This window comes from Mus musculus, chromosome 5 (genome assembly GCF_000001635.26).
Source record: "Mus musculus strain C57BL/6J chromosome 5, GRCm38.p6 C57BL/6J".
Lineage (NCBI taxonomy): Eukaryota > Metazoa > Chordata > Mammalia > Rodentia > Muridae > Mus > Mus musculus.
The window spans coordinates 121074132-121215881 of record NC_000071.6 but is presented as its reverse complement, the minus strand read 5'-3'; the positions used below and the strand labels follow the sequence as shown (position 1 = coordinate 121215881).

At 47.8% G+C, this 141750-nt stretch overlaps 2 protein-coding genes and 1 non-coding gene across 5 annotated transcripts; 1 reads left to right on the top strand and 2 right to left on the bottom strand.

Annotated features, from left to right (window-relative positions):
• Window positions 1-6640: 6640 nt before the first annotated feature.
• On the bottom strand, window positions 6641-11381 carry Rpl6 (ribosomal protein L6). 2 transcript variants are annotated; one of them, NM_011290.5, is made up of 7 exons: window positions 11330-11381; window positions 10219-10476; window positions 10027-10128; window positions 9072-9215; window positions 8687-8735; window positions 7307-7491; window positions 6641-7100 (listed from the first exon to the last, which is right to left on the bottom strand). In NM_011290.5, exons 2-7 carry the CDS (start codon window positions 10474-10476, stop codon window positions 6948-6950), a joined length of 891 nt encoding a protein of 296 aa, NP_035420.2. In that variant the 5' UTR covers window positions 11330-11381; the 3' UTR covers window positions 6641-6947. The 2 variants fall into 2 exon arrangements, with proteins under 2 accessions (NP_035420.2, XP_006530290.1); XM_006530227.2 differs by having other exon boundaries at window positions 6915-7100; window positions 11005-11337.
• Window positions 10739-10872, bottom strand: LOC115490270. The gene has a single exon (XR_003956073.1). It is a non-coding gene; the product is annotated as a small nucleolar RNA SNORA42/SNORA80 family (small nucleolar RNA).
• A 13103-nt stretch (window positions 11382-24484) lies between the features above and the next one.
• Ptpn11 (protein tyrosine phosphatase, non-receptor type 11) lies at window positions 24485-85349 on the top strand. Of its 2 annotated transcripts, none has more exons than NM_001109992.1 (16): window positions 24485-24680; window positions 43779-43901; window positions 47839-48033; window positions 51195-51387; window positions 52628-52744; window positions 53060-53173; window positions 61356-61452; window positions 63328-63407; window positions 63512-63670; window positions 66648-66779; window positions 71198-71352; window positions 72253-72320; window positions 72728-72879; window positions 78353-78465; window positions 81056-81146; window positions 81736-85349. In NM_001109992.1, exons 1-15 carry the CDS (start codon window positions 24667-24669, stop codon window positions 81123-81125), a joined length of 1782 nt encoding a protein of 593 aa, NP_001103462.1. In that variant the 5' UTR covers window positions 24485-24666; the 3' UTR covers window positions 81126-81146; window positions 81736-85349. The 2 variants fall into 2 exon arrangements, with proteins under 2 accessions (NP_001103462.1, NP_035332.1); NM_011202.3 differs by having other exon boundaries at window positions 71186-71352.
• The last annotated feature ends 56401 nt before the right edge of the window (window positions 85350-141750 follow it).

The window sequence follows — 141750 nt, the reverse complement described above, 5'->3', positions numbered from 1 at the left end:
CCTCTTCTGGAGTGTCTGAAGACAGCTACAGTGTACTTACATATAATAAATAAATAAATCTTAAAAAAAAAAAAAATAAGGGATCCAGTAGGCCAGGTTCATTTTTGGGTCTCCTTATTTTTCTGCTCTTGGGTGGGTGTGCGAACAGAAAAGCAAAGAAATCCGATGAAAGGGATTCTAGAAAATCTTCTTAGAGCCCCACTGGATTAGCAGAACTAAGGGACAGCCTTGGCTTTGACAAAAAACCCCCAAGATGAAGCGACTTTGAATACTAAGATCTCCAAGATGCCATTCCCTTGGACAGCTGAAGGATGCTGTATGCCCTCAGCGCCCCCTCGTGGGCTGCCGAGGCATTGTTGCCTTAAATTACATATTCCAGGTTGGAAATCTGTAGAAATCCTCATTCATTCCTGCTACAAAAACAATCCCAGTGGTGGGTGGCCCACATTTTTGGAAACTGGATCTCTTGAAACTCAGATTATCCTTAAACTCATTACACAGACAAAGGCTGGCCTTGAACTTCTTCTTGCCTCAACCCTCTCTCAGTGACATGTACAGCATACTTGGTTGTTTTTGTTTTTGTTTTTGTTTTTTTATTATTTTTTTAAGCCGGGCGTGGCGCACAGCTGTTTTTGATCCCAGTTGTTAACATTGAATTTTACCCCAGCTGGTTCCTGCCAGTTCTTCTGTGTTTACATTCCTGTTTTGTGTAAGAATCCAGTAACCTCTTTGTACCTTGCCGGTGTGTCACCCAACTTCCCTATTTCTTCTGTATGAAAAGTTTGATGCTCGATTTGACAAATTACATTCAGATCCACACTTCCTTGTGTCGAGTTTGTCTGTCAATTCCCACCAACTCCTTGCCCACCTGCACTACAGACCCGTTCCACACAGACAAGGGACCAAAAGGGTCTGCGGCAACCATGTGAGTTCCTGGTGCCTTCAGAGGTCAAAGAAGGGCGTTGGATCTTCTGAGACTGGGATTACAGGCGGTTGTGAGCCACCACGTGGGTGCTGGGAATTGAAGAACCTGAGTTCTTTCTCTGCAAGAGCAAGAAGTGCTTTAAACTGCTGAAGCATTTCTCCATCCCCTGGTGGTTGTTTAAATAATTATTAAAAGTTTACATCAAAGCCAGGTGTGGTGGCACACACCTTTAATCCCAGCACTTGGGAGGCAGTGGCAGATGTATTTCTGAGTTCGAGGCCAGCCTGTTCTACAGAGTGAGTTCCAGGACAGCCAGGGCTACACAGAGAAACCCTGTCTCGAAAAAACAAAAACAAACAAACAAACAAACAACAAAAAAAATTTACATCAGAGCCAGACACAGAGGCAGAGGCAGCCTGGTGTACAGAGTGAGTTTCAAGACAGCCAGGGGTATGCAGGGAGACTTTATCTCAAAAAAACAAAGTGCATGGTGTCGAACACCTTTAGTCCCAACACTAAGGAGGCAGAGTCAGATGGATTTCTGTGAGTTTGAGGCCAGCCTGTTCCAAAGAGCAAGCTCCTGGACAGCCAGGGCTATACACTGAGATCCCTTCCATTAAAATAAAATAAAATAAAATAAAATAAAATAAAATAAAATTTTTTAGTTGGGCCAGGCATGGTGGCACACGCCTTTAATCCCGGCACTCAGGAGGCAAAGGCAGGTGAATTTCTGAGTTCGAGGCCAGCCTGGTCTACAAAGTGAGTTCCAGGACAGCCAGGGCTACACAGAGAAACCCTGTCTTGAAAAACAAAAAACAAACAAACAGAAAAAAGAATACCACCATCTACGTTAGTAGTTCCCTGTCTCCCAGTATCTCTCTTAACCTAGACTCTACACATGTTGATCATTCGAAAGTATGGCATTGGTAGCCTACACTTTAATTTGTAGTGCACCTGGCCTGGTTCCCTAGGGACCTCACAAACTCCCCATGGGCACATCCTAGCTCAGTGATAGTGTTACACAATTCCCTGTAGCTCCCAGACTCTTTAACTTCATCCCTGTCTTACCCTGTTGTGCCCTGAGTTCATGGGAAAGCCAGTCGAGCCCAGGATTTGCAAAGTTCGCTTGCAACTAGCAAAAGTCTTTCATTTTCAAGTTCGAACTTGGATCACCCACCTCACACTCACCACATGAACGCTGGCAAGCAACTGGAGTCCAGAAAACATTGGGTTTATATGCAGTATAGTTAGGAATAGTGTGAGTATTCACAGGAAAGGGGAGTAGAGGGTGGAATAGTACTGAAGCAGGAGGAGGGTAATGGGTGTCTGCTTAAGGTCTAATTTTTAAAAAAAATATTTATTTATTCATTTATGTATTATATGTAAGTACACTGTAGCTGTCTTTAGACACTCCAGAAGAGGGCATTTCATTAGGGATGGTTGTGAAGCCACCATGTGGTTGCTGGGATTTGAACTCAGGACCTTTGGAAGAGCAGTCAGCACTCTTAACCGCTGAGCCATCTCACCAGCCCCTCAAGGACTAATTTTATGTCCAGTGGTAACTGTCTGTGACCTGATCTCGGTTTACCTTTTTTCCATGTATGTACAGTGTCCAAGGAGGGAAGAGGAGGGTGTCTCCCTTGAGCTTGTTATTCCTCTAAGGTCTCAAGGACAGGCACCTGGAGTTTGGCTGCTTATCGGCAGGAGTGTTGGTTTTTGGAGACACAGAGACAGTGCCATTGTAACACTAGGGTAGGAGGAGGGAGCCCCCGGGACCACTGCAGGAGGATGCAGCACAGAAACCTGCTGTCTGCATATTGTGCTTGCCACAGTGGGAGGGAGGATGGGAGCCTCTAGCGGGGGATGCAGAGGCAAAATGTTTGTACAACATCGAAGTCCCTCTAGTATCAGAAATTCGGGGGTTACAACAACCCAAAAACCCAAATTCTGGCTGAATCTCTGCTAAATTAGAAACATGATTCTTGAGGTAATTTGAATGAGAATGGCCTCCTATGCCATGTATTTGAATACTTGGTTCCTGGTTGGTAGAACTGCTTGGGAAGGATTAGAAAGGTGTGGCCTTGTTGGAGACCAGCCTGGTCTACAGAGTGAGTTCCAGGACAGCCAGGCTACACAGAGAAACCATGTCTCAAAAAATTAAAAACAAAACAAAACAAAAACAAAAAAAAAAAAAAAAAAAAAAAAACACAGCTGGGCGTGGTGGCACACGCCTTTAATCCCAGCACTCAGGAGGCAGAGGCAAGTGGATTTCTGAGTTCAAGGCCAGCCTGGTCTAACCTGTCTGGAAAGAAACAAAAAAACCAAAACCAAACCAAACCAAACAAAAAAAACAACCAGGGCCTATGTAGTGTCTCCTATATGCAAATATGTGTCTGCATGTGCCTGTGTATGTGCCTACATGTATGAGTCTCTATCTGTATATTCATGTATATACACATGTGTATACGCATGTCTAACGGATTTTTGTATATGTGTATATGTGTCTGCATATATATGCATGGTTGTCCAAATGTGAATGCACTGATGCACAGCTCTTTGCTCGTGAGTGAGTCCTCCATCACTCTCTGCTTTATTTCCTTAAGACAAGGTCTCTCATTGAACTGGAAGCTTGCTCACTAGTCTGCCTAGTGGGCCAGCCAGTGAGCTCGAGGGATCTACTGTCTCCACCCTCTAATCCTGAGGCCACAGGCAACTGCTTCTTATGTAGGTGCTTGGGATTCGAACCCAGGTCCTCATGTTTGTTGACCAAGTGCTCTTCCCCACCAAGCACCTTCTCAATACCGAAGCAGCACCTTCCACATCCCTTTCTTAATTTTTCTGTTAGTATTTGAACCCCAATGGACCCTTGTGTTTCAGTGACATACCTGTGCGTGCACTGAAGAGCTGGGGTGAATCTGCAGGAGAAACATTTAGCTTCTTTGTGCTCACACTGGTAAGCTTACCTTCTGTGTCATCAGCACATATGGAAAAAAAAAATTTTTTTTTAAAGTGTGTTAGACACAGTGGCCCTGGCGTTGATCTAAGGAGTTGTCTCGCTCCTGGGTTCGGGTTAGGATTAGGCCGGAAGAAGCACTGTAGGAAGCAGATTTTTCATTGTGATTTATTTTTGCTAAGTACAGACCTGGCCTAATTCCTGGTGAGAAACATGGGGAAGGTTGCAAGCAGGAAGCCAGAATGAGAAAAACTTCAAGAAAGTTGATACAGGATCTGAAGAGATAACTTAATGGTTAAGAGTGGGGACTGCTCTACCAAAAGTTGAGGGTCTGCTCCCAGAACTTAAATGGCAGCTCCCAACTGCCAGGACTTCAGTTCCAGGGGTAGCTGATGTCCTCTTCTAACCTTCAAGGGCACCAGGAGCACATATGATGCACATAAATAGACATGCAGGCAAAACATTCATATATGTAGCAAGCCAGGCAAAAATCACTTGCTGACTTTTTTATGTGCATTGATGCTTTGCCTGCATGCATATGTGTGAGGGTGTCAGACAGCTGTGAGTTTCCATGTGGGTGCTGGGAATTGAACCAGGGTCCTCTAGAAGCAGTTAGTGTTCTCAGCGACTTAGCTGTCTTCCCAGCCTCTACACTTGCCAACTTCTGTTTAGCTGTCCTCTGACCTCTTCAAGCACACTTTGGTACACACTTGCCCACATGCATTTTATAATTATCCGTTTTGAAAAACCAAATAATAATAATAAATAATTATCCTTTAATGGGGGGGGGGGATTTATGGCTGGAAAGATGGCTCAGCAGTTAGAGTACTGAGATCCAGAGCTCAATTTCCAGCAACCACATGGCGAGCTGGCAGGGTGGGCCCATCAGGCAACCTTGTTGCCTGCCAAAGGGACAGTGGAAGCAGTTGTGAAGAACCACTTACTGGTGACAAAACCAGGGACAGACTTGCTTCAAAGATGCTTTAGTCAGGTGCAGCTGCCCTGTCCCCACCCAGGTACTTAGTAAGTTTCACAGATAGTCTGGCTGGGGAAGTCCGCGCATGGGTAGTGCTTACAGAGCTGGCAATGCAGCTCCAGGTTCCATCAGCAGTCCACAAAGGGAGCATAGTTATTTCTGCCTTAATCTCAGAAATCCTGGGAAAAGGCAGGAGGATCAAGAAGCTCTCAAACTATCAGAAAGGCTGCTCATTGGCCAGCTAACTGCTGTACTACATAACACTAGTTAGTATATTTAACACTCATGTAGGCTAGCACGAGGTACTTAACCCAAGCAAGTCAACATGTCCACAGACTACAGTAGCACAGACTTTAACCATGAGTAATAGCTCAACATGCTTTCCAACAGTTAAGACAGTGACACACTCCCTACACTAGAATACTATGTAACAGGGGTAAGCTACCCCTTTCCAGGCAGCTCAGTAGCTGTATGCTTTGTGACATGCTACAAATTCTAAAGCAGTGGTTCCCATCCTTCCTAATGCTGACCCCTTAATAGTTCCTCATCTTCTGGAAACCCTGCAAGCGTAATATGCCCTTGCTCCTTTATAAAGTTGTAATCTTACTGTTATGAGTCATAACGTAAATATGGTAAGCGACCCCCAAGTAGACAGTGACCCACAGGTGGGAACTACTGATCTAAGAAGCATAAGAAGTGCAGTTATCAGGGCTGGTGAGATGGCTCAGTGGGTAAGAGCACCCGACTGCTCTTCCGAAGGTCCAGAGTTCAAATCCCAGCAACCACATGGTGGCTCACAACCATCCGTAACAAGATCTGACCCCCTCTTCTGGAGTGTCTGAAGACAGCTACAATGTACTTACATATAATAAATAAATCTTTAGATTTAAAAAAAAAAGTGCAGTTATCAGTGTTGTTGGAAGACAAGTATAGGACCATCTAAGAGAACCAAGTTCTGTGGCTGGAAGTGATGGCACGCGCCTTTATCCTAGCACTCAAAGGCAGAGGTGAGGTCAGCCTAGCTTAAGAGTCTGCCAGGGCAGCCAGGACTACAGAGGAACTGTCCCAAAGCAAAGCTCCCACTCAAGGAATCATTACTATGTAAAAATGGGGCACTCTGGCACTTGCCAAGGCATAAAAACAGACATATCTAATGTCATCTAGGATCCCTACTAGTCAGAAGTCATTAACCCAGCAAAGCAAGACCTCACAATACAGCACACTATTGGCATGGCTTTTCGGAAGAGGTAGGTACTTGTCACATAGAATATTCGTATTGGTTCACAGATAACCCTAATTGTGGTTGTGTTGGGGGTGGGGTTCAATGCCCTCTCTTGACCTCTAGACACAGCTTAAGAAATGCTTTCCATGAATGTCATAGCATGTACCCACAAATACCATTTACCTATATAGTACATGTGTTGTCTGGCTAAGAACCGGGCTGAGGATGAGTGCATTCTGTCCACCGAGACCTGAAACCCACAACTGCAATGACTAGGTGACGTGGTTTGTAAAGACCCTTGTCATCTTTCACACACTTTAGTTTTGATCTGTTCACAAGGCAGCAGTCCATTGTTTTTAAGTTGAGGATGCAAGAAAATGCCACACAGCAAGACACTCATTAAATCCTAAGCCAATACTGGTAACAAAGCTTTGAGCAAAGATCAGGCCCACAGCACACACTGTTCCCATGCAACCCCACTCTCAAGAGGTTTGTGAACCTTGGAGATGGTTTTTGTGCTTAAATTCTCACCCTGAGAAAGACTTGAGTCTATAGTCAAAAAAATCCAGTATAGTCAGCAGCATTTTCTATTTGCTTAAAAAAAAAGGGCAAAACCACAGCCACAGTAAAAGGCAGCCATGGCAGTGTATGTGCCTCTAATCCAAAGCCAGCTGGGGATGGGCAGAGAGCAGGACCCAGTGGACTAGCCTAGCTCACATGCTTCAGATTAAGCAGGTCTTTCCAGAAAGGGCCAGAGGAAGACACAGAGGAAAAGACACCAGCAAAACACCCACCCAACAAACATGTGCACACACAACACACAAAAAGGACACCAAAAGAACCTATGAAGCTGTTTAATTAGGTTAACAATTTAGAAGACCAGTTTGTGAGGATACATCCCGTTTGTCAGGGAAAACTGAGAGCGCAGGTAGCCCTGGAGCTGAGGAACAGCTTTAATCTTTGGCAAAATCTGCAAATCCACAGCTTTCTGGTCAGCCTTTCGCTGCTCTGTAATCTCGTATTTCTAAACAGAGAAAAGGAAACGTTAAGAATCAGGACGGCAGGAACAGCCCCACCACCTACTCACAACCTTTCCTTGGAGCTTGCCTACTCTAAGTCAACCATCTCAACTCAGACTGCCACACTAGAACCGCTTCCTGGGTTTAACACTAAGTAGCCTCCTCCACCCATTCCCAACTGGAGAGCAGGCCAGTTCACACAAGAGCTCACCTCCTTCTCTGTGTCGAAGATCTCGCCCTCCTGATGCCTGGGCTTGCGCAGCTGCTTCTTCTTGAAGTAAGCGTCAGTCAGGTGTTTGGGGATTTTAACATCGCTGATATCAACTTTTGTAGAGGTGGCAATGACAAACTTCTGGTGTGTTCTGCGCAGAGGAACTCTGTTGATGACAAGAGGCCCTATAGGAAAAACACAAATTTGAATAAGAACATCAAACAGTTAAGATTTGGTCCAGGCATGGTAGCACACGCCTGTAATTTCAGCAGAGAGGAAGGTAGATCTCGAGTTTGAGGCCAGTCTGGTCCTTTGGATTTGTCTCTAACAAAAACGTTAATTGGATGGGGCAGAGATAAGACCCTTTTTACATTCCTGGTACCCAGAGTGCTCACAACTCATCTTGGGGAGAAAAACCCATGCCACCCACTCCATCCCCTTCAAGGGACCCAGGTGAGAAGAGGATCTTTTACAGAGGCTGGCTGAACCACCTGTCCTTGAGATCCGCCTCAGTGCTGGGTTTGGGACACTGCGTAGGCACAGTACATCTGTGTGCCACACTGCAGCACCAGTGGAGGCGAGGGGACAACTTGCACAGCCCCCTTTCCTCCTTTATCACACAGGTCAGGCTCTCAAGCACATCACGCCAGTGTAAAAAACATGCTTGCTCAAATTAAACCCTTGACTGCTGCAGAAAAATAAAATAGGGTCAGTCAACAAGACAGGAAGGCCTTAGTTGACCTCTGACCTCCAAAACTGAAAGGGGGTGGGGATGAACCTAAATTTCAGGGTACAGAGTCCTGCAGATCTGAGACCAGCCGGGTCTACACAAGACCTGTCTCCTATCACAGTGCAGGTGACATGCTCCTGCAATGCCAAGGGTGGTGCTGTGACCTTGGTCCTTAATAAAAATGCTTGGGTCCCCATGAAGCCATACCATACCCAGGTTTACAAGGAAATCTGGCCAGAAAAGGGGGTCATCCTATATAAAACCAGGAGGGATGACTTAAGAAGTATAGTCCACTCCAGCCAGGTAGGGTGGTGCACGCCTTTAATCCTAGCACTCCAGAGGCAGAGGCAGGCGGATTTCTGCGTTTGAGGCCAGCCTGGTCTACAGTTAGTTCCAGGACAGCTAGGGCTACACAGAGAAACCCTGTCTCAAAAAACCAAAACAAAACAAAACAAAAAAAGTATTCCACTCAAGAAGAACATATCCGCTAAACTTAAGCAAGCTGTGTTAGATGGGAACGTCACTGTACATTAATCTAACTACCATTTATCATGTAGCATTAGTAATAGTATCTGAGAAGGGAAAAGAGTCCAAGGTTATCTTGGGCTGTGACATCCTGTCAAAACATAAAAGACCAAGGATTTTCTTACCAGTCACAAGCAGCAAGCCACTGTCCAGCTGCTTCAGGAAAACCACTCTCTGGAAGTCAAACAGAGAAATGACAATTAAACCTCACCCAGAATTAACCAAAGTACAAGTATGAATACATCTGGCACTTCAAGTCTAGACTGGGCTACATGAGACCTTGTCAAAAGGAAAGGTGAGGTGATACACGCCTTTTGTCCTAGCACTGGTGGGACAGAAACAGACTCTATGGCATTCGTAACCACACCAAAACACAGCATTTACTAAGGGGTTAAACTTGTTACAGAGAACAAGAAAATATTTATGGTACATCAAAAAGCAGGATGCACCAGGCATGCGAGGACCAGGATCTGCTGCTCCCCCATGCCAGGCCCTGGGGACACTCCTCACCTTGCCCCTGTGGCGCCCAGTGAGGATGATCAGGACAGTTCCGGGAGTGATGCTGGAGCGTAGCCTTCTCACGTGCTGGCTGAAGGGCTTCTTGCCGTGGCTCAGCAGCTTCCGAGGAACATCTTCGGTGGGATAATACCTAGGCTGGAGAGAGCACCGGCACCACACACCATTGAGCAATCTGCTCAGCCCACCAGAGCTGCATTCAGAGACACAGCCTTGAAAACCCCAAGAGTCAAGCCCCACTGACAACACAGAAAGGAACCTCTGGCACACTGGAGACAGACACTCTAACCTTTTTAAAAAGTGTTTGGCTTGTTTTGCTTTTCTGAGACAGGGTTTCTCTGTAGCCCTGGGTGGCTTAGAACATTGAGATCAGCCTGCCTTTGCCCCTCGAGGGCTGGGATTAAAGGAATGCGGTTTGCATGTGTCCCTGGGTATGCCCATGAGTACATGTGCCACTGAGTTATCCTTGGGAGTGGGAGTTCCAGGTGGCTGGGAAGAGCCTGTAGCAGAGGCTGGGAACAGCACTGTCCCCTTACCCCGAGGCATCTCTCCACTCATTCCCAAGCTTTCCTTGGGGCTTGGAACTCTAACACACTTCTTAGGAGTTAAGGTCACAGCCAAATATGGGGAAGGTGGCTCAGAAGGGAGTTTCAGATCAGACCAGGCTACCCGAGGCAAAGGTACAAAGCGCATCATACCTCTTCTACCTTGGCAGAAGGCACACACCCACTTTCTTCAAGAGGGAAAACTAGACATCAATACCACAAGTTTGATAAATACCCACCTTCCACTTGCCAGCAATGGAGTAGCCAGAACCCCAGTGTGCTGGTCCCACTATGAGCTACACCCCCAGCCTGAGAGCTTATCCCAACTAGACTTGACTGACATAGCCTCTTTCAGACAAGCCTCAACCCTAACCCCAAGGAAAGCAACCCAAACTAGATCTCACCATTTTTCGAAGCTTCACCACCCGGGTGCCACCGTTCTTGTCCCCACCAACTGTTTTGGTGACAGTAGCAAGGACCTTCTCTTTTTTCTTCTTCTTCTCAACCTACAAAGACAAACCCATCAATCCAGGATCCTGCCAGACCTCAAACGCAGGAATAAGGCATCATAGTGGGCCATCCGTTCCCTCTCCTACCTTGGTCTTGGCAGCCGAGTATTTCCTTTTGTACAAGGCCTTCCTGGAGTACATAGCAGATCGGGAGTACCTGCCAATTCCTCTCACCAGGACAGGGTTTCGGCTGCAATGGGGCTTCGCCTTCTTGGGCTTTTTACCCTTAGGGTGAACCTTTTTGGCTACTTTGGCGGCCCGGGGCCGGGAGGCAGCAGCATCACTGCCAGCCTTCTTGGCCGCAGGTTTCTTCTCCTTTGTATCAGGCGCTTTTTCACCCGCCATCTAGGGATATAAACAATAAAGGCATTTCATCAACCATTTGTCAACAAGCTAGTATGAAAACCATCCTCTGATGCTTGCAATGCCTCTTCCTTCCAAACACAGGGTTAAGTATCTAGCACTATTAGTTTTTTTGTTTTTTTTTTTTTGCTAAAAAACTTTTTTGTGGTTCCTTATCTTATTCTTCCATTTTTGTGAATCAGAAAACCAAAGACAATCTTTGCTAGTGTCTACACAGGCAAGGAAGCCCAGAATCTCGAGGCTCTTCTGTGCGACCCACTTCAGTGCCAGCAGCCTACAGGCAGAGGCCAGGCAATGGTTCGGGGCCACGGGTTGCTCTAGCACGGGACACTATGACAGACCCAGGGGAACGGGCCTGCCATAAATCCAAACCCATGCACCAGCACGGAACACCCGAGACCTCCCCCTCTGGTGTCGCCCTAGGTCCCGAAGCCACCACGATGGCCCCAGCTCCGCAAAGTAGCCGACAGCGGTGCTCTCCGGTCGTCTTCCGGGGACGCGGTTCCCCACCTTCAGTCGCGAAGCCCAACGTGGCCAAGACAGGCTCAACAGAAGGTTCTGGAACCCCCACTGCAGGGTCGCAAGTCGCAACACAGGCCCTCCAACCCTCCCCAGGTTACGGCAGCCGGCAGGGCCCAGCGACCATCTCGGGCGCTACGCTCGTTCTTAGCCCCCCGCCAACCCACGCTGACAGAAATGAAGCTCCCGAGAGATCTGGCGAATGATCCCGACCATAGGCGGCCCTGGGTAGTGATCCCCGGATGTCCCCCAATTTCGGATGGACGAGGATTGGGGTCCCGAAAGCCGCTGCCACACAGACGCCCGCCATTCCTACCTTGCAAGACGGGAAAGAGAACTAAGGCAGCGGCTTCCGGTCTATAAGCAATGACGGGAGGTGACCAAGATCACTTCCTTCCTGTATGGGGCATCATGGGAAATGTAGTTTTTCTTTACTCCGTGGCAATGCACCTAGGGAACGTCCCCCCAGGCCCCACCCCCACCCTAATAGGTAAGGGCAGCTGAGATGGCTGAGCAAGTAAAAGCGCTTTCTCCTAAAATGATGAACAGACTTTGAGCCTTGCGACTCATGTGGTGGAAGAAAGGACTTTACAGAGTTTTCTTCTTCTCCTCCTCCTCCTTCTTCTTCTTTTTTTTTTTTTTTTGGTTTTTCGAGACAGGGTTTCTCTGTGTAGCCCTGCCTGTCCTGGAACTCATGCTGTAGACCAGGCTGGCCTCGAACTCAGAAATCCACCTGCCTTTGCCGCCCAAGTGTTGGGATTAAAGGCGTGTTGCACCACGCCTGGCCAGAGTTATCTTCTAAAAACTAAAGGTTAGGGTTGGAGTGATGGCCCAGTGGTTAAGAGAACTGGCTGCTCTTCCAGAGTTTTTTGAGTTCAATTTCCAGCAACCACATGATGGCTCATAACCATCTGTAATGGGATCCCATACCCTCTTCTGGTGTGTCTGAAGACAGCTACAGTGTAGTGTACTCATATACATAAGATAAATAAATCTTGCCAGGGCTATGCAGAGAAACCCTGTTTTGAAAACCAAATACATAAATAATAAATAAATAAATAAATCTTTAAAAAAAAAAAGTCTGACAGTGGTGGCACACCCCTTCAATCCCAGCACTAGGAAGGCAGAGGCTGGTAGATCTCTGTGAGTTTGAGGCCAGCCTGAACTACAAAGCTAGTTCTAGGAGAGCCAAGGCTATGCAAGCAAACCCTGCCCCCAAAACAAAATAAACAAATTAAATAGGAAAAAATAAATAAGATTTAAAATAAAACTTTTTTGTTCATTACATTTTTAAATAAGCTACTATCCTTTGAAAAATGACACTGTATACCTGACAGTGCCTTACTTTTTATTACATTTTATTTTATGTGTATGCTTATGTGAGCATGTGGGAGTGGGGAGTGGATGCATGCCCCAGCATACAGATGGAAGTCAGTGGACAACTTGGGGACGCCGGCTCTCTCTACCACATGAGGCCTAGAGATCAGTCATCTTAAGAGGACTTAGGTCATCACAGGCCCCGCATATAACAATTATCCTCTACCTCATAGTGCTTAGAACGACGTATACACATGATTTCTATTGTCTTCTACTTGTCTGTTGCCTGTTGCTAGTGGTAGGAGCTTTTCTCTTGACTTTCTTTTTTTTTTTTTTATCTTCTTTTTTTTTTTCTTTTTTTTTTTTTTCCATTTTTTATTAGGTATTTCGCTCATTTACATTTGCAATGCTATACCAAAAGTCCCCCATAGCCACCCACCCTCTCTTGACTTTCTATATGTGTGTGTGTGTGTGTGGGTGTGTGTGCTGTGTGGGTGGAGGTCTGAGGACAACTTACAACCACTTTTGTTGTCCCACAGTGTGGGTCCCATGAATGGAACTCAGAACTTTGTAGCAAGCACCTGACCCACTGAGCCATGTCTGTGGCCCTTCAATTCGGCTCTAAACCCCATCTTCATGGTTGAGTCTCCAGGAATCTCTTCCCTTTCTCTGGCTGTGGTTAAAGGTGAAAGAGGGAGTGGTGGGCTGCCTCTAAAGACCTCATGACACTGAAGACCACAGAAAACAGAGCACTGTGAAGACCTCAGAGTACAATCCGATTCTCTCTCTCTTCCCCAGCCCTTCTGGTTTTTCTTTTTGAAATATTTATTTAATGTATGAGTGCTCTATCTGCATATATACCTACAGGCCAGAAGAGGGCATCAGATCCTGTTATAAATAATTGTGAGCCATCATGTGGTTGCTGGGAATTGAACTCAGGACCTCTGGAAGGACAGTCAGTGCTCCTAACTGCTTTGTCAAGACAGCATCTATAGACCAGGCTGAACTTGAACAAAGCTTCTGCCTGTCAAGTACTAAGATCAAAGGCATGCTGTACCATGCCCATCTCAAGTCTTATTATCAATTGTTGAATTTTATGACATTTACTGTCCAAGCAGAGTCTTAAGAAGAAATTTAAGCCGGGCGTGGTGGCGCACACCTTTAATCCCAGCACTTGGGAGGCAGAGGCAGGCGGATTTCTGAGTTCGAGGCCAGCCTGGTCTACAGAGCGAGTTCTAGGACAGCCAGGACTACACAGAGAAACCCTGTCTCGAAAAGCCAAAAAAAAAAAAAAAAAGTTAATTATTCTATTATTTAGCTACTAGTTAGTGTGTGTTTGTGTGTGTGTTTCCAGAGGAAAGTACTTCTTGGCCTTTGTTGCTATCCCAGCACTTGGGAGGCAGAGGCAGGCAGATTTCTGAGTTCAATGCTAGGCTGGTCTATAGAGTGAGTTCCAGGACAGTCAGGACTACACAAAGAAACCCTGTCTCGAAAAAGAGAAAAAAAAAAAAACAACAATAAAAAAAAGCCTGACCATGTCAGAGTCTTTCACTCACCTGGTCGGCTTGTTAAATGATCTGATACTGAAGTAAATGCATAACTGATCCCCCTCTTGTGTTTGGATGTGGTATTGCAGAATTCATGACCATAAGGTAAAAAATATTAACTTCCTGCTTCTAACTTTTTTGAAACAGGGTCTCACTGTTCAGCTCTGGCTGTCTCAGAGCACTCTGTATGGACCAGGCTGGCCTCAAACTTCCAGAGATCCTCCTGCGCCTGCCTCCCAAATGCTGGGATTGAACATGTGAACTACCACACCCAGTAAGTACCTGCTTTTACTTTTATTTTTTCTAGTATTTATCTATTTTATCATTTGTGTAACTGTCTCAAATAATAATAATAATAATAGCAACAACAACAATAACAATAACAACAATAAATAAAGTAAAAAATCCTGCCGGGCGAGGTGGCACATGCCTTTAATCCCAGCACTCTGGAGGCAGAGGCAGCCTGGTCTACAGAGTGAATTCTAGGACAGCCAGGGCTACACAGAGAAACCCTGTCTGGAAAAACCATAAATAAATAAATAAATAAATAAATAAATAAATAAATAAATAAATAAATAAGCAAGAGCAAGAGCTAGACTCCCTTCTTCCAATGTCCTTATATTGTCTCCAGCAGAAGGTGTAGCCCAGATTAAAGGTGTGTTCCACCACACCTTTAATCCCAGATGAAAGGCGTAGCCCAGATTAAATAAATAAATAAATAAATAAATCTAAGGAAAGGAAATGAGCTGGGGCTGTACGAAGCTCTCAAATTCTGGGTTCCAGCCCAGGTAACACTGGTGGGGGCTGGGGGCTGGCATAGGAATTACACTTAACTTGCAGATAATGGGAAGTGGGGGATGGACAGGTGGCTCAGCAATTAAGACCACTGACTGCTCTTACAGAGGACCCAGGTTTGGTTCCCAGGACCAACATGACTGCTCACAGCCATCTTTACTTCCAGCTCCAGGGAACCCGGGTCTCTCTTTTGATATAAAATACAATATATTTTTTGAAATAAATAATCTGGGTTGAAGAGATGGCTTAGGGGTTAAGAGCACTGGCTGCTCTTCCAGAGGTCCTGAGTTCAATTCCCAACAACCACATGATGGCTCATAACCATCTGTAGTGAGAACTAATGCTCTCTTCTGGAGTGTCTCAAGGGAGTAGCAGTTTACTCATATAATTAAATAAAATAATTCTTTAAAAAAAATAGCCGGGCATGGTGGCGCAAGCCTTTAATCCCAGCACTTGGGAGGCAGAGGCAGGTGGATTTCTGAGTTCAAGGCCAGCCTGGTCTACAGAGTGAGTGTCAGGACAGCCAGGGCTAAACAGAGAAACCCTGTCTCAAAAAACCAATAATAATAATAGTCATAATAATAATAATAATTTTATAAGGGGGTGTAGGAGTTAAAAATAAGAGAAAGCAACTGGCTTTTTTTTGACTCTTCAAATGTGTTATGTTTCATTTTGTATATTGTACAGGTGTGTGTGTGTGTGTGTGTAAAGCAGAGCATTTGTGGAGGTCGGAGGACACTTACAGGAAGTTGACTCTCTCCTCCCACTCTGAGTCTCCGGGGATTGAACTCTGACCATCAGACTTGGCAGCAAGCCCCTCCTCTATCTGCTGAACCAAACTATCTTGTTGGTCCATGGTTTTTGTTGTTTGTTTGTCTTTAGATTCACTTATTTATTTTCGTGGGTGTATGCTTGAGTGTGTATGCTTATGGATAGATAGATACATAGAGGGGGAGAGGGAGAAAGAGAGAGAGGTGAATAGATAGATGAATAAACATATAATAGGTAGGTACATAGAGACAGATGAATAGACAGTTGGTAGATAGATAATAGGCAGATAGGTATATATGGATATACAGATAGATATGAGTATGTATATAGATACAGATGGATATAGATATATAGAAATAACATATACATCATATACACATACAAATACATATAGGTAGATACTACATGTGTGTAGAAGCCCAAGGAAACCACTAGATAGTATTGTGTTCCTGCAACTGGAGTTACAGACAGTTGTGGATCACCATGTGGATTCTGGGAACTAAATCCAGATCTTCTAAAAGGGAAATGTATCAGTCAGAGCTCTCTAGATTAACAGAATTTATAGGATGAATCTATCTATCCATCTATCCATCCATCCAATGGGGATTTATTAGAATGATTTACAAGCCGTGGTCAAGCTAATAATCTAGCAATTGATGCCTATGCATTAAATTTAGGTTCAAGAACACGGTAGTTGTTCCATCCATGAAGCTGGATGTCTCAGCTGGTCTTCGGTGTATTCTAAAATCCTTAAGAAGTAGGCTCCGAATACCAGTGAAGGAATGGGCTTGCCAACAAGATGAGAGCAAGCAGGCAGAGCAAGAGCTTCCTTCTTCCATGCCCTTTATATAAGCCACAGACAGGAGGTGTGGTCCAGACTAGAAGTGAGTCTTCTCACCTCAAAGATCTGGATCCGAGATGGATCTTCCCACTTCAAATGATCTAACTACGCAAAAATCCCTCACAGGTGTGTTCTGCCATCTTTGGGTTTTAGTTAGTTCCAGATGTGGTCGAGTTGACAAGCAAGAATATCTATCAAAGATGGCAAGGACTTTAACCTGAAGCCATCTCTCCACCCCCTACTTTTTATTGTTTGAGACAGCATCTTGTTTTTTTTTTTTTTTTTTTTTTTGGTTTTTTTTGTTTTTGATTTTTGAGACAGGGTTTCTCTGTAATAGCCCTGGCTGTCCTGGAACTCACTCTGTAGACCAGGCTGGCCTCGAACTCAGAAATCTGCCTGCCTCTGCCTCCTGAGAGCTGGGATTAAAGGTGTGTGCCACCACCGCCCAGCAGCATCTTGTTTTATAGCCTTAGCTAGATTGATGTTTGCTAAATCTCCCAGACTGGCCTCAAACTCAGCATTCTTTCTGCTTCAGCCCCTGAGTGTTGGAAACTCAGGCAGGTGCTCCATGTGTGGTTTAAAATATCTATTTCCTCCTCCTCCTCCTCCTCCACTTCCTCCTCCTCCTGCTCCTCCACTCCTTCTCCTTCCTCTCTCTCTTTCTCTCTCTCCTCTCTCTCTCTCTCTCTCTCTCTCTCTCGTGTGTGTGTGTGTGTGTGTGTGTGTGTGTGTGTGTGTGTGTGTGTCTAGTGCATGCATGCCAGGGCACCTGTGATGGTCAAAGGGCAATACCCAGGACTCAGTTCTTTCCCTTAATCCATCTTGCTGGCCCCCGATAAAGTATCGATAAAGTATCTTTAAGTGAATGCATTTGAACTTGTTATAAACCAGTTGCTGTGTTAGGCTCTGGGTACATGTTGTGGAGGGAGCCTTTGTCACTCAAGGAGCTTGCGGTCTGACAGAAGACACAGAAAGTTCAGCCCTAGCGACACTGATGTGTGTGAGGGGCTGATAGAGTTGTGAACAGCCACTGTTGAGGGAGGCCACAGGAAAGAGGCTTTTACTTATTTTTGGAAAGTGGTCAAGGGGTGTGTCCAGAGGGTTAGCCCTACTTACATGGAATTTAGTACTGCCTGACCTTTAGTTTTCTAGCTGGTCGAAGCTTTGAAGACCATGCCATAGCCAGGTGGAAGTGGTGTATGCCTTTAATCCTAACCTAACACTGGGGAGGGAGAGGCAGGCAGATCTCTGAGTTCAAGGCTAGCTTGTCTACAGAGTGAGTTCCAGTATAGCCAGGACTATGATGAGAAGTCTTGTCTTGAAAAACAAACAAACAAACAAACAAACTAACTAACTAACTAACTAACTAACTAACTAGCAGATCGTTCCAGACTTTGGCTGGTAATGTAGCTTACATGGCAGAATACTTTCCTAACCTGTATAAAGCCCCAAGTTTGATTCCCAGCATTGCATGACTCTTGTGTGGTGGTACATGACAGGAATCCCAGAACTTAGAGGTAGAGGCAGGAGAATTGCAAGTTTAAGGTCATACTCAATTACACAGAGAGAGCTCAAAGCCAGCTCGGGATACCCGAGACCCTGTTTCAAATAAAAGGCTGTTCAAATAAAAGGGGGTGCGGTGGCTGGAAAGATGACTCACAAATTAAATGCACTTGCTGACCTTACAGATGACCTGGGTTTGTTTTCCAGCATCCATAGGGTGGCTCACAACTGCCTGTAACTCCAAATTTCAGAGGATCTGATAAGCCTTCTGAATTCTGCAGGCACTGCACTTATAAGTACCCCCCCCCCTCAGTACACGTGCATACACATAATTTAGCATAAAATAAATTTCTCTATATATACCTTTTTGGGGGTGGAGTTTGAGGTAGGGTTTCTCTCTGTGCAGCCCTTTGTATGACTGTGGTCCTTGACAGTCAGACATCTTGCCTTTTAAAATAAATTAATTAAAAAAAAAAGGAAGCCCCAAAGAAGTAACCTTTAAATAGGAAGGATGCCAGAAACAGGAAGAGGAAGAGCAATGATGCCTTTGGCAACTGTTGGGTTGTGTGATGGTACTGGCCTTGACCTTATGTGAAAGGATCTGGTGCAAATAGAAAGATTGTAGCTTAACATTCAAGGCCTCCGGCCTCCTTCTAAGAACAAAAGGAGTGATATAATTCCATTTGTGTTCTAGATAGGTCTAGATAGTTCTAGATAGAGCATACAGCATCACCATACAGCCTAGAGTGTTTCCCGATGCTGCTCCTGATCTCTTGGAAAGGATCCAATGAGACACATGTGGAACTGAGGACTCGGTCTAACAGGCACACACCATTCTCAATGCTTCACTCACTCTGTAGGGCAGAGAGGGAAACTGGAGTAGAGGAGGCATTTGGGTTGCCTGTGACATCCAGGTAAGCTGATACAGGACTTAATTGTCCTGTGATCCTTCCTCTTAGATTCCCAGGAACGTTGATTCTCGGGGAGGACAGCTGTCTTTGGACCAGGAAGATAGGGGAGGCTTCTTATCCCAGAGGAAGTTGCCTCTAGTCTGAGGTTAGAGGCAGAAACATTGGGTCCTCTTGGAAGGCCATGGGGGAAAACCCTTCGTGGGGAGGAAATAGATTACTCCATAGTGTGTGGGGGTGGAGACTGAAGTCTCTCAGCATGGGAGGAGTGTCACAGAGTATGAGATAAGTAGGGGGAAGACGAGGGATTGGAGAGGTGACCTGGCATTAGACCGTGCTTTTGATCCAAATATTTGGGCTGTACCCTTAGAGGCTATTGAAAGATTCAATATAAACAGCACTGGTGCTGCCCTGTAGATCAGATCATGTACTCCTCAGTGTCTGTGAGGAGGAGGGATTTTATAGCCTGCATGTAAAATGGTGCAGGCATAAAACCTAGACATGGCTGTCATATACTTTGAATCCTTCTCTAGACACTGTATACATAGTGTCTGGTCCATTAAATATAGTTGTCTGGCTGTATTGTTTAGGAGACGATAATGAGAAACTGAGGCTGGGGCTGTAGCTCAGTGATAGCATGCTTGACCAGCATGAGAGGGGAGCTCTGGGTCAACCTTATTTAAGCATGGGAATAGTGTGCCTAAAATCCCAGCGCTCCTTGGGAGGCAGAGACAGGAGGATCAGGAGTTCAAGGCTAGCCTTGGTTATATATCGAGTTTGAGGCTAACTAAGTGAAACCCTATTTCAAAAGCAAGCAGGCAAGAAGATAAGAGAGGATGAAGAAAAAGGAGTAAAAAGAAGCCACCTGGATTTTGGCTATTGTATAAAGGATTAGGAATGGCAGAGCTGTTGGGGCTCTGGAGAGATGGTTCAGTGGTTAAGAGCACTGACTGCTCTTCCAAAGGTCCTGAGTTCAAATCCCAGAAAAAAACAAAAAAACAAATAGGAATGGCGCAGCTGTAACTCTAAAGTCAATGTAACTTTACTTACCTCTGTGGCCTGGATTTGGTAACTGCTTGAACTTTTTTTTTTTTAATATAGAATAGAGTTTATTCAGGGCATGGAGAGGGGAGTTAAGAGAGTAGCAGAGGCAGAGAAAGGCAGAGAGAAGGAGAGAGTAGAGAAGTAGAGGCCGGCCATGACCACCACGTGAAGAGAGGGGGGAAGGGAATGGGAAGAGAGGGGGAGCAAGGGGGCAAGAGGCACGGGAGAGAAGCAGGAGTAAGAGTGCTTGAACAGTTTTTATAAATATGATATAGAAATTAATTGGCAAGCCGGGCGTGGTGGCTCACGCCTTTTATCCCAGCACTCAGGAGGCAGAGGCGGGAGGATTTCTGAGTTTGAGACCAGCCTAGTCTACAGAGTGAGTTCCAGTACAGCCAGGGCTATACAGAGAAACCCTGTTTCAAAAAAAGAATTAAATTATTTTGTCCCAGTTAGGCTCACTTATAGTCCAGGCTGGCCTTGAACTATTATAAAGCCAAGAATGTCATTGAGAGGGCTGGAGAGATGGCTCAGCGGTTAAGGGCACCGACTGATCTTCCAGATGTCCTGAGTTCAATTCCCTGCAACCACATGGTGGCTCACAACCATCTGTAATGGGATCCGATGCCCTCTTCTGGTGTGTCTGAAGACAGCTACAATGTACTCAGGTATATAAAATAAATAAATCTTAAAAAAAAAAAGAATGCAATTGAATTTCTGATCCTTCTGCTCCTAGCTTCCGAGTGCTCTATTGGCATGTGCACTAAGTGTGCCTTGCTTTACATGTGTACGTGTGTGAGTGATGTGTGTGTGAATGTGTCTGTGGGATTTTTTGATGTCTGTGAGTGTATGTGATTGATGTGTGTGTGTAAATATGTAATGTGTATGTGTATTTGTGCAAATATGTGTGTGTGAGTGTGTGTATCATGTACATATGTGCTTGCTGATGTGTAGACTGAGCAGCACCCAGGTGGAAGTCAGTGGACAATTTTCAGAAGCCAGTTCTCACCTTCCATGGTGAAACTCCATTTCCCTGAGTACAAGCCAAAGCTACAGATAGCCTGCAGGACAGAAGTCCACAACTACCCTCTCCTCTCCTGACACCCCAGAAGAGGGCATCAAATGTGGTTGCTGGGATTTGAACTCAGGACCTTCGGAAGAGCAGTCCGTGTTCTTAACAGCTGAGCCATCTCTGCAGACCAATATATATTTTTTAATTCAATTTTTTTACTTATTCACTTTATATCCCACTTTCTGCCCCACTCCCAGGTACCCAATCTCACAATCCTTCCCCTACCCACCCTTCTCTTCTCCTCTGAGCAGGTGAGGCCCCCTCTGCCCTGGCACTTCAAGTCTCTTCAAGGCTAGGTGCATCCTTTCCCACTGAGGCCAGACAAGATAGCCCTGCTAGAAGAACATATTCCACATACAGGCAACAACTTTTGGGACAGTCCCTGCCCCAGTTGTTGGGGACCACATGAAGACCATGCTGCACATCTGCTATGTATGTGCAGGGAGGCCTAGGTCCAGCCCATGCATGTTCCTTAGTTGGTGTTCAGACTCTGAGATCCCCAAAGGTCCAGGTTAGTTGATTCTGTTGGTCTTCTTGTGGAGTTCCTATCCCCTTTGAGGCCCAGCAATCCTTCCCTTCCTCCTACTCTTCCATAAGAGTCCCTAAGCTCCATCCACTATTTGGCTATGGGTGTCTGTATCTGTCTGAGTCAGCTGCTGGGTGGAGCCTCTCAGAGGACAACTTGATCCTGTCTGCATGGTTCAGGAGTCTGATGAAGGTGGAGGAGAGGTCTAATTTATCTTTTTAAGACAGGGTCTTTCTATGTAGTACTGGCTGCCTAGAGCTCACCTTGTAGATAGACTAAGCTGGCCTTAAACTCACAGAGCTCCTCTTGCCACTGCCTTCTTCTTTTTTTTTTTTTTTTCTCCTCGAGACAGGGTTTCTCTGTGTAGCCCTGGCTGTCCTGGAACTCACTCTGTAGACCAGGCTGGCCTCGATCTCACAGTGATCTGCCTGCCTCTGCCTCCCAAGTGCTAGGATTAAAGGCGTGTGGGCCATCACTGCCTGGCTTTTTTCTCTGCCTCCTTTTCCAGTCTCATTTCTACCTCCCCTTCTTCCTGTTTTGGTTTGTTTCATTTCTTTGTGACAGTCCCTCTATATAGCCCTAGCTGTACTGGAACTTGCTCAATAGACCAGAATGGCCTATGGACTCAGAGACCCAGCTGCCTCTGCCTGTACTGGGATTAAAGGTGTGTGCTACGGCGCCTGACTCTCCCCTTTTCTAAGCTCAGCTCTTTGTGTTCCTTCCTTGTCTTTCCACGTTACACAGAGACCTTTTCACAGTTTTCCAAGTACAGGCGATGACCCCTGCTTTAGGATCTTTGCAGTAGCCTCTTTCTTTCTTTCTTTCTTTCTTTCTTTCTTTCTTTCTTTCTTTTTTTTTTTTTGAATTTATATCTTCTAAATTATCCCTGCATATTGGTCTTTTACAGACAAGGGTTCATCTGACATTTCAGTGAAGCCCATGCTATCTAAAACTTAAAATGGTCATATGAGGGCAACAAGATACCGCAATAGGTCAAGGTGTTATCAGTACAGGACTGTTGACCTGAGTTAGATCCCTGGGACTGACTCTAAAGGTGTTCCCTGACTTCCACACACACATTCTGAGGCATGTACTTGCTCCATGCCCCTCCTCCCAGTAATAATAATAAATGAAATTAAAGAAATGGTCATAGCCAGGCATGATAGCCAACACCTTTAATCCCAGCACTCAGGAGGCAGAGGCAGGTGGACCTCTGAGTTTGAGGCCAGCCTGGTCTATTTAGTGAGTTCCAGGGCCAGCCAGAACTACATAGTAAGACTCTGGCTGGAAAAAACAAAATAAAATAATAAAAAATGATCATGTTGTTAGTTCCTTTTGCTTTCCAGAGTTTTGCCTTCCCTGTTATCCACAGCCAACTGCAGTCTGAAGCCATGAAATTGGAAAGTTTCAGAAATAGTTCACCAATTTAATTTAAAAAATCTGTGTGTGGGTGCATGCAGGTGCTCACTGGGCTAGAAGAGGGTGTCTGGTCCTTTGGAGCTGGAGATAAGATAGTTAGTTATAAGTAGCCAGGTTGGTGCTGGGAATTGAAACCTAGTCCTCTGAGGAGCAACTATTTCTCTCTCTCTCTCTCAATCTCTCTCTCTCTCTCTCTCTGAGACAGGGTTTCTCTGTATAGCCCTGACTGTCCTGGAACTCACTCTGTAGACCAGGCTGGCCTCGAACTCAGAGATCCACTTGCTTCTGCCTCCCAAGTGCTGGGATTAAAGGCATGCACTACCACTGCCTGACTTTTGGGCAGCTAACTCTCTTATCTGCTGATCCATCTATGTAGCTTCTAGTTCATCAGTTTCATAACTTTACACTTCATTAAGATGGAGCTGTTCAAGAAAGCCACATTCATCTAACAAAGTCCCCCTCCCCAACCCCCGTAGCAGCGTACTGGTACTAACAATTTGGACATTTGGAAGGAGAAGTTATGAAGTGTTTCTTTGAAGTGAAAAGGTCAGATTTCTTAATTTAGAAAAAGGATCACTTGTTAGGATTGCTAATCCCGGTATGGGTGAAACTGCAAAAAACATTTGTGTTAATTTTAGTTCAAGTTGTAAAAGTATGGCCGTGGTACATAGGTTGTCTCTTTTCTCATAAACAAACAAAACAAAAAATATTCAACGGGAGAGGCTGGTGAGATGGCTCAGCAGTTAAGAATACTGAGTGCTTTTTCAGAGGTCTTAAGTTTTGTTTCCAGCACCCACATGACAGCTTACAACTGCCTGTAACTCCAGTTCCAGGAACTGTTGTTCTTTTCAGATCTTGGGCTCTAGGCACTCATGCAGTTACACACATACTTACATGCAAGGCAACCACTAATACACTAAACATTAAAAAATACAAAGTAATATATATATATATACATATATATTTCTAGCCGGGCGTGGTGGCGCATGCCTTTAATCCTAGCACTCGGGAGGCAGAGGCAGGCAGATTTCTGAGTTTGAGGCCAGCCTGGTCTACAGAGTGAGTTCCAGGACAGCCAGGGCTACACAGAGAAACCGTCTCATAAAACCAAAAAAAAAAAAAAAAAAAGTAATATATATTTCTTTTTGACAGGGTCTCCCTACTTAGATGTCCTGGAACTCACTATACAGACCAGGCTGGCCTCGATTTCACAGTGATCCACTTGCTATTGCCTACCTAGTGCTGGAATTAAAGGCGTACGCCACCTTGCCGGGCAAAAGGAGTAAATCATAAAACATTATGTGTATGGATATGTGCCCGTGAGTGCAGTGCCCGAGGAGCCACAAGAAGAGAACGGCGGATCCGGTAGAACCAAATTTACAGAAGGTTGTGGGCTGCCCCATACAGGTAGGTGTTGGGAATCGAACTCGTGTTCCCCCTCCCTTATTTGTTTGCTTCTTTTCCCGTGTGCAGCCGCCCTGGATGCATATTGTGTATTGTGTCCTCGCACCTATGTGCGACGTCCCCGTTTAGAAGAATCGTCCAGGCGTTCACGGGTGTAGCCGCACCGATTCAGAGGAGGAATCCCACACCAAACTCCCTAGCACTGCTCAGGGCCCCGCAAACCGGAAGCAGATAGTGGCCGTGGCGGCGGCGCGCGATGACGTCACGCAGGCGCCGGCGGCCAGGGGCGGGGGCGCGGGCGAGGGCGGAGCGAGCCGGGCGGCGGGGCGGCCGCGCAGTGTCCGGGATCCAGGCCTGGCAGGGGGTTGTGCGCGCGCGGCCGGCCGGCTCTGCCCGCACCCGTGTCGGCTCCGGAGCGGGGCCTCGCTCGGGCCCCCTCCATGTGACGGTACCCCGCGGAGCCTGAGCGAGCAGCGGGTCCGTGCGGAGCCGGAGACGGGAGGAACATGACATCGCGGAGGTGAGCCGCCCGCAGGGGCCGGGCCGCGGCCTGGGTCCCCGCTGCCTCTGGACTGCGCGGGCCGCCGGGGGTCACACCGGGGACTCCCCGTCGGCTTGGCTTCCCCGCCGCCCCGCCCGCGGGTCCCCATTCATTTCCTGCCGCCCCGAGTTCCTGCTCCCGCGGCCCGGGATGCCCGTGGGGACACCCGCGGCCCCGGCCGGCCGCCGCATTCCTGACCCATTGCCTCATGAGCGTCGCCTCCTGGGGATTCCGAAATAACCCCGCGCGCTCGGGGAGGCGCCCGGGCCACCGCGGGGCCTTCACACAGGACCCTTTCAGGTGCCCCCTTTTTGCGTCTTCGCCCTCGCCCCCAAGTGCCAGAAGTGGGAAAACTGAAGCTCTCTGCAGCGGCTGGGAGTGTTCCCTCCCCACTGTGATCTTTGCTTTGAAAGGTGGGAGGAAAGGGAACCGTATCTGGCCGTGGGATTGTCCCCTCTGTTTGACGAATGTGGAAACTGAGGCTCGGGAATAACGTGCTCGTCACAGGACAGGATTTGAAGCTTAGATTGGAGGCGAATGAGTGAGTTTCCACTTCAGGGTAACGAGACTCCATTAGTGACATTGACTTTGCTCTTACTAGAAGCCAGCTTAACGCGTACCGCAGTGGTACGAGGTGGGTGGTGGAATCCCTTTCCTAAACATGACCAAATTGAGTTTTCAGGATGAAGTACATTGTGGCATGTTACCTGGTAAGAGGTGCAAGTCTCTCACTGTGTTGCCCAGGTTAGCATCCAGTGTACATTTCCCCTTTATCTCAACCCCTTTAGCGCTGGGGTTACAGGCCGGATCACACTATAAGGACTTGTTTAGTTTTAAAATCAGCTTTAAGCCCGACGTGGTGGCGCACGCCTTTAATCCCAGCACTTGGGAGGCAGAGGCAGGCAGATTTCTGAGTTCGAGGCCAGCCTGGTCTACAAAGCGAGTTCCAGGACAGCCAGGGCTACATAGAGAAACCCTGTCTCGAAAAACAAAAACAAAAAACAAAACAAAACAAAACAAAAAAACCAACATTTTTATTGAGATAAGTTGCACCTGATTCGGCGGACAGTTTGATTAAACCTTGACTTATGCGTATACTTGAGACCATTACAGCAGTCAAGATAATGAACATATCCACGACTCCTGGTGAGGTTTCCCTCAGCTTGGTCTTACCAGTCCTCTGCTTTCCCTCCGACCACGGTTCTGTTGCTACCTTTCTTAGGATTTTAGATTAATGGCATTACACAAATATGAGCTGTTTTTTTTTTTTGTTTTTTGTTTTTTTTTTTTTTTTTGTTTGTTTGTTTTTTTTTGCGTTGGGGGCGGGGAGAGTCCTGATTTTTATTATTGAAAGTTTTTTTTAAAGATTTATTTATTTATTTATTTATTATATGTAAGTACACTGTAGCTGTCTTCAGACACTCCAGAAGAGGGAGTCAGATCTCATTATGGATGGTTGTGAGCCACCATGTGGTTGCTGGGATTTGAACTCCGGACTGTCGGAAGAGCAGTCGGGTGCTCCTACCCACTGAGCCATCTCATCAGCTCATTTTTTTTTTTTAAACATGTATTTCTTCATTGTGTGTGGGCCCATGTCATGGTAGGCATTTGTAGGTCGGAAGACAACATGTAGACATTGGCTCTCTCTCTCTACCATTCAGGTTCCAGGGATTTAACTCAGGCTGTCAGACTAGGTACCACGTGCTGCCACACCCCGGCTTAGCGGACTTGTTCCGGATTGTCTGAGAGTTCATTGCTCGCTGCTGCTGTTTGAACAGCATGCCATTGTAGGGCTGCTTATTCTTCTGAGGACCTTTGGCTGTCTCTAGAGTTTGTCACTCACATATGGTTCTGTGACTGCTGCTGCAGAGGCGTCAGCGTGGCCTCACCTCTCTGCTGTAGCTCTCTGCAAGCTGAACGGTTGGATCTACTGTGGGCAGGCACTTGCAGCCTGTTTGCAAAGGGGCTGTCACTGCTTACTTTCCAGTTTTACTCCCAGAGAGCTGCATACAGCTTGTCCATAGCTTTGAGTCCTGATTTCCTTGTTTGATAAAGATTTATTCTGATTTTACTTGTATGGGTATCTTGTAGGCGTAGGCAGCGTGTGCCTGCCTCATTCCCTCTGGGGCTGGTGATTGATTATTGTGTGGGTACCTGCTTTCTATTCCGAGTGGCCGTCCATTGTCCCAGCAACACTGCTGGGGAGCCTCTCCACAGGTAGAGTCTGCCCCATTGTTGAAGAACACTTGTCCTTATTGTGAGTTTGTTTCTTGACTCGGTTTTCTTCCATGGATATTTCTGTATCTTCATGTCAGTTCCAAATGGTCTTAGTTCTTTTTTTTTTTTTTAAAGAAAATTTTTTTTTTGTTTAATTTGTGTGTGTGTGTGTGTGTCTGCAGTGTTCAGAGGAGTGTGTCAGATCCCTTGGACTTGTAGTTACGGGTGGTTTTAAGTTGCCTCCCATGAGTGCTGGGAGTGAAACTTGGGTCCTCTGCAAGAGCAGCCACTGTTTGTAGCTGGTGCATATTTTGTTTTTTTGTTTTTTTCCATGATCTCAGTGGTGTGTGTGTAAGTCAGAAAACAGTTGCATTCTAGGGAGAATCTCTGGAACTGAGGTTGTTAGGCGGAGTACAGTTAAACATGGAGCCATCGTGCTGGCCTGAGGATCTGAGAACACTCTTGAGTTCCGATGGGGATTCAGGGAAGGTCATTTTGAGGAAGTGATCATAGGAACTGACACTTGGATGGCAGACACCATATTGATGCTTGTTTTACTTAATTGTCATGGTAAAGCTAGACGGGGTCTCACCCTGCCATTCTGGTTGGCCTAGAACTTGCTACGCAGAACAAGCTGTCCTTGAGTGCACAGAGATCTTCCTGAGCGGTACCAGCGCTAGTCGGAAAACGGTTCATTTTGATCAGTATTGCAGACTACGTTTCTGTGAGCATTCCGAAGCCAGCATGTGGGTATAATCACCGTGTTGGCTTCCCAACCTTGAAGGTGGGGAGGGAAAGGAAAGCATGGAGTAATTGAGTGGCTGGTCCCGGGCCATCTAGCTGAGAGGACGGTGGACTTAGATGTTCAAGCTGTCCTGTGCCTTACCTTGCTCTCCCCCAGCTGACACCACTGCCTGCCCTCGCCAGTCTTCTCTCTTCAGTCGCTTTCTGTTCCTCTAAGATACAAGTGCTGGCTGGAGTGGAGGGTGGAATGTTGAACTGTCCTCAGACTGGAGGGTTCTGGTTTGTCATTGCAGGGCAAGTACATTTTGTCCCAGGTGCTCCCTGGCAGCCACGTTGGTTATCTCCCTGGGGAGAACCAGCAGTGCCCGAGTCTCTCCGGCGCGCCTCGCTGTCTTTATTCTTGGTGTGACCCTACAAAGAGTCGGGGTTTGGGCTGGCGTTGCCCAAGGGCACAGGCTGTACCAATTGCTTTCCATTCTTGATCATGCTCAATGTGTACACTGTTAGGAGATGCACATGATCTTGGAAAGGCAGAGCCAACTCTTGTTTGTAATTGTCACTAGGAGGCCCTGGTGGACATAGGCAGTCACAGAACAATAGGGACACTGAGCTGAGTGCTCTGTGCTTTAGGAGACACAGGCAGCACTTGCCGTCTGAGAATGACATTTTTAGGGGAAGGGCAAGCACTGTTGTTGGGCAGTTACTAGGGGGTTTCCATTGTATCGGGGCTTAAGACCCTCAGATGGGTTCAGATGTTTTAAAGTGCAGCCCAGTTCATTATCGTGACTTCGAGAATATTGTGTGTGTTTAGCAAAGTTGCTGTGGTTCTTGGCAGTGCTGTCTTGGGAAGGGGGCTGTGATTGTGCATCTTTGCAAGGAGCATTGAGTTTATGAAGGAGTCCAACACCAAATGAGGTGGATGAAACTAATACCAAGTTGAGATCTGCAGCTGATCGGTGTGTGATGATGCCATGTAGAATGCATTTGTTTGACTGCATTGTAATGTACATTTAGGTGCAATTATGTATGTTTGTATGTACTTAGGTAATGTGTGTGTGGGGACTGGCTCAGGACCTCTAAGACCAAATTCTCAGCACAAGGAGATTTATTTGCTCCAGAGAAACAGCGCAAGAAATAAGAGACAAAGTCAGGAGATAGAGGATGAAGGAGAAGAGAAGGCAGGGGTATTTGTCCCAGGGGACTACTGACTCTGGATAGAGAGGAGACAGCCCATGACCCATAGGAAAATGGTGGTTTATAAAGGTAAAAAGGGTAACCATATGTTAAGATGAGGTATTTAATTTTTTTTTTCCCCCGAGACAGGGTTTCTCTGTTTAGCCCTGGCTGTCCTGGAACTCACTCTATAGAGCAGGCTGGCCTCGAACCTCCCGAGTGCTGGGATTAAAGGTGTGCGCCACCACGCCCAGCTCTGAGGTGTTTAATTTTAATTAGGCATGTTAATTAGGTGAGACAAAGGGGACTTTTGATTGCTAGACTACAATACTTTGATAGCTGGACCTTGGTAGTCAGCCTCAGGAGGAGGAAGTGGCCAAATAAGGGAATAGACCTTGGTGGCTAGCTTTAAGAATATAATCTAACAGTTATTTAGCAAGTCAGGGAATGGGAATAAGGGCAAGACCTGCCAGAGGCAGGCCTGTCAGCTATCTAGCGTCCCCTCACTGTCTGCACATAGTCTGTTTTAATTAGAGACAGGGTGTCTCTGTATAGTTCAGATTGGTCTCAGAATCCTCCTGCTTCAGTGTCTCTTGAGTGCTGGCCTTACAGGCATGTGCTACCATACTGTACTTCAGTGTTTGTAGTGCTGGCCTTGGATCCAGAGCCTTAGCATATTAGGCAAACACTATCACCAACCTACATCTTCAAGTCTACAGAGGATGTCGTCTACAAGTCTGTGTTAAAGATAATTCCAGGTTTGATGGCGCACACCTGTAATCCCAACACCCAGGAGCCCGAGGCAAGAGAATTGCTGTGAATTTGAGGCCTGCCTGGGGTGTAGGAAACAAAACCTGAAACAAAAGCAAGTCCTTACTGTATCAGCCACAGTAATAAAATGTCTGTCCATTCACTGGTGAGTTTATTTTGTTCATTGTGACGGGTTGAGTGTAGCTTGTCTGGTCTAAAACTTAGCTGAGGATGCTTTCAAACTCTTGATCCTCCTGCAGCCCCGTAGTGCTGGGATTATAGGTGTGTGCCACACGCCTGGCTCATTTGTTTATTTAGAGACAGGGTCTCACCTAACTCATGCTTTTTAGGACTCCTGAGTGTTGCGATTAGGGGCATACCCCACCTCTTGTTCCTTGATCTCAAGGTGGTGTTACTGTATGCCAGCTCCTGGGCTAGGCACTGAGTGTTCCAGGTCTGAGGAATCTGTGGTATAGAAGAACTGAGCTGGGGAAGTTTCAGGCGTGTTTGGTGAGCAGGAGGGAGTAGGGCCCCTGGAACGAGGGGTGCATATGTGGTGGGGATTAAACCATACAGGAATCCTTTTTTTTTTAATTAAAAAAATTATTTTTTCCTTTCTTGTGCTGGGAATGGAACCTAGGGCCTCTTGCACAGCTGAGCCTGTGCTCTACCACTTAGCTACCCCCGCAGCCCCGTGGATACTCCTAAGGTCGTCAGTGTCATGTGCACCCCAGAGCAGTGAAAAGCCTTAGAAGGATGTGATGGGGAGTGTCTTGAGCTGATCTGTTTAAAAATATCCTTCTGGCTCCTGGGAAGGCAGGAGCGCAGGAGGGGGTTCAGTGAGATCAGACAGAGCGAGGCTTTGAAGTGGGGGAGAAGCACTCTGTGGAAATTGGCTTCTGGAGGCTGTTTTCTTTTATTGCCCTGTCATCGGAGCGGAGATGCTGACCAGTGAGACGCCAGAAGACAGGGACTTATCTGGACAGAGCGTCTGCTACCAGACTGAGAAGAGCTGCTCTCACATTTTTTTTTTTTGGTAGCTTAGATTGCTCGTCCCTAATGACTGCTTTTCTTCCTGACTTAGCCTTCCTCATACTCACATGTAACTAGGGGAGGGGACTGTTGTCACCTACTCAGAGTACCAAGCTGTGGTGTTCCTGCTGCAAGGCACGTGATTTTTCTGGGGCTAGAGGTGAGAAGGGTAGAACAGGGTCACTTATTTGCTGGCAAGGAGCTGAGAGGAGACTGTGGACCTCCAACTCTAACTCCTCCTTGCTGCAGCTGCTCTTCCTGTGTCCTGGGGCGGGAAGCTCTCAGAGCAGATGTCAGCACTGTCACTCGGGTCGCCTGTGGTTACCTCAGCATTTGTTTTACTGAGTTCTATCTATTATTACTGTGTGGTGGTGCACAGCTTTGATCCTAAAGCTTAGATTGATTGATTAATTAATTACTTAATGCAATGCTGAGGATTGGACCTAGGCTCTCCTGCATGTTAGGCAAGTGCTCTACCACTGAGCTATGTGCCTGGTCTCTAACCCAGGATTTAGATTCTCTTTGAATACCCTTCTAATAGTATCCATCCCACCTCTATGGAATGGAAGATGACCTTGAACTTCTCAGTCCATCTACCTCCACCCTGTGAGTGCTGGGATGATAGACTCTACTCTCACGCCAGATTTTGTTCCTTTGGTGTTTCGAGACAGGGCTTCCTGTACCCAGGCTGGCCTCCAAGACTTGCTATGTAGCAGAACTGGCCTTGAACTTAGAGTCCTAATTGCTGGGCTTCTGCCTGGCTTGAGTGTAACTTAATTGTATGCCCTTTATTTCTTCAAGTCCTCTCAGCAGAGGGCATGTTTCAGAAGCTGACTTGAGGCTCTTTTTCATAAGTACCTCTGCTGGGGATGCTTAGATGCATGCACACACACACTACTCCCCGGCCATCCTCCAGAGTCTTGTTGGTCAGTAAATATCAGCCACTTCATTGATAAACTCAAATGGACTTGTGTGTGCCTTTCTTCCTTAGCTAGCATAGACACTGCTCATGGTGGTGCTACTGTGATGGTTTGTGGGATAGTCCCTACTGTGGTAAACTCTGCTAGCTAGGTACCAGGTGTTGGTTTTAGTACCTAATGTCTGAAGAACTTGAGCCAGAGTCTCAGGTGGTCCATGTTTAGAGTTATAACACTTGGGTGGTGGAGGCAGGAGGATCAGGAGTTTGAGACTGGCTAGCTTGGGCTACATGAAACCCTGCTTCAAAACAATAACAACAAAACCAGAAACGATCCCCTAGAACAAAAAACAAGTGCAGGGCCTTGTAGAAGGCACGGCTTGGGCTGCACATGCCTAAGCAACGGAATTCAGTCCTGACTCCCACAGCTGCCCTCTGACCTGTAGCATACTGTGGCTTGAAGCTACACTCATACACACACTTCACACACACATGATAATAATAAATCAGAAACGAAAAACAACCCCAAAACTCCGTAAGTGCATAGAGCCCTCCATGCTAGTCCTACAAATGCACTTTCCTCTTCATCCCCTCATTAGTCTCCCAGCTAACATCTCAGCGGCTGGATCTCTCCGCACCATCCTCCTAGTCAGCATGCTACCGTCTGCAGAGCTAGGTTATTATCCTCAAAGTTGAGGGAAGGCTTTGCTCATCAGAAATGCTATTTAAAAAATTAGCTAAGAGCAGAGTTGACTTTCTGTGTATTCAGGCCCAAGGGGGTGATGGCACCCAGCATGGAAACTTCGATTGGTGAAGATGTGTTTGAAAACCATAGGGACAGTCCCCGAGCCACATGAGGAGGAAGCAAAGTGTCTGGAAAGACAGTGGAGCGTAATGACACACTAAATGGCTTGTGGAAACGATCCTAATTACGCATGAGAGCGCTGTCCCTCCGGACATCCACAGCGGTGGGAAACTAATGCTTATTAAACCTTGCCTGTGTTGGGCCTCTGCACTAAATACTGGTTCCTACCGTTCTCCCAAACATCACTCTCTTCTTACTCTCAATAACAGGATGGGCATAATTATAAGTTGTAAATGAAGTACTGCAGTTTATTTAATAGAAGGGTAAGGAAAGGGCTACCTGTCCTGTCGCCTGCTTCTGCTACTGCTGAGGGGTAAAGCGATGTTTACTGGACCTCACCTGAGGACCTCACCTGAGGCACGGAGGTGGCTCTCACAGTACCTCCCACACCTACATCTGTGTCCATAGTGGATGCTGTAGGGAAGGGAGGAGACTGAGATAGCCAGGGTGAGGACCCAGACAGCTCTGAGTTAGAAATAAGCAGACCAATGGTTAAACTTGCTTCCAGATGGCATATGGTTGCTTACTATAATACTAGCAGTTTGGAGGCTGAGGCAGGAGGATTGCAAGTTAGAGGCTAGCCCAGGTTACACAGTGAAACAGTGTCTCAGAAGAGAAAGGTGTTTTGTTTCCTTTCTCCTTCCTCCCCCAGCCCCCTCTTTCCAAGATAGGATTGCACTGTGTAGCTCTGGCTGTCCTGGAACTCACTCTGTAGACCAGGCTGGCCTCAAAAAAAAAGTTAACTTTATAGTGTTTTTAAAATATATAAACCTTTTAAAATTTATAGTATAATTTAGTTTTTTTTTTTTAATGTACTTTTTTCTTTGGAATTTTAATTTGAACTTAAAGATTTTTACTTTTTAAAATTCTGTGTGTGTCTTTAATGTGGGGTGGGTGAATGTGAGCACAGGTGTAAGGGTGGCAAGAGCTCCAGCCATGGAGCCATCCATATCCACCCCCCACCCCAATCCTTGTGAATCCAGTTTTCACTCACCTTTATGTGTATGCATCTCTGTAGTCCTGGACAGCCCGCCTGGCACAAGCTGTGGGCAGTGCCGCTTTTCCCTCTTGAGAGCTGGGGGTGATAGGGGCTTACCACCATGTGTGGCTCCAAATTTTAGTAAGGTTTACAAAATGTTATTTATTTTTATGTGTATGAACTTTCTGTTTGTATGTATAGCTATGTACTGTGTGCCTCTGAGGACGCCAAAGCAGGGCGTTGGATCTCCTGGGACTGGCGTTACAGATATATTGGCTCTAAATTTTAGTTGGAGACAGGATCTCACCGTGTTTTTCAGGTGGGCCTGGCACAGTTTATGTAGCCCAGGGTGACCTTTACCTTTATGTAGCCCAGGCTGGCCTTGAACTCACAGTCCTCCTGCCTCAACCTCCTAATAGCTGGGAATACAGGAATATGTCACATGCTGTACATTTCCTTTTTCTCCTCCTGAGAGGAGGTGACTTTCTGTGCAGCCCTAGCTGTCTGGGAATAAACAACCCCCGGCTTTGTTACTGATGTTATACACGTTAAAGTATCTCTGTTCCAGTTAGATTGTACCTTGAGAAAACTTGGGGCTGGAGAGCCAGCTTAGTGGTTAAAAGCACTTGTTACTCTTGCAGAGGACTGTACGCACACTCTTGGTGGCTAACTCCACCATGGTCAGTAACTCCAGTTCTAGGCGATCAACATCCTCTTCCTGAGCCTTCCTCTCCACAGTCCCCAGGCACTTCAGGCAAAATATCCCATACATAAAACAAAAATAAAGTCTCAACAAACAAACAGACAAACCCCCCAAACAAAACCAACTCAAACTTCAGATCTGCATTCTTTCTTCTCCTTCCTTGTCTGAGTGTGTAGGCCCAGAGGATAATCTAGCATTTCAGCCTTACTCTGCATATTTAATTTTATAAAAGTACAGCTCATGATAATGAATGAAAATGGATATATATACATGTTGGCTTTGTGGAAGAGAATTCCAAAATGTGGGTCTTTTGTTTTTGGTTTTAACCGTTAAATGCACTAAGTAGAAATAATGGCTTTCTTTTTGTAGTTCAAGGTCAAAGGTGAAGTTTATCTCCTGTGTCTGTACTGACCTCTGGAGAGCTGTTATGACTGGGCCCTTTCCTGTCTGGCTGAGCACAGTAGACCTTCCCAGTTATGCCGGGAACTTCAAGCCTTTGCCTGGGCGCTGCTTGGTGCTCTTCACCATGTGGTCCACTTGAGCTGCCCGCTGTGTGGGAAGAGCCTTGGCCCCTATTGTTCTAAGTTTGTATTGATTATGGATATACACCGCTGTGTAAGGCTGGGCTTGGGACAGAGAACTGGGACAAGTGCTGTTAGGATGCAGTACAACAGTGCAGAGAGAGATGGCTGAGGGTTCCCTCCAGCCAAGTTAGTGAGAGTATGGAAATTCCATAGTTCTCATTTGGAACAAGCTTGTAGCTTATGCCAAGTCCTTAGATAGCCACTGTCTAAATTTGTGCTTTTTGAGAAAGGATCTCATGTAGCTCAGGCTACCCTTATGCTTTTTATGTAGCTGAGGTTGCCCTTGAATTCCTGATGTTTCTTCCTTCACATCTCTGGCTGACCGTCAAGTTCTTTTTCTTTTTTTCTTTTTTCTTTTGGTTTTTTGAGACAGGGTTTCTCTGTGTAGCCCTGGCTGTCCTGGAACTCACTTTGTAGAGCAGGCTGGCTTCGAACTCAGAAATCCGCCTGCCTCTGCCTCCCGAGTGCTGGGATTAAAGGCGTGCACCACTACTGCCCGGCAACCGTCAAATTCTTAACATGTCTGCAGCACCCTGTAGATGGGAGCTTGCTTCATCAGCTGTGTGTGCCCAGTGTAAGGGATGCACTAGAATCACTAGCCATTCTCTGCAGTCGGGGAGCTGCTGGCTGCACTGAGTCTTCCAGCGCTGGGGAGACCGAGGCAGGAAGACTGGGGCTCTAGAGTCCCCTGGGCTGCAGAGTGAGGCTCTTCTGACTTGAGAATACCTTGCTGTGTGCTAGTCCTTAGCCAAGAACATCTTGCTGTGTGCTAGCCCTTTGCAGGAGTTTGGCTTCCATTGAGAAAGAAAGAGACAGTCCTCTGTCCCTATGGAATTGCTGGTCTTGAGATCTGCACTAGGCACTGAATTATGCATCACCCAGGGGAAGGGCCCTAATAAAATACAAGATTTTACTGTGGTTCTTTTTTTTAAAATTAGATTTGTATTAAATTTTTTATTTTTATTTTTTATTTTGTTTTAAAATTTTGCTTTCTTGTTTTATGGATGAGAGAAAGGTGAGTGTGTTTGTTTGTCTGTCCCTGGGTGTGGTTGGAGGACAGCATTCAAGAGATGGTTCTCTCCTTTACCATGTTGGTTTCCGGGCCTAACCCTGTTGCCAGGATCAACAGTAAGTGCTTTTACAAACCCTGAGCTGTCTCACTGGCCTTATGATTTATTTACTTGTGCGTGTGCATGTGTGTGTGTGTGTGTGTGTGTGTGTGTGTGTGTGTGTATGTATACATGTTTTGGGGAAGGGCACAAAGGTATCGTGACACATGTGAAAGTCAGAGGACATCTTGTGGGAGTCTCTTTTCTCCTTTCACCATGTGGGTTCTGTGGGCCAAACTCAGATGGTTAGCTGTGATGGCAAACACCTTTACCCACTGAGCCATCTTGCCAGCCTGTGAGAATTTTCTTCTCTAAAGTCAGTGCCCTGCCTGCTTTCCAAGCAGAGTCTCTGGTCTGGGCTGTGCATGACACTGGTCTTGTACTAGCTCACAGCTCACTTCAGCGCATGACAGTGTTCACTCAGGTTCATCTCTAAGCATGGCAGGAACTTAGAGCCCACAATGGAAATATCTGGCAGACTTAACTCCATCAAGAGGAACTTCTGTAGGAAAAAACAGCGGAGGAAGAGGGGACAAAGCCTGAGATAGCTGCCACACTTGTAGCTAACAGCTGTGTTCTGATTACACCATGAGTTCCCGCATAGTACTGAGAAAGACTTCAGAAGGGGATTCAAGGTCATCTTCAGCTATATGGAGTTCAGAGCTGCTTGAATTCATGAAGCCCTGTCTTAAAAAACCTAAAAGACAAAACACAGGGTTGGATGAGCTGACAGCTCAGAAAGGAAATTGGCCAACTGGAAACATGAAAAGGTGTCAGATGCAAATTGAGATGGAAACACTTTCCACTGGTCAGGGGCTCAGACAGCGCTTGGTAATTTATGCAGTGTTGCTAAAAGTGAGGATGGAGTCGGATGGAGTCGCACGCAGTTGTGTGCCTTCCTAAGGCAGCGGCAGTATTTGTTAACATAGCGGTTAGGGGCTGGGGATACAGCTCAGAGTTTAGCATGTGCTAGGCTGCTTCAGTTCAATAGCACACATGTCTACACACAAAAGAATCCTTTAAAGTGGAGCCTAGTGGCCGTGCTTGGCGATGAAGTCAGGGGATCTTTTGAGCTCAGTGTTGCCTGTCAGTAAGTAGGATAGCCCTGTCTCAAGACAAAACAACTGAAAAATTACTTAGGTAGATTAACCTCATCGGTAATTTATTATTGTGGAGAGGAGCATGCTTGCTGTGGTGCACATGGAGGTCAAAGAGTAGTTTTTATGGAGCTGTCTCTCTTCCACCTTTACATAGGTTTTGGGGATCAAATGTGGAGAGCCAAGCTTGAATGGCACTCAGGCACTTTACCTGCTGAGAATCTGACTTTCATATGTGAATGTGTCTAAAGATAGCTGTAGCACTATCATGAGACCAGCCTCCATTTCTTTCCTTCCCTTCTTCCCTCCCTTCTTTCCTTCCTTTCTTTCTGAGATAAGGTCTGGCTTTGTAACTGTGACTAGCTTGGAACTTGCTGTGTAGACAAGGCTGGATTCTTCTTTCCCTCATAAGTGCTAGGATTTCAAATGTGCACCACCATGCCTGGCTGAGCTTTTGGGTTTTTTTGAGACAATCTTGCTGTGTTGCCTAGGCTTGCCTCTGTGTGTCAGAGATTTACCTGCTTCTTCAACATGGATATTATAGATATGAGCAACCATAAGCAACTATGCATACCTTTTATATCAAGGGTTTGACTATGGTGGCACAGTCATACAATAGAATATTGTATACTCATGAGAAAGAACGGACTCCTACCTACAGGGAGACCTTCAAATTTTAAGTTAAAGGGTTGGGTTCCCTCCTGTGTGTGAATTTCTCACAGGTGATGTGGAGGAAGCATGTCTATCACATGTGCACACAATCTCATCATGCATGAACATGGAGATATACACACACAGGCTGCTAAAGACCCTGAGACCCAATTAAAATTCTTTTCTTGTATGTGCTACTCAGGCTGCATCAGGACAGCTGTTAGGAGTGGGTTCTCTTTCCTCCTGTGGGTCTGGTCCTCAGGCTTGGTAGCAAGTGCTTCTACTGCTGAGCTGAGCTCCCAGCTCTGGCTAAATACTTATGATAAGTTCACCTGTGTGAAAGAAGCTGGCTTTCGATCTTATGTATGTATGTATGTATGTATGTATGTATGTATGTATGTTCGAGACAGGGTTTCTCTATATAGCCTGGCTGTCCTGGAACTCACTCTGTAGATCAGGCTGGCCTTGAACTCAGAAATCCGCCTGCCTCTGCCTCCCAAGTGCTGGGGTTAAAGGCATGCGCCATCACTGCCCAGCCCTGGCTTTTGATCTTATCTCTTCCTACCTTTGCCTTCCAGTTGCTGGGATTAAAGGCTTGTGCCACCATGCCTGGCCATCTCCTGCCTTCTCTTGTGGTCCTTGGGATTGTACTTAGAGGCTTGTGCACATATGGCAAGCCTTCTCCTCTGATCCGCAGCTAGAACTCTGTTTACATTTTTTTTTTTTTTTTTTTTTTGGACAGAGTCTCACTGTTTTGCTCAGGTTGGCTTTGAACTCACTTGGAAGCCTTGAACTTGGGATCTTCTTACCTTCTGGGTAACAGGGTTATAGTCTTGCCCTACCAGACCAACCTAGTTCCTATTTATCTGACCAGTCACAAATGAACTAAAACAATTTTACAAAGCATGTTTATATTTTCATTAAGATCCCCAAAGATACTGAGTCTCAAAGGTCAGAGGGGCAGGGGCTGTTGCTGGCTCAGTGGCCCGTAGAGAACTTGTGGGGTGTGTGTGAGGCTGAGGGCTCAGTTCCCAGCCTCATATACACACATAAATGAACACCTGGCACATGTTGGGTACCTATAACTCCAGCTATGAGGTGAGGAGGAGTGCTTGAGCCCAGAGTTCAGGGACAGCTTGGCAATGAGGCAGTTTCTAGCAGTGGCTAGAAATGGCTTCTATCTGCCTGTCTTTATGAGCACAGGACCCGAGTCCAGCTCCCCAAACCCATGTTAAAACAGAAGCTGGATGGGGGGCTGCAGAGCTGGCCGGTGGTGAAGAGTTCTGGCTGCTATTTCAGAAGGCTTGAGTCAGTTCCCAGTGGCACGTGAGAACTCATGTGGCAGCTCACAACTGTTTACAACTTCAGTTCCAGGAGATCTAACCCCCTCTTCTGGCCTTCACTGGTACCAGGCACAGACACAGGACACATACATGCATGCAAGCAAAAAAAAAACAAAAAAAACAAAAAACAAAAAAAACAAAAAAAAACTCGTAAAGTAAAAATAAATACATCTTAAGTAAAATAACTGGAAGTGGTGGAGTGTGTAGAACCTTGGAGCTTGACGGCAGGTTAGTTGCTAACCTCTTTGGTATATCCTGGGCAAGTGAGAGCTCTTGCCTCAAAAGAAGAAGTGGAGAGTGTTCAAGGAGCAACCTTTGTATATGTACAAAGGCACACTCATGTATGCGTGCATGTGTGCACAGGACAGGCAGGCATGCATGCACGCACACATACACTCACATCCCTTCAAGCCATAAAATGCAGCCAGGTGAGATGAGGAACTAGGATTGCATAGGGATGAAAGTATGATGGATTTTGCCAACAGCAGTTAGTAGTACAATTGAGGATGCCACCACCAGGAGATGAATGACTAGAGTCTCAACTGTATCAATAGTTGGCCTGGAACTTGCTGTGTAGACCTGGCTGACCTTCAACTTGGAGAGATCTGCCTGGTCAGTGACAGATTTGAGTCTTTGTTTCTTTTCCTTTCTTTTCTTTTCTTTTCTTTTCTTTTCTTTTCTTTTCTTTTCTTTTCTTTTCTTTTTTCTTTTTGGTTTTTCGAGACAGGGTTTCTCTGGGTAGCTTTGGCTGTCCTGGAACTCACTCTGTAGACCTTGAACTCAGAAATCTGCCTGCCTCTGCCTCCAGGTGCTGGGATTAAAGGTGTGAACCACCACTGCCCTCTTCACGGCTCTCTTCACTGAGAGTTGGTTTCTCAATAACTCTCCAGCCCACACAAAAGTGGAAGAACCATCTTCACAAAGTTCTGGCCAGAGCATCTGGCCAGCAAGCTAGGAGTCCTCTGGCCTCACCTCTCCAGCACTAGGGTTACAGACACACTCCCCTTGCCCCCCTTCGAACGTTTACACTGGTACTGGGGATCTGAACTCAGAGCCCCATGCTTGCATGGACAGCACTTTAATAAGTCACCTTTCCAGCCCTGATATACTAGGCAAAAAACACACACACACATCAAAATACAAGTAAGTCTTAAGGAGACGAAAAATAAAAGCCCTGATGATTGTAGACTTAAGGGTAATTTTCCAAACACTACAAGCTTTCTGTTGTAAAATAGGAAGAGAGGACAGTGGGGACAGTAGAGGCTATCAGGTAAATCATGGGGCCCAGGCTGATAATTAACTGCACAGTGAAGCAACTGCAGAGCCCACCATCTTCATCTCAGGAGGACTAATAAGGGCCCTTGCCAGAGGGCGAGGCTGGGATTGCGTCACTGTCCATAGAGACGAGGCACCATTTTCCCCTTTAATAACCTGATTGTTTGGGGGCTGGAGAGAGAGCCTAGAGGTTAAGAGCACTTGTTGCTGTTCCAGAGGACCTGGGTTCACTTCCCAGCACCCATGTGGCAGTTTACAACTGACCTCAGAGAATCTGAAATCCTTTCTGGCCTCTGAGTGCACTGCACACATCTGATGCACTGGTAAAACACACATAAGAATAAATCTGGGCTGGAGAGATGGCTCACTGGTTAAGAGCACTGACAGCTCTTCCAGAAGTCTTGAATTCAATTCCCAGCAACCACATGGTGGCTCACAACTATCTGTAATGGGAGCTGATGCCTTCTGGTATGTCTGAAGACAGCTATAGTGTACTCATATATAATAATTTTTTTTTTTTGAGACAGGGTTTCTCTGTGTAGCCCTGGCTATCCTGGAACTCACTTTGTAGACCAGGCTGGCCTCGGAACTCAGAAATCCGCCTGCCTCTGCCTCCCTAGTGCTGGGATTAAAGGCGTGCGCTAAAATTTAAAAAAAAAAGAAAAGAATAAATCTTCTAAAAACTCTGGTGGTTATGGGTATGGGCTTATAACTTTTCAAACACTGCTAGGTATCCATCATCACAGTGTAAAGATGACTAAGGGCTGGTGCGATGGCTCCGTGGATAAAGGCATTGCTGTTGACCCTGATGACCTGAGTTCCATCCTTAGGAGCCACACATGGTGGAAGAGGGAACATTCCCCACCCCCGACTCCCAGCTTATCCTGTAATCTGCACACGAGTGCTGTGGCTTGAACACAGCCACACAAAATAGTTTAAAAGGAATGTGACTCTCACTGCAAAAGGGAAAAGTCTGCAGATCACCTAAGAGCTAAAGTGAAAGTTGAAGATGATGGCCAGAGCCAGGCTTAGAGCCATGCCTGGGACCCCAGCACCAGGGTGAGACTGCAGGCTAGCCTGAGCTACAGAATGAAACCGTGTCTCCAAAATGAAAGCAAAAGCTGGGCCTCACCCAGCTGATTCGGACAGAACTTTACAGTCCAGGCCTCTGCTTAGAGAGGACAGCCGCTAAGTCTCACACACACCACTGTGTGGGTGAGCAGAGGGGGCCGGCCGGCCGGTCCGTCAGTTTCTGAGAACAGGCTCGGCAGTGGAGGAAGAGTGCTTAATGGAAAGTATCTGGTAAGCTGCAGGCAGAGGCCGGGGCAGGTGGAGGACTCTGTCACCCACATACAGATGAAGGAACTTGCCCAGGCTGACCTTGAATTTCTGATCCTCCTGAGGACTAAGGTAGGCACTGCTGTCTGCCACAGGGAGACAGTGCTGCCTGGCACTGTTCTAGGCTGTTGTGTGCTTTAGGAACTACATGAACCCATCCTCTCGGCCCTCTGTGCAGAAGGGGGCAGTTACTCTCTAAGCCATGGTTGCCTTAAAAGGGGTTAATCATTTAGCTCAGCCACTTAGCTGGGATTTGAACCAGGCCAGTGGCACCAGGTTCTCCATTTCTACCTTTGAAACTTTGCTGTTAAATGCTTTTTCATCCACTGGAGGGTGCCTGCTTGCCTGCCTGCCTTACTGCCTCTGCCTGCCTGTGCCCTCCCTCCATCCCTCCTTTCCTCCTTCCTTTATTTATTTTTGTGTAGCCCTGGCTATTCTGGAACTTTGTAGGCCAGGCTAGGCCTCAAACTCAGAGATCCACCTGCATCTGCCTCCTGAGTGCTGGGATTTGACCAGCTCTTGGAGGAGTAAAAAGTCAACTCCCATTTTATTCCTTTGACTTGAGTCTTGAGTTTGATGATCAAACGTGAGGTCAATCAGAACAGAGGTTGGAGCCCTCTGAAGCCTGTAAGATGCTGCAGCCATGTCTGTGTTGGGCTGCTGCGGGCTTTTCTGTTCTCAGCTTGCATGTTGTTGGGACAGAGTGTGCTTATTATTTTAAAGATGAGCTCCCGATGTTGCTGCTTACTGAGAACCAGGTGCTTGAGTGGCTAGCAGGCAGCTTAGGTCTGCCTCACTCACTCACTACCTTAGGGATTGGACTAGTGTGTGTAGGGCCTCAATCCTGTTCCCAGTAACACACAAAAACCTTTTTGTTTTGTTTATTTATTTTTGGAGCCAGGGTCTCATGTAGCCTTGGCTGTCCTCCTCCTTCCTGTGTGGGTGAGCATGGCCTCCACTTCTCCTGGATGTGATCTTAGTATGGATCAAGCCCTCTGGTGTATGTGGTGTGCCCTGTGCAGTGCTGAAGTCGATCCAGGCTCCGTGCTTGCTAGGCAAACACTGCTGCTGTGGTACAGCCCCAGCCTTTGGCTCCCAACATTAGTATTGACGCTTACTCCCTGGGAGTATTTAGACGTGTCAGCCAGCCTCCAGAGACAGGGTCTGCCTTGGCCTTGACTTCACCTGAGTCTTCATGAAGGAGATCTTAAATATGTTGTTTATTTATTTGAGGCCAGAAGAGGGCACCACTCCCCCTGGAGCTGAAGTTACAGAATGTAGGTGCTAGGGAAAACTAAACTCAGTTGTAAGAACAGTAAGTACTCTTAACCGCGGAGCCATCTGTCTAGTGACATGAAGGAGAACTTGCTGGAAACCGGGGAATCCTTTGAAGTAAATGTCACCTACAGTGGGCACTTTTGTCTTCTAAAGGACATTGCATGTGAAGTCCCCATCATGGGATCTGGAAACATGCAGTTTGCGACCTGTGACAGGTGGTACTGCCAGCTGACTAAGATTGTTCCTGTGGCATGGTGTGCACCTGTCATCCTATGCCAGAGGCTGCAAGTAGGAGAGACCCAAGGTGTAGGCCAGCCTAGTACACAGTTACATAGTGACACCTCTTTGAGAGAAATCCTGTTAAAGTTGTCTCTTATGATGTTTATCAGGTGTTTTGTTTGTTTTGTTTTTGGAACAAGTGTTTTGTGGGAAGGTAGCTTACACTTATTTCTGGAAATTACCTTGTTCAGTTTGTAGATCTATGTATTTCTTTCTACATATATATTAGAAAGTTGAATTTATATGGGTGTCTTCCTTTACAGTCTGGTACCCTGCAAGTGTTCTGGTTTTTTCCTCTCCCTCCCCAGCAATGAGAACCTGACTCTGTAAGCCGCAGTACCCGTTCTTACTCATGACAGTTTGTGCTTGTTTGGTTTCTTTGCATGCAGACAATTTCCTGACCATGTGGGTGATCTTTTGGGGGAGGCAAACCCACCAGTGCACTGTGTTATCAGTCCAGCCCCACTGGCCATGCTGCTCCTGAGCCTGCAGGGTGCAGGATCCAAATGTCCCATCAAGGAAAGGGGGCTAAGGAGGGAAGGACAGGGGTGAGCCTGGAAGCTGTCGGTGCCACAGATCACAGCCTCCACATGGTGGGGTAAGGGTGCTCACAGCCTCCACATGGTGGGATAAGGGTGCTCACAGCCTCCACATGGTGGGTAAGGGTGCTCACAGCCTCCACATGGTGGGGTAAGGGTGCTCAGCTGTGCTTTGGTTCTCATTGTCCTGTTTTTCTCCCTCAAGATGGTTTCACCCCAACATCACTGGTGTGGAGGCAGAGAATCTCCTGCTGACCAGAGGAGTCGATGGCAGTTTTTTAGCAAGGCCCAGTAAGAGTAACCCTGGAGACTTCACTCTGTCTGTTAGGTAAGTTGGGAGGTAATGAGAGACACTCATGGTCTGTATTTCCAGAGGAGGGATGAGGCCATACTTGTCTGCCTTGCTTCTTCCCCTAGAGTTTGGGGCCTGTCCTGTCTGCAGCACTGTGGAGCCAATCAGGGCACATGCCAGTTCCTAGGCTTTTATTTCATTTTACTTTGTTTTTGTTTTTCAAGACAGAAAATCTCAGTATAGCCCCTGGCTGTCCTGGAACTCACTCTGTATATCAGGCTGGTCTCAAATTCAGAGAGATCCACCTGCCTCTGCTTCCTAAGAGCTGGGGTTACAGGTGTGCGCCACCACTGCCCAGTATTTATTTATTTTTTTTATTTGTTTGTTTGTTTGTTTGTTTTTGTTGTTTTTCGAGACAGGGTTTCTCTGTATAGCCCTGGCTGTTCTGGAACTCACTCTTTAGACCAGGCTGGCCTCAAACTCAGAAATCTGCCTGTCTCTGCCTCCTGAGTGCTGGGATTAAAGACTTACGCTGGGCTGGAGAGATGGCTTAGTGGTTAAGAGCACTGACTGCTCTTCTGAAGGTCCTGAGTTCAAATCCCAGCAACCACATGGTGGCTCACAACCACCCATAATGAGATCTGATGCCCCCTTCTGGTGTGTCTGAAGACAGCTACAGTGTACTTACATGTAATAATAAATAAATCTTTAGAAAAAAAAAAAAAAAGACTTACGCTACCACCGCCCGGCTTTTATTTTATTTTTTTAAGATTTTATGTGTATGGAGCTGGTGAAATGGCTCAGCGGGTAAGAGCACCCTACTGCTCTTCTAAAGGTCCCTAGTTCAAATCCTAGCAACCACATGGTGGCTCACAACCATCCGAAATGAGACCTGACTCCCTCTTCTGGAGTGTCTGAAGATAGCTACAGTGTACTTACATATAATAAATAAATACATCTTTTTAAAAAAAGATTTTATGTGTATGAATGTTCTGCTTGCGTGTATGTATGTGTACCCTGTGTGTGTTCGGAGGCTAGAAGAGGGCATCATATCTCTTGGAGGTGGAGTTCCAGGTGGTTGTGAGCCACCATGTGAGTGTTGGGCCCTCAGGAGGAGCAGCCAGTGCTCCTAACTGATGAGCCCTCTCTCCAGCCTCTATACTCTTGTTTGTTTGTTTGTGGTCTCCCAGAGTCACAGCCTTGGGAAGTAACTAGAAAGGACTGCTGGGTGTTCTACTCACCGAGGGGACTGAGAGAGAATACCTTGGGCAGAGAGACATCCCCAGAGCCTCCAGGGCTGAGTCCTGGCTCCTCACCTTTGACCTGCTTTCTGTGTTTTTCTTTCTTGGTTTGGAACAGTCTTTGCAAAGTTCTTCACATCACTTTCATTTGTCCAGAAGGAAACCTCTGTGAGGTAGATGTGGTTCCCATGAGCCCCTGCCTAGTCTTGTTCTCCACTGTGCAAAGGTTGGCATGGATCCCCCTGATGATGTGTTGTATACTACACTGTCTAGTGAGCTCTTGTGGCCTGGTGCATTAATAGTTCTGTAATTCATGTATCCAATGAAGAGCGAGAGTTGCATGCTGGGACATCGAGCTGTTTATTGTACTGGCTCTTTGGTGGTCAAATGGTGCCACCACACTCGCTTCTCCATTCTTCCAGTGATGGACATTGGGCAGCTTTGGTTTGTTTTACATCCCACCAGACAGTGTGGTGTATTCTCACTGTCCCTCTGAGCAGATGTGGGAGTTTTCTAGATGTTTTCTGTATGCCTGTTGTAGCTGTTCAAATTGCAGTAAATGGGTTTGATTTTTATAGATCTTACTGTTCACATAAACATGAATAAATCATGTCCTTGAGAATTTATTTAGCATCTCACTGAGACTTAGGAAGAATCTATCCACCCATCCATCCATCCATCTGTCTGTCTGTCCATCCACCCATCCACCCACCCACCCATCCATCTATCCATGACATACGACCTCACTAGATGAGGCTGGCTGGCTTGGAGTTTGGTGTGTAGATCAGGCTGGCCTTGAATTCACAGAGATCTACTTGCCTCTGTTTTAGGATTAAAAGCGAATGCTAGCACATGGACTCCTTGAGTCCTTTGAAGCAAGATGCAGGACTGTGACATTTGTCCCTGAGAGTAAGGGTGACTGTGTAAGCACATTCTGACCTTGGTAGAGGAGATGTCAGCACTGACTGGACAGTGTTACCTCCCAGGGAGTGCATATGAGACTTCTGTTACTCATCAGGTCTTGAGAATACTTGTCCATTGTTGTGTGCTCTCTGTGCGTGTCAGTTCCCTCCTACATCAGAGTCTCCATGGCTGCCAGGGACCTGGCTGTGGCTGTCAGGCTTTTCTGATGAGCCAGCTCACCACCTCCAGAGTTTTTTTTTTTTTAAACATTAAAAATTTTTTAATGGAGCTGGGTGTGGTGGCGTATGCCTTTAATCCCAGCACTTAGGAGGTAGAGGCAGGTGGATTTCTGAGTTCAAGGCCAGCCTGGTCTACAGAGTGAGTTCCAGGACAGCCAAGGCTATACAGAGAAACCCTGTCTCGAAACCCCTCCCCTCCCCAAAAAATTTTTTTAAATGTGTTAATTAAAAAAATAATTGTTTTTAAAAAAACATTTATTGTGTGTGTGAGAGAGAGAGTGTGTGTGTGTGTGTGTGCATAAGTAATGGCATGAATGGATAGGTCAGATAGGTCAGAGGACAGCTTTGGGGGTTGGTTCTCTCCTATGCATGACTGGGGATGAACTCAGGTTGTCAGATCAAGTTTGCTGGTCAGCACCTTTACCACTAAGCCATTTTACTGGGTCCTGTTGATTGTTGTTGGTGTTGAGTCCTTTTGTTTTGTTTTGTTTTGTTTTGTTTTGTTTTGTTTTGTGTTTTTTGAGACATGATCTTATGCAGAGAAGGCTGAAGATAAACTTCTGACCCCCCTGGCTCAGCCCCCAAGTGCTGGGATAATAGGTGTGCATCATCATACTCTAGGCAATATTTACACATTTAAAAAAAGCAAGCTTTCACAATTTATTTTCTTTTTTTTTTTTTAAAGATTTATTTATTTATTACATGTAAGTACACTGTAGCTGTCTTCAGACACACCAGAAGAGGGAGTCAGATCTTGTTACGGATGGTTGTGAGCCACCATGTGGTTGCTGGGATTTGAACTCTGGACCTTCAGAAGAGCAGTCAGGTGCTCTTACCCACTGAGCCATCTCTCCAGCCCCACAATTTATTTTCAACATGGTTTTGCTGTGTAGTGCCTTCCTGCTGCAGCCTCCCAAGTGCCTGACTGTTGATATATTTTTAAAGGTTTATTTATTTATTTTATGTATGTGAATACACTGTTGTTCTCTTCAGACACACCAGAAGAGGGCATCAGATCTCATTACAGATGGTCGTGAGCCACCATGTGGTTGTTGGGAATTGAACTCAGGACCTCTGGAAGAGCAGTCAGTCAGTGCTCTTACCTGCTAAGCCATTTCTCCAGCCCAAACTCAGGTCCTGTTGATATATTTTTATGGTAAATATTTTGAGTTTCCATCTTTTATTTGAATATTTTGAGTTTCCGTCTTTTATTTGTCTATTTTTAAAATCTTTTGGTGCCTATTCAACTTTATTGCCTTTGAACAAAGTGATTATGAGTTACTACATGACAAGGTGAGTGGGCGTTTCATTTTAACTAATTTTGCGTCCTTGATTGTTAAAGACAATAATTGTTGTCACTTAACCTAGACCATGAACTAGGCCAGCCATTCAAAGTAGAATCTCCGCAGGGTCGAGGCATAGACAGTGCTGTGGGTTGCCATAGTTAATGGGGTTATTTGATCTCTAGTTTCAGAGAGGGGTTAAATCTTTCCTTTGGGTTAGTTCAGGTGTTTGGGTGAAATCTTCTACTGAATATGAGGTCTCTTTTTCCAACTCTTTGATACGCCTTCTCTCAATGGACTATTTTAGAAGAAATGGAGCTGTTACCCACATCAAGATTCAGAACACTGGGGACTACTATGACCTCTATGGTGGGGAGAAGTTTGCCACTTTGGCTGAACTGGTTCAGTATTACATGGAACACCATGGGCAGCTGAAAGAGAAGAATGGAGATGTTATCGAGCTCAAGTACCCGCTGAACTGTGCAGACCCTACCTCTGAAAGGTCAGTGACATCTTCGTGACCAGGTCTGCACTCCAGGGCAGTGTATTGTAAGCCCACTTTATGGGATGCATACGATCTGTGTGACTCCAGAGGCTGGTGTCTGTCCCTCATGCTGTCATCTTTTTTTTCTTTTTCCACGTTTCTTTATTATTATTATTAGGTATATTCTTCATTTACATTTCAAATGCTATCCCAAAAGTCCCCCAAACACCCCCCCCCCCGCCTCCCCCACTCCCACTTCTTGGCCCTGGCGTTCCCCTGTACTGAGGCATATAAAGTTTTCATGCTGTCATTTTTAAGATGTGTTTTTGTTTGTTTGCCTGGAACTCATTGTATAGCTTGTGTAGTTGAGGATAACTGAATTCCTGTCCCTGCCTTTACCCGCTGAGTTAGCACTAGGGTTACAGGCATGCTTCGCCATGTCTGGCTTACGTGGTCCTAGAGATTGAACATAGGCTTGGTGCATGCTAGCAAAGCACTCTATATACTGAGCTACATGCCCTGCCTGCAGTGTCAGAGTATCGGCAGAATACCCTCATTGCAGCAGCTGCAGTTAGTGTTCCTTACACAGATTCTATAGGGCTCCTACGTTTTCTCCAGGTAGATTTAGAATGTGCTTTAATTGTAACCTTTATCAACAGCTGATGAGCTTTGGGAGTTGGGGCAGAGAATACGGAGCTTGAGATGCCGAAATAGCAGCAGTGCTGCAAGGTGCTCTGACCAGTTATTTAGCAACAGTACCATCAGAGGTCAGGCTAAGCCCAGAAGTGGAAAAGCAGAGTCCTGAAGGACCAGCTTTTCATCAGCTTTTAGCATTCTCTCCCAAATGTGTAGCACATCCGTGTCTGTAGAGAAAGAACTGCCATGTTGTGAAGTTCTTCCTATGTGCGCTGCGGGGTGGGAGGGTGGTGGTGTTGGGAATGGGAGTTGAGAGCTGGTACTTGCTTTATTTACCTGGCATTGGCTTCTGCATTCTCCTCTCTCATTGCAGATCCTGGGTCTTGCCTTTCCCAGCTTTCTGTCCTACCTGCTAGAAATTTGTTTCTCTGGCTACTACTGTAGTCTCAAGCTGTCTCCACCTGCTTTAGATCTGCACGTGCCTTTCCAGGGGCATGTAGATGGAAGAATGCTACCAAGTCTGTGGTGATGAGTGTTACTGCTCGGGTTAGCGTCTTCCTTACCTAAAGCCATAGCGATCGAGTGACTGTGTCAGGATGTTTCTGTGACAGCTTAAGTTAAGAGCCTTGGTCTTAGAGTCTGCCATCTGATGGCTCTGGGCAGCCTGTATCAAGGGTTCCTAGCACACTAGCTAAAGTACAGATGTCTTGGTCCCATGTAGACGTTGTTCTCTCTGTCCATGAGAACTCACACTGTTAAGGAAACCCCTGTGCCTGCTCCAGGATGGAACACCATTAAAGCTTGACTGGATAGCCCAGTGTAGTTTGACCTGGCCAGCAGAGTCAGAGACAAGTACAATTAGGTTGGAAATAGGGAAAAAGCTGAAATGCTTTGAATTAGCTACAGCAAAGACCCCTTTGTATCTAGTGGCACGGCAGGAGCAGGTTCATGTGATCCCGGGTCTCTGATCACTTGTTTGTTTGTTGTTGGAATCCAGGCCTCATGTAGGCTGGGCTGTCTCCAGATGGCTGTGTAGCTGCAGATGACCTCGTACTCTTCATTTTCGGTCTCCTCTCCTCAGTGGATGGGGTCTCTGTCGGGGTTTCTGTTGCTGGGATAAAATGCTATATCCAAAAGCAACTTAGAGAGGAAAGGGCTTACTTCACCTTACAGCTTATAGTCCGTTATCCAGGGCAGTCAGGGCAGGAACTCGAGGCAGGACCCTGGAAGCAGGAACGGATGCAGAGGCCATAAAGGAATGGTCTTTACTGGCCCGCTCTCTTGGCTTGCTCAGCCTGCTTTCTTATAGTCCCCAGGATCACTAGCCAAAGGGTGGCATTACCAGCAGTGATGGGCCCTCCCCCATCAGTCATCAATTAAGAAGATGTGCAGTAGGTTAGCCCACAGACTAGTCTGATAGGGACATTTTCTCAATTGAGGCTTTCTCTTCCCAAGTGATGGTAGCTTCTATGAAGTTGACTAAAGCTAGCAGTGCACATGAATTATAAGCATGTACCACCACACCCAGTTGCAACTTTCTTACCTCTTCACTAAATGCAACAACTGGCTCTGTTAGAGTCAGGCACTAAAAAGTCAAATTGTGTATGTGGTCCCCCCCCTCCCCCCCGAGACAGGATTTCTCTGTGTAGCCCTGGGTGTCCTGGAACTCACTTTGTAGAGCAGGCTGGCCTCGAACTCAGAAATCCGCCTGCCTCTGCCTCCTGAGTGCTAGGATTAAAGGCGTGCACCACCACGCCTGGCTTTTTTTTTAAGATTTAGTTTTTATTATACATAAGTACACTGTAGCTGTCTTCAGACATACCAGAAGAGGGCATCAGATCTCATTACAGATGGTTGTGAGCCACCATGTGGTTGCTGGGATTTGAACTCAGGACCTCTGGAAGAGCAGTCAGTGCTCTTAACTGCTGAGCCATCTCTCCAGCCCCCAAATTGTGTTTTTAAAAGATGGGAGATTTAAGAGGAAATAGGAAGCATTGAGGATATAGTTTTTTTGTTTGTTTGGTTTGGTTTGGTTTGGTTTTGAGACAGGGTTTCTCTGTGTAGCCCTGGCTGTCCTGGAACTCACTCTGTAGACCAGGCTGGTCTAGAACTCGGATCCACCTGCCTCTGCCTCTCCAGTGTTTGGATTAAAGGTGTGTACCATCATTGTCTTGTGGACATTGTTTTCCAGTGATTCTGAGCTCCTTTAAAAGATTTAATGGAGGCCAGATGTGGTGGAGGCGCTCACAATATTGGCACTTAGGAGCCTGAGGCAGGACGGTCTACAGCTCAAGACCAACCTGGGTCACACAGTGAGACTGCCTCAAAAGAGAAAATCGAATTTTAGTTGTCATTTTTAACATATCTTTGTCATTTTTCCTGTCCAAGATGTAGACTGCCTGTCAGACAGTACCCTCTGGAGGAAGCTGTGTGTCAGGCGCCTGTGCTGAGCAGAGTGAGTGAGTGTGGTCCGTGAGAACGTGCCGCGCGCGCGCACACACCGCAGCTGAGCTCAGCTTGTTCCCTGTCAAATATGTTCACAGGTGGTTCCATGGTCACTTGTCTGGAAAAGAAGCAGAGAAGCTGCTGACGGAGAAGGGCAAGCATGGCAGCTTCCTCGTTCGAGAGAGCCAGAGCCACCCCGGAGACTTCGTTCTCTCCGTGCGCACTGGTGACGACAAAGGGGAGAGCAACGACGGCAAGTCCAAAGTGACCCACGTCATGATCCGCTGTCAGGTAGAGCACCATGGGGACTGTGGGCCCGCATCAGCTGCATTGGGGGCTTCTGCTGAGAGGACTAGACACCAGCACACCGCCTGTCCTTCTGTCCTTGCTTGGCTGCACCCCGTGTGGGGCCCATCGTTTTGAAGCACTGTTGTTGTTTCTTTCCTTTTAGTTGTTGCTGTGTTTTTCTGTTGGCTGTTTTGTTTCTGTTTTTCTGAGATGGGTTGTATGGATCCATGACTCCTGAAGCCCATTGGCTGGTGACACTGCACTGTCCCTCCCATGTCTGTGGGTGCACCCCTGGGGTCAGCAGACTTCAGAAAAGCATCCTGTGTCTATCTGAACACATGCAGACTGCTTTCTTGTCACATTCCCTAGTGTATAGCATCACGGCTGCACACATGACATCACGTGATGCTGGGCAGAGGCATGGTGAGGAGTCTGAGGTGATGGGAAGTGTGTTGTGTCATTATAGAGTTTACATTTGATTTTGATTTAATTCATTTTATGCCATTTATTGTCTTTGGTGCTGGGATGGAGCCTAGTACCTGTCCCATCACTGAGCTGCAGTCTCCTGCCTCCCCTGCCTTCCTCTCTTGCCGCCCCTGCCTCCTCAGCACTGCTGTTTCCTGTCCTTCAGAGTACGGTGCTGTTGGGGTTTCTGTTTCTGGGAGTCAGTCTCTAGGTTTCCGTTGATTGCAGTTCAGGTTTCTGCAGTTGGCCAGTTCAGTGCACCCATCACTCACTGCACACTACTTCAGATGCCCTCCCAGCCAATCTCCAGAGTATGCAACACTGTTGTCGTTGCTTCTGACTGGGGCTCCTGAGCCTGTTCACCATCCAGAGCATCTGTGGATCTTCCCCTGCCCCTAAGTCCTTCATAGTCACCATTTGACCTCTTGTCACAGTGTCTTGGACTTTTTTCCTTGGATACTACATATAAATGAGGGGACACTGTATGCTCCTTTCGCACTTGGATCATTTGCTTTACTGGGAGGCTCTCCTGCCTCATCCACTTGCCACCAATGACAGGGTTCTCTTGTCAAGGCCAAGTGTGGCTCCACTGTGATGACGTGGACACGAGGTATGTTAACATGATACATGTGTGTCTTATTCTCATCATGCTCTCTAGACAGACATGTGGCTTGTGTCTATGTACAGGTTCATGTCACTAAGAACACAGTGGCTGCAGGCAGGTAGGGAGACAGGAATGTAGCATGAGGTAATGGCGCCATCTGTTTGGTTTTGAAAGGAGCTGAAATACGACGTTGGTGGGGGAGAGCGCTTTGACTCTCTGACAGACCTGGTGGAGCATTACAAGAAGAACCCCATGGTGGAGACGCTGGGCACAGTCCTGCAGCTCAAGCAGGTCAGGATCCATGAGGACTGGCTAACAGGGGAAAGGGCTCAAGGGTCATTCCACAGCCACGTGACCCTGTTGCTTTGGGCCTGTGATGGCACATTTACCATGGCAGGAGCACACTCAGCACACAGGGATTACTACACATCTGAGAAACAGACAAGAAGGGGCGCTGATCTGCTGATCTGCTTCAGTGACACCCCCCCCCCCTCCCAATTTGGGATGATGTGCCTCCTGCCTTTGCTTCTGTGAAGTCTTTTTCTTTCTGCATTGATACTGTTTAAAACATGCTTTCTCCTTTTCCACCACTGCTGAACACAACAGCCCCTCAACACAACTCGTATCAATGCTGCTGAAATTGAAAGCCGGGTTCGAGAGTTAAGCAAGCTGGCTGAGACCACAGATAAAGTCAAGCAGGGCTTTTGGGAAGAGTTTGAGGTAAGTCACTGACAACTTGTTTTTCTGTGTGCTATTAGATGATGTTTAAACAGGTGAGAGGGCTGCACTGAGGCCTGGCTTCCTTTGCTGTGTGTGTGGCCGGTTGCTGAGAGACTTCTTTGAAGCAGAGGGGCATTGTGTTCCTGGGAAGGGTTGGCAGCTTGTCTCAGACAGATGTGCCAGCGGCTCCATTTACTTTTTGGTTCAGACCACTGGCAGGACCCCAGGAAAGCAGAAGGATAGAATTTCTCTGGCATCTGAGGGGCTTCAGACAAAAGGCAGCTTCAGTGCCATGTGTGAGGCCAGGAGAAGGGGCCTGGCTGTGAGTTCACAGCATAGCAGGGAAGTGAAGGGGCTGACCTCTGTCTTGAGCCCTGCTCGTGTGTGGGCCTGACTGTGGCCCTGTGCGCTCATATGCTGCCGACCCATGTGTCCTCTGGTTTGTCTGTCTTCTCTCCTTGCTCCTTTGACCAGAGCTTTACAGACAGATCTTCTGTCCTTGTTCCCTCCACAGTCACTCACCTTATGTCACTCACCTTATGTCACTCATGCCTGCACATAGCACAAACCTACAAATGTCTGTGCACTGTCTGCGTTTATATTTTGTTTTGTTTTTTCCAGACAGGACTTCTCTATGTAGCCCTGGCTGGCCTGGAACTTGCTCAGTAGACCAGGTTGGCCTCCAGCTTAGAGATCTGCCTGCTTCTGCCATCCCATGCCCATTTTAGAGAATATTTTTAATTTATTCTTTGATAGTTTGGAATGCAGCTAACACGCACCCTCCTCCATTTTCCCCTCCCTTTCCCTCCTTTCTGTTTCACAGGACTGGTTAGTCTATGCTTTGTGTAGGACTTGAGGATTCAGCAGCTGTTTGTGCCACCATGTGCCAGACAGCTTTCAGAGAGAGGTGCTAGTTCCATTCCACAGAGGAGTGTGAGGTCAGAGAGGTCGAGTAGATTGTCCACCCTCCTTAGCACAGATGTTGATAATCTCAGCCCTGGAGATGGGCCCATCCTAGAACATTCTTGGTGCTTGCTCTGCAGTGATGCATAGGGACTAGAACTTGGGTCTGGTCTCATATGAGCCATTGGGGTGGACTCTTTGAACACCATTCCGAAGTTTCCTGTTGAGAGAGACAGGGATAAAGGTGTCAGTGAAGGTCTGATGAGAGCAGAATGAGCCATGTGGCCATCTTTAAATTATTTATTTAGTGATTGGTCCTGCGGATCCAGTGCAGGACCTTGTGCAGGCAGAGCCTGTGCTGTCCCACTTAGCAGCACTTCATATTATCTTCCTCTTTTTCTCAAGATTGAATATTTCTATAAAGATGAGCCTTTTGCCACAAGTGTATAGCCAGTAGTTCATACTTGGTTGTCAATAAAATACTGTTCTCCAGTGTATTAATTACTATAAAGTAAAGGATATTTTAATATAGTCTTCAACACGAGGGTGAAGAGAGAAAGAGGAGCTGGGGAGATGCTGAGCCATCTTTGCAGCCCCCAGCTCTGAGTCTTCTGAGTGTAGCGCAGAGGAGATGATAGACTGCAGCTTCAGGTAGACATGTTCAGGTTTGCCTTGAACATAGTCTGTACCATTTCAGCCAGGAGTTGGCCCTGCTGTGGGAAACCAAAGCCCGCCAGACCTTACTCTCAAGAGAGGAAGAAGCTGGGGTCTTGCCATCCTCCCTGTCTATCTGTGTTCCTTTCTCCATCTACCTCCCTGTCCAGGATCTGCCTAGCTGCTAGTCCCTCATCTCTACCTCCCAACTGCTGGGATTCCAGTATGCACCGCCATCTCCCCGGTTCACCCTTTGCTCCGTGGCCATGGAAAACAAATTGTAGATGGCTTCCTTCCCTTCATAACACATGAGTTCAGCCTGTCTTTTATACACCAATAATAGCATAAAAGGAAAAAGTGAGTGGCTTTGTGTGCGGTGAACCAGTCAGGCTCCCATCTGTATTGTTGGGGTTGTCAGAGCATTGAGGGGTGGGTCCTGCAGATGAGATCTCAGATTGTCCCCAGCTCTCCAGGGAAGTCAGCCTTAAGAAACTGCCCGTTGAAACTGGAGTTGGGTCCATGAGGCTAAGGAAGAAAGGCTACTGCAGGTTGGGTTGTCGGAAGTTTACTCCTATTATAGTTTCAATCCCTGAAGCTAAAGTTTGAGCCTCACCTGCAGAACACTGTTATGAGCACGTCAGAACTGCTTCCTAGAGAATGATGAGTGCAGCATCCCGTGTTCCACGGTGTGCTCTGATTGGGGCTGGGGAGGTGGGGTGGTGGTGGTGGATCTCACCTTTCGAAGTGCACTCTGATGAGCTTTCAAAGGAGCCTGAATTCTACTACTTGAGTTGCTGCAGGGTGCTGTTATTAAGAGGAGGCTGGAGGGAGCAGGTTGTGAACCCATCAGCTTTTACTTGGGACTGTTAAGAGTTTTGTGTGTGTGTTTGTTTGTTTTGGATACCTCTTCAGTCTTCAGCTTCTCCCTCTGGGATTTTTCTCAGGGGAGCCTTCCCATCCCCCATCCCCACTGCAAGCTGGGTACTTCCTTCCTATTATATGTGCGCATAGGCATCTGTGAATAATGTACGTGGCTGCTGGTTTAATGCATCACACATCCAGAGAAGCAGATAACTTCCGTGAGTCTATTGAAGGAAGGGACTACTTTGCCCAGATGTCCTGCTGAGGGAACAAGAGGGCATGTGTCATCTAGGAAAGTGACCAGTGCAGTGAGGGTCCCAGGACAGTTCCATTTGGTTCCTTATATCCTCAGACTCCAGCAGACAGCCCCAACCCTCTGACTCCCAAGTAGACTTCAAATAAAGTTTTGTGGATGCGTTAAACCTGAGCTCCTTCAGAGAGCTGCATTGGCTAAGTAAGACGCTTGCTCCAGACTCGACAGAGGGGCTGCCACTGATGCTGTGGTGGCGTGGGGCACTGTGCTGGGCTTTGCTTCACTGGTGGACAGCTTGTTTTCATCCCCGAGTCCCCGATGGAACCCAGGGCTGTGTGCAGCTGAGATTTGACATCCCTCATGCTTCAGGCATTGTGATTTAGGCTCACAGGCTGGATTTCAGGAAGACTTTAGTTTCTGAACTCAGTGTTTCTGATTAAATCTCAGCACATGATAAAGGGGAGAAAATCCAACAGACAAAACCCTTAAATCCCAACTAGACAGAACCATAGGACATTTGCTTTACTGGGGTTACTTCCCCAGTGTTTTAACTCCTTTCCCTAGTAATTTCAGTTTTCTGATGGGCAGTCTCTTCCCTTCAGAGGGTGCCTGACCTACCCGTTAGCTCTGCTGGCCTCTGGCTGGAAGGAGCCCTAGGGCCTTCAGCTGCTGCCCCCGATTTCTCCAAAGGGACTCTGTCCTGCTTGTAGGCACTGTCTCTCCTCAGAGGCACTCATGCTTTACAGAAACAAGCCTTTAGCTGCACCCTGGGTGCTGTCTGGAGTGATAATTCTTGCTGGTGATCTCTACTGGACATATTCCCCTGGTGACTAAGCGGTCGACATTAAAGGACAGCCTCCAGTCAGACTAGCTGCAGGCCCTAAATGCTCCAGGTCACAGGCTAGTGGCAAACCAGAGCATTCCCTGGAGGCCCCTAGAACAGCAGTGTCGGGGTCTGAGGCCTCCTCCCTCCGTCTGAGCTCTGTCCAGTTTCTGATAGCACAGCTCTCTGTCTGTCGCGTTCTCTTTAGGGCTTTGTTGGCCTTGGCTCTGGAATTCCATTTGCCCTATGCTCTTTCCTTCTGGTACCCTGTGCTGTGGAGGAAGAGGACATTACTGCTGCTTCCCAGGCTGTGAGTGCCCTTCTGCAGCTTCTGTTTTAGCTCCTTACATCTTGAACCTTCTTTAGTTGTGGCATCTCCCTGTTGATGCCACTGAGGTTTTTTTTTTTGTTATTTGAGGCAAGGTTGTGTATAGCTAGCTCAGGTGGCTAGCCACAAGCTCCCTGAGGCTGGAGAGACCTCAAACTCCTTGTCTCTACCTTCCAAGTAGCCAGTTTCTACAGTGCTGGGGATTGGGCCAAGGGCCTTGTGTGTGCTGCGTAAACCCACTACCAACCGAGCTACACCCTCAGCACCCTTTCCCCTTTTCAGTATTTGGGACAAGCCTATGCTGACCTCGTTGTCTAAGTACTGGGTTCACAGGCACCCACCACCATGCTTTGCCTTGCTGAAGCAGGTTCTCTCCCTCCCCATCCCTCTCTTCCTGTTTCCCTTCCCTGCTCAGCTCCCCATTTCCTCCCTTGCATCTTGAAGCAGGAGCACACCCCTGCTCTGTTCCTTTCCTTTCCTGCTGCCCATCCTGTTGCCCCTGCGTTCTCCTCCTGACTGACCCAGCACCCATAAGCGTGTGATGCTTTAGTGCTCTGACTCCATGGTTTGGGCGGTTTTCCACTCTGCTGCTTACTGTCTTTGCTCTTCAGACTCGTGCCTCCCAAGCTGGTCCTCTTCCTCTAGAGACAGAACTCTCCTTTTGCTCCATGTCTTTGAAAGTTGCACATTGCTCTGGAGCTGAAGGCTGGACCATTGGTGCCCTTGATGCAATTTCCTTCTCTTTCTCCCATGGCCAGAACTGTTGTTCCCTCCCATGTCTGCCTCTTTTGGAAAGGAAGGCATTTCCATGATCTGCGTCCTGCTGAGCATTGGGCCTCTCTGACCATTGAGCTAGGTGGGCACCTAATTCTATCTCCAGATGCATGAAGAGATGGTGCCTGTGTGGGGTGGCTCAGGTGGGCAGGGCATGGAGAGAGGATTTCAGCCTGATGTTCAGGTCTCCTACTTGAGAAGACTTGAGCTTCTCCATCGCATCCCCTGCCTCTGATGCTGTAACATCCTTTATGCAAATCTCAGAACTTTCAGTGACTCCTTTTTCCTTTTGGAAGCATGGTATTTTCATTGTGAAGAACCAAGAATCTGACTCAAGAAAAGTCAGAAAGATGTCCTCATGGGTGGCGATGACAGATGGTTTCAGCTTGGGGACTTCTGTTTCATGTTCCGTTCCAAGTTGGCCATGTGTGTTTTCTTCCACTGGCCTGAGATTGCCCTGCCTTGCCTGCTCCCTCGGTCCTCTGCCTTTCCTGACTTCATTTCTTCTCAGCCTTCCTCTTCCTCATGCGTGAGTCTAGACATGCTGCCCAGTCTCACCCTGCCCTTCATGGAGTTGGGCTATCCAGTGCCCCCTTCATTTCTCTGTGGCCCCGTGACTTCTGCAGAAGAGCCATCCCAGACCCAGCACAGTTGAGTGCTTTGTCTTTCACAAAGCCTTTTGGGTGTATGGGTGTTTTCCTTGCATAAATGCCTGTGTTCCATGTGCATGCAGTACCTGTGGAGAGGCTATTCCTAGAATATTAGATCTAATTCCCTTGAAATGTGAGCTGCTGGGTGGGTGCTGGGAACCAAGCCCAGGTCCTGTGGAGGAGCAGCAGGACTTTCACTGCTGTGCCATCTCTCCAGCCCCTTTTCACATTTGCTGAGGTTGCATAGTGGGATGGTGTCTCTCCACCTCTGGCTACGCTCTTCTGAGAGCCCATGGTTTGGTTGTAATTCCTGGGGAATGATGTCACCAGTCTGTGTCCTAGTTTTTTTTTTTTTTTTTTTTTTTTTTTTTTTTTTTTTACTGCCTGGCTTTGCGTTGTCTTCAGTGCAGTTGCTGAGTGACATGCAGGTTCACAGGATTGCTGGTGAATGGAACACTGCAGAACATACACCTTGGAGTAGGGAAGGGCTACGGGATACAGTCAGACTCCTGTTCCCATTAGCCTGGTGCCCAGAAGGAAGAGGTTTTTGGCAGAGGCTAGCTGCTAATCTCAGCTACAGCTGGAGTGCCTCTGGAGACAGAGGATAGACAATCCTAACTCCTGAGATCTTTTTTGTTTGTTTGTTTGTTTGAGACAGGGTTTCTCTGTGTAGCCCCGGCTGTCCCGGAGCTCACTCTGTAGACCAGGCTAGCCTTGAACTTGAAATACACCTGCCTCTGCCTCCCAAGTGCTGGGATTAAAGGCGTGCACCACCATTGCCCAGCAACTGCTGAGATCTTATTGGCTATCTAGCTGCCCTCATTGTAGGACTGAAGAGGTCTGAGCAGTTTGGGCCTGGACATGCGGAGGGATGGGCTGCAGAGTCATGGAGGGAAAGCTGAGGTAGGCGTCATACATTTGTTATCCCTGAAGGCTGCTCACTGCTGTCAGTCAGCACCCAACTGCCTGGATGCAAGGGCCTGGGCTTGGCCCTTGGGGGCCTCAGGGCTCACAGCCTGACATGACCTCCACAGCATGTGCAAAAGGCAGTTGGGAATGTTGCACAGAGCTCCTGAAAGCTCTTTTGAGTTTTCTTGTCAAGGTCATTCTTGATAGCACCCTCATTGCAGGAGCTAAGATAAACCAGGGAGGTGCAGGGCCCTACCTTTTACAGAGATGAGCTGCAACATGTCCTTATGAATAAACGTCACATGACGTTTGAATCATAGGTTATGGTCACAAGTTACTGCCAAGTTTTAGTAAAGCTGCAGGCCCTTACCCTGTCACCATTGCCAGGGCACCTCCCCTCCCCGCTCCTCGCTCTGGCTGCTTCTGAAGGGTTGGATCCCCTCAATGCATGCACTTATTTTTGAATATCATCCCTGTGGCCTGTCCACCTCATTGCCTTTGTGGCCAGCTCAAGGTCAGGGAACGCCAGCTCCCAGAAGGCAAATGACTTTAATTACTTGATCTGAACGAGTTTTAAAAAAACTCATATAAGCATTGCATTGTCCAGGTCTATAGATCTTATTTTCTTTCTGCTCCGGTCCTCACCAGCTAAAGACTTGCACTGTGTGCCATGTGCAAGGCTGAACTTTGTATGTTGAGACTGAGTCACAAACTTGTTTTAAGTCCCCAGCATTTCCCCCATCATTGACATTTCAGCTAAGTGAAGTGGTGCAGGCTCCATTGTTGTGCTGGGTAGCTCTGCCTCTCCTTGCAGAGAGCTTCCCAGGCTGCTCGCTGTTAGACACATCATAGAGGAACTCTTTTTTCATTTTAACTGCCTCTCACCCTTCTCATTTGTCTGTCTGTGATTTTCTATCAAAAACGGCTTAAGGGCTCTGTGGCAGATCACTGCCTAGCGTACATCAGAGACCCCAGGCTCCACCTTCAGCAACACAGAACTGACAAGCTAGGCTTGCTGAGAGCTAAAGAGATTCTTTTTTTTTTTTTTTTTTTTGTCATTTCGAAAACGAATCTCCCTAACTGCCTCAGCCTGGCTTTTCCCAACTGGGCCAGTCTCCCTTTATGCTTTATCTCTTTCCTTGATGGCATCTCCAGTTCTTTGCCCCTCAGAGCTGTCCATTGCTTTCTTCTGGAATCCATCTTGCTCCCTGCTTTTTCCTTCTGGGTCAAATTGCATTTTGTCCAGGTTTCCTGGGGGAAAGTGTAGGGCAGCAGCTCTGGACACAGCTGTCATTAAGGTGCTGACTTGGGCACGACATAAGAGGACCCCAAAGCTGGGCGTCTTGTCGTCTGGTGACACCAAGCTGCTTCTGCCTTTCCTGTGTCCATATTCTAGGGCTGAAGACCCTGCACTGTGTGCTTGATGCCTGCAAACCCTGTGCTGGCTCTCACCAGTGCCGGCCTTGTGCCTTTCTTACACCCATTGTAGCACGTTTAGGGGCAAAACAGCTAAGGTAAACAGGCCGGGTCACTGAAACAAAAAAAGAACGCCACGTCCACGTTTTCTCCCTGGTGCATGTGCTGCTGCCGTTGGTGTGTACTCTGGTCAGTGTAAGCATGTGGCTCACATCCCATTCTGGGAGTGTGACTAACTGTGATCATCTTTCCAGGTGATAGTCTCTAGACAGACTCTATAGAGTGGCAGAGGCAGAGTTGTTCTGTGTGACTGGGTAGAGTTTTGTTGTTTGACCCACCCACCCTCCCTCCCTCCCTCCCTCCCTCCCTCCCTCCCTCCCTCCCTTTGTTGATTTACTTGTGTATGTATATGTGTGTGCGCGCACGCGCATGGATGGCTCATACGTACCATGGTGTGTGTGTGTGGAGGTCAGAGGACAGCTTTCAGATGTTCTTCTCTTTCACATGTAGTTTGTGGGGACTGAGCTCAGGTCTCAGATGTGAGCCATTTGACTTCCAGCTCTATTGAGCACGTCTGATACATGATAACATTTCCTCTTCTCTGTTTCTAGACGCTCCAGCAACAGGAATGCAAACTTCTCTATAGCCGAAAAGAAGGACAGAGACAAGAAAATAAAAACAAAAACAGATACAAAAACATCCTGCCCTGTGAGTATCTGTCTCCTGCCTCAGTAGCAGCCAATGTGCGCTGGGGTCACATGCTGGCTAATATAACCAGTCGTGATGGGACTGATGCCCTCCCGAGGCCAGGAAAGCTAAGTAGCGGCTCTCTGTGGTACTCTCCTGGTCGTGTTACCTACATATACCAACCTTGAGGCTCGTCGTGTCTCGAGAGTCAGACTCAGGCAAGTGCCTCATGGGCTGAGTTGTGTCTCTGCTCCTCTTGACAAATCTGTGAGTTAGAGGTAGGTGCCTCTCCTCTGGGCCTCTGTTTCCCATTCGGAGAAAGGAGAGCCTACTGGGCTCATCATCACCTTCTGCTGGCTCAGAACAAGCGACAAGGGACCTTGTGAACACCCAGAGCTGAGCCCCCTGTAGTATACACACGGTGGCAGGGCGCTAGGGCCTTTAGTGAGGACCCCATCACTGCACAGGCTGGCGCTCACTCTGCTGCTGCACATTTTGATGTTACCTAATCTAGAACTGTGTAGATGAAAGCAGGGCACTTGTTTTGTCTGAGCACTGGGAAAGTGAAGGGCAGATCTCACCACTCAGGGTGAGCGAGCACTCTGCCACCATGCCACAGCCCCAGCCCTGGTCAGAAACCCGCGCCTGTGTGTGTGTGTGTGTGTGTGTGTGTGTGTGTGTGTGTGTGTTCGTGTTCATTCCACATGGCTGTCTGACTTGTGTAGGGGAGGAGGCATTGCTTTCATGAGACAAGCAAACCAGAGTTTGCAGAGAATCACGTGGAACTGAATAGGGGTCCTGGGGGCTTGGAGGACCTCATTCTTTTTATTTCTAAATTTCGCCCCCTCAGAGGAGGTTCTCACTGTAAAGTGCAGCTGTTTCTCAAATGACCTGTCTGCTGCTGTGCTAGCCACCAATCAATCAGTGTGTCCTCTGATCCTTCCTTTTTTTTTTTTTTTTTAAATGTTGGTGATTGAACCCAGGGCTACATCACCAACCCCTTTCTTAAATCCTTTTTTTTTTTTTGAGACAGTTTCATAAGTTACCCAGGTGGGCTTTGAACTTGTGGTTCTCCCGTTTCATCCTTCTGTGTAGCTGGGATTCCAGGCCTGCACCGTCCTATGAGTGCACATCTTATTTCTTTAAAGATGGGGGACGAGGCAGAAGATCAAAATTCTATCTATGAAACACATCCAGCCTTGCTTCTGATTGCCATCGTAAACTACGTTGGTTTTGATAGAGCACTCAGAATTTTATACTGATAATGTATTTTTGTACAGAATTAAGACAACTCATACTTTATGAATCTTGTCTTACAAACACTGTATTTTACTCTGTCTCCTTAAGAAACCTTTTGTTATAGAACATGTGGAATATATCAACATACAAAAGCTGACATATTGTTGCCCAGCCTCAGGAGTAGCCAGCTCCTGTGTGGCCTTGTTTCGTCTGTACTCAGGCCCACCTCTCTTTCCCTAGGTGGCTTTGAAAATCTTAGATGTCATTGTTAGTACTTTAGTCTTCTTTTTAAAACCAGAAACCAGCTGGGGATATAGCTGAGTGGCACACTGTTTGTCTAGCATGTATAAGGCTCTGGGTTTAATCCCTACCTTTGTCACCAAAACCCAGATAGGAAGAAAAACAGGAGCCCAAACCTTTTGGGTTGAAATGATTTTGGATCCATAAGACGTTATGAAGATAGCATAAATGGTTCTCATACCCAGTGCCTGTACCCCAGAGCATCACCGAGACAGGAAAGTGAGGTGTTGTGGCAGGTTGCACATGTGCTGACTGGAGATTTGATCCTGTGGAAGTCATTGTTAGACTGGCCTGGCCTGAGCCCCGCTGGCTTCTGCTGAAGCTGAGGACTGACAGCTGTCATCTCTTTCTCCTCAGTTGATCATACCAGGGTCGTTCTGCATGATGGGGATCCCAATGAGCCTGTTTCTGATTACATTAATGCAAACATCATCATGGTAAGCTTGACTTTGGCTATATTTTCTGGCCATGTGTTGGAAGCCTCTTTATACCAATGACACCATCTTTCAAATGCTTGAAGGCTTTTCTTCCTGACTTCTAGCCTGAGTTTGAGACCAAGTGCAACAATTCCAAACCCAAAAAGAGTTACATTGCCACTCAAGGCTGCCTGCAGAACACGGTGAATGACTTCTGGCGGATGGTGTTCCAGGAGAACTCTCGAGTCATTGTCATGACCACAAAGGAAGTGGAGAGAGGGAAGGTACACACTTATCTTTTCTGATACCCCCCCCACCCCCCCACCCCCACCCCCCAAGCTCTGGGCTCTGTGTGCCCAGCATCTGATAAAGTATTCTTTACTATTCAAATTATGGAATGTGTTTCTGGATTGTGGTGGTATTTGGCTTTAATCTCAGCATCCAAAGACAAGGAAGCAGGCAGATCTCTGAGTTTGAGGCCAGCCTGGTCTACAGAGCAGTTCCAAGATAGCCAGGGCTACATAGAAACCCTGTCTCAGAAAACAAACAAACAACAAAATATTGAATGTGTCAGGTGGGTCTGGCTGATCCTCTGGAAAAAAAAAGGCTGGACTGGATAGGTCTCAGTGTGTGTATTTATTTGCCTTCTCCTCCTCCTCTTTTCTAACTTTTTCTTTTCAAAGATACAGAGTTTTATGTTCAGCCTAGCCTTGAGCTCTATGTAGAAAAAACTGGTGTTTAAAGGAACCCCTTAATGCTCCTACCTTTTTAAGTGCTGGGATGCATGTGAGCACCCATGGGTCCAGCGTGCTTATTGGTGCTTTCTGATTGGAGTTCATGGAGCGCTGTGGAATGTCCCCACTCCACTCAGTTGGTTTTGAGGGAACCCATACAGAAGGCTCCTTAGTGCCACTCCCTTAGCCCCTGTCTACATGGTGGTGTCGTCTTGGATCTCTTCCTTTGTCTGAGCCAGGACATGTGCTTTGCTCATCTGTGTCTTTTGTGGCGTGTGCCACAATTTATAGGTTTTTGATATTTGGATTTTAATTGTGTTCTGGTTAGAGTTTTTGTTTGGATATTCTCTATTGCCTTACATAAAATTGAGTGCAATTTCATAGTCACATTTAGAAGCTAACCTGAGACAGGTGGGGCTCTTGGTAGTTGAGCCTGGCAACTGAGAGGCAAGTGATGGTGCAGGGTTTTGGTTGGTGTACTTTTGCATGCCTTTAGCAGTGATGTTAGGTGTCCTGAGTTCCTGGGCTCTTCTCAGTTACAGCTCTTCCCAGTTCCTGCTTTCTGCTTGATGGAAAGGTCAGAGTTCATCTAGCACAGAGGACATGGGCTCGTAACAGAGGAATCAGGCTAGCCACCATTGGAAGTGCAGTTGAAAACTCCAGAGCAGAGAGCCTGGGCAGAATGGTACCTGGTGCCTGTGCTCAGCTCCAGTCCTCACCTCCTTGACCCAGTCCTTCATGTCACCCTGGGAGTGTGCACAGTAGTTCTGGAGTCTCTTGACAGCCTTTGTTTACAGCCTGTGTCCCTCACTGCACAGAAGCAAAACCAGATTGTGGCAGCTCTCCTACGCAGCAGTCCTGCAACATGCAAACCACTAAGCAGAGGGCCGCAGGTGCTGTGAGTCAGCTGAAATGTCTCTTTTCAAGGCAGGGTGGTTTTGTGTTCTCTGTTGAGGCCTCTGTAGTGACCAGAGCAATCCTTGAATTGATTGGTCAGAAAACAGCACCATTACGTTGGCAGTGATAGAAATCCTACCAGACGGTCAAATGCAAAGGCTGAATTTAGAATAAAAATCACATATTCCATCAGCTGCTCCTTCTGTCTCGGGGTCCTTTCTGGGTTAGTTACTAAGCTCTGTAGCTAGCTGTCCTCTTGTTTTTTACCACCTGTAAGTTACTCAGCATTTCTAGACTTTGATGTAAACTTTCCTTGCTGATGTTCACATGGGTGGTTTTAGAAAGTGAGTGTGACGATTTCCAGAAAGACAGAAGCAGAGCATGTTCTGTCTTGGACTTATCATTGGTAGATGATGGAACTGTTCCTCTTGGAGATAACACAGGCTCATTCCTCGGCTGGACAAGGCTTCTTACCTTTATGTCATTGTTACTTCTTTCTCAGCTGCCTGCCCTGGTGTTTGTTTTGAAACAGGATCTTGCTATATAGTTCTGGCTGGCCTGCTATTCACTATGTAGAGCAATCCAGACTTACACTGGAAGTGATTCTCCTGCCTCTGTCTTCAGGGACTACAAGTGTGCACACTCAGCTTTCAGTTTATCTGTTCAGGGTACCACTATGCAGCTCTAGCTGGCCTGGAACTTGCTATGTAGATCAGGTTGTCCCTGAGCTCACAGAGACCTGCTTGCCTCTGCTTCCCAAGTGCCAATACTCAATACATAAATCAATAATGGTGTGTGCTTCCCCCCTCTGTTCGTTCGTTCTTTCTTTCTTTCTTTCTTTCTTTCTTTCTTTCTTTCTCAAGATTCATTTATTTATTATATGTAAGTACACTGTAGCTGTCTTCAGACACTCCAGAAGAGGGCATCAGATTTTGTTACGGATGGTTGTGAGCCAGCCACCATGTGGTTGCTGGGATTTGAACTCGGGACCTTTGGAAGAGCAGTCGGCGCTCTTAACCACTGAGCCATCTCACCCAGCCCCCAGCTCCCCCCCCCCCCCCCCCAATCTGTTCTTGAAGCCAACAGCCATTGCAGACTGTGTTCTTGGTTTTGGGAAGCTGGTGTGTGGTTGGTGTCAGATGAGTCTGGATATAGAGAAAGCAGCTGGCCCAGAACCCTGGCTGCCCCTCTGAGTGAGCTGTTCATACTGTTCAGAGAAATCCAGGTACACATGATAGGACAGTGTCAGCCATCTGCCTGTCCTCTCAGAACAACTGATAGAATGCTAGAATTGCAAGTTCTGCTTGCCTGGGGGCAGTCCCTCCCACTTTGCCTGTTTTATCCTCAGAGCTGAATAAGCAGGTGTTGACTCTGATCTGGTAGCTAGTGGGTGGGGCATGGGGTGGGCATCTGGCCAACCTGCGGCACCTCCTACCCTCCCCCCTGTGGCCTGCCTTGCTCATTTGCATTGTTCTCTTGTTGGCATTCTAGAGGATAGAGGCAGGCTCCTGTCCCAGGAGGAGCCTCCTGCTGCTGTCACCAGCAGGCCTGGGATGATTGGTCATTGCAGGTCTGGATTTTCACTAGGGCTTGGGACATTAATTAACAGGCTCCTTGTGGTTCCTTCCAGAGCAAATGTGTCAAGTACTGGCCTGATGAGTATGCGCTCAAAGAATACGGGGTCATGCGTGTTAGGAACGTCAAAGAAAGTGCCGCCCATGACTACACTTTACGAGAGCTCAAACTCTCTAAGGTCGGACAAGTAAGTATATTGTCGTATTCTAGACACTGTGTAGCTGTCCATGTTTCGAAGTCACTGTGGTACTCTGCTCGCATTCAACCTTTGTCCTGTGTCCTGTCACTCACTGGTTGAGCGCCACGTCGGGTGCCTCATAGCTGTTGAGCCCAGTTTGCCACTATCTTCCCTTGTGAGGAAGGCAGGCATAGGTCCTGCCCTCACAGAGCGTGGAGAGATGGGGGTAAGGGTAACTGCAGCTTCCTGGCCCTCAACTCTTTTTTTGTTTTTTGTTTTTTTGTTTTTTGTTTTTGTTTGTTTTTGTTTTTTCGAGACAGGGTTTCTCTGTGTAGTCCTGGCTGTTCTGGAACTCACTCTGTAGACCAGGCTGGCCTCCAATTCAGAAATCCACCTGCCTCTGCCTCCCGAGTGCTGGGATTAAAGGCGTGTGCCACCACTGCCTGGCAGCCTTCAACTCTTGTGACATGACACAGGGTAGGTAGGTAGGGCCTCTGAGAGGTGACACTTGCTGAGTTGCCAGCCAGAGGGGCTGTGCATGCAGGCAGAAGAACAGGCTCCAGGTAGGGGAGCAGCTACCGTCCCAGGCTGTGATCAAGTCTGTGAGCAAGGTTAGTGCTGGAGCTCTTCTCCATGGCCTGTGGCTCAGGCTTAGTCCTGGAGTGGCTGGCTCGGAGTCATGTTGTTGTGTGTTTACAAGGGCCTTGTTTGATTTCTTTGGGGATTCCTAGATTAAGAAATCTACTTTTATCCTCATGGATTAAAGTCAGGTATGCTGAGAAGCCCTACACTTAGATAGCTGTGCTTCAGGCTGAGGTGACCTGAGTGTGGCTTCTCCAGCTGGCGTGAGGTTGGGCCTCTGCATAACCTTTTGGGCACAGGCGTTGTCTGAGCCACATCCTGATAGCCTGACTGCAGGAAAATGGGATACTGACTGGGCAGGAGAATTTCAGGAGGGTATTGCAGAAATACTCTTGGTTAGGTCTTGTTGGAAATAGCCTTAGAAATTAATAAATTAATTATTATTTATAACATTTACTAGTATTATAAATAAGATCACCACTACTACTACTACTACTACTATTACTACTACTACTACTACTACTACTACTACTACTACTACGAGACAGGGTTTCACTATGAATCCCTGATTGACCTGGAACTGGCTACAGAGACAGGCTGGGCTCAAATTCGCAGATATCTTCCTGCATCTGCCTTTCTAGTGCTGGGATTAAAGGTCTGTGCTACCATGACTGACTGAGGATTTTTATTTTGATTATCTGCCTGGCCTGGAATTTGCAATATAGACCAGGTTAGCCTCAAACTCAAAGAGATTCCCCTGCCTCTGTCTCCATATGCTGGAATTAAAGGCATGCCCCCATACCTGGCTCCTGGGTATTAAAGTTTACTTACTTGTTTTTACATTTATTTTGTGTGTGTGTGTGTGTGTGTGTGTGTGTGTGTGTGTATGCGTGTGCATGCATGCATGCCTGTATGTATGTATGCAAAGGTTAGAGCACCATTTATGGGAATTGGTTCTCTCTCTCTGCCATGTGGTTTGAGGATATTAAGAGCTTTGAGCTTTATCCACCATTTGGAACTTGTCTCAATTAATTATTATTATTTTAAATCAATCTTTTTTTTAAGTTTTATTTATGTATTTTTATAGGAGTACACTGTCGCTGTCTTCAGACACAGCAAAAGGGGGCATCGGATCCCATTACAGATGGTTGTGAGCCACCATGTGGTTGCTGGGAATTGAACTCAGGTCCTCTGGAAGAACTGTCAGTTCTCTTAATCGCTGAGCCATCTCTCCAGCCCCCTGTCTCAATTCTTGTGCCCAGTGAGCACATGTAAAGCTGTGTTCTGGGAGGCCTCTGTGTTGGTCTAGGCCTTTGACCTGTTCTGCATGTCTCCAGCAGTGGTCTTTCCTGCTGCGCTTACTCCTTTGGTTGGGAATGGTATGGAAGCAGTGAGGATCAGGTCACTGGAAAGTCATGTGCAGGGGTCGGGACAGTTTGGCTATTGGAGGGAAAAAAGAGACCAAAGGTGTCTCAGAGCCATGAGTCTGAGTGGACAGCATTGTTGTGGCCAGTGCGAGAAGCCAGACGCACAGCTGCTGTGTGGACGCATTGAGCCGAGCTGTTGAGCAGGCATCTCCATCGGGTGTCAGGAGAGTTATGATGCACATATGTTTCTAGCACTGTGCTGCTTGCTGGGGACAGACAACACAGGTGCTGTCTTGCTCTCTCAGTTGCACTCCACTGTCCAGATTATGTTGAATCACATGCCCTGATATGTCACTATAGAGTGCAGTTAGGGCCAAGTCAAAGGGTGCTGTGTGCTGAGATGGGCCAGGGAAGGAAGTTGATACTCACTTAGCCAGCCACAGCCGGTACTGAGCACTCATTCTCTGACCCACAGAACTGGAGGGGATGAGCCCGCTGCAGGGAGAGCTCAGGAGCAGTTGGCAGATGCTGCCTAGAGCGGTGAGATGAAGTGAGATGGTGGACGTTGGCTGGGGGAGCATAGGGGACCGGGATAGCAGAGGCTGGCTTGGGATCCTTGTAGTGGAAGTGATGGTTGGGTGAGCACAGGATGACCCTGTAGCCTCCAGACTTGCAGAGTAGGCTGCAGGAGGGACAGCAGGGCAGCTGTCAGGGAGGCTTGGCAGAGGGCCGTGACCCAGTGTATTGTGGGTAGGCTGGTTCCAGACCAAAGCTTTCCCCTGTAAAGATGGAAGGGCAGGAGGAGAGCCTAGGGCTGATGGTGAGCAGAAAGGGCTCTGTTTCCTGTGCTCTCTGAGGGGGTGTATATAGTGTGTGTAAGCCACAGGAGGTGTGTTCCTCTTGGCACACCCGTGGTGGTCAGCTTTCAGGAGTTGGTTCTCTGGGATTGTCAGGTTTGATGGCAGGTGTCTTTACCCACTGAGCTGCCTTGCCAACCCTCTTGTGACATCTCATGATGAACTGTCAGGCTTGTCAGTGTTTCTGAGTAGCAGACAGGCAGTTTCTTTCTTTTGGTGCTAGCAAAAAGCTGTTCATCTTGCTCAACACCCCCTCCCTCCTTTGAAAGGAATGTGTGTTGTGTGGCTTGTCTCTGGATACAGAGAATGCTGCAGGGCTTGCTCCATCTTGTGTACCAGGAGATTTTAAGAGGGAGGTGTGGGAGATGGCGGCACACTTGCGCTCTTATCCTGGCATAGAGGCTAACATGGATCCGTCTGGCTCCCGCCTTGCTATGACAAGTCACCTACTGTACAGCACTGATGTACAGAGATGCCCTGGCTAAGAAGGGGTGCTGCTGTGCAGTGTGGCAGTGCATGCTCTGTTTCTCTTACTGGCCTCCTGTCTGTGACCCATGAAGTTGCCTGGGTTTCAATCACTTAGTAACGACAAGGTTAGTTTTCCATGACATCAGCAGATTAAGTGCATGTAGCACACAGGAGATTTTTTTAATCACAGCAAGCACCCTTGGATGTAAGGAAGTTCACCAGCATTGGTGGATATTGAAGCCTCCCTCCCTCCCTCTGACCCCTGCCTTTCCTTTCTCTCCCCTTCATATCTTTGCCCTTCCAGCCCTCTCTTCTTCCTTTCCTCTCTTTCGTCGTTCCCCCCGCCCCTCTCCCTTTCCTTAGTGTTTCCTGGCTTGTCTCCGTGGGAAAGTCACTGGTGGCTGTTCCAGGCCAGCTTTGAGCTTCTGTTCTTCCCGCCCTCTCTTCTTCCTTTCCTTTCCTCTGGTCCAGCTTTGAGCTTCTGTGGTCAAAGTGGTCCTGGTGCCTCTGTTGATCCCTTGCTGTTGTTGTAGCTAAGAACAGCCAGGATATTCTCAGTCCTCACCATTACTTCCATTAGCTGGGAGGGCCTTTGTTTAGCTGCTTTAACCCTCTGTGTGAGAAACAGGTCTTTGCAAATGCATTTGGGGGTTTGACTCTGCAGTAAGGGGCTTCCTGGGATTTGAGCCCAAGCCTCACCATCTAATTCACAAAGCCTGTTGTCTGGCTGTGACAGTGCTGTAATGGACGTGGGTGCCTGCATGAGGCTGCAAGGGCAGATGCTCGAGGGAGCTAGAGTTTGCCAGGCTGCTAGTTGGGAAGACAGACTGCAGTCCTTAGGGCCCTCCGCGGCTCTGAAGTTGAGTGCTGCCTGACTGAGGACGTTGGGGAATATGGCCTGCTCTGATGACTCTGGACTATGCCTTGGCTACATTTTGCCAGAAGATGCTACAAATTGCCTAGCTCCATGTCTTGGATCTCCTAACAGGCAGGTGCTCCTTCCAGGCTGACCCATTGATTGTCAAAGAAGCACTCCTGGGCACCAGAGAGTGGCTTTCCATCTGCAAGGCACCAGGAAAGGTCAGCAGCCGCCGTGGCTCCTCAGCCTTTGGTTTATTTAATTCTGTTCTGGCTTTTCTTGGCTCTACTCCAGGGAAACACAGAGAGAACCGTCTGGCAGTACCACTTTCGGACCTGGCCAGACCATGGCGTGCCTAGTGACCCTGGAGGTGTGCTGGACTTCCTGGAGGAGGTCCACCACAAGCAGGAGAGCATCGTGGATGCAGGCCCTGTCGTGGTTCACTGCAGGTGACTGCCCAGCTTGCTTTCCTTTAATAGTTTCTGTTACTTAGGGGCTGGGAAGTCAGTTGTCCTTGGTAGGGATGTGACGGACACACTGTTCCCAGCACTCTGCAGACTGCTCATTCTGAGGGCAGTCCTTCCCACATAGGCCTTTGTGGAGGCTGCCCCAGGGTCACCACAGCAGAATGTATGGTTCTATGAGGGATGCTTCAGTTTTCTACAGTCTCGTTCATATGCTGAGCCAATCCAGAAATGAGTGAAGCTTTCCTTGTCGATCACTTTGTTTGTTGTTGTTATTTTGAGATAGGATTTTACTATGTAGTCTATGTTGGCCACTACCTCTGCCTCCAGAATGTTGCGGTAACAGGCCTGTACCACCAGGGCTGGACTGTTCAGTGTTTTTTGTTTTGTTTTTGTTTTTGTTTTTAAACCACCATAAATGTAGGTTTTGCAGCTAGGTTTTGGCTATTTAGGATAGAAACGAACATACCTTTCTTCCTCTGAGTATCTGCTGTGGCTTTTAAGACAGGAAGCCACGAGTCTGTGGGCAAGTTTGTATGTCCAGAAGAGCCATAATTTGTCCAACTGTTTTCAAGTAAAAGTTGTATGAAACTTGGGAGTAGAGAAAAGATGCCACGTGTTGTTCAGGGCCCCAAGTCTCACCACTGTGAACCTCGTGGTGATCCCCCCCCCCCGCACCCCCACTCCACAGATGGGGAAACAAGGATACCCTAGGGGGCCCATGCCAGGACTGAACCCCTCTGCACGGGCAGGGGTTGCTGATAGGAAGCTTCTCCTATCAGCACATTGTGTAGACACACAGCAGAGAGCCTGTCGACATTGACAGCTTGGTTCTGAGTGAAGCTCCATCACTTCATCACTCTGCTCTTACTCTTCTACCTACAGCGCTGGGATTGGCCGGACAGGAACCTTCATTGTGATTGACATCCTTATTGACATCATTCGAGAGAAAGGTAGGTCATTGGAGGACAAGAAGCCGCAATTCCTGTTCAAGTTTGTGACAGGAGGTGCCAGGAAACGTAGCCTGCGAGAGAGAATTTGCAGGAGAAAGAAGCAGTTATGGAAATACGGATGAGATTCACTTTCAATGTGTTTTGCTAAAAATAGTCCTAGCACTTTGGTCCCATCACTGTCTCTTCTGTCACCTGTGTCACATGGTCCCTCCTGCCCTGGTGTTGGGTGGCATTCTTGGGGAGCGAGGGGCTCCTGGGGCATTGTCCTGGCATTTGCTGGCATTGTTATGCGTGTTGACTCAGGAGTTCTGCCCTGCACCCGCATGGCTAGTTGATGGGAAGGACCGGCTCTCTGTCCTTGCTGTGGCAGGCGGTGCTCCTGCAGCTTTAGGGTCTGTGCTTTGCAGGTGTGGACTGTGACATCGACGTTCCTAAAACCATTCAGATGGTGCGGTCCCAGAGGTCGGGGATGGTCCAGACAGAAGCACAGTACCGGTTTATCTACATGGCTGTCCAGCACTACATAGAGACGCTGCAGCGCCGGATCGAGGAGGAGCAGGTATGGAATGAGGCTCTGACACATGGCTCAGCTCCTGTCTGGACTCGCTCTCTTCATCTGGAAAATGTTGACAGTTGGCCTCCCTGTAAGCTGTGGTCAGCATCCACTGCCTCCCAGTTGAGGGAAGTGTGGTGCCATCATCATGAGCGGCAGTCGGCTCTGCCTTACAAAGAGGAAGTGACTTTCATATGCTAGGCTTAGAACTCAGGGTCCACAGTTTCCAGCCATTTCAGCTTTGCTCTAGATTGATCTATTCTGATTCTGCCTTGTAAAATGAATGCCTTATTTCTAATAGAGCGTGGCAGTTTGAGCCACTAATTTGGCTGCATTGAAACAGTGAATTTCAATTTTAATAAGCTATGCATAATGAAGAGTGTGCAGTTGGAGCCTTTCCATGTGAGACTATTCATAACAGACACAAAGCTGAGCTAATTAGGATGCGCCAAGCTGAGGGAGATGAGGAGAGCCGTTCTTTTGGGGAGCTTTTCTTATTCCTTTCCCAAACCCTGTTGTGCTGCAGCAGATGGGTGGTGTCTAAACACCAACCACGGTTGTCCTTTTTATTGCTATTGCTTTCCAAAAGCCCAGGAGAGGGGACTTGGTGCGTGTCATAGGGTAGCAGGCTGTCTCTTAATGAGTAGCTTAAAAAAAAAAAACAGTGATCATCTCGCTGTATAGCCCTGGCTGACCTGAAATCAGTTTGTAGATCAGGCTGGCCTTGAACTCAAAGATGCACCTGCTCTGCCTCACAAATGTTATGATTAAAGGTGTGCGCCACCATGCTGGCCTGGAAGAGTAGGGAGAACCGCACCATCCTCCTTGAGAGCCAGAGGCGGGCCCCTTCCTGAGTTTAGGTACTCAAGTAGACGCGGGGTCAGGAGGTCACATGATTGATTAACAAGCCACCCATCCCCAACTTTAATTTTTTAAATATGAATTCAATGTAAGCAGTTTTTTGTTTTTTTTTTTTGTGGTGTTAAAGAGCAAACCTACGTACGGCCTCATGCACGCTAGCTCAGAACTCTGCCCCTGAGCTGCACCCCAGAGCCTCATGCACACTAAGTTAGCACTGCACCACTGACCTGTACCTCCCACCTCTGAACCTGGATGGCTGCCCTAAAGTTCTTTTATACATGTCTCCCAGTTTACACTTAATTGGGACCACTCATAGTTTAGAAGAGATGCTCAGGGAATAAATAAAGAGCTAGCACATGGTTGCTCAGCCTGGTCAGAAACATTCAGGAGATTCTGTCATCTTGTCGGGAGAAGTCCTCTGTACCATTTGGGTTTGTATTTGAGTTGGGATTGAGGGTCTTTGGCTGCTCCCCATTGAGGGACTGCTGCTTGGAGCCTTCATATTGCTTCCTGGCACTGAGACTATTAAGACTGAGGCTGTAAGTTGGATTTAGGAAATAATTTTGGGGGAAAAGAATCTTATTTAGTAACTTGGTTGATTGTGGGGAAGGAGTATTTACTGATGGGGACACAAAGCATGTGTTTCAGTTACTTACATGTTAACAAGTGAGTGTCCTGCTGATTCCACCTGAAGGATGCAAGCTTGCACTCACTGACTCGCTCACTCATTCATTCATACATACAATCATTCATTCATACAGTCATTCATTCAGCTAATTCATTTTGATACTAGTATGTGTTAGCACTTTGCAATTGTATTAACTCAGATTTTGGAACTTGGAACTTTGGTGTTAAAAAAGTATATAGGAGGGATGGGTTGTGGTGGAACAAGCCTTTGAGGCCAGCACCCAGAGAAAGGACTAATCTCTAAGTTCAAGGTCAGCCTTGTTTACGTAGTATGCTCTAGGACAGCCAGAGCTACATAGTGAGGCCTATGTCTCAAAAATAAACATACATTTCTGCGTGTATGGTTTGGGCTGGGGGTGTAGCTCACTTGGTTTGGAACTTGCCTAGTATACACAGAGCTATGGTTGGCCCCATGTAAACCTGAAGTGCTGGCATGTGCCTGAATCTCAGCACTTGCGAGACCAAGATGGGATCAGAAATTCAAGGTTGTCTTTGGCTGTGTATTGAGTTCCAGGTTAGTGAGAGCTATATAGGACGATATTGCAAAAACAACAAAGCAACAGTGAAAAAGAAAACTACCACTGCACACAAAAGAGTCAACTGCACACAAAACAGTCAACTACCTGTCTCCCTGCTTATTTTTAAATTGAATTTCAATGTGTGTGAGCCTGTGTCCATGTGTAGAAGGAGGAGGAATCAGACCCCTTGCACCAGGATGTGCACTGCCCAGGGTTGCTGATGGGAACTTAGCTTTCATCTGCAGAAGCACTTGCGTCCTTAACCACTGCACTATATGGCTCCAGCCCAAGCCCAGCGGATTCTTAAATTAAGCAACAGGACAAAACTCATTTAGTATAATGAATTAGTTCAAAATGTAGCCATCTTCCAACTTTGGATGAGTTAAGCCCTTTGGGAGTAAAAGAATTGCTAAATGAAAACAAAGTGGCAGTTGGGTGGAGAACCGTGGGGAAAGAGGCGGAGTGAAACAGAGGAAGCGGGCCAGCAAGAAAGAGATACACAGAGGGGCGAGCAGAGAACGGGACAGAGCACCGTAGGGACAGTCCTGAGTGGCTTATTAAGACTGCCTCTTGTGCTGCAGGGCTTTTTGTTTGTTATTTCAAGACAGAGTTTCTTTGTCTGTACAGCCCTTGCTATCCTGGAACTTACTCTGTGGACCAGGCTGGCTTCAAACTCACAAAGATCTGCCTGCCTCTGCCCCGCAAGCACCGGGATCAAAAGTGGCACCACCAGTGCCCAGCTGTGCCACTGCAGATTTGTTGAGAGGTTTTTTTTTTGTTTTTTTTTTTTTTTTAATTTTCCATTTATATTAGTAAGTACTTTATTTGCAAAAGCAGTGTGTGGAGTGCGTGGTATTTCTTTTACTCAACTTCTGAACACAAGCATTTATTTTTTTCTTCAAACTTTATTTAATATACATAATATTTAAAAAGGGAATGTTTATAACTTACATGAGTCTGTACCTCTTTGCTTCTAAGTGCATTGGTATATATTTTTTAAAAAAAGATGTTCTGTTACATCATCATGATTCAGTTACTAAGTTGGGGGAGCAAATTGAAAGCTCTGTATAATCTGCAGGTCAGGGCTGGAGCCCAGCGTGTGAGCATTTACTAGGCTCCTGGGGTCCATCCCAGTACAGCACACAAGCTTGCCCAGCATGTGTGAGCACTTATGTAGCTTGAGGCAAGAAGGCTGGGAATTCCAGTCTAGCCTGGGCTATGTTAGACCTTTTCTTGATAAAACCACAACCAAACAAGAAATTAAACATATGTCTTGGAAATACAGCTCAGAGGTTAAGGATACACACTGTTTTTATAGAGGACATGATGGCAGAGGGCTCAAAACTGCAGGTAACTCCACCTCTAAGGGATCCAGTGCATGTGTGTGTGTGCGCGAGTACACACACACACACCTCATGGTGACTTCCTCATGTGCACACACAGACATAAACACAACTCAAAAAGCTAAAGTAGGCCATACTCCACATTCAGATTTTTCCAGTTTGTCTTGCTGTGGTCAGGGTCACATGGTGTGTATAGCATTCATGTTTGTTTCCTGTCTTTCATCTGGAATAGTTTCTATGTCATACTATTGCTCTTGCTCCATACTTGGGACATTCCAGGAGCTGTCAGTTGCACCCTGCAGCTGAGACTCAGGCTGTGCTGTGCCAGGCCCTTCTGCACCACTCCAGTACCTTAGGGCTAAGTTGATTCAGGACAGTCAGGTCAGCTCTGCCTCTTGAGAAGATGATGGTGAGGTTTCTTCACTGGGAACTTACAGAATCAAGGCTAGCTGGGCATGGTGGCACATGCCTTTAATTCCTATAGTGCAGAGACACAGAGGCAGGGGGATTTCTGTGAGTTCCAGGCCAGTCAGGGCTATATAATGAGACTCTGCCTCAAAACAAAAATACTGTGTCTATGTATTGAGAGTGTACAGTGTATTTTGTGTGTGGAAATGCTATGGGATGATTGTCATGGTTAGTTGGTTAGTGTGCCCAGCACCCCACAGTGCATGCTGAGGTGGTGGAGTCTACTCTCAGCAGAGTTCAAGTTTGCTCTACCTTGTCCAGTCCAGTGCTGGGCATGAGGCTTCCAGAGCCCGTGGAAGATGTTATGTCTGAAGATATGTACTGTGGTCAGTGTCTCCCTCCTGCCACAGTCCCCAACAGCCCCTGCCCTAATCACAGTTTGTAGAAGTCGGGATGCTTGGTGAGCCTTCCAATTCTGGATTGGAGTTCATTCATTTCATATGGTCAAGTTGACAACCAGGAATAACCACTGCAGGTTAGAATCCTGTTCTTCCTGCCCCCTCCTCCCCAGTTCTGGGATGGGGATGTGCACAGCTCCCTCTCCTTGCTGCTCAGTCTCCCAGAATGGAAGGTGTCCAGAGTGAAGAGGGTGGCCACGCAGGAGCCTCACTTTGATTGGATTTGTTGTCTGTGCTCTGGGAGCACATCCATGGATAGTGTGCAGTGGCCATTGACTCTTCACATAGTGTACCCATGCCTAAGCATCCCAGGGCACTTGGTCTTAGACATGAAGCCTGTAGATTCTCATGTTCCTTGAATAAGAACTACTCATTCCTCCTGTGGTCTTCATGTAGCCCAGGAAGGCCTTGAACATAGGGAAGTCTGCACATGTGCAGTACAGGTGCATTGTTATGGATATTCACTGCATGGAGAGCCGACTCTGCAGGGCTGTCTGCTCTCTACACACATGGCATGTGTGAGCCTTTATACATGGTGAGATGAGATTACATTCCTGTTGTTTGCTCTGTTGGTTTCCTTCCCCTACCATTTCATCTTAGGGTGCTGTGGTTGAGATGGCTGAGCACATCTCAACATTGTGGGAGGGCTCTGGGTGCCATCGCCAATACTGCTAAATACATAAAGTGCATTACTGTGCCTTCCATCCTTGCACACAGTGATAGAGCTCTGTGCTGAAGCAGGAGTAGTGCCTCTAGCCTGTGTCAGTCAGCAGTTCCTTGCAGCTCTGGGGGCTCTGAGGGTTGTGGTTGCAGCACACTCCTCCTGCAGGTGCCGTGAGCTCCTAACCATTTAGTCAGCATGTTAGTGTTCTTAAGAGTCTGGCCTGTGGGCTGGAGAGATGGCTTAGCAGTTAAGAGCACTGACTGCTCTTCCAGAGGTCCTGAGTTCAATTCCCAGCAACCACATGGTGGCTCACGACCATCTGTAATGGGATCTGATGCCTTCTTCTGGTGTGTCTGAAGATAGCTACAGTGTGCTCATATAAATAAAAATAAGTAAATCTTAAAAAAAAAAAAAAGAGTCTAGCCTGTCCATCTGCCTCTTTTTTTTTCTTTTGATAAAATAGCTTTTTTGTTTCTGTATTTTTCTAAAAATCATATCCACAGTCCTCCTTACTTGTATTTTTTTTTCCTTAACTTTCAGAAAAGCAAAAGAAAAGGACATGAATATACCAATATTAAGTATTCCTTGGTGGACCAGACAAGTGGTGATCAGAGTCCCCTGCCACCCTGCACCCCAACGCCACCCTGTGCAGAGTAAGTAGCGATACGGCGGCAGCGTAGGTCTGGTAGAAGCTTAACAGCAGTTGCTTGCAGTATTCTCCTCAGGCTTGCTTGCTGCCCACTGATGGTGCATGGGGCGGTGGGGTCCAGGGACTCTCTAGGGCTCATGGTTGCAGGGCCCCTAACCAGTAGGCACGTGATGGGCTCTCCAGGATCCTGTGGGGCCCTGGGCATGTTAGGTAGGGTTCTCTGGGGAAAATCTAATTTTCCTTTTGCAGGGAGCATTATTTCAGTGGGAAGCGCTGTCCCTTACAGTGTGGAGACTCTTAAGAATAAATAAACTCTCTGTTCATGTGTGGACATGACTATGATCTGCCAATCTTCCTGTCAGTCAGGGTTTTTAAACCAAGGGTCAGAAAGCCAGAGCCCATAGGCTAGCTTTGCTTTTTAAAGGAGTTCTTATTTAAGACAAACAAACAAACAACCCCAAAAACCTGACAAGCCAACAGTTGCATGGGGACAGCTATCCCAGTAGGAAATGGCGAGCAATTACGAATGGGTGTGCTGTAAAAGAAGCTGCAGGTGGCTTACGGACATGCAGGAGAGGCTCATTTTCCTTGGTGGCCAGCAAACACGAAGGGAAAGCTCAAAGTTCTTTTTTTTTTTTTTGGGGGGGGGTTCGAGACAGGGTTTCTCTGTATAGCCCTGGCTGTCCTGGAACTCACTTTGTAGACCAGGCTGGCCTCGAACCCAGAAATCCACCTGCCTCTGCCTCCCAAGTGCTGGGATTAAAGGTATGTGCCCCCAACGCCCGGCTTCAAAGTTCTTTCCACCAAGCAGAGCCACCAAGCAGTACCAGCAGGGGGTGTCCAGTGGTGGTGAGGACAGTTTTTAAGGAACGGCTGTTATATAGTGGTGGTTCAAGCACATTGGTTCAGCTCCACAGGACAGCTTGCCCCAAACTGCAGCCAGAGCCTTCTGAACACACTAAAATTTCTGACCTTGAACTTGGAGATTGCCTCTTATGGAAGTGCTCAGATCTCAGGAAAGATTGTGTTCCAGAGGCATTCAGTATGATGCCATCTTAACGGTTTGTACATCTGTGACAGAAAAGTGTGACATTTCCAGCATGTGAGTTCAACTAGAGACCCACTTAGAAGCAGAAAGGGCCCAGGCCCTATTAGTCAGACTCCAAGTAGGACTGAACTTAGGACAAAAAATGGAAAATAATCCCTGGTGCTCACTGTTGTCACCGACAACAACCCTGTGCAGCAGCGGCTTGGAGGGCTCAGGTGGTAGAGTATGTAACCAGCGGTGTGGCCATGCCTGTCTACATCATTCTCTGTGTCTGTTAGACAGCCTGCTTACAACTCGTGACGTCAAAGTGTCTTAGGCCATGTTGGGGTGAAACACCCCAGTTCTCTGAGCTGGCGCTCTATAGCCTGCCACTGAAGGCTCCTGGGAGCAGCAGGACTCCAGTAGAAACCACATTCACATTCTGGGAGACCCAGGTCCCTGCAACTTAACTGACAGTTTCCAGGGCTGTTTGGCCAGGATAGGATTGAGGTCTGCTGTGACCTCACTCTGTTCCTCCTGTCACCTCAATGCTTGATGTCTGCAAGGGCTCAGGCTTACATGTCTCACACCGTAGCCCCTTTACCCCTCATGTACCCGGGAAAGGAAAACCCCAAGGCGTAGCTGACAGAGGCCGTCTGACCAGTAGGGTCATCATCACCCATTGGTCATCACCACCCATTGGTTCTTCAGAAGGGCTTTGGCAGCTCCTGGTTTAAAGTAGGACACGCAGGGCAGTATCTGTTAGCCAGTCATGTGCTAGCAGCTGTGCTGCCTGTAGCCCAAGGTTGCTCTCCGCCATAACATTTACCTTTCCTTCCCCTGGAATCCCACTTGTTTGCTTCTGCCGTGGGCTTTTAAAGCCCCGCTGACTTTAATATTGGCTCTACTACGCAGCTCTGAGAGCAGATAGAGGCCTGTGTTTACATTCTCTCTCTGTTAAACACAGAAATGAAATTATGTGGCAAGGGTGTTCTCTCCTGAGTCACCTTGTCCCTTCCTGCTTTCCTCTGCCCCAGCAGGCTGACTGGAGACACTGGTGTCTTATACAGTTAGCTGTGGTAACTTGATGGGGAGCCAACATCCTTCCTATGAAGCTCACCCATGACTGACAAGCAACTCTGCCACACCCTTTTTGTTGTCCCATGTAGTATGCACACCTCAGATCCTGGCCCTGGGGCTGCTCAGGATCTGTCCTCATGTCCCACACGACCGGCTGATTCTGTTCTTTACAGAAGGAGGCTGGGCCCGCAGATGTGTTAGTTCATCCAAGGCTCTTAGGGTGACCGGAGCCCTCACTTGTGATGCTTCTGGGGAAATGGCCACCGTTCCCATCTGTGTGCATGACCCAACTCCTCCCCTGCCCTCCAAGCTGCCTGCCCTCCATTCACACTCCAAAAGGCAAAGGACTCGAGGCCCCTGCTGCTTTTCCCACTTCACGTGTGTGATGTCTGTTTTGAGAGTCAGCTCCAGAGTGGGAAGGGGGTCCGTCTGAGCATAGCTGGACATGGCAGTTCAGGTTAGCGTCTTCCTTCTTCTCTGTCTGCAGAATGAGGGAGGACAGCGCCCGAGTCTATGAGAACGTGGGCCTCATGCAGCAGCAGAGGAGTTTCAGATGAGCCCACGGCGACAGAACGCAGGTATTGAGTGTCACGGCTTTCTCTGGGGCGGATTCACAGCAGTCTAGACAGACGGGTGATTTGTGCATGCCAGAGCAAGATGTTCTGTGACTGAGTTGTGCAGAGCAGCCTCTTTTTCTTTGCCTTGGCCCTCTCCAGCCTGGGTTTGGTATACAGTTCATGGAGCATTAAGTCAGATCAGTTAACTGTGTGGGGATGGGGCTGGCCCAGCAGTTGACAGGGATGTAGTGGACTTGGGTCGGTCCATGTCTTGGCATCAACAGCAGGGGTGCTTCTGAGGGTGTGGGGTCCCAGGCTCCCCTGAGTTTTGATTGAGTCATTTTCAGTGAGGTGTGAGGTGTGCCTCCCTGGCTTCTGTGGTAAGTTAGAAACACACAGTATGGCGTCCCAACGTTGACATTTCTGGCAGCGATGATGTAGCTCAACTGAGAGCATTTATTCAGCATGTGTGTGTGTGTGTGTGTGTGTGTGTGTGTGTGTGTGTGTGTGTGTGTGTGTGTGTGTGGCATGCCGGCTTCAGTGCCCAGCACCCCTCAGAGAAGATGTATAGATGTGTGCTCCCTAAAAGTCTAACGTGTTTCTTTCTCAGATGTGAACTTTCACCCCTTTCCTAAAATGTCAAGACTAGACGAGCGTTCCCAGGACCCGTGCGTGCGTTCAGAAGCCGGCACTGGCTGGACTGCCTCTTGAGAAGCGAAGTTTGGAACCATTTGAACAGCACGTGCCTAATTGGCACCTCCTTTCCTCAGCTAAGGAGAGACTGCTCTGCGTTCTTGACAATGCTATTTTCATAGAATTGGTTTTGAATTGTGGAAGCAGCTAAATTGTGCTCTGTATTTTCTACATTATGGGACTCAAATTCTAGTTATGGGCAGGATTTTGTTTTTTTTTATGACCTTAACAGATCTGATTTTTTTTTTCTTTCTCTCTCTTTGGGGAATCATGGGCCCCTTGTAAGAAGAAAGGATTTAGGGAGATTCCGGCACAGCCTCCCCAAAAGCCAGCCGTCTGTAACCCACTGTTCATCTTGCTGCTCTGCACAGGGCTCCCAGGGCCCTGGCTGGAGACTGCTTAGGGTCATCATCATCACAGAGGCTCACTGTTTAGTTCCAGGGACCAGTAGGCCAGGCTGCAGGCTTGCACCTGGTGAGGGCCTTCTGGCTGTGCTACACTGGACGGGAGAGCACCAAGTGGGGAATCACTTTTATGGCACAAGTTCACTGCACCCTCAAGACCCAGGTATCCCTTATCATCTCACTGTCCACACAGTGACATTGGGAGGTCTTTGTGCTCCCTGCAGACACATGTCAGGGCACTTTTAAAACAGATTGACCCAGCCAAGGACAGTTCACTTTTGGTGGCTTCTTTTGTTTAGTGAAACGGTCATTCAGCCACTGAATGAGAGGGTCAGGAGGTAGACAGTCATGGCTGAAAGAAAGGCCCTGGGAACTGGTGTGTGAAGTCTTTCTTCTGAAGATGACTCCTTGGCTGCAGGTGTGGACAGAGAAGCTGTTCTGGGCAAAGTGACCATGTTGTCTCTGTACTGGAGTATTAGTAAGATCCCGGGGTGAGCGGTATTTGGTCCTCACTTGTTCCTGACCACCCCATTCCCGTTCTTCAGTGCAGCACATCTGATCTGGGTTGCATGAGCCCCCACTGTCCTGTAAGGGTCACTTGGGAGGTTGGCAACATGGTCAGAACCCTGGGTGTCTGCTTCAGGGAGGTGTTTCCCTGTCTCTTCTCCTGGGTGTCTGAGTAGCCTTACGAGCAGGGTGGCTGGACCCTTATGTGTCCCCCAGGGTGAAAGCCAGAAGTGGCCAGGTCTTCTTCAGGCGCAGGCCTGGAGTGACCATGATGACTTCTTCCGTGGCTGCTGTGAGAGAATCAGGCTCAGCCCAAGGTGTGAAGTCCTATGCTCTGGGGCCACCAGTCAGACAGCCCCAGCCCGTGGCATAGAAGCAAGTGGCTGTAGTTAGCAAGAGCCCAGGCTGCTTATAGTATCTGGTGTAAACTGTGTGTCGGATGGGAAATGTACAGCAGGTCTTCTAGAAGCTTCCGAGCCCCGCACGTGTGCTGCAGCGCCCACCTGAGGACCTGGTGTGGTCGGGTTGGTGGTGTGTACGTGGGAGCCCATCCCTGAAGCACCGCTGGGGTGGGAAGGCGATGCTTCCCGGGCCTTGGCTGAGTATGAAGAGCGGCAGTCCTGGCTAGGCCTCCTATCAGTTCCAGTCAGCCGTGTCTGCCCTAACCAAACAGCAGGATTTGCTAATGTTCTGCCGTAAGTGCCTTCTCCAGAGATGTCCCTCTGCCCAGTGTTGATCCTTGAGAGCACGTTTCAGCGAGAGCTTCCAGATGTGATGCTCGTGACCAAGCAACCGCACAGTCTCCACTTGATTCTTCTTGCTTCCATTCCTGAAAGGAAGAATTGGACCTGCCCTGCAGCTGCCCTGTCTGGGGCCTCCTGCTCCCTGGCAGCCTGAGGTAGTTGGGGAGCACAGGGGCCACCATTTTCTTAGAGCATGTGCATCGATCCTGGCCCCTTCTCCAACTGAATTCGATTGCTTCAGAGCACAGCATGGCCTGGTGGGAATGTGGAGACTGCTGTCTTCTCCGAGAGTTTGTAATGAGATCAGTTCAGCATTCACAGCCAGGATCCCAGATCCTACTCTCTATAGCACATTGTCACAATGAACTGTGTTGGGTTGGTGGTAATGTCTAGACTCTGGACTTGGAGGGCAAAGTTTCTCACCAGCACACAGAGGTTAGCTGAGCTGCTGATCTCTCAAGCTAACATTTCTACTTGCAGCTTGAGATCCTGGAACAGAGACCTGCCCTTGGCCCCCTGTGTTCGGTACAGCAAGTGTTTTCCTTTGGATTCCCCCCAGAAGCCAGCCAGCTGTCATTCCAATAGGGCAACAGGAATCCCTAGGTGTCCCAGATCTGTCAGTGTTATGGAAGGTGGTTGCAGGGTCTCAGCTGTGTGCTGTGCGGTGCGGTGTCTGGGAAGATGAGGTATGGGAGGTGTGGATTTGAGACAGCGAGAGTGGAAGTTGCACAGGTGGCTCATGAGCAGGTCAGAGGCACAGGGCCAGCATCGAGCAGGCTGCATGTGACCCGAGTCTCCCCTCACTGCTGAGCCTTTAAATCAGAAGTATAGGATTTTTCTATTTGGGGAGGGGGTGGGGTGGGGCATTGTCTAGCACATGGTATTGGTTTCTAGAAAGCTATACTTGAGAGTCGTAATGCTTGTCACATGGGTGTGCAGCCTTCCTGAGGCCCCAGGTTGCCTCTGCCATTGCAGCTGGTGCCTTTCTAATGGAAGACTGGGGTTAGGAAGTGGTGCTGTCAGCAGCTCAGAGGTGCTCAGTGTTGTTTCTAGGGGTTTTGGTGGGAGTCCAAGAATATAAGCCTTGTTTCTGGGACAGGACTGGGGCAGATGCGCTCGGGAAGGAAGCACAGGCAGAAGTGTGGGCTCGTTCTACATTGTCCTAGTTTCAGACGCCTGTCTCAGGGTCTGTGCTAGCCCACTGCTTTGTTGAACCCTTTCCCTTTCTTGGAAGGAAGCTCCCGAGTAGAGCTCACTGCATCCCCAGTCACTAGCAGCTGTTGCTCTTGTGGGGTGTTGAGGGCACAGGAAGCAGAGAGCAGTTCCTGTTGGTGCTGTAGAACCTGGCTGTGCATCCAAGTAGTTTTCACAACTCCTCTTCCTAAACCTCAATCATGGGATTAATAATATACCTGTTTATTTATGACCTAATTGTGACTCTGATTAATAAAAGCTGGTGGGAAAGGCCCATCCAAGAAGCCGATGGCCAGACTCACACTTAGCTTTCCCACAGCGTATGAAGCATCCATCAGGCAGAGTATTAAAGAAATATAATATTTTACTGATAGACCTGTCCTTTAAAAGGAACGTGTTTTTGGGTGTCATCATTTTGGTGTGAATCATGTAAGGGTTGGCTGTTTGCTGTTTAATACACTTTAGTGTCAAGAGACGCACTCAGCTGACTTTTTGCCCACGCATATCATGTAGTCTGGATTTTTAAGCGACATTAACAGAATAGTTTGTGTAGAGAAACCTCAAGTTTCCCCAGCTGTGCCATGAGTGTATCTGCATATACTCTGGGTATTGTCAGAGGCAGTGGATTTGTGAGCTGTCTGGAACTAAAAATTAGAATAAAATCATTTTCTTGTATTACAGTATTTGTCATTTGGTCTGTTGTCGTGTGTGGGGAAGGAGTGGTGGGAAGAAGTGGGACGGTGGCTCAGTTGGCCCGTCATCCCAGGTTCTGTGTGGGAGCCACAGAACTGCAGCGAGTGGCCTCTAAGGACAGGCAGGAGCTCTGCCCAGAAGGACTTGGGAGGGAATAAAGACCCAAACTGTGGGAGTGACCAGGACACAGGGTTGGCTGAGCAGTGTTAAGGTGTTTATGCCGAGGGACAGCACTGCTCTTGGGAACCTTGGTGTTCCCAGGACGAGTCATGTTCAAAGCAAGGGTTCTGTCTTCATCACTGAGCCCGCCCAGCAGTACAGAGAGGCTTCCTGCTGCTGAGCCGTGCCCGCCCGCTCTAGGCCCCCACCCTCCGACCTCAGCGTGTTCTGGACAGGAAGAAATCACTTCATGACCACCCAAGTAGGTACTTGTTTGTTCTCTGTTGGAGGGGAAGGCATTGGGGGTACTTACACTATAACATGTCATGGGCCTTAGGGTCTAGCCCAGGTGCATCATGAAAATGATGCAATCTACCCAGGCATGTGACTCTCCAGAAAATACAGATTGCCTTTTAAATGCAAGGCTGTGAACCATGCCAGACAGGTGAGCAATAACCAAAACCACCTGACATGGTACCAGTTAGCCAGGAGAAGCATGCCCACTCCTCCCGGGCCACACGTCAGAGGGAGTTAATGGGATGTTACTACTGAAGGTGCCTGAGGGGGCTGAGACCTGATGGGGTGAGGAAGAGCAGCCGGGAGACCTCAGAACGGGCGACTCCTGGCCCCTTTGCCTTAGTTCACATTCTCCTGAGATCCTGGGCTGTACATGGTGGGCAGTGTGACATCCTTTTAGAGCCGCTGTGAAAGAGCCTACTGGTGTTATGCCCCTCCAAGATGAGCAGGTGAGAGCAGTGCTTCCCCGGTGGAGACACGCTCAGTACTTGTCCTTGTCTCATTCAGTCCCAATGGCAAACCAGAGTACAAGTTCATCAGAGTTCACTCTGGGCGGCCAGTGAAGTACTGGGCACCTTACAGAGTGTGGCTGAGGGGTGACTGGCAATGTGGGTGGTCCTGGAGTCCACACCCAGCATGGGTGATGGCTCTGGATAACTGCATAGATGGAGCCCCAATCAGTTACCTTCCTCAGCCTTTTGTACCCTAGCAGCTGCTGAGACCTTGAGGCCATCTCAAGTTAAGAGCTGCCAGTGGAAGGCTAGGGAGACTGAGGGCGCTTCTCACGCTTTGCCTCTGAGGGAGGTTCAACAATCCATACAGAATCCACATGTGAGGGACTTGTAAGCAGGCTGATCCAATGAAGATGGCGGCTGTTTTGCTTGAAGGGCCAAATTCTACAGCGAGGAGGCCATGGATTAAACTAGGTTGCCATTCCACAGAGAAGTTCCTGGCCCAAGTGCCTGCTGTGTGGTCCCATCTCACTTCTGCTTGGTGTCCTTGGTCCTGGAGCTTACACTGCAGATGCCCCTCCCCTACCTAGTCCAGATTCCAGAAACTGCATTTGCTGTGATACACACCTTGACTAAAGACAGCTTGGAAAGGAAAGGATTTATTTGGCAGACAGTATCTATCATCAAGGGAAAACCAAGGCAGGAATTCCAGGAGCTTGAAATAGACACCGTAGGAATACCATTTACTGCTGCCTTGCTCTCTGTTCGCTCTCTGGCTTGGCCCACCCCCCACCTTTGCATCCCTAGCCTAGGGATGGCACCACCCACAGTAGACTGGGCCCAACTATAGTTCAGTCTGCCCACAGTCCAGAATGACAGAGGCAATTCCTTAGTCGAGGTTCTCTCCTCCCAATTTTGTCAAATCACAGTTACCACAGCTTTTTTTTTCCATGTCACGTGAGGCCCAGCTAAATATTTAATATCCCGAGTACCATTCTGATCAGAAGTATGCATACTGCGGAGGACGGGGGGAAATGATGAATGAGCTCAGGGTGCAGTGTGATGGGGGCTGTGGAACCTAATGTTCTGTAGCACGGGAGGATGATTGTGGCTGACAGCAATTAATGGTGTATTTCAGAATAGCTAATTGCAAGGATTTGCGCACTCCCTGATGTGAAGAAATGATGATAATGTTTCCTATGATGGCAACGCCGTTTGTCTCAGTCTGACCACAGTGTCTACCAGACTGAAATGTCACTCTGACCCCAGGAATATGTAAAAGAATGTCATGTCTTTTAAATCTAAGAAAACCAGCAAACCAAAGGTTGTAATCCTGGGAGGTGGAGGCAGGATGGGAGTTCAAGGTCTTCCTCAGGCAAATCGAAAGTTACAAGGGGGGCTGGAGAGATGGGTCAGTGATTAAGAGGTCCTGAGTTCAATTCTCAGCAACTACATGGTGGCTCACAACCATCTGTAATGGGGTCTGATGCCCTCTTCTGGTGTGTCTAAAGACAACTACAATGTACTCAAGTATATAAAATAATTCTTCCAAAAAAAAATATAGTTACAAGGAAGTAACCCTATACTTCAAAGCCTGTTTGCAGTTCAGGGACAAATGCTCTAATGTTTCCTCTCCCTGGGTAGAACATGTTCTATTTTGCTTTCAAACAATCTCAGAATGTGGCCCTGGCTGTCCTGGAACTCACTTTGTAGACCAGGCTGGCCTTGGACTCAGAGATCCACCTGCCTCTGCCTCCCCAGTGCTGGGATTAAAGATGACTGCCACCACAATAGCAGAAACAGCAGCTTTATACTGAAATTATGATAATTATACTGAAAATAATTTGGGGTTCAAATCCTCTTCAATTTAGCAAAGATTCAGTCCCGAGACAGGTTAGTGTTCCTGCCTTTGAGAGGCACCGTGCAGCTATGAAGATGTGAATATAGATTCTGTCACTTGGTTGAAGTGGGAGGTTCCTGGGCCAGGGAAAATGCCCTCAGCAGAGACTTTGGGCTTAAAAGAGGTGGTGCGGAAGAGAGGAAGAAGTTCCTGGCGGTCCCTTCCTCCCTTTCCAACTCTAGCTGCGTTGTCCTAATCCACTGCTATGTCAAGAGGGCTAAGAGGCAGGGGTACAGGCATGTGCTCAGAGGGACCTTCTCCTGTGACCCACAGAGTTCAGCTTCCCAGAGCAGAGCCAGGCAGAGGATGATGGTCTTGGGGGAGGCTCACTGGACCCTCCCAGCTAAAGAATGGTCACTCTCTTCTGGACTGTGGCCAATTCGGTCTCAGGACCCACTTCTGCCCTTGATCAGTTCTATCTGCCCTCCCTCCTCTTCTTTTCCTTGCCTCCTTTCCCTTTTCCCTTTTCCCTTTTCCCTTTTCCCTTTTCCCTTTTCCCTTTTTTTCCCTTTTCCCTTTTTTTCCCTTTTCCCTTTCCCCTTTCCCCTTTCCCCTTTCCCCTTTCCCCTTTCCCCTTTCCCCGTTCCCCTTTCCCCTTTCCCCTTTCCCCGTTCCCCGTTCCCCTTTCCCCTTTCCCCGTTCCCCGTTCCCCTTTCCCCGTTCCCCGTTCCCCTTTCCCCGTTCCCCGTTCCCCTTTCCCCTTTCTTTTCCTTTTCTTCCCCTAACTTTGGGACCAGGTTCTCATATAACCTAGGCTGGTTTCAAATTCACTAAACAACTTGAGGGTGAATCTAAACTCCTGATCCTTCTGTCTTTATTCCCCAAGTGGTGGAATTACCATTACCGGCACGTAATACCACTCCTGACTCCAAACTTCCTTTTGTAGCTCCGAGGGTGGAACCCGGGGCCTTGGACAAGTGGCACAAGCAATCTGCCATGGAGCAACAGCTCTAAGTGTGCAGCTTTTTGAAGCTGCTAGGACACCCATTTGTCCTCTGGTACTTTGAGAACAAATGTACAAGCAGATTTGCCTGTGGAGGTAAATGTTCTTGAAAATCATGGCCAATCCTATGCCAGTTCGTCTGGAGGTGAGGGTCTGAATTCTTATTTTACACAGTTAAAATTAATTAATGTTTTGAGACAAGCCCTCACTATGTAGACCAGGCTGGTCTCCAACTCTGCCTGTCTCTGCCTCCTGAGTGTCATGGGGCCCAGCTTATTTTATTTTTAAAAAATTTATTGCAGGTGGTGGTGGCGGCTCGCACCTTTAATCCCAACACTAAGGAGGCAGAGGTGGGGAGATCTCTGTGAGTTTGAAGCCAGCCTGGTCTACAGAGCTAGTTCTAGGACTGCCAGGGCTACATGGAGAAATCCTGTCTTGAAAAACAAAATGAAAAAAATCATTTTAAAATTTCATTTATGTCTGCCGCATGGCTGCAGTACCTGTGGAGGCCAGAAGAGGGCTCCAGGATCCCTTGAAGCCAGAGTTACAGGTGGTTGAGGGCCACCGTGTAGTTCTGGGAATCACATCCCATTGTTGCCAATGTTCTCAAACTCTGAGCCTTATTTTATGTTTTACATTATTTATTTGTGTATATGTGGGTGGGGGTGGGGAACACATATGTGCTATCACATGCATGTGGAGGTCAGAGGACAGTTGGTGGGACTCAGTCCTCTCCTGCCACATGAATCTTGGGGACCAAACTCAGTTCAGCAGGCTTGGTGACAAGCTCCTTTGGCTTTGGAGCCATCTCGTTGGCGATCAGATCTGAAGCCTACTCGGTATCCGGGCTCACAGAGCAGACAGGGATCCAAAGACAGTATTGAAATAAAACCAAATAAACCAACCAAGGCAGGCAACCTCGCAGATGCCTGGGAAGCAGCTTTAGATATTCTTAGACACCACACCAGCGTGTGGAACCCCAAAGCACTTGCCAGATCCCTGTAACCATTGGAAGAGATGGCAACGGAAAGAGGAAGATGCTGGAATTAGTCTTCTCGGGAGCTGCGAATGTCTGAGCCTTGACAGATTTCTAGGCTCAGAAGAAAGTCGCGTCTGTCTTCATTCACAGAGCTTCCGCTGTTGCTGTCGGCATACTGAAGCAGGTCCCACATGGCACCTTAGGTGCCTTCTTTCCTGTGCTGGGGCGTGGCAGCACCCCTACCTCTAGCTTCTGCTGCCTGCACATTGGGAGAGCATGGGGTAGAAGTTGCAACAAAGATCCTTGATTACGTGTTTATGTTTGTCCCCTGAAGGGTAGAATGTGCCCTGCATTTGGTGACACGATGTTCAGGGACATGGGATGTCCTGGTGATGTCCCCTACCCCAAGTCATGGGCTGTTGACCTGGTTTACAGTTCAGGTATGGGGTCTGGAGAGATGGCTCAGCAATTAAGAACATTTGCTGCTCTTCTGGGGGACCAGGATTTGGCTCCCAGCATGTCTGTAACTTCAGGTCCAGGGAGTGCAATGCCCCCCTTTTCTGGCCTTCTTTGACATTGTGTCTGCACAGTATGCATACATAGATGCCGGTGGAACGCCCAAACCCATAACTTTTAAAATCTGCTATAGTATCAGGCATGAAATTGCTCTAATAGAATGGATCTCTTCCCCTCCTCCCCTCCCCTCTTCCCCCTTCTCCCCTCCCCTTCCATCCTCTCCTCCTCCCTTTCCCTCCCCTGCTCCTCCCCTCCCCTTTCCCTCCCCTGCTCCTCCCCTCCCCTTTCCCTCCTCTGCTCCTCCTTTTCCCTCCCCTGCTCCTCCCCTCCCCTCCTCCTCTCCTCCTCCCTTTCCCTCCCCTGCTCCTCCCCTCCCCTTTCTTCCTCTGCTCCTCCCTTTCCCTCCCCTGCTCCTCCCCTCCCCTCCCCTCCTCTCCTCCTCCTTTTCCCTTCCCTGCTCCTCCCCTCCCCTCCTCCTCTCCTCCTCCCTTTCCCTCCCCTGCTCCTCCCCTCCCCTTTCTTCCTCTGCTCCTCCCTTTCCCTCCCCTGCTCCTCCCCTCCCCTCCCCTCCTCTCCTCCTCCTTTTCCCTCCCCTGCTCCTCCCTTTCCCTCCCCTCCTCCTCTGCCCCTCCTTTTCCCTTTCTAACTGAAAGCTCCCCTTTCCCCATCCTCTGCATCTGCTTCCTCTTCTTCCTCCCCCTGAAAGGACAACATGAACCCCATTTGTCTCCATTTAAGGACCAGCCCTGACTTTGAAAAGAAGGCTCTGAGACACCAGCTCCAGGAACAGACCATAAAAACCAGAAACAAGGTCATAAAACCCCCTCTCTTAGAACAGCCTGGGCATAACCACAAAATGGGGAAATATCTCAGAACGGGCCATGTCATCCTCTGGTTAAACGTTCATGACCTAGGAATGCGACCACTGACCACCTGTGACCCCCCTTAGCACCCACCAGTGAAATTTTAGATTACCTAATCCTTCTGCAGAGTCCCCCTGGTTCCCCATAAGAAGGCCTGCACTCCTCATTTGGAGAATGGTTGACCCCTGCATGTTGGATGTTTCTGCATCTCTTTGTCTGCATACTGAGTCTGGGGTCTTCCTTTGGCGATTTTGGATTCTTACACCCCTTCCTTCCTTCCTTCCTTCCTTCCTTCCTTCCTTCCTTCCTTCCTTCCTTCCTTCCTTTCCTCCTCTTCCTCCTCCTCCTTTCTTGGTAAGCTCTCATTAGATAGCTCAGGCCACTCTTAAACTTGCCATTCTCCTGCCTCAGCCTCTTCAGTGCTGGGATGACAGGCTTATACCACCATGCCCAACCCTAATTCTTTCTAGAGACAAGGAACCCAGACCCTGAGAGGAGAGCTAAGTGGCTCACTTTCTGCCAGAGGCAGCTCTATCAACTGGTTTCATTCCCCCTCCTTGAGCCTGGCAGTTTTTAAAGTGTGTGTGTGTGTGTGTGTGTGTGTGTGTGTGTTGGGTGTCAGGAGCTTGGTTTTTCAGACAGGGTCTCTCATGGGCCCAGAGCTTGCCCAATGGGCTTGCCTGTTTCTGCTTTCCCAGGACTGGGCTGGGCAAGGTCCAAGTGACCGGAAGATGCTGAAGCAACTTCAGGTAGGGAGTGGCATCCCTGCTTGCTCCAAGGCTTTAGGAGCCTCTGCCTGTGTTTTGAGACCTCTTCCTCCTATGGTCTCCTCCACCCCCTTTGGAGCAAGTTTGCCCCTCTGAGAGGACACTGTTTGCATAATCTGAATAACGATTTTGCATAATAGCAGCTGGCGTGTGAATGGTGCCAACGGCTCTCTCTCAAGATTATTAATCATCCATTTTTCCATCCAGTGTGAGCTAAGAGGATGGGACAGAAAACATTTGCGAAAGACAGAACCAAATGGAGGCTCCCACCCAGCATTCCTAACAAAAACTTTGTTTTGGAAATGATTCTCTGGCCCGGTGAGATGGATCAGCAGGTAAAGTCACTTGCTGCCAAACCAGATGACCTGAGTTTGAGCCCCACATGGTGAAGGGATAGAATTGTCCTGTAAGTTGTCCTCTGACTTACACACACACACACACACACACACACACACACACACACACACACACACACGATCAGGCATGAATGTGCACACACACATGTATGCATGCATACATGCACAGAGGCAAAGTTAATAATATGTAGCAAACCAGGGAAACCATTGGCTTTTTGACTGGGCACAGTGGAACATGTGTGCTATTCCAGCACTCAAGGTGGAAGCTGACCTCAGGTGCTCATGCTTGCTTGGTAAGTTCTCTCGACTGAGCCTCTCTCAGCCTGTACGTGTCTGCTTTTTTTTTTTTTTTTTAATTCCAACATAAATTTTTTTTTTGATTTGGGAATTTCACATTATGGACCCTGATCACACTTTCCAGTCCTCCTGCACCCACCCCCACCCTTTAACTCCCCCCCCCCAACCAAAAAAAAAAAAAGAGGAAGAGGAGGAAAAAGAGGAAGAAAAAGAAATCCAGTTTCTCTTGTCCATATACTCACTGGAGCCTGGTCAGACTCCTGGTGGCCAACCCCTTAAAGAAAACAGAGTCCTTCCCCACCTGCACCCCTGCCTGAAGCCACCGATTACTGAGAGCTTCACTTCAGCATCCATATCACAGTGTTTAAGAGATCTCGTCCATGGCTCTCTAGGCTGTTACTTTCTTTCTGAGCATGGGGTGGGTTGTCGCAGAAGCCTTCTGTGTCCCTGTTTCTCAACTGAGTCTGCACCCAGTCAGCCACTGCAGAAGGAGCTTCCTCGTCTTTACAGTCAGCAGGAGGCATGGATGACGGCGTGGTCCGTGAGCACTCACATAGTCTCCAGTGTCAGCACATGCCACAGACCTCAGCCTGGTCTCTGATAGCAGTCTAGAGCGCAGGCATCACTCAACACAGCCCTCTGCAGTTGCAGGGGCCATGGGCACCAATATGGTCCCTGGCAGTAGCCTGGCCCACAGTGTCTGCTGTTTTAATGTGACTTGGTGGGTCTGACTGGTGTTTGCCTTGGTGTTACCACTTGGGGTAGCAGAGAGGAACTGTGGATGGGATTGACAGGAAGCAATGTGTCCACCTCAGTCTCCTGTGTCCTGCCCTGGCAGCCACGACTAAGCCGCAAGAGCTTTTTGGACTTCAGCTAGAAGCCATTAAGAAAGGTAGGACATAATTACCTATCTTATTTATATATCTATTATTTATATCTATCTATCTATCTATCTATCTATCTATCTATCTATCTATCTATCTATCCATCTTTGTATCCTACATGATTGGCATGTGCAAAGGCCCTGGGGCAGTCTGAGCCTTTTCAGTAGACAAGAGGCTGTAGCTAGTGGTGTGTTTGTGTGTGTGTGTGTGTGTGTGTGTGTGTGTGTGTGTGTGTGTGTGTGTGTGTGTGAGGAAACAGAAGTGAAGAGAAGGACTGAGGCTGGGCATCCAAAGGAAGGCCAACGATGGATCAAGGATGGTCCTGGACTGTGACCCACCTTGCTTCCACTATCCTGGTCCCATCAACTCCTCAGAGTCTATCTCTTATCAGACCCCATTCTCCTTAGCTCTGTGAAGTCACAGGAGCTGGATGGAGGAGGCTGAAGAAAGACACACAGTAGCCCCAAGGGAAACATCGTCTCAAGGAGGGTCTGTGATGTGCCCAAGATCGGGAATGTGCTAGGATTTGAACTCAGTCCCAGGTGGAATCAGTTAATTCTGTTGGTTCTACTTCTGATTATATCCAGAGCTGCTACCAGCCACCCAGCCACCTCCACCCTGTGCCACTAGTGTGGCAGTCTCTTCCTTACCACATCTACCCCAATGGTCTTCTCAGCCCAGTGGCCCTGAAGGATGCTGGGTCCTTCTGCTCAGCCTCCTTGGCTCCCTGTTTCTCCATTCTTCTGTATGTCCCTTGATGTGCTGCAGCTACACAGGACTCCTTCCTTCCCTTAATCAGACCAGGCAGGCTCCAACCTCGGGGGCTTTGCTCAGTCTGTTCCCTTGGCATGGGATGCCCTTCCACGCACACTTGTTTCAGGAGTTTGTCTTGTTTGTTCCCTTTTGTGTTTGTTTTGTTTTAAAAATCATAACCCTTTCTGGCTATCCCAATTCCACCCCCCTCTCTTTTTAATTTCTCTCCCCAATAAGGTTTCTCACTCATCCTGTTACTTATGTTCCTCGTGATCCATGCTTCTTGGCTGAGAGATCCACCTGACTCTTGCGGAGCATCCGACCACACTGGCTCTGTGGTACCCAAGAACAAGGAGAAGCTGCTGCCTGACATGGCTGAGGGTTCAGTTGAGGCTCATCTAATGGGAGCCTCTGAGCTACTGTTCCCCTGATACATCCTCCTGATGCCTCCCTAGATGAATCTCCTGTCATGCAGAATTCTTCGGTGTTGCTGAGGTCTGTTGCTGTTCTCAGACTCAGTTCTCTCTGCCTGGTGTGGCAGAGCTTACTATTGTGCGTTTTGTTGTTGTTGTTGTTTTTGTTTGTTTTAAAAATTTTTTTGAGACTGGGTCTCACATAGCCTAGGCTACCCTGGAACTCAGTACGTGGCAGAGTCTGGTCTTGAACTCCTGATCTTCCTGTATATGCCCCTCTCCCATGCTGGGATGATAGGTATGCACCACTCCACCACCTGAGTCACAGCTGCAGCTGTGTAGGGTTTTTAAACAAATAATTAATTAAATGAGCTCAGTTTATAGCCCCGGCTGGCTTGGCGCTGACTATGTAGACCATGCTGGCTTTGAACTCAAAGCGATTCATCTGTCTCTGCCTCCCAAGTGCTAGGATTAAAGATATGCTCACCACAATGGCTTGTCATTTCTTCCTTTCTCTTTTTTGTCTTTCTTTTTAAGGATTTTTGTCTTATTTTTAATTATGTATATATGTGTTTATATATATATATGTATGTGTATATACATGGGTGTATTATGTATGCATGTGTATATGTATGTGTGTATGTGTATGTATGTGTATGTGCATGGATGTGTGTGTATGTATATGTGTATGTATATGTATGTGTGTGTATGTATATGTATAAGTATGTACACATAAGTCCAGGTACCTTTGAAGGCCAGAGGTGTTGGATCCCCTGGAGTTGGAGTCACAGGTGGTTGTGAGCCCCCAACATAGGTGCTCAGAGTCAAACTGGGATCCCCTATAAAAGTCGTCTGTGCTCGTCACTGCTGAGCCATCTCTCAAGGTTCCTCCTGTAGTTTTAGTGTGTTTCTTGATGAGCTGGGGGAATGCAGGTGTGAGACACAGTGATCGCTCATCAGCTCAACTCCAGCATGCCAAGGAGAATCTGCCCACAGTTCTTGAGAAAGTAGGAAGCTGGCGTTAGATCTGGGGTAGAATCAGACGAACAGCTCCTACAGTGCAAACGCCAGCAGCTGCTCTGTGCCCTGGGCTTGATGCCTGGGGCTAATTTAAACTCAGGAAATGTTTATTAATAAAATAAACAGCCGGGGTGGGGGTGGTGATGGTGATCATGTGTGTGTGTGTCTGTTTGTATGTGTGTGAAGACAGAATCTTGATAGAAAGGGCCATGTATTTAGCACCCAAAATAGGAGCCTGCTTAGTGTTCTGCTGTGCTCATTTGCAAATTAAGGGAGACATTGTTTTAAAAATAATTGAGTCTAATTTTGCAAGTTTGGGAGAGGGCTCCGCACTGGTTTAAGACATCGTTATGATGCGCCAAATGTGGCCCGCTCTCCGCTGCTAAGCTGGGCTGGCTGCGTGTGCACATTCGGATGCTTTGTGGGGTAAGCCACTGAGAAGAATGGCATCTAGCCAGTGCACGCTTTGTCATCCCAGGACTCAAGGATAGCCTTAGCTACATAACAAGTTTGGGGTCAGCCTAGACTACATGACAGCCTATCTCAAAAAAAAAAAAGTGATAGCTAGGGTCTCCAAGTTATATTTGGGGTTCTCTGTGAACCTTTGGAGTTCTGTCCTTTGGAGACCTTTGGAGTTATATAACCCCCACCCCCATTTTATAGCTGAGAATGGATGCTCAGAGAGGTAAAGGAATTTTTCCAAGATCACACAGCAAGGCCGTGTCAGAACTCAGATTAGAACTCATCCCTCTTCCTGCTTCAATAGTTATGCTTTCCATTAAACCCACTGTGTCCCATGTTTAATCTAATGTGTTTGAGCTTTACCACTGCTTGCTTAATGTTGTTTCCCTCTTTAAAATCAGTCTGCTTGTGAAAATGCAAAGACACTGGGGGCTGGCGAGATGGCTCGGTAGGTGAAGGTGCTTGCTGTCAAGCCTGATGACCTGAGTTCGATTCCTGGAACCCACAAGATGGAAGGAGAGAACCGACTCCCGAAAGATGCACTCTGACCTCCAGCACACCCACAGGCCGCACACCAAATAAACACAATAAAACCTATCAAAAGACATCTCATGCGAAAGGAAAACATACCGCAGCTACAGATGGAAAATTCCGAATGCTCACCAAACTAGAAAGCTAGTAAAAATTAAACCAAGGTGAACGAACTGGCTGGGTGACTGCCGGCTAAGACCCTGTTAGCTCCCTTTGTCAACTTGACACAACCTATAGCAACCTGGTGAGGGAGCCTCACCTGGCTGATTGTCCAGAGCAGAATGACCTTGTCTGTGAGGCTTTGCTAATAGATGGAGGAAGGCCCAGCCCACTGTGGGCATGGCTATTTATAGGCAGGGCAGTATAAGAGAGCTAGTTGAGTGAGCCAGGGAGTGAACCAGCAAGCAGCCTTTCTCCATGGCCTCTCCTTTGCTTCCTTGGCTGTGAGTTAGCTCCTGTCCTGACTTCTTCTATGACAGACTGTGACCATATGGTCGTGACCAAGCTGACTTTAGTCAGAGATTTTTATCACAGGAACCAGATCCCCTCTCGTGTGGAATGCAACAGATGCTCTGAACCACGGTTAACATTCCTGGGTGTCTAGGGATGCCTGAAGCTCAGGTGCTCTCTTTGCTCAAAGGAGAACATCCAGAATGCAGTAGCACTATCCTGAGACTTTCCTGGTCTGACTCTCCCTTACCATTGGAAGGGGACGGCGAGGGATGGGTTTCTCTTGGTGATTGTACTGCACCGTGTGTGTGTGTGTGTGTGTGTGTGTGTGTGTGTGTGTGTACCACTGCCTCAAGGCCCTGGGGCCTCACTTCTGATGGAGAGCGGGGACTCTGGTCTTCCCTCGACTGAACTCTTATGCAATACTAAGTCCAGGTGGGAGCAGTTAAGACCCAGTTACAGTTTGACGTGTTGAGCTCTGTTCCCCGATCTGCTGTCTCCCAAGCCCACTGCTGCTGTGAACTCTGCCAGGCCCTTTCTCGCTTCAGAGGATCCCTTCCCTCTCAAACTGTGAGTCAAAATAAATGGATCCCCTTTTAATTTGCTTGTTGGGAATTTTGTCACAACAGTGAGAAGAGTGGCCCACAAATGGCTCGCACAGGCTGGTCTAGCCGGAGTCGTAATCTACCTTGGGCCTCCTGCGGAAGATGACAGCCTTCTCTGGTGGCCAGCCCCCAAGAGTTTCCCAAGAAGGCCACTTGGGGATCTGCAGGGTCCAGTGGCCACTGCAGTTCTCAGAGCATGGGGAAAGTGAGTCTCCCTCAAAATGCTGCTTCAGAGATTCCTGGAAGTGGAAAGAGGGGGAAGGGGAAGGAGGGGTTAAAAAGAGGGGGAAGGGGAGGAAGAGGGGAGGGAGAAAGAGGAGGGAGAGGAGGAGGGAGAGGAGAGGTGAGGGGAAATAGGAGGAGGAAGAGGAAGGGGAGGGGGAGGCAGGGGAGGGGGAAGAGGATGAGGGAGAAGGAGGAGAGGAGTGAGAGGAGGAAGGGAGAAGGAGTGAGAAGAGGAGGGAGAGGAGGGAGAAGAGGAGGGAGAGGAGGAGGGAGAGGAGGAAGGGGAGGAGGAGGAGAGGGAGAAGAGGAGGGAGGGGAGGAAGGGGAGGAGGAGGAGGAGGAGGAGGAGGAGGAGGAGGAGGAGGAGGAGGAGAGCTGGTGGGAAGGGAGAGGAAAAAGGGAGGGCATGCAGGTGGAGTCTAGCTCTCACTGGAGAGCATGTGGCTAAGACTGCTGCTTATTTTATTCCCCTAGTGTTGGCTCTGCCATGAGTCCTTGGTAGCATCCCAGAAAGCAGACTATGATTTTATTCTCCTTCCAGGCTAGGTGCCATCCCGTCTTAGGTGATGCAGATGGGACTCGTCAGTTATCTCCCAGAGACCTTCTCTACAAGGCTGCTTTTATTTTGTATTTGTTTTTATTTCCTCTGTTCCTTTCCCCCCGGAGCTCAGAAGCAATGACTGGAATTGGGGAGTCCTATTAGATAATGAACTGACCATGAAAAGGGAGGGTTTGTTTTGTTTGGTTTTTTGGTTTTTTTGAGACAGGGTTTCTCTGTGTAGCCCTGGCTGTTCTGGAGCTCACTTTGTAGACCAGACTGGCCTCGAACTCAGAAATCTGCCTGCCTCTTGCCTCCTAAGTGCTGGGATTAAAGGCGTGCACCACCAACGCCCGGCTAAGGGAGTTTTTATATGGTAGCTGTATAATAATGTAGACAGAGCCTGGCTCCCGCAAGCCTCTGCAGTTGTGTTATTTACTGATTTAGTTTTTGAAGCCAGTCTTACAAAGTAGCCCTGGCTGGCCCAGAACTCCCCATGTAGGCTAGGCTGGCCTCCAACTTTTATGGTCGATCCTCCTGTCTCTGCCTCCTGAGTGCTGGGATGACAGACCTATGCCCCCTGGCTTGTCACTTTTTAAGTCCCTGCTGTGTTAGTCTTCACTGTTCCCAGTGGGTATCCTGGCATAAAAGGAATGCCATCAGACTTTGGAGTGAGCTCAGAGGATGCCAACTTCTGTTGGGACATTCCAAAATATCCAGCTGTCAGGTGGATTTCTCTCTAGTTCCTATCCTCTGAGAATCGATGTGGAAGGAGATGGCAAAACCATCTCCGGTAAGGCCAAATCTTGATGACGTTGGTTCTGAGGAGAGCTGGGGGTTGCTGTGGAAAGAAGCAGGCATGGCCGGGGTCCATCATAGGTACCACCCTGTGGAGCAAGCCATGGAGATGCAACGGGACCCACAGGTGTTAAAGCACTCTTTAGAGGCAGCTCAGTTTCTGCTCACTGCTCACTAGTGTCTCCCGGGGAGTGTGCCTGTCCTTATACGGCCTTATTCCTTCCCTTCTCCCTGAACAACCCAGGGCTGCTGCACCCATACAGGAGCAGACAGTGCCCTGCTCCCTCTCCTGGGTCCTCAGCTGTGCACTTGCTACAGACTTTAACTAAAGCATTTAAAACCGCTCAGAACCCAGAGCCCATCACCATGGATACTCATCACTGAAATCCTGTTACCATGGCAACCATCCACCCTTCACCTCCCCTCCTCCCCAGCCACCCTCCCCATCTTGCCAGTTTTCCCTGAAAACTGACACATTGGTTTGGGTGAATGATAGATACATTTAAAGAGGTTTCAGAAACACGGGCTTTTAGACTGGGAGAGCGGGTATTTTTCCATTATTGTAATAAGTCAGTTCCAACCCCCTGTTTAGGCAGGATAGATGGCTGTGATTGTGGGGACAAAGACAGAGGGAGATCAATGCTGAATTAAGGCTGCAGCAAGCCCTTTTGTCATCCTGCAGGTGATTTTTTTTTTTTAAGTGCCATCCTTGGGCATTGAAAAATGCAGCCAGGAGCAATCTAGAAGCATGGAATGGCAGGCTGCCCGCCTGCTGCGGTTCCTGAAACCATGGTTCAGATGTGTTTTAGCGATGTCTTACTGGTGTCTTCCAAATGTGAGATAAGAAATTGATACTTACTGACTTGAAGGAAGAGGACCAGGGAGAGATGGAAGGAGATGAGGGAGGGGAGGAAGAGGGTAAGGGAGGGAGGGAAGGTGGGGAGGGTGAATAGGAGATAAGGAAGGGGAGGGAGAGGGCAAGGGAGGGGGAGGAGGGATCTAAAGTGATAGAAACCAGAGGAGACACAGTTGACAGCGATGACAGTTTCTGTGCTTGGAGCAGGAATGGGCAGTGTGTGAAGATTTCAGAGACCTGGAGAATTCTCTGGACTAGAAAATTCCAGCAACTCCCAGGCTGCCCACATTTTGCATGAGATTCTGGGAGATCTGTGGCTATCCTTATACCTATTCGGGGCCACCCTCCTCCAAAAAGGTTCTTTACCTCCATGTATAAAACAGGATAGTATGCCTACCCATGACTTTTTTTTTTTTTTTTTTGGAGACAGCATCTTTGTAGCCCGGCTGGCCTCAAACCTGGAGTGCTAGGATTACTGGTGTGTGTTGGCATGCCCTGCTTTTCAGTTTTGGTCTTCGAGATATTGAATTCCATTAAATCCCCAAGTCCAGGGCTTGTGACATACATAGCTCAGTTGGTACAGCCCAGCAGGCACATAGCCTCCCATTTGTTCCCCTGTACCACCTAAAACCAGGTGAGGTGGCACATGCCTACCATGCCAGCACTCACAAGGTAAAGGCAGGAGGACCAAGAGTTCAGTGTCATCTCTGGCTACTTAGTGAGTGTGAGGCCCGTCTGGGCTATGGTAGGCCCTGCCACGTGCAATTGAGCAGCTTCATGAGAGGCCAGGGAGGATGGCTTCAGTTTTGCTCCTGATACCAAAGTTTCTCACCTGGTTATATGTGTCCTGAACACACACATACAGGACCCTGTGTAGTTCAGAGCCAGTCCGAGCCTGGACTGCCATTGGCTGAGGAAGCAGTCGTCAGTACAGTCTGCCCAGGTGGCAGTGAGGCCGGAATCCTCCTGCCTCCACCTCCCAATCGCTGAGATTGCAGGCACGAAGCGGTCCTTCCGCCTTGATTTGTTGACTCCCTCCGTGACTGATTTAGTTTTTCTGGCGTGAATCCCAAGCGCTTGCCATTCAGTTGGTATTTTTAGGCTCTGTTTAAGAAGAGAAACCAGAACAATTTTAAAAGGCCGAATGCAAAGTGCTTCTCTAGCAGGAAGTGACTACGCCCCTCCGGAAGCCAGCTCACCTGCCAAGGTGGCCAGCTGGGGCAATTCACCGTGGTCCTCTAAGACAGAAGGCAGTTTCTGGTAATTTCACTGTTGGAGTGGATTGTGCACACAGCCCCGTGTGGAATGTTATCCCTAGAGGGGCCATCTTTCAGCCTGTCCTTTGTCCTGAGTCCCCTCCAAACCACCCGAGGCAGGGCATAGGCCTCAGGTTGGGAAAAAACTGCTACACATCACATTACCTTGAGCTGAGTTCCAAATGACATGGTGCCCTCAGGGAATGTCACCTGTAATTACCATTCCCAGCAGAGGACTCTGGCTCAGCGCTCTCTCTCTCTCTCTCTCTCTCTCTCTCTCTCTCTCCTTCTCCATCTACCCATCATCCTCTTCTCCCCCACACCACCACTGCATGGCTGACCACTGGCCACCAGGCTGTGAGGCCTCCTGACACTCCATGGTTGCAGGCTTAGAGGCTGGCCTCCCCTCTCCCCTATCACCTGTACTTTATTTTCCACTTCAGTGGAGGACCAGGGGGGACTTAGAAGGAGCCCAGCAGATCCCATCAGCAGATATTGTGGATGTCCTGTCAACCCCCTTGGTACTCGTTCCTCTCTCCCTCTCTTCTTCCTCCATAATGCACTCTACCAAAGGCCTCCCATGGCACACACTTCTGGGCTTGCAGGTCTATGGCTTTCAATGGCATCACTGTAGATTGGCAGCCTGACCATTTCTATCTAGTAGTAGAGATGGGTTCTAGGGCCTTGTGCAGGCCAGGTAGGGACTCTACCCCTGGCCCACTTTGACTTTGCTGATTTGGAGAGTTATCTGTTTAGAGGCAGGGTCTTACCCTGTGACTCAGGCTGTCCTGGAATACACGATGCAGCTTAGGCTGGCCTTGAACTTGAGATCCTCCATCTGGAGTTACTGATGTATAACATCTGACCTAGATTCAGCCTGGATCTTTATCTATCCACCTAAAGGGGTACATACACATCGTGCAACCTGTGGATCCACCAATGTCACCAGTGGCTGGGGTTAAATTAGTTGGGTTGCAGTGCTTTGTGCCTTTAGTCCTAGCACGCAGAGGCAGAGGCAGAGGCAGAGGCAGAGGCAGAGGCAGAGGCAGAGGCAGAGGCAGAGGCAGAGGCAGAGGCAGAGGCAGAGGCAGAGGCAGAGGCAGAGGCAGAGGCAGAGGCAGAGGCAGAGGCAGAGGCAGAGGCAGAGGCAGAGGATTTCTGAGTTGGAGGCTAATCTGGTCTACAGAGTGAGTTCCAGGATAGCCAGGGCCACACAGGGAAACCCTGCCCCAAAACAAAACAAACAAACAAAAAAAACCAAAACAACAACAACAACAAAACCAAACCCCAAAACAAAACAAAACAAACAAAAACCCCAAAACCCAACAACAACAACAAAACAAAAACAACAAAAAACCCCCACCACCACCAGCCAAACCAAAACCAAACCAAAACCACCGCCCACCCCCCCCCCCAAAAAAAAACCCAGAACAAACAAAAAACCCAACCTAACTAAATTTATGTATAAATAGATGTTAAAAGAGCTTTAGCTGTAAAATAAGTTACAGCCAGAGGTCATCACAGATGGTGTGACATCTTGCATGAGGTCTTTTGTTGCCTAATTCCCAGGAGGATGGTACGGCCTCCTCTATGAGTGGCGCCCCCTGTAGGTCGTCAGCTCAGGACTCAGTCTGATTTGTGTCCTTCCCTGGGCAACTCACTACGCTCTCCAGTATAGTGAGGAGCTGCTGCCTGGAGCTGGAACTTGAAGCTCTCCTGCTGATGGCCCCCAGCTGATTCTTTCTGGCTCAGTGTTCAGGCCCAGGCTAACAAGGGGTCTGTCACGGGTCACTGTGAGGAGTGCTTGGTAATTGTAAGGGGCACGGGCTGCCCTCCTTCCAAGCACCGGGTATGTGATGTTATTTGATGGAGGAAAAACCTCTGCTGTGCTGCAAGAGTAGCCATGCCCGCACAGGCTCAGTGTGCAGGACACTCCCGTGCCCAGGATGGCCTCTATGTCTTCTGTTGTTTGCAATTTTCCTCGCAAGGACCTGGCATTTCAAAATAATCTAAGCCAGGTGTGATGGGCCCAGCCTCATAGTTCAGCCCTCAAGACGCCAAGCAAGAGATTTGAGAGTCTGAGAACTGCCCGGGGTACAGAAAAAACTTCACCTCAAAAAAATTGGGGGTGGGCACCGGGATGGGGTAGGTGGCTCAGTCAGTCAAAGGCCTACTGCTCAAGCACGAGGAACCGAGTTCAAATCGTCAGCACCCTGCGTGAAAGCCCAGAAGCAGCCAGGGCTGGGGTTGCAAAACCAAGCGCTTCACCGACAGAGTGATCTTCCCAGTTCTCAAACAGACACTGCTGTGAGAGTTGAGTGTCAGGTCTAAAAATAATATTGGGGACCATGAGACCTGGAAGGACCCCGAGACGGGTTAGGAGTGGGAGTGGGAAGTCGAAGCGGCAGCGGATGGGCGCAGCTGCTCCTGGTACGTGGGCTTCCTGTGCCCAGAGCTGCGCAGCCTCACACGGACTCCACAGCTCAGGGCTTTAGATTTCACAAGCAGCTGCTCGCAGGGAATTTACCAACTACAAAGAGTGAAATAGAAAGAAAGCAGCTTTAAAAAAAAAATAATAAGAGAGGAAAGGAAAAGCCGCCCACTGTTGCCAGTAACTAGGGCTGGATGAAATAAGAGACATTTTCAGTTTTTGTCAAACTTTGGTCTTTTTCCAAAATGCTTTAATCATAAAAGAAGGGCCAAGTTGAGTGTGGGAGAGGCTGCTGCCAGCCCAGGTGAAGGCAGAGGTTTAGATTCATGCGAAACCCAACAAATTGGTATTGAAAGTATGCTATTAATAAAAACCTTCCTTTCAGAAGGTGGCTTAGCACAAGCGCTTGCCGGGCCAAGGTGCTTGGAGCATAAAGGCTCACCAGGTTCAAGTTTCCATTAGGACCTTTAGGAGCTGAGTGACTGAGTAGGTCACTAGGCGTCTCTGATTTCCAGTTTTCTTACCTACTAAACAGGATAATGATGGCTACTACTGTTAACCAGAGAAAACTCCGTATTCTCCAGAAAGACTCAAAGGCCTTTTCCTTGGGAGGGGGCTTGGGAGATAAAAAAGAGAGGTGTGTTGGGTAGTTTTGTGTCAACGCGACATAAGCTAAAGTCATCTGAGAAGAAGGAGCCTCAATGAAGAAAAGCCTCCAGAAGAGCAGACTATAGGCAAGCCTGTAGGACATTTTCTTAGTGATTGATGGAAGAAAGCCCAGCCCATTATGGGCGGGGCCACTCCATGGCTAGTGGTCCTCCGGTCTATAAGAAAGCAGGCTGAGGAAGCCATGGGGAGAAAGCCAGTCCTCTGCATCAGCTGCTACCTCCAGGTTCCTGCCCTGTTTGAGTTTCTGTCCTGATTTTCTTCCAGTGATTTGGAAGTGTAAGCCAAATAATAATAAACTTTTTCTTCCAGAGTTGCTTTGGTCATGGTGTTTCATCACAGGAGAGTAACCCTAACACACACAAGAGAGGTAGACGGAAATGGATCAACCAAATAAAAAAACAACAGCAAAACCAAACCAAACCAAAAAACAAAAAACAAAAAACAAACCTCTTTAAAGATCTAGCAAAATTTTGCTTTTCAAATCCTGAATGTGGGTCAGCCCCATGTGTCTCAGGCTGGTCTAAAGCTCGATATGTGGCTGAACATGACCTTGAACTCTTTTTTTTTTTTTTAAGATTTATTTATTATTATATTTAAGTACACTGTAGCTGTCTTCAGATGCACCAGAAGAGGGCGTCAGATCTCATTACGGATGGTTGTGAGCCACCATGTGGTTGCTGGGATTTGAACTCAGGACCTTCAGAAGAGCCGTTGGTGCTCTTAACCACTGAGCCATCTCTCCAGCCCGACCTTGAACTCTTAATCCTCCTGCTAGGATGACAGGCTTGACCTGAGCCACCATGCCTGGGTTTTGCCTTATTGGGGATGGAACCCAGGTCTCTCCCCCTCCCCCCTCTCCCCCCTCTTCCCCCTCTCCCCTCTCCTCCCCCCTCTCCCCTCTCTCTCCCCTCTCTCTCCCCTCTCCTCTCTCCCCTCTCCTCTCTCCCCTCTCCTCTCTCCTCTCTCCCCTCTCCCCTCTCCTCTCTCCCCTCTCCTCTCTCCCCTCTCCTCTCTCCCCTCTCCTCTCTCCCCTTTCTCCTCTCTCCTCTCTCCTCTCAAGATTTATTTATTCAGACACCAGAAGAGGAGAAGAGGGCATCAGATCTCATCACAGATGGTTGTGAGCCACCATGTGGTTGCTGGGAATTGAACTTAGGACCTCTGGAAGAGCAGTCAGTGCTTTTAACCGCTGAGCCATCTCTCCAGCCTGGAACCCAGGGCTTTGAGCATGCTAGGGGGATGCTCTCCCAACAGAGCTGATTCTGTTTGTGAAGGCTGGCAATGCATCTTTATCTTTTCTAGAGCTTCAGTGACGATCCAGCAGGGGCACTCAGCCACACCCCTAAAAATGCCCTCTTGCCCAGAGAGAAAGAGAACTTGAACCCATCCCCAGCCAGCCCTGTTCCTCTCTGTCCTGTGTGCAGCGACCACCCAACCCTGTGTGGGACTTTCATGGGGAAGATGAGAATCTGGGTAACTCAGGGTACAACCTGTCCCTGATTGATCTGGGCCCTGGGAAGTAGAAGGTGAGGTACTCCAATTTTGGAGGCCACCGAAGGTAAAGGTCACTGCTGGGGACACCAAATGAGGGCCAATGGTAGTGCCTCAGGACAATGATGACAGGTAAGAACTGAAACTAGGTCACATCCTTCAGTCCCTTCCCTGTCCCTTCCTCAGGCATTCCACCTGCAGCGCCTGGCACATGGGGAGTCTCTTTGTGACCTGAGCTGCAGCTTCCAGACCAGGAGCCTGAGGCCTGCAAGGTGCCAGTCACGTAGGTGCCTGCAGCCGTGAGGTAGCAAGGGACAAGGCAGAATGCTAACCCAGGCAGGTGGCACCAGTCTGAGCAGCAGTGCTACAGGAGACATACCGTCAGGAGGCGTCTGGGCTTGTGTGACCGGATTGCCCTATTTCCTGAAGAAGCAGGAACGGAGGCTTCTAAAGTAACAGTGTGTTTATATTTTGGCAATGAAAATTTACATTTAAAAAATCCTGGGTGAGGACCTAGATATAGCTGTCTCTTGTGAGAATATGCCGGGGCCTAGCAGACACAGAAGTGGATGCTCACAGTCAGCGATTGGATGGATCACAGGGCCCCCAATGGAGGAGCTAGAGAAAATACCCCAGGAGCTAAAGGGATCTGCAACCCTATAGGTGGAACAACATTATGAACTAACCAGTACCCCGGAGCTCTTGACTCTAGCTGCATACATATCAAAAGATGGCCTAGCCGGCCATCACTGGAAAGAGAGGCCCATTGGACTCGCAAACTTTATATGCCCCAGTATAGGGGAACGCCAGGGCCAAAAAGTGGGAGTGGGTGGGTAGGGGAGGGGGGAGGGTATGGGGGACTTTTGGGATAGCATTGGAAATGTAAATGAGGAAAATACCTAATAAAAAATTAATAAAAAAATCCTGGGTGATTGATTGGTGATTGATTGGCAGGATCTCTCTGCATAACTTGGCCTGTCCTCTCTGGTCCTAGCCTCCTGAGTGCTGGGGTTACAGGTAGGCACCGCTTTCCAAGCTAAATATTATGCCAGTGGTGTCTGGCTCTCAGTGATTTGGTTTTACCATGGTGTATGAAGCAGAAGAACATCCCATAGGAATCAGATTGGGAGTTTTGATTTGGGGATTTGTTCCTGAGCTAGCAATATGACTCAGGATCCTGTTTGTGGCACTGGTTGGTGGCGATGAGCTTTAGGTCCCAGGGGACCATTACATCATAAGGAGAAGCAATGGAGACTCAAGGAATGCTGTGTGGCAGAGCAGTAGAGCAGTGACAGTGGCCGGGCCAGGTGACACACTTGGGATGAATTTGACTTGTGACAATGCCTTGAGCTTCTAGGAGGATCCATGAGTCTTCCTCAATGTCTGTCCACCTTATTTTCTGAGACAAGGTCTCCCTCACTGATTGGCTGGCCAGTGAACTCCAGGGCCCTCCTGTCTCTGCCTGTGCAGTGATCAACACCCCTATAGCTCGGATCTGGCCTCAGATACTTTGATAGTGTACTGGCTAGTTTTGTGTCAACTCGACACAGCTGGAGTTATCACAGAGAAAGGAGCTTCAGTTGAGGAAATGCCTCCATGAGATCTAACTGTAAGGTATTTTCTCAATTAGTGATCAAGGGGGAAAGGCCCCTTGTGGGTGGGACCATCTCTGGGCTGGTGGTCTTGGTTCTATAAGACAGTAGGCTGAGCAAGCCAGGGGAAGCAAGCCAGTAAAGAACATCCCTCCATGGCCTCTGCATCAGCTCCTGCTTCCTGACCTGTGTGAGCTCCAGTCCTGACTTCCTTGGTGATGAGCAGCAGTATGGAAGTGTAAGCTGAATAAACCCTTTCCTCCCCAACTTGCTTCTTGGTCATGATGTTTGTGCAGGAATAGAAACCCTGACTAAGACAGATAGCAAGAAGGATTTTCTTCAGGATGCTTCAGTTTGTAATAAAACCTTCCTGTAATTCTTACAGGATTGTTTTGAAGACGAGAAGGCCATTGTAACTGAAAGCAGGAAGAAGGAGGGAGAAAAGGAGGGAGGGATGGAAGGGAAGGTGGGAGAGAGGGAAGGAGGGAGGGAGGGAGAGAGAGAGAGAGAGAGAGAGAGAGAGAGAGAGAGAGAGAGAGACAGACATTTGGTATCCACCAGAGAAGACTATTCTCAGACGTGGGTTCAAGTCAATAGCAAGTTGTTTGTTTGTTTGTTTTGTTCTTTTGAGACAGGGTTTCTCTCTATAGCCTTGGCTGCCCTAAAACTCCCTCTGTAGACCATATGAGGCTTAATAGCAAGTCTTTATTAGCTGGCCAGTGACTACACTGGGTGTTAGGGACTTCAGTGCAGTCCTGAACCTTTCTCAGGGTGAGCTTTTATTTTTAAGCACAAACCAAAACCACATCCTGGGTTAACAACACACCTCAGTAAGAACAGTTAGGCAGAAGTAGAACTACAGAGCCAAAGAGCAAGGTTAGCACATGTAGGGACTTTCCCAGAACCATCGATGCCGATGGAATAGGTCTTTGTTCTCCTTTTGACAGATGATACTGCCTATGTGCTGGGTCCCATGGTCTGAATGGTACTTCCCTGATGGCATCAGCCATGCTAAGGTCTGGGGACCTGTTACAAGGGACTCTGTGTGTGCGTGTGTGTGTGTGTGTGTGTGTGTGTGTGTGTGTGTGTGTGTGTGTTCATTTTGTGATTGTAGCTCTGGGCTTTGGGGAGGAGGCCTTCAGGCATGGTCAGATTCAGGTGTTTATTATTATGGCTTGGTTCTTTGTGCAGAAGGCAGGAGTAGTCCAGGAAGCTCACTTATCTGGATAAGACCGTTGGAGATTAAAAGCATGATGAAGTTTAAAAAGAGCAAGCGCTTGAGAGGATGATCAGATGTCCCTCAGAATGCATGAGTCCTGAGAGTTATCATTCTTTTAGCTTTCATCTGAAACACTATACTTTCTTGAGGGCTGCGTCTCTGTCCTCAGAGTTGTCAGACCCTTGCTGGAGAGGTTCCTAAACTGGCTCAAACTTGCTGGACCCTGCCTGGATCTGCAATCTGAGGCCTTGCAATTTGGGATTTCTTTAGAATGGGCCCCAGAACTTACACACAAAAGGACAACGACCCAGGTGCCCCCATCTGTGTCTGACTGTCATAAAATAGACACTCCAGTGGGTTTCTCAAGCTTCCTTCTCCCAGGAGTTCACTGGACTTTTAGATCTCTGAACTGAACTGCTATCCTCTAAGTTGAATTAGAAGGTGTGGCACCTGAAGTGGCTGAGGGATTCTCGCCAGAGACCCCCATCCCAGGGGGTCCCAACTGCAGAAAGAATCCCAGGGAGACTATGTATCAACAAGAGACTTGGATATATACGTAAGGATTGGAGTTTGCAGAAGAGAAGCACTTAGAGCAACGAGATAGACATATTCAAGTGAGTGTGTGGGCTTCTGAAGAGTCATAGCTATAGGTGCATGCAGGGGTTAGGAGGCCATTGAAACTGCTGTGCTCAAAGACTTTCCAAGGGGCGTCATCTGCCCCTTTATCTTCCTCACTCTCTTCTATAAATGAGATAATACAGAGGCTCCAGAGTCCATGGGTAGGATTTGCACTGGGGTAAGGTAAAGCTATAGGTCACAGGGTAGCAGGGTGGACTGAGATCTGGCTTTTTACCCATCAGGAAACTTCAGGGTTACAACTAGGAGAATAGAAAGGTTACATATATTGAGGCTTTAAGCATGGTTCATCACTACCTTAAAGATTACATTTAGGGGCTGGAGAGATGGCTCAGTGGTTAAAAGCACTGACTGCTCTTCCAGAGGTTCTGAGTTCAATTCCCAGCAAACACATGGTGGTCCATAACCATCTGCAATGGGACCTGATGCCCTCTTCTGGTGTTTCTGAAGACAGCTACCATGTACTCATACACATAAAATAAATAAATAATTGGAAAATACATTTGTGTGTGTGCATGTGTGTGCACATGTATGAGTATGTGTGTGCACATGTATGTGTGTGTGTGCATGTGTGTACACATGTGTGTGTACATGTATTTGTGAATGTCCATGTGAAAGTGACTGTCAGAGGACTTGGTTCTCTCCTTTCCCCATGCAAGTTCTGGTATCCAACTCAGGTCACCATTGCCTTTATCCACTGAGAAATCTACCCATCCCTTTTAAATTTTAAGATAAGATTGATTTCTTTTGAGATAGAGTCTTCTGTAGCCCAGGCTGGCTTGAATATCCTATATGTCCGAGGCTGACTTTGAACTCTCAACCCTCCTGCCTCTACCTTCTGAGCCCTGGCCGGAGAAGTGTGCACCACCATGCTGGGTTTAAGCTGCACTACGGTGAGAATCAAGGGCTTTGCTCATGCTTGACGATCACTCTGAGCACGGAGATGTCACCCCAGCCCTTCACTGGCAACATTTTTATTATTTTATATGCCTTTATTTAGCTTTTATTCATAATCATAAACTCAACTCTGCAATCTAGCTAGACTTGGAAGGGAACGAGAAAAATTTGGAACCCAAAGAACTTCAGTGAGAGCAGAGATGACAGGGTACTGTGCGCAGATGGGGTGGGGGCGCTCTCCTGAGCTACAGAAGGAATGGTCTGGTGGATAAGATGCTCAAAAGCCAAAGGAATTAGAGCCGACCACAGTTGGAAATGGAGGTCCTCTTGCTGGTCTTGCCATTCCTGGACCCCAAATGCTCTATGGCTTCCACAGTGCTCTCCCCTTCTCTCACCTTCCCAGAGACCACACCCCATTTAATGTGACTGGAATCACCCCAGAGGCTGCCTAGGTGGATGCTAGGCGAACTCTACAGGCTGAGCTGTATCTCCAGCCCCAAGATCTCTTGCTCTTTAAATGTCAAGATTAAAAACAGTAGATGGTGCACACTGTGGAGACTGGATGGAAATCTGCTGTCAGCTGTGCATGGTGGCACACACCTTGGATCCAGAGATTTGGGAGGCAAAGGCAGGTGGTTCTCTGTGAGTTCGAGGACGACGTGGGCTACAAAGCAAGTTCTAGGACAGCCAGGGCTCTGTTACACAGAGAAATTCTGTCAGAGAGAGAGAGAGAGACAGAGAGAGAGAGAGACAGAGAGAGAGAGAGAAGAAAATTACTGTTTTTTCCTCATCTGTCTCCTGCTGTTTGAGTTGAGGCAATTCCCCAACCTTAACTGAATAGAGCCACTCACCAGCCCAGGCCACCCAACCAAGGTGAAGGGATGAGGCAGCTGCCCTAACCAGGTAGGGCTCCAAGACGCCTAAGGCTTGTGAGCAACAGCCAGTTCACTATACAAGGAGAAGGCATAGGGTCAAGGTCAGACCTGGGCTGGGGACGTGGTCAGTGGGTAAAGCTCTTGCCACGCAAGCATGAGGACCTGAGTTCAATCCCCAGAACCGAAAGTAAAGTGATCGATAAACCGGTGATCCCAGTGCTGGGAAGGCAGAGATGGGAGGGTCTCTGGGGTTCCCTGGCCAGCCAGCCTGGATGAACCAGTGAGCCCTGGGCCATTCGGAAATCCTGTCTCAGAAAGCAAAACAGATCGCTCCTGAGGAAGGACACTTGAGATAGACTCTGACTTCCACAGGTGTATGTGCACACATATTCACACACACACACACACACACACACACACACACACACACACATGCCCCTCAAGTCCCACAGTAATTGACACCCCTGGGCCCCTTACTTCATGACTTCTTCCTGGGAGGGCCAGCTCACACATTAAAGTAAAGCACCTAATTTAAAGTTTTATGGTTAAGAGCCACACGAGGCTTTGCTGTACAGTGACACGCCGGGGGTGGGATAGGGTGTCCCCTTGAGGAAACATCCTGTCCTTGAGCTGCTGAGCACCTCTCTAGGACAGACACACTATGACTCAGACATGAAATGTTCCAAAGGCTTGAAGCAGGAGAAGGTCCCCACCCTCTGCAACCTAGTCAAGAATCCTACTGCCATTAATACCGAGAATGGTGGCCAACGTGGAGAGACACGTTTCTAATAAGAATGTTAAAATAAATAAAATACAATAAAATAAAATAGGCTTTGCAGACGCTGCTGCCCCTGTGACCACTTGCTGCAGGCAAGGTCAACCCCACCATGTTCTTCAGCATCTCCGCTTATGATGAGCCCTTGGGCTTCGTCTCCTTCGAGCTGTTTGCAGACAAAATTCCAAAGACAGTAGAGAAGTTCCATGCTTTGTGCACCAGAGAAAAAGGATTTGGATATGAGGGTTTCTCCCTTCACAGAATTATTTCAAGATTCACGTATGGCGGTGGGGCGGTGATTTCACACTCCACAATGGCACTGGCGGCAGGTCCATCTACAGGGAGAGATTTGAAGATGAGAACTTCATCCTGGAGCATTCAGGCCCTGGCATCATGTCCATGGCAAATGCTGGACCAAACACAAACGGTTCTCAGTTTCTTATCTGCAGTGCCAAGACTCAAGGGGACACCCCACCCCCCAGCGTGTCACTGTACAGCAAAGCCTCATGTGGCTCTTAACCATAAAACTTTAAATTAGGTGCTTTACTTTAATGTGTGAGCTGGCCCTCCCAGGAAGAAGTCATGAAGTGAGGGGCCCAGGGGTGTCAATTACTGTGGGACTTGAGGGACGTGTGTGTGTGTGTGTGTGTGTGTGTGTGTGTGTGTGTGTGTGTGTGCACATACACCTGTGGAAGTCAGAGTCTATCCTCAAGTGTCCTTCCTCAGGAGCGATCTGTTTTGCTTTCTGAGACAGGGTTTCCGAATGGCCCAGGGCTCACTGGTTCATCCAGGCTGACTGGCCAGGGAACCCCAGAGACCCTCCCATCTCTGCCTTCCCAGCACAGGGATCACCGTTTTATCGATCACTTTACTTTCGGTTCTGGGGATTGAACTCAGGTCCTCATGCTTGTGTGGCAAGAGCTTTACCCACTGACCACGTCCCCAGCCCAGGTCTGACCTTGACCCTATGCCTTCTCCTTGTATAGTGAACTGGCTGTAGCTCACAAGCCTTAGGCGTCCTGGAGCTCTACCTGGTTAGGGCAGCTGCCTCATCCCTTCACCTTGGTTGGGTGGCCTGGGCTGGTGAGTGGCTCTATCCAGTTGAGGTTGGGGAATTGCCTCAACTCAAACAGCAGGAGACAGATGAGGAAAAAACAGTAATTTTCTTTTCTCTCTCTCTCTCTCTCTCTGTCTGTCTCTCTCTCTCTCAGACAGAATTTCTCTATGTAACAGAGCCCTGGCTGTCCTAGAACTTGCTTTGTAGCCCAGGTTGTCCTCGAACTCACAGAGAACCACCTGCCTTTGCCTCCCAAATCTCTGGATCCAAGGCGTGTGCCACCATGCACAGCTGACAGCAGATTTCCATCCAGTCTCCACAGTGTGCACCATCTACTGTTTTTAATCCTGACATTTAAAGAGCAAGAGATCTTGGGGCTGGAGATACAGCTCAGTCTGTAGAGTTCACCTAGCACCCACCTAGGCAGCCTCTGGGGTGATTCCAGTCACATTAAACGGGGTGTAGTGTGGTGGCGGGTGCCTGTAATCCCAGATCTTGGGAGGCAGAGACAGAGGATCATAAGGTTAGAGCTGTCTTCCACATAGGGATCATGAAGTCCTGGCCAGCCTTAGATACAGGAGACCCTGTCTCAAACCAAACCAAGCCAAACCAAACCAAACCAAACCAAACCAAACCAAACCAAACCAAACCAAACCAAAGCAAACCAAAGCAAACTAGCAGTTCTGACTGGAAATCTGGGTTATTGCCCGACAGAGATGGCTCAGTAGGTAAAGAAGCTTGCCGTGTGAGCCTTGGAACTTGAGTTTGATTCTCTGACTCCAGATAGAGGTGAGAAGAGAGAATGAACCCAAGGACGTCATTCTCTGATTTCCACATGCACGTTGTGGCACACACATAACAATAATAATAATTACGACACACACAATAAAAACAGCAACAGGAATGAATAACAATAACAGCAACAATATAATAATAATGACAAAGAAATCGAAAAGCAACCCTAAGTAGACACACCAAGAGAGTTGTGACAACTGTCCCTTTAAGTGAGCTGGGGAATCCATCCCTGTTTGTCCCCGTGAGAAAGGAGGACATTTTCCTCCATCAGTGGTCCCTGAAGGCATTTGGTTCCAGGATTATTCTACTGGATCTGCTCCCAGCACCGGCACTGGCAGGCTCAGGGTTTTCAGAACAGGACCCAGATCAGGCCTGGGCAAGGAGCCATTGCAAGAGGCTTCAGGTAGCCCGCAGGCATCGTGTGGCCTTGTTTCCTTCAATTTGTTCTTTGAAACGAAGCCTTCCCTTCAATGGCAGTTGGCAGGGACAGATGACTTGCTGAACACATGGCTGTGTGTGGGGATGGCCAGCCACTTCACTCTCCTTACCTGTGTGAGCTCTTCTCTGAAGCCTTCAGTCAGTGACGTGTGGTAACACTATGGCAAAGATGTATTTATTTATGTGGTGACTCATGGAGCTGTGGTTGTGACATTCATTAAATAGTCCCGTGTGGCAGTTCTCAGTACATGGAAACTATGTGGTCAGTTCTGGCCAAGGAGAGTACAGTCTGTTCTCCACATCTTCCGTTCTGCTGTGGGGTGGATGGCAGTCCACCTGTCCTAAGTGCGTGACTGACATCATGTAGGGGCTGGTGAGATGGCTTAGCAGTTAAGAGCACTTGCTGCTCTTGCAGCCAATCAGAGGTCTCTTCTCAGGACCATGTTAGGCGGCTCACAGTCACCTGTAACTCCAGCTCCAGGCCACCTAGCACCCCCTTTTGGCCTCCACTGGTACACTGCACTCATATACACAAACCCACACACGTGTACACACATATAATTAAAGTAATAGAAATAAAAGAGATGTAAACGTCACTTTAGTAGAAACTGTGCTCTGTACAAGGTACACCCACACTGACAGTTGATGTGCTAAGATCACGATTCCCTGTTTGATGGTGTTAGGAGACCATGAGGGGTGGTGAGGAGGTATGGAACGTGGCGTGACTTGAGTTGGATTGGTGCTCTTATGTGAAGAGATATCAACTTAGGGTGGGGTGTGGCTCAGTCAGAAAAGCACCACTCTTGCTAGAATAAGGATCTAAATTGAACCTTGAAACCCACATAAAATGCTAGGTGTGGTGGCAAGAGCTTATAATTCCAGTTCTGGGGAGGCAGAGATAGGTGGATGGGGGGGGGGCTTTCTGGTCAGCCAGCCTCACTTAATTGGCGAGCTCTAAGCCACCTAGAGAGTATGCCACAAAGGAAGTGGACAGGGTTCCTTTGGGTCCTCTGCAAGAGCAGCAAATGTCCTTAACCACCAAGCCACCTTGGCAGCCAGAGAGCTCACTTCCTGTGATTTGTAACAGCTGCAGATTTTCAGATGAGAACAGGTTAATTGAGGGTCTGGGTGTGCCTGGTATCTGAGATGCCAGTAATTAACCTCTGCATCCCAAGGTGTGCCTGCGAGTCATTTGTCTTCCTGGTTTTCTGCTTGCTGTCAGCATCTGTCTGCCTCTTTCCACACCATTGCCTGCTGTATTGGTTTTGACACATTAGCAGGATGGTGTTGGAGATATGCAAAAGTGAGCCAAGGTGTCTGTGGAGCAGGACAAAAGTGACATTCTATTCCTGGGGCTAAGAAGTCCGTGGGGAGCCTGGGAGGCTCAGGGCTGGTGATTCTGAGCCTCTGGAGACTCGGAGGAAGATCTAGGCTGTGCTAGGGAATGTTACATTGTATCCACCCTGACACAATGTAACATTTCACCAACTGGTCAATGGCAATTAGCTCAGCTCCCCATTCTGATACTGTGAGTCTTTGTGGCTGTATTTTAACTTTTTAAAATTTGATCCCCCCCCCATTTTTATACTATTTAAAAAATGTTTTCATGGACAATTTCATACATATGTACATTCTATCTTGACTATCTTGACTGGGTCCATTCCTATTCACCCTGCTTCTTTCCCTCAGATACCTCAGCACATCCCCCACCCCGTCAGCCTAGAACTCTGTATGTATCCCAGCATGGCCTTGAACTCACAGATCCTCTGCCTCTGCCTCCCAAGTGCCAGAATTAAAGCTGTGCACCACCGCTACCTGGCATATTTTCTTTTTCTTTCTTTCTTTCTTTTTTATTAAAATGTGATATTCTTGTCTGTCCTGCCTCTATCCATGGCACTGTGGTGGGCAGGTGCACGGTGTGTACCATTCCCTAGCCCAACAGCTTTAATTAAGTGGCTTTACCCCCAGCTGCAGCCTCCTGGCTGCTGTGAAGATGGAGCTAATTTGCACAGAGGATTCAGGCAGATGCTCAAACCAGTGTAGCTTCCTCACCTGTTACCCAGCACCTAGCAAGAAGAGGCTGCACTCACACCAATTTACCCCTGGGGGAGGGGGTAATTAGAAATGGATCTTGGGTAAGGAGCAATCTCTTTTCCCCCTCTCAGTTTAAATACAGGTTACACTGCAGGCCACTGTCCCCAGTGGCTGAATAATTAAAGCCAGTTCTGACAGCACTGCAGGTCTCCAACATTGCTCATTGTGACTGATATCAACAAGGACCAATGACCGAGGGCTTCTGCTGTGCCAGACCCTACCTCGGATCCTTTTTATGGTGAGTGTCTCAGTTAGGGTTTCTATTGCCACCACAAGACACTATGACCAAAAAGCAAGTTGAGGAAGAAAGAATTTATTTGTCTTACACTTCCACATCACTGTTCATCATTAAAGGAAGTCAGGACAGGAACTCAAACAAGGCAGGAACCTGGAGACAGGAGCTGATGCAGAGGCCATGGAGGGGTGCTGCTTACTGGTTTGCTCCCCATGGCTTGCTCAACCTGCTTTGTTATAGAACCCAGGACTACCATCCCAGGGGTACAACTACCCACAATGGGCTGGGCCCTCCCCTATCCATAATTAAGAAATAATAATTTTTAAAATGCCTTATGGCTGGATCTTACAGAGGCATTGTCTCAATTAAGATTCTGTCCGTTCAGATAGCTCTAGTTTGAGTGTCAAGTTGACATAAGACCAGGCAGCATAGTAAGTCTAGAGTTAAAAAGTGTAGGGAGGGGTTGTGAGTTCAAATCCTTACCTTACCTTCTAGAAGCAGGCCTATCTTCAGGTTGGCCTCCATCTCTGACCTGGGAATGGGGACACTGCTGCTTTGTCAGGCAGGTTGAGCTGAAGGTTAAATGGCTCATGATTGCAAAGTTCTTCGGGGATGGGGGGGACTGTAGGCAGTCACGTGACCATGTTAACTTTTATTATCCTTTCCTTCTCCAGCTCTGACAGAAGGCCCCCTGAGGTTGGCATTAAAGATACTTGGCTCATCTTGTGTGGCTGAGACACAGGCGCCTTCAACACTCAATTCTTCTTTACAGTCTGGGGTGCAATGGGTTTGGGAATTGGACAAAAGGTGGCCTTTATTGGGAGGAAAGTGAGTGTGTACAGTGAGTCAGCAAATTCCCCAGAAGCAAAGGATCTGGGCCCGTGAATCCCCTGAAATACATCAAGAGAATAAAGGTAGATCGTATAGAAGTACATAAAGCAGGGGAGCTATTTGAATTTTTTTTTTAAATTGGGCTTGTAAGATGGCTCAGCACATAAAGGGACTTGCTGCCAACTTTGAGGATCTGAGTTCAACTCCTGGTATCTGTTCGCCGGTTTTGGCTTCACAGTGGATCTGACTTTGCTTTGACAACAGCCAGGTGGTGGGATGGCAGCCCAGGTTTCAGAAGTGGAAGAGGTCCTGGAGACCAGAAGTGGGCTGCCTGTGCCCGCTTGCCAAGGATGGCTGGCCTGGTGTGTGTGTGTGTGTGTGTGTGTGTGTGTGTGTGTGTGTGTGTGAACCGCAGGCTGAAGATCATTGGCTGATGATTGTTTCCTAAGGGAGTGCCCGTGAAGTTCTGCCCGCCAGAGGCTCCATGGGAATGTTTATTGAATTGAATGAGCAAACTCCTGGACTGTGCCTTGGGGAACATTCCTGTGCTCAAGGTTAATTGTTTGTTTCATTAATTAAGGGATCTGCTTCCAGTGGAGATGTTAGATAGACATTTCTTGTGGCTTCAGCCACTGCTTGGATTGCTAGTAAGTATTGACAAGGTGGTGGAAAGCTAAGGCCCCTTCCCTCTCCCCTCCCTCTTTCCCGCCTTTTCCCTCTTTTCTCTCCTCCCTTTCCCTCCCTTCCATTCTTCTTTCCCTGCAGCCCACACTAACCTTCTATTCATCCTATAGCCCAGGCTAGTAGATCTTCAATCCTGCCTTTGCCACCCAAGTGCTGGGGTTACAGGCATGCTGTACCATGCCTAGCACACGACTTTACTTCTTACACTATATTTTAAAATATCTGTGTGTATAACGCATGATGACCAGTTTTAATTGGTGCAATCTAGATTCACATGGGAAGACTGTCTAGATCAATGTCTGTGGGGTACTGCCTTGTCTTGACGTAAAGAGACATAGTCCGAAAGTGGGCAGCACCATTCCCTAGGTCTGGGCTCTGGACTATGAAGGCGAAGGGAAAGCTACCAGTGTAGCAAGTTTGCCTGCTCTTACTCTTTCCACTCTTGACTGTGGCTGTGATGTAACTGTCTGTTTCAAGCTCCTGCTGCCTTGGTTTCCCTACTGTGGTGGACTGTAACATGGACTCGGGAGCTGAAATGAACCCTCTCTCCTGGTGCTGTGTGTCAAGAGGTTTTTACCACAGCGGCAGAAGTGAAACCAGGACACATCACATGTCAGTTTGGAATTAAAGTTTCACCAGAAATGTTTGCTCTGGATTCGGTCTTGAACATTTACAGGGGGTGGAGCAGAGAGTGTGTCTATAACATGGGAAGGGAACTCAGTTAAACATTAGAGTTAATTCCTCAAAGCTAAACAGGACAAGGCTACATCTTTCATCACACAGCCCTGTTTCAGGTCCAGGCTACGTAGCCTTGTGTGGTTGTGGCAATCTGCATAATATCGGAGCTGCTGTTGGACAGGCCCCATCTTTCCCCCAGCCCATGAAGACTCATTTTATCCACTGGCCTCACCATACAATTAACCTGGGGGGCTTAGAAGTTCCTCCATCCCCTGAAGCCTCCTACCAGAATCCGGTCCCACTGAAACCATCTTTCCCTGTTCACACGTCCATCCTTTCTCTCCCTCTGCAGTGTGAACTGCAACTCTGTGGTCTATCCTGAGAGATAGTGCTTGTTCCTCACTAGGGACCCATCTTCTGTCTGAACCCCAAGCCCCCTCCATCTCCTCTCTTTCTTACATGCATGTCTGCTTTCCTCCCATGGCTCTATGGACCCCTGGGGCCACACAAGGCTCCTCAATGAGACTTCTAAGGCTTCACACCCAGCTTCTGTTCCATGGATTTCCTCTGTGATTCCTGAGCCCTTGCATGTGATATTCTGTCTCTCTGAAGCCCTGTTCCCTCTCTTCCTTGGTAGATCCCCCCACCCCCAGTTGCTGTCAGTTGCTCTTTACCGATGTCTTCACAGTAGCCCCCACCCCTCAGATCACAGCTGTTCGTTTATTGCTGTAACAGTGTCCCAGAGCCTGATAATACACATTGAACAAATAACAGGCCATGCCTAAGTCCGTCTACCATCTTGAATCTTGTTGAGAGGCAGCTCGGTGGTGAGAAGCAGACCAACCCAACTTTCTAGAAAGCCAACCCCGACCACAGTGGCCATGTCTTACTGCCATGGCAACTGATTAGCTAGCATCCTTCCTTGGTGAGCCAATAAGGTTTTAAAACATTGATTGTTGTTCTTTTAAATAATTTGGATATGTGTGTTCATGCACACAGCTGCGGGTGCCTGCAGAGAACAGCGGGGTTGGCCCCTCCTGGTGTTGGGGATACAAGCAGTTGTGAGCTGCCTGGTGTGGGTGCTAAGAATCAAACTCAGGCTGGGCAGTGGTGGCACATGCCTTTAATCCCAGCCCTTGGGAGGCAGAGGCAGGCAGATTTCTGAATTCGAGGCCAACCTGGTCTACAGAGTGAGTTCCAGGATAGCCAGGGCTATACTGAGAAACCCTGTCTCGAAAAAACCAAAACCAAAACCAAAACCAAAACCAAAACCAAAACCAAAACCAAAACCAACAACAACAATAACAACAACAACAAAAGAATCAAACTCAGGTCCTTTGGAAGAGCTCCAAACTGCTGGGCCAATTATTTATACCCCAGTGAGATTTTATTGTGGTGACTTACAAGAGCAGGAATGATTCAGAGGCAGCAACATTCTTGAAGCTTATCCCAATACTAGTGACCCCCATAGGACCACCCCATCACTGGCGACAGAGTCAGGAAACCTGCAACCTAGGAGCTCCCAGCCTGAGTCTGATAAACCTCCTTTCTCTGTGCCTCCTGGAAGAGTTTCAGTTCTGAGGGAAAAACGTTAGACAGCAGATCCGTCTACCTTGCTCCTGAGATGGACTCTCACTGACCTAGAGCCTACCTCGTAGCCTAGGCAGGCTGGCCGCTGAGCCCCAGGGAGATGCCTGTCTTTACAACCTCGGTGCTGGGATCATAGTTGCATACCACTTTGCCCTGATTATTTATTATTTTGTTTATTTATTTAAAGATTTATTCAAAGATTTATTTATTATGTATACAGCCTTCTACCTGTATGTGTGCCTGCAGGCCAGAAGAGGGCACCAGATCTCATTATAGATGATTATGAACCATCGTGTGGTTGCTGGGAATTGAACTCAGGATCTCCGGAAGAGCAGCCAGTGCTCCTAACTGCTGAGCTGTCTCTCAAGCCCTTATATTTATTTTTAATGTATATAAAATTATATATAAACTCCCAGGTTCTGGAGACGGAACTCAGGTCCTCAAGGTTGCACAGCGTGTTCCTTGCAGGGGGACCATGTTCCCAGCCAGTGTCTTGTCTCCTTACCATTTCGACTGTGAGCTTGGAGCAGAGCCCATGTGGTCTTTTATACTTCTTAATTTATTAGTCAATTTTCTCAGTCCAGAATAATGTTATATTTTCCTTTCTGTATGTGAGAGCTGATTCTTGAAGCCTCCGTGGAATGAATTTAGACACAATGAGTGTAATGTCCCCCAAGATTACACTCGAATCGAGCAAGGCTCAGGCATTCTCCCTTATGAACTGGACTGACGTCACTCTCAAGGAACCCTCTTAGTGCTACGCAGAATCACTCTTGCCCCACCCAGCGCATGCGCAATCACGGTGAAGTCTCCACATTTAATTCTGAATAATATAAGCATTCTTTGGTAACTACTGTTTCTCTAGCTAGGAAAGAAAGAAAAAAAGTAATTTAAGTCCCCTTAATGAAATTAGCAGTCTAGGGCTGGAGAGATGGCTCAGCGGTTAAGAACACTGACTGCTCTTCCAAAGTCCTGAGTTCAAATCCCAGCAACCACGTGGTGACTCACAACCATCCGTAATGAGATCTGACGCCCTCTTCTGGTGCGTCGGAAGACAGCTACAGTGTACTTAGATACAATAATAAATAAATCTTTCTTTTTAAAAAAGAAATTAGCAGTCTGCAGTTAGACAACAGTCCCTCACACCCCTTCATCTAATGGGTGTGTCTGGTCATCGCCATGTACAGATCATCAGCCAGAACGTTACCTGGCTCTGCCACCATCCCCTGTGTACTTTTGGAATCATCATGAAATTTCTGGACTGTAAAGACTTCAGTTAAATAAAGCAAGGAGCTGGAGAGATAGCTCGGGCACTAAGAATGCTTGATCTTTATGCTTGATCTTCTTGCCCAGGACCCAAATTTGATTCCCAGTACCTGCCTTGTGGCTCACAACCATCTATAGTTTCAGCCTCAGGTGATCTCCATGGATGCCCACACACAATTTCACACAATGCTCCAATACACATGTAGTCCCATAAATAAAACAAATACATCTTTTTTTTTTTTTCTTTTGAGACAGTGTTTCTCTGAGTAGCCTTGGCTATCCTGGAACTCACTTCAGAGACCAGGCTGGCTTCGAACTCACAGAGTTCTTCTAAAACTCTTTTTAACAAGTGGCCAATTGGAGGTTGAATGGTTTTGCTAACCACATTTGCTTTAAATAAGCATGCGGTCTAGAGAGAAACTCAACCCTGGCTGTCAAAATATTTCTTTTTGGAGGGGAGTGGCTGTTCATTTGGAAGGGCTCCAGGAAGATGTTAATTACAGCCTCTAGTGGCTGTGTGCTGCTGAGCAGGCTCCAGCACCCCTTGTTTTATTCGTTGGCTTTAGAGAGCTTACTGGGTAATTAAAATTAGGGGTACCACCCCCTCCCTGCCTCAGTCCTGGGATTGCTTCACACTTTACACAGGCCTTGGGATTGAAGCAGAGGACTGTGGTCATTTCCCCTTCGGGATGTCAGCAACGCACCCATGAGTTCCATTAAAGCTTTTACTCGGATCGGGGTGCTCTTGATGGTCCCCGAGGTGCCCTTAGGAACATCTGTACCCGAGGAGTGTCCAGGGAGGGTATCTGGGCTGTAGGAGAGAGAATTTTATTTTTTTTAAATGTCAATCTATCTACCTATGTATGTACATATGTGTGTATGTATATATCTAGTATGTATATATATGTATGTATTTACCTATCTGTGTATCCATGTATCTATCTACTTATGTATGTATGTACCTATCTGTGTTTGTATGTATGTATGTATGTATGTATGTATGTATGTATGTATCTATCTATCTATCTATCTATCTATCTATCTATGTGTCTATGCATGTATGTATGTATCCATCCATCCATCCATCCATCATCTATGTATCTGTGTAGGTACATGTGCTGTGGAATCTGTGTGGAGGTTAGAAGGCACTTGTGAGAATCAGTTCTCCCATCCTCTTATGTGTGTCCCTGGGATTAAATGCAGGTCGTCTGGATCAACCTAGAAGGTTAAAAGTGCTTTAACCTGCTGAGCTGTCTCGCTTTTTGAACTCAAGATCTGTCACTGTGAGCTCTTACTGTGTAATCCAGGCTGGCCTCCTGCCCCAGTCTCCAGAGTTCTAGTGCCATCATGCCCAGTCTAAATTTACAAGAGCCTTGGTGTGAAGCTCAGTGATATGCAGGTCTGAACGCATCATTCAGGAAGGGCTGGCTGTGACTAGCTCCACTCACAATAATGACTCTTGTGAAAATAACAATAATTCTGGTCCATGGAGCTCAGAGTCTACACTGGCTGGCTTGCTAAATCTTTTCTCTCTATGACCTTATTCCCTTTGCACACAGTCCTATGAGGCAGGTGATCTAATTATACCCACTTTCCAGAGAGGGCCAAATGCAGTCTAAGGTCCCAAGGCCACTGTGATGATGGAGAACCCTCGGGTGTTGGATGCAAGGCCTGCTGTTACTTAGGGCAGCTTTATGAAACCTCTCAGTGACTTGGTTGGAGGATCCAGGTGCTCCTGTCCTGGCAATAAGGCATGAGGGGTGTCACAGTTCACAGAATAGACTTGGCAGACAGACAGACAGACAGACAGACAGACAGACAGACAGACCTGGATCTTGGGTCCTGGCTATACCACTAACCAACTTTAGTTGGATGAATTAGGGTCCCCAAAGAAGTCAACCTCCCTGTCTTGGGTCTCTATATCTGACATATTCCATGGCAGAAGGGTCACAGCATGTGTGGTCCAGTTGAGGGTCTTGATATGAGAGAGGGTTTGGGTTATTTGTGGCCAGATGTCATCATGAGTGTCTATAGGAGGGTAGGGTTCAGGGTAGACAAAAAGACAGACTTGTGGTGGTTAATCTCCATTGTGAACTTTGGTGGGATTTAAGAAAACCATGGAAAAACCTCTGGGTATGTCTATAAGGATATTTCCAAAAAGCTTCAACAGAGCAGGGAAGATCCACCCTAAATGTGGGTAGCACCGTCCATGGACTGGAGTGGTGGGCTGAATAGAAAAAGGAGAAAGTAGGCTGAACACCAGCATCCATTGCTTTCTGCTCCCTGACTGCAGATATGGTATGGCCAGCTGTCTCATGGTCCTGCCATGTCTTCTGCACTATGATGGACTGCACCCATGAACTGTGAGCCCCATGAACTGTGAGCCCTTGAACTGTGAGCCCATGAACTGTGAGCCCATAAATTGTGAGCCCCATGAACTGTGAGCCCCTGAACTGTGAGCCCCATGAACTGTGAGCCCTTGAACTGTGAGCCCCATGAACTGTGAGCTTTTTTTCCAGACGTTTTGTCACAGCCAGGAAAAACAATTGAGGTAGAAACAGAAACTCTGAGGTGCTAGGTAGAGAGAGAGCAAGTTCGGCCGCCTTTGGGTGCTGGTGAGTCTGAGAGACTTTACCTCAGAGTCCTTAGAGAGAGAAAAGTTGTTTCCTGCATCACCAGTTCCAGCCCAGTCACACTGGCTTGGGACATCTGAGTTTCAGAGCTGTGGGAGAGTCCATCTGGACAGCGTCCAGCCCTTCCTTCTACGGTTACTTACCCTGCCACATACTGAAGTTGGTCCTTGGGCTGGTGAGCAAAACTCTCTGAGCCTCTATTTCTTCTCAGTGCAATGGGATGACAGTAACTGCACTAACATTTTATCCAACAATGGAGATGGGAGGAGTTGGCACAGGATAGACCTTCATGATGCACGATGACCATCGGGTGTTACTACTGCTGTGCCCTCAACACAGCAGTGAATGCAAGCTGGCCAGTGAAGAACCCTCAAAAAAAACCTACCTAGGAGTGTCTTTTGGATTTAATCTATACCTTTAACTTGGAGTGGGTTTATTTATCTGCTTTTGAGACATGGTCTTATGTAGCCCAGACTGGCCTTAAAGTTGTTATACAGCTAAAGATGAACCTCTGGTCCTTATTTGTTTTAGTTTTATTTCTGTTGGAGTGATCAGAAGCAACCTAGAGAGGGAAAGGGTGTATTTGTCTTACATTCTGGATTACATTTTATCTTGGAGCCAAGTCAAGATAGGAACCCAAAGGTGGGTCTGCTTGCTAGCCTACATGGCATTATCTCCAACCAATGAACTCCTTTCACAGTCAAAGAATGGTGTCAGGAACTATGAGATTGCTGCTTGCTGACCAGGCAGGTTTATGACCAGCTAGCTTCCTTATATAGTTCAGGACATACTGCCTAGGGAATGGTGCCACCCATAGTGGGCTGAAACCTCCTGTATGAACTCCCAGTCAAGACAGTACCCACAGGCACAGTGATAGGCCAATCTGACCCTAGTTCTTCCTCAGTTGGAGCTCTCCTCTCAGATGACTCTAGGCCGAGTCAAAGTGATGTTAAAGTTCACCGGAACATCTTTCCTCCAACCTCCTAAGTACTGGTGATCCTCCTGCCTCAGCCTCTCAAGTGCCAGGATTACAGGTGCTCAATCCTATTTTGTTTCCTGGGGTTCTTAATGCTATTTATACTGGGGACAGGTAGTGAGTGATCTGTGCTTTCTGGATCTGGAACACAGAGAACCCAAACATGATTAAAGAGAGAAAATTGAGTTTCTCAGGTATAGACCAAGGCTATGGCTCACCGGTGCTTGCCTAGCACTCAGGAGGCCTAGGAAACATGTATTGCTCTGTAGTTTCTTTTTGTTCTTGGGTAGAAGCATCGTTGTGTCGAAGAGAGCCTGGCAGACTGGGATCACTTGGGACTCGTGCTGTGGAGTGTGCTGGCCTCCGGCCCTGCAGCCATCTGGTGACCCTGTCACTCCCTCCTGGGTCCCCAGCACTCACTCCTCAGGCCTGTGCCAGCTCCTTCTCTCAGCCTCCTGCCACTTGGCCTTAGCTCCTTGCCCTGGACCCTGGAGAAGTGGTTTCCATGGTAACGGTTTCAGGGACCAAGGCTGTCTGCAGTTAGGGGGAGGGAATGTGTTGCTGCAGCTAGCCTCCCTCAGAGACCTGGAGTCTTCATGCTCAGGCCCATGTTAGCAGTGTCTGTGTAGAGCACGGCTGGCCTTGTCAGTGATTTTCTTCATCCCCGATTTCTCTTTTCTCTCCGTCCCCGTTCCTCAGCCCTATCAAAGGACTCATTCTCGTGCCTTTAAAGAACCATGAGATGTCCAAAAGATTCTGAGATTTCAACACAGTTCTCCCGTGTGCTTCTGGGAGACCCAGAGCCAGTTGCTTCATCTCTCTGGCCTCAGTTTTATCATCTGTAAAATGGGCTTTGTGACAACAGGATATAGGGAAGGGGGCAGTGAAATCTTAGCTCAGTGAAGCTTTGTTCACCTTATCTGCTGCTTGCACGGGGAAACTGAAGCCTGGATCTTCTTCCTAGACATCATGTTACCTCTTCTGGGAGCTTCTTCATCTTTCTTCCCCAGTCAAACCTTATCTGCCTGTGTCACCAGGGCCCTGTTAAACAACTGATTTGCCTATATATGGTAAACAAATCTGTCCGTAAATCTTCGAGGCCCAGTTAGAGGTTTTTTAAGGGATTGATAACTTAATTCCAAGATGAAGTCTCAGGAGGAGAAGAGTTGTGAGGGACCAGATGGTGGGGGGACTTAAGGAAGATGATCAGAAAGGTATCAGGGAAGCTTTGAGAAGTTAAACAATGTGCTCAGGGGCACACAGCAGCTAAGTGGTGAGGCTGGGATTTAAACTTCCTCAGTGGCTCTTTCGTACCACCTTTCTCTTACCCCTTCAGCCTGCCTCACCTGCTCTCAGGATGCACAGCAGGCTACAGCAGTCAGTGGTCAAATGCAGACTTGTTTGTTTTCTGAGACAGGGTTTCTCTGTGTAGCCCTGACTGTCCTGGAACTCACTCTGTAGACCAGGCTGGCCTTGAACTTAGAGATCCGCCTACCTCTGCCTCCAGAGGGCTGAGATTAAAGGTGTGTGCCATCACTGCATAGCAGACAGCTTAGATGTATGAGGCTATGCCTTCCTGGCAGAGACCAAGGCAGCTTTAGTGTGTCTCAGCTCAACTGAATGATTAGACTTCACCATAAAGCATGACTTTCTCCTAGGTAGATCAGGGGGCTGGGCAAGGATCTGGCCCTCCCAGTCACACTTGGCTGCTTCTAAAACTGCAAGAAGAGGAAGAAGGGTTGGGGAGATGGCTCGGTGGGTAAGAGCACTTGCAATGGAAACACAAGGGCCTGAGTTCAAACCCCAGCACACACATGTAAGAAGTATGGGCATGACTGTGGCCATACCTGTATCCCTAACATCACAGTGGGCAGAGATAGGAGGGCAGCTGTGGCTTATTGACTGCTAGTCTGTGGTTCTGGGTGCTGTGAGAGACCCTGGATGAAGGAGGGCACAAGACAGGAAGTGATAGAGCAGGGCATTCACTCTACTTCTCTGGCTTGTGTGCATGTGCACATGTGTACACATAACTACACACCCGTGCCCTCCTAACTCCTTCCAAAATATAAGAAAATGGACTGTCTCTTTGTGAGCTCTGAGCTCAGAAGCCAAAGCAAGAAGGCCAAGCCATCCTCCCTTTTTGTCTCCTTGCTGTCTCCTCTCTGCCTAGGGAGCAGTATGTCAAAAAAAGAGAAAGGAGGTGAGAGAGATGACGTTAGAGCCCCTGCAGACAGAGTTCCCCACCAGGCAAAAGAACAGCCCCGACTTCCTGTGTCTAGTGGGTTTGTAAATCCCACTGTGAGATGCTGGTATGACTGTCGTCACTCTTGGGTACCTGGAGGTCGCTCAGCATTCCCCAAATGGCTACTTTTGTTCCTCAGCCAGTTTCTAGGATGAGCCTGGGGGAAAGCAGGTGGGATTTGTTACTGCCTGTGGATGTGGCCGGTTTCACCCACAGAACCCAGACTCTTCTGCCCCTCTACCAACTCCCCTGCTTGTCATTTGTCTGCAGATACTTCCAAGCATCCTTGACAGTGCTGGGATTGCAGGCATGAACCACCGCATGCCATTTTCTGTGGTGGTGGAGACTGAATACAGGGCTTCGAGCATTCCATCAGCTGAACTATGTTCCCAGCTTCTGTGGCTCACCTTTTAACAAGTGTGTGTGTGTGTGTGTGTGTGTGTGTGTGTGTGTGTGTGTGTGTGTGTGTGAGTGAGTGGTAAGGTGGCTTAGCAGATAAAGCACTGGCAGCTGATTCTGCTAACATGTCTCCAGTCACTAGAACCCACATAAGGGAAGGAGAGAATCAACTGCAAAGTTGCTGCCTGGGTTAAACACACACACACACACACACACACACACACACACACACTCACATACACACACACATATACACACACATACACACACACACTCACATACACACTCACATACACAGACATATACACACACACTCACATACACACACATATACACACACACACACACACACACACACACACACACACACAGAGGCATGCTCATATAACAATGAATGAAGCTAACTAAAAAGAAAAAAAGAAGGCCAATAATTGCATATGTTTTTAATCCCAGCACTCTTGAGGTAGAGACAGATGGATCTCTGTGAGTTCAAGGCCAGCCTGGTCTACACAGTAAAACCCTGTCTTAAAAAAAATAAAAAAGAAAGAAAAATCTGTGTCTTGGCTAGTTTTATGTCAACTTGATACAAGCTAGATTCATCTGATAGAAAGGAACCCCCATTTGAGAGAAAATTGCCTCCATGAGATCCAGCTGTAGGACATTTTCTTAATTAGTGATTGATGGGGGAGAGCTCCGCCTATTGTGGGCCGGGCCATCCCTGGGCCAGTGATCCTGGGTTCTATAAGAAAGCAAGCTGAGCAAGCCATGGGTAGCAAGCCAGTAAGCCAGGCCTTTCCATGGCCTCTTTGTCAGCTCCTGCCTCCAGGATCCTAGACTACAAGGACTACAAGGGTAAGCCAAATAACCCTTTCCTCCCCAAACTGCTCTTTGGTCATGCCATTTCATGTCTGACTACGATGGTGTGCGGGAGGGAATCGGTGAGCAGTGGGGAGCAGGGGGTGAAGTTGTGGCCAGGACAGAAGTGTAGGACCGACCCGGGAGGAAAATATCACGCCGGCACGTCACACTTCTAGAGCTTTCTATGCTACACTTCGCAGGCCTTCAGGGACAGACTGAGAACGGGGGCGAGCAGACAGCAGGCCATGCAATGAGTGTGCTCAGGAGCCAGAGGAGGGCCTGGAGACTTGGGTCATTATGCTCCAGATCAGAAGATGAGGATCCCGGATGTCTCTCTTCCCATTAAGTCTCCTTAGATCCAGACTCACCGAGCACACAGGGTGTTCAAATTCCTGGGATGGGCTCCTCTCTCTCTGCCCCTATCTAAAGGGCCTGTGTGTGTTGGTTGTCATTTACCACAAAGAACCACATGCTTCTCCAAGCCCAGTCTCTCCCTTGGGGACAATTCCCTTCTGGTGTTTGCGTTTTAACATCTTGCTTTTCTGGCTGGATCGTGACAGTAAGGCAATGTACTTTGTTTTCTACTTAAAAAAAAAGAATTATTTTATGTATATGAGTACACTGTAGCTGTCTTCAGACCCACCAGAAGATCCCATTACAGATGGTTGTGAGCCACCATGTAGTTGCTAGGAATTGAACTCAGGACCTCTGGAAGAACAGTCAGTCCTTTTAACCGCTGAGCCATCTCTCTAGCCCCCGTTTTTGACTTTTAACTAGTATAACGATAAAATAAAAAAGACAAAAATAAGAACAATTTTCAGGCTGGGCGTGGTGGTGCACGCCTTAATCCCAGCACTCGGGAGGCAGAGGCAGGCAGATTTCTGAGTTTGAGGCCAGCCTGGTCTACAAAGTGAGTTCCAGGACAGCCAGGGCTATACAGAGAAACCCTGTCTCAAAAAGCCAAACCAAAAAAAAAAAAAAAAAAAAAAAAAAAAGAACAATTTTCAGGTGTTCCTTGAGAGCTCAGCCCAGTGTGCAGAACTTCAAGTGTGCAGAGACTCATTGGTTTTATAAGATATGAGTTCCTGACAAGTCTGAAGCTGAGACACTTGACCTAAACCTCTGGCAGTCAGTCGAACGCCTCTCTTACACCTATGGCTCCTTAGATTCTCTGAGTGTACACCCACCTGGCACTTAACAGGTCTGCTCGGTTTATCACCAGAAAAGCTTGCAGTCCTCAGGAAGGCATGTTGTGTGCCTGTGTACCAGAGCAAAACCACTCGATCCGTGTTTCAGGACCATCGGCAAGTGGGGAAGCAATTCCACAAGTGGCGCTTGAACGAAATTGGAATCTTGCTTTGGGGAGCAGGTGGAGTGTGCTTCAGAGCTGAGAGAACTCTCCTTCCAAACTCCATCTTAACACTCAGGCTGTGGCTTGAGAGCCTGTCCGTGGGCAGCCACCATGTGGCAGCTCGCTTGGTTTTCATGGGGTGTGTGGGGAGTTTCGCGGGGTGGTCGTCAAGTCTCTTCGGGGAAGTGTTCCAAGATTGCAATTCTGGGGAGCTGGCTCACTCAGTGGGGTGCTTTCTCTACAAATGTGAGCTCAGACCTGGGTTCAAATCCTTACCTCCCATGCAAGAAGCCCAGCATGGTGCTGTGCACCTGTGATCCCAGCACAGGGAGGTGGGGAAGAAAGGATCTCTTGATGGCCAGCCAGGAAAGCTGAGGCTGATGCAGACACCTGATACCAATCCCTGGTCGCTACGTGCATGTGTGTACGCTCTCACACATACATGCACATGGCTGCTTCCACACACGGTCACAGTTGCTTCTGCAGGACCAGATTCCTAACTTGGCGGGAGCCACAGCTACCTCCTTTAGGATCTGTCTGTAAATCTGAGCGCGGTTTGGGATGGGTGTGGAAGGTAGTTGAGACACTCAGACTTGCATCCGAGGATCTGATCCTAACCCTGCCTTGAACCTCTGAACCAGATTTTTTTTTTGTCTTTATTGTCCACATCTGAAATGAAGTTAAAAACAACACTCATTGGGGCTGGAGAGATGACTCAGTGGTTAAAAGCACTGACTGCTCTTCCAGAGGTCCCGAGTTCAAATTCCAGCAACCACATGGTGGCTCACAACCATCTGTAATGGGATCTGATGCCCTTTTCTGTTGAGTCTGAAGACAGTGACAGTGTATTCATATACATAAAATAAATAAAGCTATAAAACGAACAACAAACAAACAACACACTGATGGCTTGTTATGAGGGATATATTTAACAAAGACTAGAGAGATGGCTCAGTGGGTAAAGCGCTTGCCTTGTGGGCCTGAAGATTGGAGTTGGAGCACCAGTATCCAATGGAAAAAAAAGCCAGACATGGCAGTATGTGCTTATGATCCTAGTGTAGCGAGGCAGAGACAGGTGGTTTCCTGGGATTTGCTGGTCAGACAGCGTAGTCTAATTGGTGAACTTCAGGGCTAATGTCTAATGAGAGACCTTGTCTTAAAAGAAAAGGGCAGACTCCATGCCTGAGAAATGACATCAGAGGCTGTTCTCCAGCCTCTACATGTACTTGGTCCCTGTCTGTTCTGTCCCTGTCTGTCTGTCTGTCTATCTGTCTGTCTTTCTCTCTGTTTTACACACACACACACACTTACACACACACCAGCACATACATGTGCACCCTCCTATAAGGGCTCTCTGTAGGTGGCACCTGTCTATATCAAATGGTGGCTACTGTTTGAACATGGCCCTGCTCCACTCATGTGTTAGAAAATGAATCTTCGATTTCAGATATTGATGACTGTTTGTGTTTTATTTCTTTTGCTGTAATAAAATACCCTGACAAAAAGCAACTTCGGGGAGAAAGCATTTATTTCTGGCTTACAATTCCAGTTTACACTCTGATAGTGTGGAGAGGTCAAGGCAGGACTCCGAGTAGCTGTCCACACCACATCCAGAGTCAAGAGCAGAGAGAGACGGGCCCAGGCATACTTGCTGTGCTGTTCCATCTCTCCACTCCCTAAATAATTCAGAACCTCCTGCCTATGGAATGGTGCAGCCCACAGTGGGCTGGGTCTTCCCATGGATTAATGTTATTAAGATACCTCCCCCACAGACATGCCCACAGGCCAACCTGATGTAGATAGTACCTCACCGAGACCCTCTTCCTCAATGTCTCCACTGGCAAACATTTGAATACTTGATCTCCAGCTGGTGTTTAGGAAAGTTGTGGAGCCTTGTGGAGGTGAAGTCTCAGAGGAAGCAGGCCACTGGAGACTGGTATTGAGATGCTATAGCCCTGCCCCAACTTCCTGTCCACTCTCCACTTTTCACTCTCAAAAGATTGAGGTGATGGATAAGCAGACACAGCGGCAGACTACAGTTACCACGGAGATGCTACCATACCGCCCCCACAGACCCTTCCTTCTGGAAGTTTCCTGTCAGGTGTTTGGTCACAGGGAGTAAAGGACCCAAATTCAACACAGGACCAGGTGGTAACACTTCAAGAGTCCTTTCCTCACTCACCCCTCACTGTGACCACAAAGGGAGGTGTCAGGGATCCGGGAGACCAGCCTTAGTGACACCTTGGCCTTCACAGATGCATGGAAGCCAACAGTCTTACTGTCCCAGCCCTCCCAGGCTTTGGCATCTTCTTAGGACCACCCTAGTGGATGAATAGACCTGGTGATTAAGCAGACAAGATGTGGGTGTTCACTGAACTGCTCGAAAGTTGTGCAGGGAGCTGCCAGGGATGCCGCTTAACCTTCACAGAGCAAGAGGGAAGCACACTGTAGGTACAGCCGAGTAGACTCGCAACCTGAGTGTCCATTCACAGGGAATCATTAAGAATGCTGCACCCAACCGGACATTACTTGGCCATAACAAATGCTTAAGATCGCAAGTTAAAAGAGAAAATATAAAATTGCCTATGATCTAGGCAGTGAGCAGAGTTGTGATAATTAAAAACTCCACATGTAAGAAATACCAGTGAGCAACCCACAGCAAACTCAACTGAGACAGGCTCCATCTGTCCCAACTCTACTTTGGAGTGTCTTCAGTAATTATAGACATCTTTCCCTCAGGAGAGAGGAAAACTAAATCTACTTCTTAGACACACTTGTGACATCAGGAAAATGTGTAGCCTAAATTTCCCCCTCGCCACGTGTCTTCCATTCTTAAAATTAACCGCAAAACAAGCAACGACGGTGACATTTATTAAGCAATCATTCCCCGTGATGTCCTAAACAGTTGATTTTTTAAAAATTTTAATGCAGGCTCTCCCTAGATCGCCCTCACTATGTAGACCAGGCTGGCCTCAAATTCATGGAGACCCACCTGACTCTGTTTATAAAGGGTTGACATTAAAGGCGTGTGCCCCTGTGCCAGGCTGACTTTCCTTAATTCAAGTAAACCTCGGGTCACTCACAGCTGTATCCTACTCCTCCTTGATGTGACATTTTCTGGGCTTTTCACTATCCTGGGTTAGGCCTCAGACATGAATGAATGAATGGATGAATGAATGAATGAGTCATCCATCACCTGAAGGTTCAGAGGATGAAGCCCAGAAACATCTCCATAGTTAACATGAGGCAAGAGAGCCCAATGACCTGAGTTCTATCATCAGAATCCAATTAAGGGTGGAAAGGGACAGACTGTACAATGTTGTCCTCTAACTTCCATGCTTGGGTCACAGCCTGTAATGTGTTTTATGTGATCTCACGAGGCACATACACTAAAGACAAAGTAAGCAGTGATTAGCAGGGACTGAAGAGATGGCTCAGTGGCCAAGAGAACATACTGTTGTTGCAGAGGACCAAGGTCCGTTCTCAGCACCCACATTAAGAGCTTGGCAAGTACCTGTAACACAAACTCCAGGGATCTGCCGCCCTCTTCTGGCCTCCACCGGCACTGCACTCATGTGCACATGCCTACGTACACATACAAATAATTAAAATAAAATCTTGGTTTGCTGGTACAGCAACAGGAACTTTTGGCAATAGAGAGGAATTCAATCCATAGTCATAATTTCACCTAACTCCAGGTGAAATAAGCAGGAAATACTGAACCAGAACAAAACTTTCGATCTAGTTTAAACATGGACACTTAATGGGTTAACACTCTTAAGCCGTACTTACAATAGCTGTGTGTATAACCCGATCTGGAAAAAGCATAAAGGTGGACCTTGAGGTGTGCAGAACACTTTCTCTACTGGGACAGGAAGTGAGTTCCACTCTCTTCGTGTCTCTTTTCCTTCTGTCAGACTCCCTCTATTCAGGAATCCCTCACCAGCTCTGGTTAGCCCAGGGCACGGAGTGTGTCATGCAGAACTGACTGAGTGGTATGGCAATGTAAGCATCGATTGTCTTGCTCATAGACCTGCAACTTGGGTAGCATTTGGGGAGGTGCCATCTTTGTTCCTTTAGTATCATGAAGGGCAGTTTGGCTGGAAGCTAAGAATGAACCTTACGGGCGGTACAATGGTATGGTGGGCACGCTGGTCTCAGCTGTTGGACTGCAGCGCAGCCAGCCATACCTCAGCAGAGTCTTACACAGAACTCTGAGAGCTGTTTGGCTTCCTCACGATATGGCAGCTGGGTTCAAAGAGTGCTTGCTCCAGTAAAGCAAGATGGAAGCCATATTAAACTTTCAGAAGTGGCCTCGTAGCACCTAGTGCCTGTAATCTAGATGCCAAAGAAGCAGAGATTTTAGAATCCCTGGCCAGCTGTTTTAGATGAACCAGTGAGCTCCCAGTTCATTGAGAGATTCTGTCTCAAAAAAATAAAATGGAGAGTGTTTGGGAAGATGTCTTATGCCAGCCCCCACTCAGAAAATTTTATGCTTATTACTTTGAAACACAGTAAGTAAATAGACTATACATGTTTTTAAAAATTTCTTCCTTCTTATTATTTACTTTATGTGCATAGGTGCTTTGTCTGTGCCTATGTCTGTGCACCACATTCATGCCTAGTGCCCATGGAGGACAGAAAAGGGCTTCAGGTTTCTGAAGTTACAGATGGCTATGAGTGAGTGTTGAGAACTGAACCTGGGTCCTCTGGAAGAGCAGCCAGTGCTCCTAACTGCTGAGCCCCCTGCCTATCCCTGTAAGTAAATAAGTTACAAACTTTTGGGGAGCAGAGGTTGCTATGGGGAAAAAGAACAGTAGATCTGTGGGGGAGAGAATGCTGGGTGATGACCACAGTGATTTTATATAGGGTCAAGAGATACATCACAGAGATGGTGGCATGGGAGTGAGGATCTGGCTGTGTCATAGGGAAGAGCTGGCTGCATGGAGAAGGGACAGCATTCCAGGCAAGAGGAAGTAGCCAGTGCTGATGCCTGCAGGTAAAAACCTGCTGGCTGAGAATCTGGGAGGACAGGAGAGTGTGCAGAGCCTTAAGGGCCATGAGGAAGCCAGTAGCCTTTATCCTGAGCAAAACAGGGCAAAACTGTGGGAGAGACGGGGTCTGATTTCTAAGTTTGATTTCATTTGTAGCAGGGCTGGGTGGACTTCAGAGGATCAAGGATGAAGGCTGGATCAGGCATATCTGTGAGGATCTAGAGTGTCTAGAGTGATTGATGTGAGCGAAGCAGGCATATGCCAGGGCATTAGCTGTGGAGGCACTGAGAAACTCCTGGATTCTGGGGATGTTTTGGCGAGCCAACTGGACATCATGATGGATTGTGTGGCTTGTCAGTAAAATGGTCTGAAGATAAGGGACGACTGCTGCATTGGGAGGAATGGCTGCTAAGTGTTTGATGGATCGGGACAAGGCCCATTTAGCGATAAGATGTAGTTCTCACTGGGCTGGTGCCTGGATGTCAGAGGAGCTGACCGGCAGCTCCTGGTGCCTGTGGTTCATCCATCCTGGCTTGGAAGGGGATAGATGAGGATAATGAGGACAGCTACATTGGCCGAGAGTGCACCTATGCTGGCCTTTGCTGGTAGTCGCTGCAGCTCATCGCGTCCAGAGGTATTCATTGTTTTATGTTTAATGCTTTTCGAAACATTATTTAGTGTATCTGTGTGTACACACATGCACACCCACACACATGTGACTGTGTGTGTGTGTGTAAGTCAGAGGACACCTTGTAGGAATTGAAACCAAACTTTGGTCATCAGGGTTAGTGGGAAGCACATTTTTTTAATTCAATGAGCCTCACTAGCTATTTAATCCTGAAATGAGCACAGATCTAAGGAAGTTGGGAGTACAGTGCTCCAGTTTTATCTAGTTTAAACCATTGCCATAGGCTAGGCCTTACCCCCATTTCCTATAGACAGGGACAGCCACCTGCAGTCCTGATGTTGCCATCAAAGCAAGCAGATGACATGAAGGTATGTCATGTCATAAATAGCCTGGTTCAGTCTGACAACTCTGAAAGATTTAATCCAGAAGCCGGCATCATCTTTCCTGGTCATGTGTCTTTAAAACACTCTTCAGTCTGGAATGGTTTTACACACGTGCCTTGGCTTTTAGAACTTTGACCCTTTGTAGGTCACAGGTCAGCTTTCTGCAGCACATCCCTCTATCTGGGGTACATGTCTGGTGTTAGGGTCAGGCTGTGTATTTTTTCCTGGGGGAGGAACAGAGGATATTTTCCTTTCTTTGATGAGGACTGCTTGTGAGAGGGACACCAAGACCGTGAAAGTCCTACTTATCTAGCTGTGTGTCTGTCTGTCTTTCTGTCTGTCTATCTACTTATCTATCTATCTATCCGTTTATCTATCATCTATCTCTATCTAGCATTATCTATCTATTTATCTATATATCAATCATATATCGTATACCTACATGTCTACCTTACTACCAATCATATGCCTGTCTTTCATCTACTATGTATCTATTTTCTGTCACATATCCACTGTATCAGACTATTTCCTGTAGACCGTTTCCCCTATGTGGTGAAACATATGGCCTCCTCACAATGAAGAGATGAGACGAGGAGGGAGGGCAGAAAGGGGTCAGACCCTCCAGCAGGGAAGGGGTCCCCTCCATTGTGGGATGGACGTCAGCAAGACGAGACGCACACTTTTGCAGATGGTGTTTGTGTTTTGCTTGGCGCCGTTTCAGCACTGCCAGGAGGACAGCTCCCCTCCTCACATCATGATTTCAGCACTGAGCTGTGGACAGCTCCCTGCAGTTTTCCCTAAGGTTCCTTTCCTTGCCAAAGAGCCCAGTGACCTAGGGATGCCTGGGGAGTGGGGGCTGACCCTCCATCAGTGGAGGATGGAAGTTGGTGGGTGAGTTCCCAGATTCCTCATGATCCCTAGCTGTTACCCTACAAGGCTGAGTCCTAGTTGCTTATGGAGGCTTGCCACCACATATAGTGTCTTTCCTTTCTTCCTACTTCACCATCCTACCACTCCCCCAACATTCACTCCAGGACCACCTTTCAAGTTAACTACATACACCCAAGTCCACTTTTCAGACTTCATGTTGGGAAGTGGCCCCCAATTTGGAAGCTAGGAGTGACTGCCCTGCTTAGGTCGTGGTCTCTCATTCCATGGGACCCACAAATACAGGGAATGTCAGCAATAAAGGGCCACTAGAAGGATGGGGAAGTAGAGGCAGGAGGATGGGAAGTCCATGGTCACCTGGGCTACCTAATAAAAACCTATCACTCACAACAAGAGACTTGTCCTATCTGATTTCTGAACCTCATGTGGCTTACAGGGTTTAGAATATTCAGGTCTGAGCCCTGGCTGTTTTATTTGCTAGAAGTGGATATTTCACCCAAGCCACTAGGACCCCAGTTTCCTGTTTGTAAAATGGGGAAACCCACCATCCTCTACCCCTTAAATGTTAATAAAGAAGATTGAGGGATAAAAGCAGAAAAAGGCATACGGAACATGTGTATGTTGTTTGATTTGGCCATTTGCGCTGTGCGCACTTGCTGTTTTTTCTTTGCTTTTGTTCTAGAGACAGGGTCTTCTGTATCCCACATGGTTTTCAAATTGTTATGTAGCCAAGGATGACTTCAAACTTCTAATTCTCTTGTTCTCTTTCCCCAGTATCTGGGATCATAGGAGTATGGTATTACACTTGATTTCTGCCATTCTGGGGACTGAACCTGGGCCTTCATATATGGTAGGCAATCACTCTACTGACTGAGCCACGTCCCAGTCTCTAGCAGTGAGTAGCCTTTCTTCACTTTTCTCCTAGCCTTTCTTCTCCAAAATGAAGCCTTTCTGCTCAAAGCTTTGGACAACAAACAGATGCTTAATTGTATGAGATTAAACTCAAAGCTTTGGAGCCCACTGAGGATGTTCAGCAGATGGAGGGAACATTGTTGAATGTTGTATGTGGTCCACGTTTGCTGCTTCATGATGTTTCCCAAGGCTGCTTTGCCCTTGAGACATTTCCCTGATCCTTTTAAATTCTTCATGGGGGGGGGGCAGATGAGAATGTTATAAAGAGGTGGTTCTCAACCTGGGAGTCATTACTCCTTGGGGAATGTCAAACTACTCTTTCACAGGAGTCACCTAAGACCATTGGAAAACACAGATATTTACATTATGATTCATAGCAATTACAAAATTACAGCTATGAAGCAGCAGCGAAATTAATTTTACGGTTGGGAGGTTGCAACATTAGGAAGGTTGAGAATGACTGTTACAAAGGCAGGGGACTGCTTGCTGCGAGAAGTCTAGGTGGATTCCAAGTTGTAGGCCTGCAGTCCAATGTCCTTGCTACTCACCAGACACATACATGGACATCCCTCAGCCTCCCCCCCCCCCCCGCTGCAGCTGCTTGATTCCATCTCACAGGGCAGTCAGTTCTACAGCTACAGTCCTGACTGCCATTGCAATGTAGGTCACCGGTGGGGAATTAGCTCGCTGCCATTTCAGACAGAAATGGAACTTAATGGCTTCTGTCTTTTCTCTGCTGTGCAGTGCCAAAGGGTGTTTTTAATGGCTTGTGAGGCGGGGGAGGGGCCTGCACGCTCTACCTTCTGGGCCCATGTTTTATGCCACTTGATTGATGTCTGTGCACTGAGTCTTCTTCCCCGGCTTTTGCGGTAACCTCATTGCTGCCTATCTTCCCTTCTGAAAGCAGCCTGTGTCTCTCAGTCCTGACACTTCTGGCTACTTTGAATGCTGCCTGAAACCCTCCTGACACCACAGCCCAGTGGGCAGCAGGGATGTAGCGGTGGGGTGGTGGGGTGGTAGGGTGGTCAGGATCCTCTTACTCTTTCCCTTCAGATGTTAGACTCTGGAATAAAGAGGCAGGGGGTATTTCTTGAGCTGCAACATTTCTTTCTTGTTAAAGCAAATCAAGTAAGAAAGCAGTCAGTCAGATGGCAGAGGAGATGCTCGAGTCAGAGATCTGGGTGCAGGAGGTGTCTACACCTTCATGGGAGGTTCTAGAAAGGTGAGCTCAGGTGAGAGGGTGTCTCTGCCCCTCCACATTGTCAACACTATCCTCAAAGCAAAGGTCCTAGAAACCAAGTCAACCTCATCTTTATAATTTTTTCTTATATTTACTGATTTATTTACTCATTTATTTGTGTGTTCACTTGCATGGGTTAAGGCCTTGGGTGTCAATCCTTGTTCTCTACCTTGTTTGGAAGATCATCTCTTGTGGTTTTTCCACGGTTAGCTGACCCATGAGCTTCTATGGGGATTCTCCTTTCTCTACCTCCCCCCATCTCCTCTGAGAGGTGCTGGGATTACAGATGCACACCATGTCCCACTTTATATGGGCACTGGGGACTCCGACTCAAGTCCTGATGCTTGCTTTACCCGTGGAACCAGCTGACTAGCCTGTGATGGACATTTGTCAACTGCACTCAGTATATTTCCTAGTACATTCATGGGAGGAGATGCTGAGTCTTCTAATGATTGTCCCCCACTGCACAGGTCAGTAGAAGTCTACAGAGAGTTCTTGGTGACCTGATGGTTTTGGAAAAGGCTGTGAGCCCTTGGGTTATCATCTCTGTAGTGGGTTCCCTGTGCTGCTTCTGGGCACAGACGGAGACAGCACAGTCTTTCAGTCTACACTCCTTCCACACCCGTGCTGCTCTGTGTGGCTCTTACTCTCTTGTAGGCAGAGCATAAGTTCTGTATTGGCATTTCCTGTAGCCTCAAGAACAATGGGAAAAAAGTAAGACGACTTCTTATTCCTTTCTATCCAGATCTACTACAGATGGAGCAATAGCAGACAGCTGGGGCTTCTGAGTATAGTTGTGAGGGTTGGTCATGGCCCAAGGGGAGATGAAGGATGAAGTCTAGTTTTATTCTGCTTAGCATGGAGGTGGACTAGAAGGGTGTGGGCATTGCAAAGCCAACACAGGGATCTGATGAGTCTGAGTTCTGTATGAGTCTGAGTTCTGCTGCTATAACAAACACACACACACACACACACATACACACACACAAACACAACAAACTGAGGCTGGAAGTTTTATTTAGCTGGCAGGCTTAGGCACTGTACTGGCTAGTTTTGTGTCAACTTGACACAGCTGGAGTTATCCCTGACTAAGACAAATTGATACCAGCATAGTGGGGTATTCCTGTGACAACCTGACCATGTTTTGGGGAGGACTGTGGAAGGACTTTGGAACTTTGGGCTTGAAGATCCATTCGTTGTTAAGAGCTCTGTCAGATGTTGTGTAGGAGCTTGGAAGATAATGTTGAGAACAGTGCAGAAGATGGAGGTCTGGCTTGTGAAATTTCAGAGGGAAAATTAAAGACACTTTTCAGGGCCATTGCTGTTTTGATTGTGAAGATTCTGTAGTTCTGGTTAGCTGGGGCTGAAGAATCAGCTGTGATTAACAAGATACCAGAACTACTACAGCAAAAACTTTGCATTACTGGGACTATTGATGCTGGTTAGTGTTGCGGCCGCCAGCAGCTCGCAACATGAACGGTTCGACTGAGAAGGCTACTCGAGCTGTAAGAGAGGAATCTAGACGGGGCGAAAGAAGAAACGGAGCTAAGAAAAATTTATTCTGATCAAAGCTCAAATTTTATTGTTGCGACACTGGTTATGAAGGAAGGGGGAGGGGACCCGATTCCTGCCGAATAATCTCGGATCCAGTAGTAGGGTGAGCACGTGGTGGCACCAACAGCAAAGCGGCACGGTCCAGCAGTGGGCATGGCAGAACGAATGAGCAGGAAGCTCCACCCCTGAGCAAGCAGGTTTCAGGCTGGGGGAGGGAAGACTACAGGTTAGCTGGAGCTAAGAAATTAGCAGTGATTAAGAAGAGACCAGCATCATTGAGGTAACATCTTCTGGGAAGTGTTTTCTGAAGAACAAAGAGGCTGTGTTCCAGAAATAGTCAAGGTTGTACTCCTGCTGCAGCGGGACTTGGTAATGTGTAAGGGTCACCCAGGTGGTACTGGTTTTGAAGGCATGAAGGGGTCACGCAGAGCAGCTGAGGCTCAGCACTGTGAGAGGCCATGGAAGGCCATTGGTGAAGGTGCAGCCTCAGTTGCAATTGATGGCCCAGGACTGAAGGGGTCATGCAGTGTTTTGGAGATGCCAGTACCATGAGATGACCACCAAGAGCAGCAGCAGCAGTGGAGTACAGACATCTGGAGCCTAGAGGACGATGCATGTGTTACAAAGGGCATGGCTGGAGAAATGACCTTGGAGGAGCCCAGAAGATCGTTAGTTGGATCCCAGGCATGGGATGGTTAGAGATTGATTTTGCTTTTGATTGTGACTGTGCCCTGATATTTTTCCCTCTTGAAGGAAGAAA

Excerpts from the sequence above, each read along its gene's own strand:
- Ptpn11 (NM_011202.3), top strand. Across the intron at positions 51,388-52,627 it reads ACGTCATGATCCGCTGTCAG|GAGCTGAAATACGACGTTGG; the intron begins GTAGAGCACCAT and ends TGGTTTTGAAAG. Across the intron at positions 78,466-81,055 it reads CCAACGCCACCCTGTGCAGA|AATGAGGGAGGACAGCGCCC; the intron begins GTAAGTAGCGAT and ends CTCTGTCTGCAG.
- Rpl6 (NM_011290.5), bottom strand. The coding sequence starts at position 10,476 with ATGGCGGGTGAAAAAGCGCCTGATACAAAGGAGAAGAAACCTGCGGCC. Across the intron at positions 8,736-9,071 it reads CTGGGCGCCACAGGGGCAAG|AGAGTGGTTTTCCTGAAGCA; the intron begins GTGAGGAGTGTC and ends TTTGACTTCCAG. Across the intron at positions 7,101-7,306 it reads TCTTCGACACAGAGAAGGAG|AAATACGAGATTACAGAGCA; the intron begins GTGAGCTCTTGT and ends TTCTCTGTTTAG.